This window comes from Tamandua tetradactyla, chromosome 12 (genome assembly GCF_023851605.1).
Source record: "Tamandua tetradactyla isolate mTamTet1 chromosome 12, mTamTet1.pri, whole genome shotgun sequence".
NCBI classification, from domain to species: domain Eukaryota; kingdom Metazoa; phylum Chordata; class Mammalia; order Pilosa; family Myrmecophagidae; genus Tamandua; species Tamandua tetradactyla.
In genome coordinates this window covers 55,569,679-55,680,017 of record NC_135338.1, presented here as the reverse complement: position 1 = coordinate 55,680,017, position 110,339 = coordinate 55,569,679, and the positions used below count along the sequence as shown (strand labels likewise).

The following is a 110,339-nucleotide window of genomic DNA, read 5'->3' as shown; positions in this document are numbered from 1 at the left end:
GTTGACACATACGCTTAACCATCACAATGTCCTATAGGATGGAAATTGTTGTTTCACACTTGTCATAAGCTGTATAATGGCCTCCCAAAGAGATCCACTTCCTAAAGCCCAAAATCTGTGAATGTTACCTTATATGACAAAAGAGATGATAACGATGTGAATAAATTAAGGGTCTAGAACTATGAAGATAATCCTGGTTTATCAAGGTGGGTCCTAAATGTAATTACAAGGATCCTTGTAAGAGAGGGATGGAAGATCAGAGTCAGGAGAAAGTGATGTAATGACAGAAGGTAAGGGAGAAAAGGTGATATAATGAGGTTATTAGCCAAAGAATGCTGGCAGCCTCTAGAAGCTAGCAAAATGAGGGCCAGGTTGTCCCTTATAGCCTCCAGAAAGAACATAGCCCTGCCAATGCCTTCATTTCAGTCAGTGGAATGCTTCTCAACTTTTGACCTCCAGAATTACGGGAAAATAAATTAAGCCACTAAACCCACAGTAGCTTATGTAGCAGCTATTAGAAACTGATACAGATTTTAAGATCAGAAGCCAGCTGTTGCTGTAGGAAATACCTACAAATGTGGAAGTGGCTTTGGAATTGGGTAATGGATAGAGGCTTAAAGAATATTGAGGCTAGAAATATGGACGTTAAAATTTCTGTGAGTGGAGACTCAGAAGGAAGTGAGAAGCAAGGTAGAAGAAATCTATGTCATTTTAGAAAGTAACTAAATAATCCTTAATAGACTGTTGGTAGAAATATTTTACAGGTGCTGTTCTTTAGGGATCAGAAGGAGTGAGGGTCATGGAAGAGATCATGATATCTTTTAAGGTCATGATATCATCTTAAAAGAATAACAAAATTGTCATTACAGATTGTTGATAGAAAAATGAACATTAGAAGGTCTGATGAGGAGGGCTCAGAAGGAAATAAGGAATACATTATTAAAACTGGAAGATGGGGGATCCTGTCATATAGTGGCAGAAAGCTTAGCTGAATTGTATTCTATAGTTATGGGGGAAGCGGAATGTGTGAGGCATGAACTTGGATATTTAACTGAGCAGATCTGCAAGCAAAGCACTGAAGGTGCATCCTAGTTTCCTCTTGCTGCTTCTAGTAAAATGTGAGAGGAAAGAGACAAATTGAGGGAAGAATTGTTAAGCAAAAAGGAATCAGATCTGGATGACTTGGGAAATTATCAGCCTATGCAGATTGCAAAAAATACGAAAATTAGGAGATTCACTGTCAGGAAAGCGTGCTCTGCAGAGAAAGCCGAGTGTGTGGATGGACAACATTTTGCATAGCGCCTATGCAGGATCAAAAGATCAGAGTAAGCAATTCCCACAGAGGGCTCTGTAACTAGGCTATGACTCATAGATCATCTCAAACAACTCAACAGAAACCAAAAATAGCGGTGGCATTATCCAGGAAAGATCTGTGGAGGATCCCTTGTCTAATCTCATGGATCTCCACAGCATGCATGAGAAGCCCACAAGGTTTTTGGGAATGTTACAGTTGAGAAAGAAGCCCTGAACTTTCTAGGCCTTTCTTGAGTGAAGGTTACCTATTTTTGATGCCCTAATTTGGACATTTTTATAGCCTTGCTTTAATTTGGACATTTTCATGGCTTTAGAACTGTAAACCTGCAACTTAATAAATTTCTCCCTTTAAAAACCATTTTATTTCTGGTATATCACATTCCAGCAGATAGCAAACTAGAACAATCCCTTAAGTTCTGGAACCTGTGAATGTACTTTATATGACAAAAGAGACTTTGCAAATGTGATTAAGTTAAGAATCTTGAGATGCAAAGATTATACTGGGTTATCTGAGTGGGTCCTAAGTGTAATTATAAGGGTTCTTCCTGAAGGGAGTCAAGAAAGTCAAAGGAAGAAGAGGCTATGTTGCAGTAGAAGCAGCAGGGGAAAAGATAAGTATGATATGGGACCACAAGCCAAGGAATGCAGGTGGCCTCTAGAAGCTGGAGAAGGCAAGGAAACAAATTCTCCCCTTGGTTCCCTAGGACAAACACAGACCTGTTGACACCTTGGTTTCAGATTCAGTAAACCTGTTTTAGACTGCTGGCTTCCAGAACTGAAAGAGAATAAATTTGCATTGTTTTACTCCCCTAAATTGGTGAAATGTACTATAGCAGCTATAGGAAATACACACTCCCAAGTCAGTTTGAGATGAAATAACTTTTGGAAAGATGAGATTAACCCATTACTTTGAGTCTTTGTAATACTGCCTATGTTATTTGTGGTGTATATGCTGTGATTGTTCAAGAGAGACAAGATATCACAGGCATTATTTCCCAAGTTTATATTTTAAAGAACAGCCGTGGTACCCATGACCTCTCATTGCTTTTCTGAAAGGGCTCTGTAAGAACCATATCTGGAGATGCATAAGTTTTAAGGTGGAGGTTTGCAGAAGGTGTCAGATCATGGTACTCTGGGATGGTAGGATAGGATCTGCCAGCGGCCAGAATATGGGAATTTGGTCTCCAAAAAACTGCTGAGGGATGGGAAGTCTCAAAATGGGGAAATAGTCTTTGGAAGAAGGGCTGAAAAATAAATGTTGGCCCCTTTGGTGTCTTACTTTGGTTAGCACGAATGTTCTGCTTGGCCCTCAGCTTCCACATCCTCTGTTACTCCAGCAGTGGACTCCCCAGCACTGGACCTGGGGCTCATCCTGGCCTTGGAGGTGGTTGGGAGAATCTTGTTTTGGAGCCTAGGGGATACTATTTCAGGACCTAGCTGCTGCTCCTGCCTTGGATTTAGACACTGGCTTTGTTCCTAGTAGGGTGATCAGCTGTCCAGTTTGCTTGCAACTGTGAGTTTCTCAAGAGGGGGCTTTCAGTGCTTAAAACCAGCAATGTCCCAGGCAAATCAGGGTGAGTTGATCACCAAGCTTCTAGGCACTTGCCTTGTTCCTGGGATCCAGCCCCTACTCATTCTCCTGAATGACTAGGCTATGGGTCTTAATAACTTTCCCCTTTCTCCTGTGTTCTCCAGCTTTGTGGGGGTAGCAGTCCTGACCTAAATGTCTGCTAAGATGCTGCTATTAGCTGCCATACCTCCTTGTGCTTCTTATCATGCTGCCTGCCTGGAGATGGGAAGAGAAGGTGGTTTGAAGGCAGCTGGGGTTTTGAACATCATCTAGGTTTTTAGCAGCTGTCACTGAGTGGAGTGAGGGAATGGAGAGAAAACCCCATTGTGGGTGGGAGCTGAATTTCTGACTGAGAAAATTGCAGGGGGTGACGGAAGCACAGCCTAAAATAGCAGAGGTGGGTGGTGGAGTACAGAGAGCCACCCAGGGACAAGTAGGAGTTAAGACAGAGAAAAGACAGATCATACCTCCAGGGCTTAGAAGTCCTGCTAGAGTGGGGAGTAAGGGCTTGGCTTTATCCTGTAAATGATAGGGAGAGAGAGAGAGAGTCCAGAAAGACGTCTTTGACTGTCATGTGCATGGGAGACAGGAAAGAGCAAGTTGGGAGAGCATGGAAATACCATGGAAATGGTGAGAAATGATCGTGGCCTGTAGCGGGTGTGGTGAGGAAGAAGAACAAACCAGCCATGAGGTGAGAGAGAAAGAGGGGCTGAGGTCAACAGTCAAGTTGCTGTGGGACCCTGAGAACAACTCAAGAAGCCTGGGAATATAAGCTGCAGGATGGGTTCAGATGCCGAATTGGGGATGGTGAATTCAGTTTGGGATCCAATGATTCCATGTTTCCTGATGACAGAGATGACATGTAAGCAGGTCTGGAGAGAGATTTGGGCGTTGAGAACAGAGAAGGGAAATGAAGCCATGGGAGGGGATGAGATCAGCATCTTGAGAGGAGGGAGGAAAAGAAGAGAGGATGATGTACAGAGTATGCAGAACTCTGAGGCCTCTTGGTAGTAAAACTGAGCAGGGAAAGAAAAGCTCGCAAAGGTGATTGAGAGAAAGGAGGAGAAAGAGAGAGGGGAAACCAAGGGAGAAGGGAGGACAGGATCAGTGCCAGGTGCAGCAGGACATTCAGTAGGATGAAGATGGTCAAGGGGCATTAGAGGCCACCAGAGAGACCTTCCTGGGGCAGTGGGAGTAGGAGCCGAGGTGATGCAGGCTGAGAAGTCAATGGGACTGCCGCTGCAGACCACTCCTTGGCCGGGAATGGGATAGAAACATGAGGCAGCTGTGGGCAGGAGGGAGACTTCACAGGTCTGGAGCCCATCAGGAAGGAGCCAGCATGGGAAAGGCAGTTCTTAATGGGGTGAGGTCCCCCAGGTGGCAGGAGGCCACAGGCTCCAGAGAACAGAGCCATTTGTCAAGAAGGGAAGTACTTGTGCTTAAAAAATTAAGGGTGTGGGGAGGTGGGTTGGAGAGAACAAACCACCCAGTTTTTGGTGGGTGAGCTGGAAGCAGCAAGAACTGCCACCTGATGACCTTGATTTCCTCTGTGAAGAAAGAGGCAAAATTGCCTCCCGAGAGATGCATGGCAGGTGGGAGGACTTGATGAAGGCAAGGAAGATCTGAGACTTGCTGCAGGGTCAGGATGGAAGACGTGGTCACCCAAGGACAGCTACAGCTTGCCAACCTGGTTACCTTAGCAGGGCCCACATGACTTCTCCTCCAGCCTGCTCAGTAGCGTGTGGTCAGAGTGCTGGCAAAGGCTGACCGCCGGCCTGACGGGGCCACCTTCATTGAGTCGGTCCTGATGGTCTTAGGTTGAACACAGTTGTGGCCCTTCTGGACCCAGTTCTTGTGAAATAAGCATTCTTCCTTCAGAACAGCTGTCAGCTCAACCTAAGGACCAGGTTGGCCCTGATAGATATATTTTTCCATTGACCTCAAGACAAACAGAGCTCCATCCCCAGTAGACAAGTTCTGGGCAGGGTGGGTGGGCTTGGCTTGGCCCACTGAGTGCTCATAACTGTGTTGATGCCTCTACCTTGGGCTCTTTCTGTCCAAATGCTTCCATTTCCTTTTATTTATTTATTTTACAGTTTTCCACGTGGTCATTACCTTGATGCCCAGAGCCCTGCAAGGAGGGGCTTTTGCTGTCCATTCTAGAGCTGCAGACGCTGAGGCTCACAGGGGACATGAGTGTTTCTCTGCCTGGAGAGAGCAGGGCAGCCACCCAGGCTTCTTGCCCAGGCTCATGTCCCAGGAAGGACATAGGCCACTGGAGCTGGCTGGCCTCCCAGACCCTGGGACTGAGCCGTGCTGAAAGGAACCTCTGAGTCTTTATTCTTCCACAGGGGACCTAGAGAGGCTAAGTGACTTGCAGAAGGTCATGTAGAAAAACTAAAGCCACCTCTCCTACTTGGGTGACCTGCTCACCCCTCGTAGGCACATGAGGTTGTAACCCTACTCTGGACGACAGGTGTGAAATGAGATCACAGGACTGAGATTTGTACAGTATAGGCAAGGAGCATTTTACATGTTGTGTTAACTCGTTTGGTGCTCACGGTAGGCTTCTGAGTTAGGCATCATCATCTCTAGCTTATAGCAGGAGGAACCCAGGCACAGGGAAGTGGCCTAAGTCCCCCACCTTCTAATTGGTGGCATCCAGATTCAAACTACAGGGTCTGGCTCCAAAGCCCAGGTTCCTATGAGGTGATCTTCAGCCTCGTGACAGTGCTGCCACACACTTGGCAGCTTGTTGTAGGCCCTGGGACCATAGGGACTTTTAGTTTACAGCTGCCTTTTCTCAGGGACTCCCTTCTCAGGGCTCCTTTCCCTCTTCCTGCTGCAATCACTCAGAAGCCAGGTGTCCAGGTCTACATCTTCAGTGGCCCCCATGCCTATCTCTTGTCTGCAGCCCCCACTGCTGCCTGGATTTGTGCCTCCAGGTGATGTTGCCACCACCTACAGGTGAGCACATGCAGACCCAGAGAGAGAATGCTAATTTTCCCAGGCCACACGTTAGTGGAGAAGCTGGAATTCTAGCCATCCTTGTCTGACCCCAAATCCCAATACGTTCCTCACATGGGGAACACCCCTCTAGCTTCACAGATAGGTGCATCCCCACTCAGTTTTTAGTTGTTGATGGATATGTGGATACTGAGGGAACCTGTATGCATTTCCCCCCACACCCACTCACTAGGGTCAGCCAACACACCACCCTCGGCCGGGATCTGGGGCCTTGAAAGAGGCAGGTGCCAGTCTACATCATTGTCACTCACGCTGCCTCCCTCTGTCCTCACATTGCAAAGTACAGAAAGGCTTGTTTTCCCTGCTGGACAATAACCATGGAAATCACAAGCCCACTCAGCTCCTCTGATAGCTAAAGACTGTGGCTGATCCAGAAAAAGTCAGCCTCTCCAGTGGGATGACAAGGGCCCTACGAGTAAGGATCCCATGGGTAACCTGCAAAGGGCAAGGCTTGAGGCCCCATCCCTGCTCTTGGCAGACAAGGCCTCCTGCATGTATGTGTTTTTTTTTTTTTTTTAATACTCCAAAAGGGCATTTTGAAACCTGAGGAGGTGGACTAAATATTTGCCCAGTCAATTTTAGGGATGGGTCAGGGGGTGGGGCTGCAGAGCAAATAGCCTGGTGACCTTGCTCAGGCACAGCTTTTTCCATTCGTTCATTTGATAAAGACCGGGTGGGCCCCTACCGCAGGCGGGGTCATCTGCTTGGCCTTGGGGCCAGCAGGGGTTGGGGTGGGCAGCGGAATGCAGGGGACCCAGGGCCCCTCCTCGCCTTTGAGACATTCTGCCTAAGAGTCTCAGGGGCAGAAATCAGAGTCAGGCCAACCTTGGTGATGGAGGGAGGTGGTCTGCTCAGAGGAAAGGGGGTGTGGCAGGAGGGGGAGGCAGCTGCAGGAGCAAAGGCCGGGATGTGGGAAACTGTGGGACAACCTGGGCAAACAGCAGGACTTTCCATGGCTGTAATCATTGGATACATGAGGACGAGGCAGGAGAGGCGATCTCCAGGTCAGGGAGGGCCTTGCCTTCCAGACAGACCAGTTTGGACTTTATTTTGCAGGCCACAGGGAGTCATTGACAATTTTTGAGTTGGGGCAGGAGAAGATCAATCCGGATAAGAAGGTATCGCTCTCCAGGCTGAGTCAGGGGTGACTTGTTCCCTTTTTCTCCCCTTCACAGGCCAGTTGCTGCCGTGGTAGCCTAGGACTTGACCTTCTTTCCGACTTGTGTTAGACTCCCAAATCCACCCACGTGCCTCTGCAGAGGTGGAAGTGAGAGTGAGACAGCCTTGGCCGGACTTTATTTCTTGTGTGGCTGTTGAAAAACAGAACCCAATTTCTTAGCAGGTGCAGGGGGGAAATGCCCCAATATTTGGGCCTAACATGTTTACTTTTCAGCCACTAAAACCAAGAGGTGGGAAGCAGGGTCTGCATTGCTCTGGGTCTTAGAGGCCCTGGGGGTTCTGGAGCATGTACAGACCCTGGAAAGCACAGCAGGAGCTAGTGTGATCAGCATCAGAATGGTCTTGCTTTGCAATTTTCTCCTTTGGAAACCTTCCTTGGTCAATACTCCCCTCTGAGCTGTCCTGGACCCAGCTCCAGCTGCATTCTAGGGGCCGGGAGCCAGAAGAAATCCCCCGGGGTCTTTCTTTGCCTGTCTTTCTCCCTTCCACAGTGGCTTTTTCCACTATAAAGAGTGTCTGTCTGTTGCTCCGGATATTAGTTTCCTGGTTCCCTGCAATGAGCCTCTCCCTATGGCCGTGGCGTCTCATGCACCAGGGATCGTGGCGTGCAATTCCTGAGATATGCTGACTCTTCAACAATCATCAGAGCCAGAGGTGGCTCTCCAGCCTGTTTTTCTTAGTCCCAGCGAGACTGAGGGCCTATGACAGGGAGGCACACTGGGTCTTGTTCTCCAATCTGTGGTCATCCAACTCCTGGGCACTGGGCAGGCCCCCTGGGAGGGGATATGGTGAGTGACTACCATTTCTGAGACCTAGAAGATTCCTTGAGCAAGTTGTAAAGAGGCAGCCTCTGTCTTTCAGTCCAGATCAGGCTGTGAAGAAGAACTGTCTCTCCTGGACCTACTGTCTAGTGAGGAAACAGAAGCTCTGCCCTTGCCCCTAGTGGGTGACAGCTGGAGACCTGAACACTTGTCTAGAACCTCTGGAAGCTCAATTTGGAAACTGCCCCCACTGGGATTCTGCCTCAGCTTTCCTGAATAGTGAAAGCCCTAAAATGAGAAGGAATTTGGAGTCTCCAGATGCAGTCAGAGTTCCCTCAACCCATAATTAGTGGTGGCAGCATTGACTGTTTGGGGCCCAAGGATTAATGGCAATAATAATAGCAGCTAACATTTGCATAGCACTATTTTAAGTGCTTCGCTATTTAAGTTTCAAGTGTTTAGTCCTCACAATCCTATCAAGTAGGTTGTATTATAATCATTGTCCTCACTTTATGGATGAGATATCAAGGCCCAGAGAGGTTAAGTGACTTCCCCTAGATCACACAGCTTCTAAGTGGTGAAGCTACGATTTGAACCCAGGATGAATATGCAACTATGTGATGATATTAAGAATTACTGATTGTATATGTAGAATGGAATGATATCTTAATGTTCTGTTTGTTATTTTTTTTAATTAATAAAAAAAAAAAAAAGATTTGTTCAAGTCCTGACCCCTGGAACAGTAGTCTGTCACCTTACTTGTGACCTTTGCAGAAGTAAGAGGAGGCGAAGCTAGGTTTGAGGGGCCCCTAATCTAATAGGACTGGTGTCTTTATTATAGGAGAGGACTTAGAGATGCTCAGACAAGGAGACGCCATGTGTGGACAGAGGCAGGGGTTGGAGAGAGGCAGCTATAAGTGAAGAAGCATGAAGGATTGCCAGCAACCAACAGAAACCTGAGGACACAAGAAAGGATTTTTTCCTACAGGCTTTGGTGGTAGCATGCCCCTGCCAGCACCTTGATTTTGGGTTTCCAGTGAAAGAATTGTTTAAAGCATGCCAGTCTGTGGTATCTTTTAAAGGCAGACCCAGGATATAAGGTGAGTAACTTCTTGAGGGCAGAACAGACCCTATCAGAGAAATTGTCATACACTCAAAGATGGTCTGAGCTTGAATTATCGAAGAGATCATCTGGACAAGCACATATTGTTCAGTTGGGGAAACTGAGGCAGAGGATGGTTGGGGGTTAGCCTGGGCTCCCAGAGCAGATCAGGGACAATGCCAGGATGTAAACAGGCCTACAGCTTCAACCCCAGGCTCTTCCTTCTCCTGGGTCTCCCTTTTGCCCACAGACACCTATTCTGGGAGAGAAACTGGTCACATCTCCGTGGCCCCAGGTAGGACTGTACGTGTTCACTTCACTCGCCTCCTCACCAGGGCTCTATCACAGCTACCTTGATGCTTTCCCCTGCCAAGGCCTCCTCAGCCGCTTGGTTGGGAAGGAGGAAAACCTTTGGGGGCAACTAATGTACACGCTGTGCCCCCTTTATAGTCAAGGATATTCACCTGTACAAGCAGCACCCACTTGGGGTTATAAGACCAACCTGGCCTTCCCTTTTCCGCCACCTCAGACAGCCCACTGACCTTGGATCCAGCATCGGTAGCTCCTCAGACCCTTGTATGGGACTAGGTATGTCAGGGGATTGCAGGGTAAACCCCAAAGGGCCAAGAAAGGGGACTCATATTTACTGAACACCTGTACTATATACAAGACACAGAATCAGGCTAGTCATAGCCAATGCTTTGTTTAATCTATGCAACCACCTTTAAAACACTTTTACCCACTTTCTGGTGTGGGGGTGGGAATCTGGGTTTCTAGTCCAGGCCAGTGTTGTTAGTGCCCATGCCCCTCCTTCCTGGCAAGGGTTTCTGCCCGGACTTTCTGCATCATCGTCATCCTCTGCCTGGACATGGAGCTGCTCCCACCCAGCCCCACCCCAGCCATGTCCCCTTGCTCAGACCTGATGAACCAGTCATGGAAAGCTATGGCTCCATGGGATTGACAACCTTGCCCAGAAAAAGGATGCTCTGGGTGGTTGTGGACATCAGCACCACAAAGAAGGGCCGGTTGAAGCGAACAACTCTGGAATTCTTCTTGGCAGACATGACTTTGACGGAGAAATTTGAGGTTGCTGCAGCCTGTGTGCCAGCCTCATCCACATCCAGGGTGGCTTTGTGGAAACTCTGAGAAGGAAATCACAAGGTTACCCTCAAGCCAATCTGAGTGGGTCTGGAGAAGACCAGGACAGCTAGAAACCACCGGAGTCCAACAATGCACTTCCTGGCTCATAAAGCACTTGCATGAGTTTCTATATTGAGTAGGTTGTTGAGCTTTATTATAGACAGTAATCAGAGCTATCATGAACTGAGTGCTTACTAAGTGCCTAGTGCTCTGCATGCATCACTGGATTTAATCTTCTAACTATTCTATGAGGTCAGTAGTGTGTCCATTTTAAAGATGAGGAAAATAAATTCAGAGATTAGGTAACCACCCCCTACTCCCAATGCCATAAGAAGCAGAACAGGATGTAAACTCCCAAGCCCAAATATGATTCCTCTAGAGCACATTTTCCTTCCTCTTGTCTAAGAATTCTCCCTGATATACACATACCCCAACCCCAGCCTGGCCTGTCTCCTTCCTCTGTTTCCATTATCTGTGACATGATCTATGAAGGCACTATCTCCTGACTTGACTGGGAGAGCCCCTTGAGGGCAGAGACTGGATGGACACTGTTTCCTCAGCATCAAGTGCTGTGCTCAGCCATGACAGGAAGTCTGTGGATGCTGATGCCTGTGGATGACTGGACAAACTCAAACTCAGATGCCACATGGGTGGTAAGGAGAGCACCCATCACCCAGCATATCGAAAGGGGCAAAAGTTCCCACTTGAGGTCTTTAGAAGTTGGAGAAGAGCTGTTGACCACTCATAGTACTTACTTTGGACACCTTTAGGTTCAGATGCTGGGTAATGCCGGATAAGTTGGCCCTCTGTGAGAAGATGTCAGTGAAGCCCAGCTTGGGCAAAAGCTGATCTAATTCATAGGAGGCAGAGATGGAGAACTTGGGAAAATGCAACTCTAGCTTCCTGTAGAAATAGGACCTAAAAAGTGCATTGGGTTAAAACACTGAATTTGTGAAAAGCTGCAATCCCAGATGGGTTTCTTCTATGTGGTCTCCTTGGCTGCACTCTCTGTTGGTGCTACGCTACCTAATTCTGCTTCCACAAACACTGTTTGATCATGCTTTACCCTCACATGAATACTCACAGTGGTTTAGGGCCAGATTCCTCCCCCACCCGCACTGCCCACAGCCAAGGTCTGCTATCTGCAAGACATCCACCCCTTGTGAGCTCATCTTCTGCAGAAGTTGTTTTCTATGGGAGTGTCATGTGCCCACAGAGATACAAGTCTCCCTATGTGGCAACTTTGCAATTGCCTCTGTGGGGGTTCTGTGGGTTTCAATAGTTTGGACCTGGAGGTCTGGCCACTTTCATTTCACAGAGGTACACCCTCAGACAAGCAGGGACACTTAATCCAAATCTTGTGCAATGGAAGACCTAGACTTAGAACCCAGGATTCTTAACTCCTAGGCTAGTTCTCTTTTTTACCAATGAGGGGGAAACCACATTTTGGGAAATAGGATCCTATTTTAAAAATAATTAGAGAGTGCATTATTTAGGGAAACCCATGGGAAATCTTACAGCAAGTGAGAATTTTTTCATAATTTGGAATCACTCCCCATTTGGAGCCGTTGAAGTCTAGTGCTGACCATAGTTTAAGCACCACTTGGCCCAATGATTACCTCTTCTGGAATAAGTTCTTCCATCTTATTATCATCCCTGGAGTAAAAACATTTTTTATCTGCTCTATTTTCCCTTTGTTAGGAAGAATGAAAAGCGCCACTGCATCTCCTTCATAATCCATCCGCAGCACTGAGCAGGGCAGGTATCTGTCCTGAAGATACCAGTGCTCACTATCCTGCACCATCATGGGCACCTGCAGTGTTGTCTTGTCATCAATATAGAAGTTTTGAAGGGTGGTCATTGAGGGTCTAAAGGGTTTCTTCCACAGAGCTGAAGGGAAGAATAGAGGAAAGTACAAGGCATCAGCAGACCAGGAAGCCCATCCTCCCAGCCAGGGAAGGCCACCTGGCGACCTGAGCCAGCCCAATAGCCATCAAGACCCCAGCTCTATATACCATCCATGTGAACCATTCAGTTAATTCAAAACCAGATACACCAGGGAAATGGATCCTTTATTCTCATTTAAATTTTAAAATGGGAACAACCAGAGAGTGTTTGTTGTCTGATATGTGAATAGGATAGATGCAGTAGAGAGAAAAAAATGTTGATGCTAGAAAGGGGGATAATTGTTGGGTCAGCATCCTTGAGAAGGAAAGAGGAGATGGTAGAGTATGAGTGAAAGGGTCAGCCTTTGATGAGAGGTGAATCCCTCCTTCCATTATAAGAGAACGGGACCCTGAGCTTGTGAGTCCAAATGAAGGGAGGAAAGTAGGTGTAGAGGTGAAAAGATGAGATATTTCCAATCTAAATGACTCTTCTCAGTGAAATGTGAGGCAAGATTAATTGAAGAGTAGGGAAGGGAGTTTGAAGGAAGAAGCTGTTAAAAGTTGTTTTGGAGAGTGTAGAACGAACACCCTGGACAGTTCAGGGTGACCACTGAAGATTCCCGTTCATAGATTTCAAGCGACAATAGTCAATACCTTTGGGTCTTTTCTCCAACCACATTTACCTGCTGGGTGCAGAGGAAAACTAGTTAGGTCATTAGACTTAAGCAAATTTGCAGCTATGCAGGGTAAGTATGATGGGAGGAGAGAGAGCCAAGTTAAATTAAGAGTATTTGCAAGGAAATGATCATTATGATGGACCACTGCATCCATGCTGTGTGAGGAGGGAAGTGAGGATAAGAGGCTATGTGCGGAGAGGTGGTAGTAGGTAGGGTGAATGGATTAGGGGCCTCCACGAGGTTGGTGATTTTCAGGACTATTAGTGCAGCTAGAAGTAGGATCTGGGATTCTAACCAATGGCTAGCTGACTTTGAAGCCCACACTCCTTTTTTCTTCCTATAATCATCTTCCTTCCTTTTTCTTTCCTTTCTCTGTTCTTTCTTCCTCCTTCCCTTTCTCTCCTACTCCTTTCACTCTTTCTTTATATCCCTAAATAATAGTTAAATAATTATATAACTATCCGCTTTGAATGTCACATAAGTTAATCAAATTGCTTAATTTTTGCTCAACACTGTGTCCTGAGAACCATCCCTGTTGTTGGGTACAGTTTTACTTTGCTCATGTTCATTGCTTCTTGGCATTCCAATGAGTGATTATCTATGACAATTTGTCTATCCTACTCTTGAGGGACATTTAGATCTGCTTCGGTATGCTAAAATTTTAACATTGGTTGCCTCAGGGTGGTAGGATTATAGGCAATTTCTATTTCTCTCATATGCTTTTATATGTTTTAAGTCTTCAAAATAAGCATCATTATAATTAGGATAATTACAGTGTTATTTATTAAGCACATGTAATGGTCAGGGTCTAGCAAAGACTTTTTTTTCTTGGTAAAGGGCCAGATAGTAAATATTTTAGGCTGTGTGGGTCATTATGTCTCTATTGCAAGTACTCAACTCCCCCTCTGTAAAGTGAAATCAGCCATAAACAGAATGTAAATGAACAAGTATGGCTCTCTTCCAATAACACTTTATTTACAACAAGTAGCCTACCAGATTTGGTCCAGGTACTATAGTTCGCTGATCTCTCTAAATCTTCTTCTAAGGAACATACAAATATGTCACATTTTTTGATTCTCAAACAAACTTTTGAAGTAGTGCCCTTATTATCCTTACTTCAAGCAAAAAAAAAAAAAAAAAGTCTGCTCAGCTCACACTGTGAGTAAATGGCAAAGCTTAATACAAATCCAACAGCCCAAATCTTGACTGGATATAACACATCTCACGCATTGTTTTTATTATCAAAATAAGTAAGAAACTCTCTATCAATGTTAAATTCCTGGAACTTGGTAAGTATACTTAAGGTGATTACATAAGTGAATATCCTTGTTCTTAGGAAATGTACATGGAAGAATTCATTTTGTGTTCAAGAAGCACTATATATACAACCTATGCTCAAATGTTCAGAAGAGAAACAAATATATAGACAGACAGGTAGACAATAGATAGATGGACAGATAGAACGGTACAGCAAATGTGATAAAATGTTAAAATTGGTGGATCTGGATATCTCAGTGGCAGGGGTATGCTGGAATTTTCTCTATGGGTTTTGTACTATTTTTGCAATTGTCCTATAAGTTTGGAATTATTTCAAAATTAAAAGTTTAAAGAAAAAAAGTAATGTCAAATCATGTCCAAAAAATATGAAGGGATCAAAACCTCAATTGTACACAATCTTAACCATATGACACTCTAACATTAAATCTTCTAAGGCAAGACCCATGGGACCCAATCTACCCACTTTTTTTTTTAATTTAATCAGTCAACAAATTAGGGGAGGAAGAGTAAGGATTTACACCCTGCCAATGAATAACTCTTACCTTTAAAGTAAATGTAGTTCACTAGCACCATCACCATGTCTGTGCTGAGCCCACTGACCAGATTCTCAATCCTCCCCCTTGTTTCCTTCTTGACATGGTCATTGATAAGCTGGGTTGCACCCTCAGCGTCATGGAAGTTAGTGGGGAAAAGTTGGGCCTTGTACAAAGCCATGGCGTCTTTAAGGAATTGCGGAAGGAGCGGAAGTCCCTGCATCAGGAACAGGGTGGTGCCGACGTGTATTTCCGGCTTGTTGCTGGGGAGGTTGAGAGTGCACAGGAGGTGCTGGAAGCCCCGGTGGACGTCAGCCTCTCGTATCTCTGAGAAGTGGAATCCCAGGCCCTCTAGGATCTGGGTGTGGCTACGCGAGCGAGCTCCCAGGGAGAGCATGGCCAAGGCAGCGGAGACGCTCAGTGGGGATAAGAAGATGTTCTTGCCAGGAGTTCGGGAACCGATCAGATGGTAGAGGCGGAGGGCAAATTCGGAATTTCCAGGGGCAATCTTGAGGCTGGGGGAGCGCTCACCTTTGCTTGGAACCCCCTGGAGGGAGCAGTTGGTGAGACCCTCACTGTTGTATTCAGAGTGCAGCAGCCCTTGAGAAAGAGCCAGGAGTCCAGCCAGAAGAAAGTACAGCTGGACCGCGAGATACATCTTCTCTGCTCTCAGGTCTGAAGGAAGAAAGAGAGGTGGCCAGAAAATTCCCCCAGCAGCACACCCTCCCTTATGGCGAAGCTGGGCAGTGGGCAGGTCCCCAGAAATGGTGAGTGACACCAGCAACTCCTGAAGAATGGGAGACGAACAAATATCCAGCCCCTGTTGGCAACAATATTCCCCATGGCCCTTTAGTATTATCAAGCACATCCCCGCCCACCTTTTCACGCTACATATGGCTACTTTTCAAGCATTACCGCCTGTTCTCTCTACATCTCCAGGAGAGAGGTAATATTTTTTACATTTTCCCGATAGGCAACCTGAATCTCAGAGAGGTTAAGTAGTTTGTCTGAGGTCACCCAGTCCATTGGCTGCATAGTAGGAGACAACCTCACTTCTCTAAAATCACTGTCCACCACACCCTGTTGTTTCTGCTGTGCTGTTTGGAGGTTGGGAATACGGGCAAAGAGATTCAGCAACCAAGTTCATTTGAAATATTTGTTCCAGGGGATAAAGGAGCTGTCTTTTCCTCTTAGGGCTTTAGATGTGGTCAGCAATGCCCCTGGGCAATGGCACCTTTTCATTTCTCTGAGGAAAAAGTTATATGAAAGTTTACTACTTATCACTAAACACTTATTGGTATGAGGACCTGTTTACTTACAGATCAATAATAACAATAATAGTAGTAGTGATGTTAATCATAAGAGTGTAACTTACACTTACTGAGATATTAAGTATCAGGCTCTGGACAAAATGTGCACAGAACCACATCTGTCTTTACAATGTTCTAATGGGGTCACAACCTCCAAGAGACACCAGGCTTGCCTCAGCTCATGTGGATGGTGACTGGCAAGGCTGGTTGTTGTCATAAGGAGAGTGGACATTGTCTGCTTTCCCATGTGGCAGAATGGCAAATCTCAAGTGAAGGGAGGACAACTGTCCCTTAGCCCAGAGATGACTCACAGTGCCCTGGAGGGCTGCTGGGCTTCAGTCTCAGCTCTGCCATTCATGACATGACTGGATAAGCTGCGTCATATCTTTGAGCCTCAGTCTCCTATTCTATAAAATGGGGATGATGCTGAGCCTCTGACTCATCTCTGGGCTGTGCAGCCCCCAGCACGTAGCTGGGCTTAGAGAGGCAGGCTCCCCATTCTTTCCTCCAACCTGTGCCCCCCACCCCCACCCCTCACCACTCATATACTTTTCCCCAGCTTACAACAAGACCATCCAGAGTCCTCCTCTGGCCTGAGCTCTCCAAAGTCAGAAAGGTTTCTGGATTGGGAGCCAGAAGACCCAACCCTGCCCTGGACTAGCTGTGCACCCTGGGGGAGGCTCTTCCTGGAACTGGGCACCAGTCCCTAACAGTGCAGAAAGAAGGTTGGGTGTAATCACATGCAGGGGTCTTACCAGCCTTAACAGCTGTCAGCCCTTGGTGAGAGATTCCCTTGTCCTGGTTTACCTAGGGTTTCTTGATTTTAGCCCTAAAAATTCCATGTCACCCTCCCTCTCAGGTCTCCATCGTGGCCCTCAGATGGGGTGGTGTGGGGCTCCCAGGAAACAGCTACTCACAGCACAGTGGGTCCTGGAGTGGCTCCCAGGTGGCTGCCCAAGCTCTGGAGAATGCCCAGAGATGCGTCTCCAGGTTTACCCAGTCTAGGAGGACTGAGACAGACAAGATACTCTCAGTTCCACTGACCATCTGCCCCATCAGGTAATGATTAATGAGCTTGACACAGACCAAAATTTCACTTGGGTTGGCTTGCCTCTGGCCATGAAAAGCACCCACTCCCTGCATCCCAAGAGGGGTTCACTCCTGCATGTCTATGTAGAGTGTGGAGGTTTGCCTGGCCTTTGCTTTTCCCTGAAGCCTGGGGGATCCTCATGGTGGACCTGGTCTCTACTTAGCCTGCCCCTCATTTGTTCTGTGAACTTTAACACGTCCGCTTCCCTCTCTGGGCTTTGACCATCGTCCCACCCCAACCCCATTTGCAAAATAAGGGTTGGACCAGACTGGGGATGGCAAGCCCCAGGTGAGGATGCTTCCTGGAGACATGGTAGGAACAGTGGAGCTGTGAAACTGGACAGAATCTGCTCTCTGCAGGTCAGACAAGCTCCATCTGTGGATTGGATGCTGCCTGGGGAGCTCTAGTTTGTAATCTCTGGGCTACCTGACTTCTGAGGCACCTGCTTTTAAGTTGGAGGTTTCTATAATGAAATCTGCTTAGATCACACAGGTTGCCTTATAAGGAGGGTGCACCCTAGGCTTGAGGGTGGCTGGGGGGAACCAGACCTTTCCTAGAGCTAGGGATCCAACTGGTGTCTCTTTCACTATGGTGCTTACACCTCTCCTGGCCTCTGGACCCTTGAACAATTCTGGGGCAGCCGGATGTGTGGGTGACATCTGGATGTTTCCCAAGCCATGGGGAGAAGGACCACTGGGAGTGAGGTGGCCCATCAGTGTCATGAATGAGGCGACATTGGCCTTTTAAGCTTCCTTAAGAGACATTTCTGAGTGTGTTTCTGGAAACTTGGGGCCTTAACCTAAGTGGAATGTACACTTTTGAGCAGTAAGTTCTGGCTGGGATTCCTGAGCCAAGTAAAAAATGAGATGGATAGAGTCTAAGAACAATCCTGGACCCAGCTAGCCTGGGGTTCAAATCCTGGCTCAGAGAGGTTAAGGGGTGTTCTAGTTTGCTAGCTGCTGGGATGCAATATACCAGAAACAGAATGGCTTTTTAAAAGGGGAATATAATAAATTACAAGTTTACGGTTCTAAGGCCGAGAAGATGTCCCAATTAAAACAAGTCTATAGAAATGTCCAATCTACGGCATCCAGGAAAAGATACCTTGATTCAAGGAGGCTGATGAAGTTCAGGGTTTCTCTCTCAAGTGAGAAAGCACATGGCAAACACAGTCAGGGCTTCTCTCTCAGCTGGAAGGGCACATGGGGAACACGGTGTCATCTGCTAGATTTCTCCTCCCAGTTTCGTGAAGCTCCCCGGGAGGCATTTTCCTTCTTCATCTCCAAAGGTCACTGGCTTGTGGACTCCTGCTTCATGGTGCTGCAGCATTCTCTGCTCTCTCCGAATCTCCCATTCTCCAAAATGTTTCCTCTTTTATAGAATTCCAGTACCACCAAGACCCATCCAAATGTCGTCACCTAATCCAGTTTAACAACCACTCTTGACTAAATCACATCATCCAGGGAGATGATCTGATTACAGTTTCAAACATACAGTATTGGATAGGGATTATTCTACTTTTATGAAATAGGATTTTGATTAAAACATGGCTTTTCTAGAGGACATACATCCTTTCAAACCAGCACAAGGGGCTTATCTAAATCCATACGATGAAAATGCACCAACAGCAGGACAAGAGAGGAACTTGATTGTGCCAGGCAGAGTGAGAGCTCTCTTTCTCTCTCTCTCTCTGTCTCTCTGGGCTGTGGCCAGAGAAAGGGGCAGCCTGTCCTCCTCCCATCACCCCCCCCCACCATAAGCACACAAAGAGCAGGTGCTCTTTCGTTCCTAGCACCTGCCCTGAGATGCTAAGTGCAGAATTTGGACTTTGGAGTTAGGCAGGGTTGAGTTATGTGAATTTTGGCAAGTCATCCCCTCTCTCCAAAACTCAGTTTCCACATCTGTTACATTCGGGGCAATAATACCACCCAGAAGAGTTCTGGAATATACCAGGAAGCACGTGAGACACCCACAGGGTTCAGTGGCTGTTTCCCTCTTCCCTCCCAGTGTCCTGCAGTGCTGGAGAGCATGGACTCAGGGTTCACACTGCCTGGGCCTAATCCTGCCTCCATCACTGGTCAAGTCACTTACTCTGCCTCTGTGTCCTTACCTGTGAACTGTGGGAAGAAGAGTTCATACATATCAGGGTTACAATAAGGAGTCAGTGAATTAATGTTCATAAAGTGCTTAGAATTAGTGTCAGGCTATAGGAAATGCAACCTGAAGTGACTTATTCCTCAGGATTCCAGACTGCTCGTATATCCTTCTTTTATCCCAAAGTGCTTTACTTATGGCTTGTCTTGAAACTTCTTTGGATTGTGGTCCTATAGGGAATCTGAAGAAAACTTTGGAGTCTCCCCAAAATATGCACATATAATTAGTGTTTTATAATTTAGGGAGACTCTTGGATCCCTTGATGCCCACAATGTCCTTGTGTGTTAGGATGGTTAATTTCTATTGAAAAGCATTTGTGAATTATGGAAGGACAGAAATGACTTTCAGAACTTTAATGGGAGGCATTGCCTGTGAGTGTGGAGGAGAAGAGGGGATAGAAGGCTGTCAGCTTGGGTAGAAGGCTGGACTCAGCCTCTAGCATACCTGACTGCTTCTTGTCCTGAGGCCTCTGAAAGGGCTTAAGGAATTGAAAGTTTGCCTGCTAAATCCTAGAATACCAAGGGTACTGAATCATGTCGCAATCATATCTGTACCTCCATTCCCAGGACAGGACTAGCCTAGAGAAAATGCTTAATAAAAGTCAGCAAATGAATGAATGAATCAATGAATGAATCAAAAGACAACAAAAGTGCCACTCAAAGCTTGGGCAGTGGCTTGCTCTAGAATCCAGAGCTGATCTTGACAAGTCCTGGTGGAAACTCAGTGTAAGTGATAAGGAAAAAGCTGTCTCACCTGGTAGTCCTGGGTGGAAGTGGGGGAAGCAGGGTCCGAACCCTTTATCTTTACTCTTCCAAAATGCTGCTGCCTCAGGTGGGGCTTCTGCAGTGGCAGGATTGAAGTTCTTGGAAGGAAGGTGCTTTCCCAGCATCAGAGCAGCAGCCTGAACTGTGCTGCAGACATCAACCCCGCTGCCCTGGGTCCCTCCTTCAGTACCAGCACAGTTTGAGACTCTGCCCTTCCCTTGAGGACATTTTCAGTGACTGCTTAAGCTGCCCTTCCAGCTTCATCCAGTCCCAGCCTCCTCCATAGTCTTTGGATTCCAGGTCTAGCCAGAATACTTACCCTTAAAAAGGTTACCATTGCACTCCTCACAGTTACCAAAAGATGGAAACAACCCAACCATCTATCAGTTGATGAGTGCTGAACAAATTGTGGCCTATCCAAATAATGAAATATCACTCAGCCATAGAAGAGAATGAAGTTCTGACACATATTCTACAACACGGGTGACTCTTGAAGACATTATATTAAGTGAAAGAAGCCAGACTCCAAAGGTCACATATTGTATAATTCTATTTATATGAAATGTATAGAATAGGTAAGTCTATAGAGATAAAAAGATTAGTTGCTGCCAGGGGAGAGGGAAATAGAAAGTGATTTCTTAAAAGGTGTGGGGTTTTCTTTGGGGGGATGAAAATACTTTGGGACTAGGTAGAGTTGAGATTGTGTGACAATGTGAATGTACTTAGCTACCATCAAAGTGTACATTTTTAAAATGGTTAATTTTATGTTATGTGAATTTTACCTCAATAAAAAATAATTGTAAAAGTTGTTCTTGTGTTTGTTTGTTTTTTTGGTTTTTTTTTTTCTTTTCTTCTTTTTTTCTTTTTGGGTGCAACCCGGATCTCCAGCATGGAAGGCAGGCATTCTAACCAGTGAACTTCCCGCGCACCCTGTCCTTGTTTTTTAAAAACAGCTTTAAGATACAATTTGCCCATTTAAAGTGAAAATTTAGTGGTTTTAGTGGTGCAACCATCTCCACAGTTCATTTTAGAACATTTTCATCTCTTCAGAAAGGAACCCTGTAACATTTTGCCACCCCCCCCCCCCATCCTTTGACTTCTTAGCCACTGGCAGCCACTTATCTGCTTTCTATTTCTATGGATTTTTCATATAAATTGAATTATACAATATGTGGTCTTTTGTGCTAGCTTCTAGCATTCAGTATGTTTCAAGGCTCATCCGTGTTGTAGTATGTATGAGAATTTTATTTCTTTTTGTGGTCAAATAATATTCCCATTTTATGGACGTAGCACATTTTAATTTATCCATCAGTTGATGTATCTTTGGGTTATTTCCATGTTTGAACTATTATGAATAATGCTGCTATAACTATTGGTGTAGAGTTTTTATATGGACATTTTGTATGTTTTCACTTCTCTTGAGTATATACCTAGGAGTAGAATTGCTGGGACATATGATAACTCCATGTTTAACATTTTGAGACTGTTTGCCAGAATGTTTTCCAAAGTGGCTGCATCATTTTAACATTCCTACCAGCAGTGTCTGAGGGTTCCAGTTTCTCCACATCTTCACCAGCACTTGTCATTACCTGGCTTTTTATTATAGCCATCTTAGTAGTATGAAGTGATACGTTGTGGTTGGGTTTGCATTTCCCTAATGACAAATGATGTAGCGCATCTTTTCATATGCTTACTGGCCATTTGTATATCTTCTTTGGAGAAATATCTATCCAGATCTTTTGCCCATTTTAAAATTGGATTAATTGTCTTTTTTTTTCTTTGAACTGTCTTTTTTATTATTGAATTGGAAGAGTTCTTTATACTCTCTAGATGCAAGTCCCTTATTAAATATATGAATTATAAATATATTCTCCTCCTCTGTAGATTGTCTTTATTTTCTTGATAGTGTCTTTGAAGCACAAAAGTTTTTCATTTTAATGAAGCCTAATTTTTTTCTTTTGTTGGTTATGCTTTTGGCATCATGTCTAAGAATCCACTGCCAAATCTGAGGCCATGAAGTTTTATCCCTATATTTCTTCCACGAGTTTTATAACTTTAGCTTTTATATTTAAAACTTTCATTCATTTTGAGTTAATTTTTGTTTATGGTGTGAGATAAAAGCCCAACTTCATTCTTTTGCTTATGGCTATGCAGTTGTCCTGGCATGCTTTGAATGGTTTTATAGAAAATCAACTTACCATAAACAACAAGAGTTTATTTCTGGATTTTCAATTCTTTTCCATTTATCTATCCTTATTCCCATAACACACTGTCTTGATCACTGTTGCTTTGTAAGTAAATTTTGAAATCAAGAAATGTGGGTCCTCCAACTTTGCTCTTCTTATTTAAGATTGTTTTCACTAGTCTGGATCCCTTATAACTCCATGTGAATTTTAGAATCGGTTTGCCAATCGCTACAAAGAAGTCAGCTGCGATTCTAATAAGGATTGAATCTGAAGATCAATTTAGGGAATACTGACAGCTTAACAATATTAAGTCATCCAATCCATGAATATGGGATGTTTTCCCATCTATTTAGATTGTCTTTATTTTTTCCACAGTTTTGTAATTATCAGAGTACAAATTTTGCCCTTCTTTTGTTAAATGTATTCCTAAATATTTTATTGTATTTTATATAGATTATATATTGTGAGTAGAATTTTTTTCTTAATGTTATTTCATTGCAAGTGTATGGAAATACAGTTGATTTTTTGTATATTGATCTTGTCCCCTGCAGCTTTGCTGATTTCATGTATTATCTCTAATAGTTTTCTCATGGATTCCTTGAGATTTTCTATATAAAAGATCAAACCATCTGCAAAGGGAGATAGTTTTACTTCTCACTTTTCGATTTGGATGGCTTTTATTTCTTTTCCTTGCCTGAGCACCGTGGCTAGACCCTTTTGTAAAATGAAGACTAGGAGTGGTGAGAGTGTCCATCCTTGGCTTGTTCCTGATCTCAGGGAGAAAGCTTTCTGTTTTTCACCAATAAGTATGGTGTTGGCTATGAGTTTTTCATAGATGTCCTTTATCAGATTGAGAAAGTTCACTTATAGTCCTAGTTTTCTGAATGTTTTTATCATGAAAGGTGTTGGATTTTGTCAAATGCTATTTGTGTCCATTGAGATAATCATGTGATTTTTCCTTTAATATACTAATATAGTGCATTACCTTGATTGATCTTCATATATGAAACCAAACTGCACTCCTCAAATAAATCCCACTTGGTCATGGTGTATAATCCTTTTAGAAGCTGCTGAATTAGGTTGGCTAGAATTTTGTTGAGAATTTTCACATCTGTACCCATAAGGGATATTGGTCTATATTTCTATTCTATTGTGATATCTTTGATTGGTTTTATAAGCAGGGTAATACTAGCCTCACAAAATGAACTGGGATGTTTCTCTTCTATGTTTCGGAAGATTGAAAAAGATTGGGTTGCTTTTTAAACATTTGGTAGAATTCACTAGTGAAATCATTTGGGACTAGGCTTTTACTCATGTGAAGTCTGTTAATTACTAATTCAGTCTCTACTTGTTTTAAATCTATTCAGATTTTCTCTTTCTTCTAGAGTTACTTATGGTAGTTTGTGTGTTTGCAGTAATTTGCCCATTTCATCTGGGTATCTACTTTTTTGGTATGCAATAGTATTCCTTTATAATCATTTTTATTTCTGTAATGTTGGTAGGATTATTCCATCTTTCATTCCTGATTTCAGCAATTTGTGTCTTCTCTCTTTTCTCAATATTATCGATCTTTTAAAAAAATCAGGTTTTGTTTTCATTGACTGCCACTATTTTTCCTATTCTATATTTCATTAATATCTTCTCAAATAGTTGTTTATTCGTTCTTTCCTTCTGCTTGCTTTACTTAGTTTGCTCTTTTTTCCAGTGTCCTAAATTGGAAGGTAGGTTTTGATTTGAGATCTTTCTTCTTTAGTATGGGCATTTACAGCTAAAAATTTCCCTTAAGCACTGCTTTAGCTGCATCCCATATGTTTTGGTATACTGTATCTTTATTTCATTTCACCTTAAAGTATTTTTGAATTTTGCTTTTTTAAAAAATTTTTTAACTTTTTTATTGTATAGTACAACATATATACAAAGCAAAGAAATAAAAAAGCAATAGTTTTCTAAGCATTCTTCAGCAAATGGTTACAGGACAGATCCTATAGTTTTTGTCATGGGCTACCATATGAAGGACACTACCATATAGTGTCCTTCTTCGTCTCTTATGATGTCTTTACATTTAACGTCTATTTTGTCCAATATCAGTACAGCTGCTCCAGCTTTCTTTTGGTTGCAACTTGCATGGAAAATCTTTTCCCATCTTTTCACTTTCAATCTATTTTTATCCTTGTGTCTAAGACGAGTCTCTTGTAAGCAGCATATAGCTGAATTATGTTTCTTAATCCATTCTGCCAATCTGTATCTTTTAATTGGTAAGTTTAGTCCATTAACATTCAAAATTATTACTGAAAAGGCATTTTTTGAATCTACCATCTTATCTTTTTCATTTTATTTGTCAGATCTATATATTGTTTTCCCTCTTTCTCTTTGTATTCTTTGAATTACCCTTAGTTGTACTCTTCAATTCTGTGCCCTCCTCCAGACCTCCCTCTCCTGTCTTTTTTTTCAGCTGGCAGAACTCCTTTTAATATTTCTTGTACGGCCAGTCTCTTGTTGAGAAATTCTTTCAGGACTCTTTTGTGTGTGAAAACATCAATCTCTCCCTCAGTTTGAAGGACAATTTGACTGGGTACAGAATTCTTAACTGGAAGTCTTTCTCTTTCAGGATTTGAATTTTGCTTTTGATTTCTTCTTTAACCCAGTGGTTACTTAGGAGGGTGCTATCTAATTTCCACATAGTTATGAGCTTCCCAAATATCTTTCTGTTATTGATTTCTCATTTTATTCATTTTGACTAAATAACATACTTTATATTAATTATATCCTTTTAAGTGTATTAGGTTTTTATGGTCTATCCTGGAGAATGTGCACTTGAGAAGGATTCTGCAGTTGTGTGTTGTGGTGTGTTTGATACATGTCTGCTAGGTCTAATTGGTTTAAAGCGCTGTTCAAGTCTTCCATTTCTTTTTTGTCTTTCTTGCTAGCTGTTCTACCCATTGTTAAAAGTGAGATATTCAAGTCTCCAACTATTACGGTTCAATTATTTTCTCCTCCATGTCTGTCAGTTATTACTTCATGTATTTTTGTGCTTTGCTATTAGGTGCACACATGTTTCTAATTATTATATGTTCTTGATGGATCAACCCTTTTATCATAATACAGTGTCCCTCTTTATTTCTAGTAACAATTTTTGTTTCGAAGCCTATTTTTCTCCCAGTATTAATATCACCTCGCCAACCTTCTTTTTTTTTTTTTTTTTTAACATGGGCAGGCATCGGGAATCGAACCCGGGTCCTCAGGCATGGCAGGCAAGCGTTCTTACCTGCTGAGCCACCGTGGCCCGCCCCACGCCAACTTTCTTGTGGCTACTGTTTGCATGCTGTATCATTTTCTATTTTCAATTTCCATTCATCAATTGATTTGTATCTAAAGTGTGTCTCCTATAGATAGCATATAGATGACTCTTATTGTATATTATGACTCTTAATGTATATTATCTTATTGTTTATTATCTTATTTGTCTGACAATCTCTGCCTTTTGATTATATTGTTGAAGCCATTTATAGATAATGTTATATTTGATATAATTGCATTTACACCTACCATTTTACTTTTTGTTTTCTTATGCCTCATGTCTTTTGTGTTCTTCTATTTCTCCTTCACTGCTTTCTTTATTATTTATTTATTAAGTGAATATTTTCTAATGTAGCATTTACATTTCTTTATTCTTATCACTAGTTATTTCCTTAGTGATTGCTCTAGGGCTTACCATATGCATCTTAACTTGCACCAGTAAGCTTCAGATTTACACTTAGTTCCAGTGAGATATAGAAATGTTTCTCCTGTTTTACTTCTACTCACTTTTCTCCTTTTTTGTGGTCTTATTGTTATATGTATTACATTTACAAGTTACAAACCCAAGAACACATTGACATAATTATGAATTTATATTTTTTGCATTTTTTGTCTTTTAGAGAAGAACAGGTATAGATTTATAGTTTGTGTTATATTAACTTTTTAGTATATCATTTGGAGTTCTCTTCACTTTTTCCTGTGGATTGAACTACCCTCTAAATTCCTTTCCTTAGTCCAGTGCACCTTTGCTCCCACCTACCTCCTTTGGGGTGTTATTGGCAAATATGTTACCTTTCTGTGCATTATGGGTCCAAGAGTACATTACATATATTAATTTATGCAGATGCTTTTGAAACCAGGTAAGATAAGAACGGAGAAGAAATATGCATTTATACTATTTTTTATAATTATGTAATTATGTAATTTGTTTGTGTCCTTTATTTTTGTGTGTGGATTTGATTTACCATCAGGCATTGCTTGCTTCCAGCCTGAAAAATTTCATTTAGTACTTCTTATATGGTAGGTCATCTAGCCACAACTTCTTTTAGTTTTTGTTTAGCTGGGGATGTCTTTAATTCACCTTCCTCTTTGAAAGATAACCTTGTTGGATATAGGATTCTTGGTTGACAGTTTTTTCTTTGAGCACTTTGAATAAGTTATTCCATTGCTTCTGGCCTTCACCATTTTTGCTAAGAAATTAGCTCTTAATCTTATTGGGGTTCACTTGAGAAAGTGTTGAGTCATTTTTCTCTTTTTTCTTCTAAGATTTCCTTCCCGTCTTTGGCTGTCAACATTTTTACTATGATATATCTGCTTATGGACTTCTTTAAATTTATCCTACTTACAGTTCAGTGAACTTTATGATTTTCAAATAAATTTGGGAGTTTTCAGCTGTTATCTTTTGGATATTTTTTTCTGTTCCTTTCTCTTTCTCTCTCTATCTTCTCCTTTTGGTATTCTTATTATGTATGTGTTGATATGCTTAGTGATATCCTACATTTCTCTGAACACTTGACTTTCTTCATTCTTTTTCCTCTGTTCGTTGGATTAAATAATCTCTATCAGTCTATGTTCAAGTTTTATACTTCTTTCTTTTTTTTTCACTAGTTCACCCTTACTACTGAGTTCCTCTAGTGAATTTTTCATTTCAGTTTTGTACTTTTCAACTCCAGAATTTCCTTTTTTTTTTTTTTTCATGGGCAGGCACTGGGAATCGAACCCGGATCTCTGGCATGGCAGATGAGAATTCTGCCACTGAACCATTTTTTTTTTTTGAAAAATAATTTATGTATTTCTATTGATATTCTCTATTTGATGTGACATTGTCTTCACATCTTCCTTTTCTTTAATCATGGTTTATTTTAGTTCTTTGGATATATTTATCATGGTTACTTTGAAGCCTTGTCTGTTAAATCTTATATCTGTTTGCTGTCACAGAAAGTATGTTTTTACCAGTATATGGCCACACTTTTCTGCTTCTTTGCATGTCTGGCTTATTTTGGAAGCTGGGCATTTTGTTTTCTGGGAAGCTGGACATTTTAGACAATACATATGGCAACTCTGGGTACTGCCCCTTCAGCCTTTTTATTGTTACTTGAGTAAAAATAAAATAAAATAAAAAACAGCCATAGGATTGTACAACACAAAGAGTGTTACGGACCATAGCTAATGGTACAATTGTAATAATATTTTCCTATCAATTGTAACAAAGGTACTATACTAATGCAAAATGTTAATAATGGACAAGACATAGGGGAACTCTGCATTTTCTGCCTGATTTTTCTGTAAACTTACAACTTCTCTAATAAAATATTTATTTTAATTACCATAAATAGAATAAAACAACTAAAACAAAAACCAGGGGAAAAGGTTCCCACAAGAAGGCAGACAAAGAATTAAAGAAGTAGCCCTGATAAATAAAAGGCTTTTATAAAACAACAAGAAAAGCACTTATTCATTCATTCAACAGCTATACCCTGAGCCTCTTCTTTGCCAAGTGACAGCAGATTCCCTTTCTCAGAGTTTTATTACTCTGGGGAGTTAGACCTCAAATAGGTAAAACAAATAAGCGAACCAGGTAATTTTACATCTGATGAGTTCTGGGAAGATAAAGATATTGGGCAGGAGGGTACTGGAGCACACCAGAGAATGCTGTGAGCACAGAATACTTGGTGCCTCCTCTTTGTTTTTTGTTTTTTTTTCCTATTTTCCATAAAATACATATATGACTGTGGAAGGAGGGTATCATTTAAAACTGCTTTTAGGGATCAGTGCCCTCAGCCCTACAGGATCCTGAAGTCTGAGAGACACTGGCCAGAGTTGCAGAAAGAGGGAGGGGGTCAGTCCTGGCTGGGTGGAGCCAGGTGCTCTCCTCGGCAATGGAGTGGTCAAGTAGGGGTGGGGCAGGGACCGCCCTTGACCCCACTGTCCTCTCCTTATGGATCTGCCCCCTCCCATCCTGCCATGACTTCCTGGGGTCCTTCTTCCTGTTCCCAGAAGCCTGCCACGTTTATGTGGGAAAAACGAGGTCCTTGAGCCAGGAGCACCGGTCTATTCGGGGATATTTGATGTATTGGGGGGGGGGTGCATGGTCTGGGAATCCAGCCCAGGTCTCAGCAAGGAAGGTGAGCATTCCTTGAACCACCCGTGCACCCAACTTGATGTATTTTTGAGACAAACCTTCAAGAGTTCACAGTGGTGGGCCCAAGGTTGCTGGAACATAATGTAGTCTCCCCATTTCCAGATTTACTAGTCGAGTTTTAGCGCCCGAAAGAAATTTTTTTCTAGGTGAGCAGAGGAGCCCCTGTACCCGCGCTGCCCGCTCCCCACAGCGCCATCGCCCCCTGTGGCATCAGCCCCCCACCCTAGTGTGGTGGAGAGGGATATGGCGAGGGAAGGGGATGGCTGCCTCCCTGTACTTCCCTCGTTTCCCACTGGGAAGGCAGGTTGGGGGAGGTCGCTGCGCCTAGGCCGGCTCCATATTTGCCTCAATGACCTTGGGAATCTCTGCCAGAACTCCCTCTTCCTGACTCTTCCTCCTCCTGGCCCTTCCTCCGGGTGGGCCAGTATCCGGCCCAAGAGCAGAGGGGCTGGTGTGAGGGGAGGTGTTTCTGAGTGTCCCCGCTTGGTTCCAGGATCCTCTCTTAGGGGTGGCAGCACGCACCCTGTGAGGCAGGTGAGAAGAGGTGTCCTGCCTGGAGGCCGACTGAGCGCCGCCGGCTGCAGGTCCCTGCGCTTGGTACTCCCCAAGCTCAGGGGCGCGGGGGTACTAACGCGGGGTGGGGGCGGGGAAGAGCCGTCTGTGGCAGGACTCCGGTCCCAGCTGCCTCTGGCTGGCCGGAGACCTTGGACGAGTCACTTAACCTCCCTGGCTTGGAACCTGAAGGTGTTGGGCCAGATTGGAGTTTTCAAATGGTCCGTAGCGCCCAACAGAGATAGTCGGGCAGGACGGGGCCAGGCGGCTCTACCTTCCGGGTATCCTAGTTCCTGGGAGCAAACGGTCTACGTTCAACAAAAAGCCTGCAAACCCGGACTCCGGGCACTTTGGGGCCTTGATGAGGCAAAGGAGCAGAGCCTGGGCCCCGCCTTCTCTGCGCAGCCTCTGGGGCTGAGACCGGGGACTTCCTGTAAGAGGTAGGGAGTGGAGTGCCTGCTCGCTGGGCTGGTGGGACCCCATTTCACTTCTGACCTCCCTCTCAGGCTTCCAGCACCCTGGGCAGACGTCCACCAGTCATGGGGCATAGGCGAGACCCAGGCAGCTGCTGGGCACCTGGCCGGGGCCAACTCAATATCCAAACCTTCCCCAGAAGCACCCTCATGGACTCTGTCCCCTCCCCTGGCAAGACAGCTGGCCCCCCACCCCCCCCACCCCCGCGGTTAATGTAGCAGGTGCAGTGGGTTTTTCCAGTCAACAGACCACACACTCTCCCCAAAGGGAACTCCCTCTAAAACCCAAGGGGGGTGGGGCGGTCACCTGCTACCTAGTGGTCCTGGCAGGCAATGCATGGCCCCAAGGCAAAGGGAGGGGCCAGAGGGCCAGCTCAGTGTAAAAGCAGGGCTGGAGCCCATAGGAGGGAGCAGCTGGGAGTGCCTGGTGGGCTCTGAGTTCAGCCCCTTCGCCCCAGAGGGCAGAAGCCTCCAGAGCATCTCAGGCTGCCCTGCCACCGTGCATGGCTCTCATGTTACCAAGCACTGCACTTTACATGCATTCATTTCATTTGTTTTCCACACCAAACTTATGAAAAAACTGATGCACAAAGAGAATGGTAACTCGCCAGAGATCGTGGGCCTGGCTGCAGAGGGACAGAGCCAGGACCTGGACCCTGCTTTCTGACTCCAACTGAAAGTTCCCAGTCAAATGTCTGCTCCGTTACCAGCCAGGGAGGCAGGGTCTCTGCATTAAAGGAGGGGACCAAAGAGGCCCTGGGCTCTCAAGGGCTGGAGGTCCCTGGAGGCTTCCTGGCCAATGCAGTTTTGAGCTCTACTAGAAAGCAATTTAGTGACTCTTCTCTGATTAAGAACCCCAAGCCAAGTTCCCTGTTAGGGAGATGCCTGACAACTTTCAAAAATTGTCTCCTCTTTCCTACACTGCTCTGAAAGGGTGGATGACTCTGCAGCCTAAACCCCTTTATCTTCCCCAGCCCAGGCAGGGTGTGAACTTTTCCCATATTGGTTTTGGAGGGTGTGGGTCTAGTTAGGCAGCTTCAAACATTATAGCAGTTAAGAATGCTTTTGGCAGCACACAACCCCAATGTAGCCAATAATGATTTCAAAAAAGTGAAGGGCTGCTTTGTCTCATGCATTAAGACATCCTGAGTTAAGCAACTGAAAGGGATGACAGTTTCAAGCTGAGCCATTAGGGAAGCAGGGACCCAGCTCTTTCCATTTTTCGTTAGCATTTGAGCCATGCAACTAAGCACAGAACAAGTCCTCTGTCAGGGATCATTGCATAAATATTAATAATTACAATAAAAACTACAACCGCTGGCTTTTGTCTGCTGAGTTTTTGCCTTATATGACTTCTTGTATTTGGTGATTTAACCACATTATATTGTCCTGGGAATCCTAAGAGTTACGCTTTAGCCCCATTCAAGAGGGAGTGGAGGTTCAGAGAGATTGAAAATTTTGCTTGTGGTCACACAGCTAGAAAAACAGGCAGGCTGAGGCTCTCTGACTCCACAGCCCAAGCTCTTAAGCTGCACTTCTGCCGCTCGCTGTTAGAAAGAAGTAGATGGAAACTCAGCCTATTGTCCTGCCAGCCAAGGGCAGCTCCCACCCACAAGCCTCCCCCCACCCCCACCAAGGTCCTTCAGTCCTTCTCTTTGCCTGACTTAAAGCAGTTGTTCACAAGCCCCTGAGGGCAGGGAATGTGTGGGATTCCGACTCTGCCAGGGCCAGGAGGCTGTGCACCTTCCCAGAGTGAATTTTCCTGTTTGTGAGGCCACACCCATACCCCAGAGGCAAAAGCGGCTGGAAAACTGAAGGATTCTGCTCCCTTTGCCAGAGATAACTGTCTTGTGCAGTGTGGTCCTGAGCTCCTTCATAAGACTCTCTGGGGTACTTGTTAGAAGGAAAGGAGCTCAGGCTTTTTCTCAAATACCTTGAATCAGAATCTTGGTGGTGGCATGGTGTGGGTCTGGGAATCTGCCCTTTAATGAGCTTCCAGAGTAAATCTTGGGCACAGAAAAGTCAGAATCACCGATGCCTCAGAACCCAGTGCTTTCTGGGGCCACCGCCCTACAGTTTAACATTTCACCACCAGAGGGCGCCCCACCATTTCATAACTGGAGGGGCATCTCCCTGGTCAGACATGAGTAAAACCTTGTTCTAGGGTCTCTGGATTGAAACAGTTGTTGTTTATGTTTAGAAAAGCACACCTGGTCCTCAGCTAATATGCAAGAATGTTAGAGAAGGGAACCTATCCAAGGTCACAGCTGATGGTGGAGCCAGGCTTAGGAAAAGAGACATGGCTCTGTGCACACTACCACCCCTGCCTGTCCTGTGTGCCAATTTGTCTGCAGAGTTGGAGGAGAACTAGGAAATGGCTCAGGGAGAAGATTTCGTCCTTGCATTCATTCCTCTGTTGATTCATTCAGTCATTCTCAGCTATTTATTGAGCTCCTGCTGTAGTGAGCAGAAAAGCACGAGATCCCTGTTTTCACGGAGTTGCTAGTCTCACGAGTGGGGCAGGGGAAGATTAAGCAAATAATCACCTGTAACTGCACAGTGTGAAAGTGCCCTGGAGGAGAAGCCCAGGCATGTTCAAGGGGTCCAGGAATTTAGAATTGACTGTCATGAGGACTTGGTCTGGCTGGGGATGGGGGAAAAGGCGGGCTGTCCTGAGGAAGGAACATTTGAAGAAGGGACACATGAAAAAGTCCTGAGAAGGAGTTGCCCATTTAAGGGGTGGAGGCTGGTGTGGGGAACAGTGTTCTAGATGGGGGCACAGCATGTGTAAATGCCCAAGCAGACGAATGGAGCCTGGCATCTGATGGACTCAAAGATGCCAATGTGCCTGGGGACCAGACACAAAGTACAGGGTGGTTAGAGAGGGAGGGGGCAGTGGGCACCAGGGGCATATTGGTGCACAAGACATGACCTTGGCTTTAGGAGGCAGAAGACAAGTTTGCCCATGAACAACACAAGGTGAGGCAGCTCCCAGGTGATGCCATAAGCCATAGAAGAAGAGGCAGAGAGAAGTATACGGAGTGGCCTTTCTGGAGGAGGAAGCAATGTTCGGGGCCAGGCCTGGTTTAATTCAAGACTCAAGGCTCTTCTTCCTGGCTGCATAGGTTTCTCCTAGTCCATGGGGATTTTCTGCCAATCCTGAGAGGGTTATTTCAGCAGGTATGAATTCTTCTGAATGAAGAGGGAGAAAGGGATCGAGGATTTCTGTTATTCAAGTGCCAGCTCAGTTGTCCAAACCCTGTAACCCACCCCCATGACCCCGGGCTCCCTTCCTCCTTCATACCCCAGGCTCTTCTGGACAGCTCTAACCAAAGGGCTGAAAGTTTTAAGCCCATTTACCTGACCTCCTGTCCCCTACCCTTCTATGTCCCTCAGCCCTCACCACTATGAGCTGTTGTGCGTTGTGGGATGATGGAGGAAATGGGTTTTAGAAACCATTAGGCAGATATAAAGGATTTAGCAGGCAGCTTGTCATAAAAAGTATGATTCCACTTTAAAAATTTGGCTGCTGATAGCTTTTATGTTTCAACCTCTGTGCGAGTTAGAAACTATCATGTACCCCGGAAAAGCCATATTCCTTTCATCTTAATCCAATCTTGTGGCTAGAGACTTATTGTGGGTGGGATATTTGATTAGGCTGTTTCCATGGATGTGTGACCCACCCAATTGTGGGTGAGACATTTTGATTAGATTGTTTCCATGGACATATGACTCTGCTTATTCAGGGTGGGTCTTGATTAGTTTTACTGGAGTCCTTAAAAGAGCTCAAAGAGAGGGAGAAAGCTCAGAGCTAATACAGAGAACAGACACCTAGCACAGATGTTTGGAGATGCAGAAGGAAATGTTGCAGGAGATGCCAGAAGCTGAGAGAGCCATTTGAAATCAGAAGCCAGGAGAGAAGGATAGCAGACATTGCCATGTGCTTTCCCATGTGCTGGAGAGAACCCGGATGTTATTGGCCTTTCTTGAGTGAAGGTATCCTCATGCTGATGTCTTAATTTGAACATTTTCATAGCCTTAGAATTATAACTTGTAATTTAATAAATTCCCTTTAGTAAAGCCATTTCTAGTATATTGTATTATGCCAGCTTTAACAAACCAAAACAGATTTTGGTACCAGAGAAGTGGGGTACTGCAGTTTGCAAATACCACACATATTGGAATGATTTTGTACATGGATAAGGGGAAGATTCTGGAAAATTGTGAGGAGGTAAATAGGGAAGTCCTGGGTTGCTTTGAAGAAACTGTTGGTAGACATATGGATGCTAAAGGTTCTTCCAATGAGGCCTTAGGCAGGAATAATGTATGGTTCTTAGAAACTGGAAGGAAGGTGATCTTCATTTTAAAGTGACAGAGAATTTGGCAAAATTGAGTATTGGTGTAGGATGGAAGGAAGAATTTGAAAGTGATAAGCTCAGATATCTAGCTGAGGAAATTAAATGTGGAAACTGCAGCCTGGTTCCTTCTTGCAGCTATTGGTAAAATCAAGAGGAAAGACGTAAGCCAAGAACTGAGCTCTTGGGTACAAAGAAACCAGAAATTGATGGATTGGAAAATTCTGGGCTTCCAGAAAATGAGACCCCAGAAAATAGTGCCCCACATGAGGATTTAACCAAACATGGAAACAGTCATTCATTACAGGACAAGCCAGGATTGGGGATGGAGTTATCCAGGAAGGATTTGTGGAAAATTCTATTGTCTAATGGTTGTGATCCTTGTATGCTGCATGCCAAGTCAACAAATTTTTTGTGAGATCTGTATAAACAGAACCACTGCCAGTCTGGACTACAAGGGACAGATTGAAGGAAAAATTACTTCAAAGGCAGAACCATGGAAGTTAAGGTCTAGAGCCAGGAAATCTTGGGCCAGGAGAGTGGATCTACCCATGAATGTGGAGAGGTTGAGTTTGCTCTGAAAGCAATGTTTAGGGAGAGTTTTGGTGCCCAAAGTCTCAGAGAGAGTGGAGTACATACCCTGGTGATTGGGGGAAGCCTAATGACCACTCCTTTACTCTTAAGGGTTAAGGTACTGCCCTGATGCTCGGAGAGGGTGGAGCCAAGAACAAGGTGGTCTCCCCACTGCTTGGATATGTTAAAACCTTCACCCCCATGTTTGGAGAGAAAAGAGTCACTGGGGCTTTCTCAACCTCCAAGGATAAATCATCATTCTATAAATGATTGACAGATCTTAAAATATAATGGAATTTGCCCTGCTGGTTTTCAGAACTGGTTGGGTTCCCTCTCTCCTTCCTTCCTCCCTTCCACCCTCCCTCACTCTCTCCCTCCTTCTCAACCCCCAAGGATAAATCATCATTCTATAAATGATTGACAGATCTTAAAATATAATGGAATTTGCCCTGCTGGTTTTCAGAACTGGTTGGTTCCCTTTCTCCTTCTGTGTTAGTTAGATTCAACTTAGATTCAAGTTAGTTAGTTGTCAACTTGGCCAGGTGAGCATACCTAGTCTTGTTGCTGTGGACATAAGCCAATGGTACGTGAACCTCATCTGTTGCTAATTACATCTGCAGTCAACTATGGGAGGCGTGTCTGCTGCAATGAGTGACGTTTGACTTAATTGGCTGGTGCTTAAATGAGAGAACGCAATGTAGCACAGCCTAAGCAGCTCAGCATTCCTCATCTCAGCACTAGCAGCTCAGCCCAGGCCTTTGGAGATGCAGGAAGAAGTCACCCCGGGGAAAGTTGTTGGAACCCAGGGGCCTGGAGAGAAGACCAGCAGAGACCATCTTGTGCCTTCCACGTAAGAAAGAACCTCAGTGGAAAGTTAGCTGCCTTTCCTCTGAAGAACCAATAAAATAAATCCCCTTTTATTAAAAGCCAATCCGTCTCTGGTCTGTTGCATTCCGGCAGCCAGCAAACTAGAACACCTTCCTTCCTCCCTTCCACCCTCCCTCACTCTCTCCCTCCTTCTCGCCTTCTGTTTTACTTTCAATTTCTCCCTATGGCAATGGGAGTGTTTAACCTATGACTGTCTCTCCTTTGTATATTGGCAGCAGATAAGTTGTTCTGAGTATCACAAGTCCACAGCCAGAAGATAATTTTGCCTTAGGATAGACCATGCCTGTAACTAACTGTGCCAGTTTGAATCTCTTGTGGACCTCAGAAAACCCATATCTTTTTAATCCTCATATCATATTGCTGGTTGGGGGCTTTTTTATTGTTCCCATGAAGATATGACCCACCCAATTGTGGGTTGTAACTTTTGATTAGATGGGTTCCATGGAGATGTGTCTCCACCTATTCAAGATGGGGTTGCTTGCTGGAGCCCTATAAGGGGGAACCATTTTGGAAAGAGCCACAAGAGCCTGTGCAGCCAGGGACCTTTAGAGATGAAGGAGGAAAATGGGCTAGAGGAGAGCTTCATGAATCAAGAACTCTAAAACCCTGAACTTCGTTGGCCTTTCTTGAGTGAAGGTAACTCGCTCAAGAGTTGGTGCCTTAATTTGGACATTTTCATAGCCTTACCTTAATTTGCACATTTTCATGGCATTAGAACTATAAATTTGCAACTTAATAAATTTCCCTTTTAAAAAGCTGTTCTATTTCCGGTATATTGCATTCTGGCAGCTTGCAAACTGACGTCGTGATCCCACCCATCCCACCATTCAAGGTGGCTCATGATCAGCTTACTGGAATCCAGAAAAGAGCTCAATGAGAGAGAAAGAGCTCAGAACTGGTATAGAGAGCAGACACCTAGACACGTGTTTGGAGATGCAGAAGAAAGTGCCCCAGGAGATGCCAAAAGCTGAGAGCTGTTTAAAACCAGAAACCAGAGAGGACAGCAGATGTCACCATGTGTCTTCCCATGTGACAAAGAAACCACAGGCATTACTGGCCTTTCTTTAGTGAAAGTATCCTTCCTTTGGTGCCTTAATTTGAACATTTTCATGACCTTAGAATTGTAACTTGTAACTTAATAAACCCCCTTTATAAAAGCCAATCCATTTCTGATATATTGCATTCCAGCAGCTTTAGGAAATCAAAACACCCTCCCTTTTACCCATCTGCACCACATCTATGGAGGCTAATAAGAAAACCTGGGTACTCTTTCCTCTGGCAGTGGCAGGGAAGTTCAAACCATGCATGGGAATCCTCACTCCAGTCCCACCACCTTACCACCATAAAAACCCAAGCCAGTCTCCTTTCCTTGCTCTCTCAAGTCATTTTCAAGGCTACTTTGGAGCCTGTCCTGCTCTCCCCAGAAAACCTTATGCTGTGAATAATAAACCTTTCATATTTTCTTGGTGCATGTGTGGTATCATGAGTCTTGACATCCAAATCAGAGTTTGGGTGGGGATGGCCCATTCTGAGCCTGCGGAGTAGTTGGTGGTTCTCAGCCGTCTCCTCGATCTGAGAACTGTCCCTGATACACTGGACAGTCCCCAGGACCTTGACCAGTGTGGTGGTTTGAAGCTATATGTACCTCAGAAAAGATCATGTTCTTTTAATCCATTCCTGTGGGTACAGACCTATTGTAGTTGGGATCTTTGATTAGATTTCTTCAGTGAGACATGGGTCTTAATCCTCTTACTGGAGCCCTTTAGAAGAGGATAAAGGAGAGAAAAACTGACAGAAAAAAGTGCCAGAGAAGCTGAAAGAGAAAAAAAGCACACAGACACACAAAGAGGAAGGCACTAAAGCCAGAAGCTGGAAACAAAGAATCCGTGAGAGAAGAGAGAGACCAGCAGATGTGCCGTGTACATTCCCATGGGACAGAGGCGTCCTGGATGCCCGCAGACTGACTTCAGAGTCCAGGTATTATTCTGCTGATGCCTTGATTTGGACATTTTCACGGTCTCAGGACTGTAAGCTTGTAAGTTAGTAAATCCCCATGGTAAAAGCCAACCCATTTCTGGTATACTGCATTTCTCTAGCTTTAGTAAACTAAAGCAGCCACTGGCCTTCAGAGTGGAGTTCGCAGCGTAACTGAGTGATGAGCTAGTGAGTCCTCTCCTGGTAACTAGAATTAGGAAATGAGAGAACAGGGACTGAGGGTCTTTAGCACTGAGTTGCAGTTGTGGCAGAGCTTAGAAAGGCCATCCACCAACTCCTGGAGCCACGTCCTTAGACTGTCCTTGAGGTTCAGTTGTTCTGTGCTCCCTTGGAATCTGTGAGTGTCTTTCACAGTCTTAACTGTCCTTTCAATATTTTGTTTAAGCAATCTAAAGTGGCTCTAAGATTCTCTCTTTGCAAACAAAATAGTGTAACTAGCATAGTTGTTTATATGTTTTACAAAAAGGGAAATGATGTTCCCTTAAGTTAGACTGATATCCTCCCTCAATTTCACCCCTAGTATTTGTTCTCCCAGTAAACCTACCCTTCATACTTTAGCCCAACATTATGCTTAGACTTGGTGTGAATAATTATAGTCTTACAATTAGTGACATATGCGTAAGGCCCTCCCCCATGAACCTTGGAGTACACAATTATCCAGGCCCTTTAAGTAGAGCCTGAGAAGGTATTGGTCTTTGGGGGGGTTTAGATATGCCTGCGAAGTCTTTGCCTACCCTCCCATCAAGAGGTAGAGTTGATTTTCCCTCCCTTTCTATCTGGTCTTCCCTGTGGCTTGTGCTAATAATGTGGGCAGAAGTGATGCTGTGTAAGCTTCTGAGGCTGAGCCTTGAGATCTTCAGCTTCTGCTTTCACCTGTTTGGAATGTTTCTTTTTGGAAGCCAGCTGTCATGGAAGGAGTCTCACTTCCCTGAAACCGCCACGCTCCGAGGAAAACAACATAGTCAAGAGCTACCAGAGAGAAAGGGGCCGGTAGGGAGCACCGAGGCACCTGATGTGGGGGTGAAACCTTGTTGAACCTCCAGCCCAGCCAGGCCATGGTTTGAGTACAGTCAAGTGAATAAGGAGAAGAATGAGCAGTGAATGGAGCAGAAGACCTGGCCAAACCCTGCCTGAACTCCCAACCTCCAGAATGCTGAGCACATAAAATAAATGGTTGTCGTTTTGAGCCCCTAGCTTTAGGGATATTGTTCCACGGCAATGAATACTCCCAACCGTCTTGACGGAAAAGCCTTTTTGATGGCCATTCATTTCCTTTTTCTATTTGAAAAGATGATATGCATCCCAGCACCATATCTGAATGAACGATAGTCTCATGAACACAGAAACTGAGATCCAGAGAGGGGGCAGGAGTCCGTTCATTTAGCCCTCCCTCGTTTATTCAGCACCCACTCTGCAGCAGGCACAAAAATTTCCTGTTCTGGAAATTGAGCCTTGAAAAGAACAGAGGCTCTACCCATCCAGAATTTTATTCTGGCCATGGAGAAGGGTAGTAAGCAAATAAACAAATGATAGTGTAATTGCAGATCTCAATAAGAGCCAAGAAGAAATACAGCAGGTGGTCAGGAAGTCCTGCCCACAGAGGTGGCGTTTGAGCCAAGGCCTGCATGATGGCAAGGGACAAGCCTTGCACAGTCTGGGGCAGAGTGCTCCAGGCTGTGGGGACAGCCCGTTACCCAGATCACGCTGAAAGTCAGCAGCTGAGCCAGGCAGCCAGGGCATCTGAGAACAACCAAGGACACTCTGGAGAAAGGGCAGCTGCTGTTGGACTCTGAAGCCACTCTTGTTGCCAAGGAAACATTTCTGAAAGAAAGGATAGTCCCTTGCTCACCCCGCAGACTCCAGGAATGGCATAGAGGGAGACTGGGAGGGAGATGGGGTAGGGGGAGGAGAGGCAGAGGATGGGGTGAGGATGGGGGGGGTGCCCACCTCCCGCAGGCATGCGGGTGGGAGACAGTAGATCGTGAGCTGGGCCTAAGCCGGAATGACTGATTTCACCGCAGGGCTGGTTGGGTTGAATGTTCCTGCTGATGGTTTGATTATAATAAGTAAACAAAACAAAAACGAAAAAAACCCACACAAGCCAAGCAACAGCAATTATCCACCTGTGGCACCTCAGGGCTCCATGGACAGTCAGATGCCCGGCGAGTCCTGGGCCCTGGGAAGCCATTGACACTGCTGGCAGCATAAGCTAGGCCACAGCCTTGTGGAGGGAGGGCGGTGGAGGTCACAGACCCCCTCAGGTGGCAGTGGCAAGAAGTTCCCCTCCTTATGCCTGGCTAGTCTCTGGCTTGTCAGCCCAGAGCGAGACACATGTTCTCCTGGAACTAAGGTTCCCAGCAACCCTCAGAGAGTCCTTCTTCAGCTTAGTCCAATGGGTGGGGGTCTGAGCATTGGGGATGGGGGTGAGGGACTGCTGCATCACACCTAGTGGAGCCCAAACAGGGGCTCAGAGGAAGGAGGGGGGAATGGGAGTCAGGGGAGCTGGGCACCAGCTCTAAGTCCACCATTGGGCCCTGAGTGGCCTTCAGCAAGCTGCTTCCTCTCTCTGGGCCTCAGTTTCCCCATCTGTAAATCAAAGTGTTTTGATACTTGACTGTGTCCCAACACACTCCACTGGTTCAGGAATCAGGAGTTAACACAGCCACGAGGCAAGTGAAAGAGCTTGAGGGATCGCTCCAGGAGGGTGGGCCTGACCAACTGTGTCCCTGCCACATGAATCGCCAGGGTCTAAGGCACTTCCCACTGTGGAGGAGATGCTCAGGAAATACTTTTGAAAGTACAGATGACCTGGGATCCATGTGCCCACCCTAACAACTGTTTCCGTGGATCTTCTCATTGTGCCAAGGAAGTTGGACATCTGGATTTTTTTATGTGAACAGTATTAATTTTTAAATGTGGGCTCTCATTTAAATAAATTTGGAAAATTTAGTGGGTGGTTAACCTAGTGGTACAGGTGGTTCAGTGGTAGACTGCCCACCTTCCATGTGGGAGATCTGGGTTCAATTTCGAGACCATGCACCTAAAAAAATAAAATAGGTAAATAAATAAATAAATAAATAAATAATAAAATATTTGTGTGTGCTGCACAAAACATCCCACAGATGGTTCAGCCTGCTTGATGGCAGTTTGCGATGATCTAATGCTAGAGCTTCAAGGTCTTGTCTGGCTCGGCAGTCTTGAGGGAAAAGATACTTAAAGCACATTGGGTCCCCTAAAAAAGTATGAGGCAGCTTAAGGGACACTCCAAAATTTAAATGAAAAAACTTAAAATTCAGAGTCACACTTGGAAAATATATCATTTGAAACAAAATGCCAACCAAAGCAATTATAAAAAAGAACAGAGTTGGGGGCGGACCACGGTGGCTCAGCAGGCAAGAACGCTTGCCTGGAATGCCAGAAGACCCGGGTTCGATTCCTGGTGCCTGCCCATGTATAAAAAAAAAAAGAGCAGAATTGGAAGACTTTGTTGGCCAGGGCTGCTGTGACAAATACCGCACAATGGGGTGGCTTAACGGGAATTTATTGGCTCAGGGTCTTGGAGGTGACAAGCTCAAAATCAAGGTGTTGGCAAGGCCAGGTTTTCTCCTGGAAGTCTGTAGTCTTCTGGTGCTGGCTTGCCTCAATCCTTGGGGTTCCTTGGCCTGTGCCTCTGCCTCCTGTCATGTGAACATCTTTCTCTTCTTGACTGTACTCTCCTGGTTTCTGCTTCTCTCTGTGGCCTTCTCTGTCTTTCTGTACCTGAACTTCTGTTTACTAAGGATCCCAGTAATATAGGGTAAGGCCCACCCCCATTTGGTTGGGCCACACCCAAATAGGATCTTAGAAGACCCTATTCACAAAGGAGTCCATGCTTAACTGATAATACATTTTCAAAGGGGCCTATTTACAAATGGTTCACTCCCACAGGAGCATGGATTGAGGTTGAGAATATGTCTTTCATTGGTGCACATAATTCAATCTATCACAGATTTTACCTGAGTTCAAGGCTCACAAAAGTACAGTAAAGTAATCCAGACTAAACACCATGGCTCAGAGGTCCAAGAAAATGGTTATTTACAAGTTGGAAGGTTTCATGCAGCCGTTTGAGTCTAAGCATTCTAGAGACCAAAGTCAAGTGAGTCGTGTTCTCTCTCTCTGTTTTTTTTTAACAGAAGCATAATTTTAATAGTGTTATCTGCTGAGATACTTTAATTAGTAGCTCTCACATATACAGATTGATAAGTCATCTTTGTTGTTCATGGAACCTATAGCAGTAAGAGTTATAACCATACAAACAAGTATAGTTAAATTGATACTTGAAAGATACCACATGAAAAGAAGCTGGCTCCAGTCTTAGCTTTTTCTAAGTTGTGCAGATTCGAATTATTATGTATCCCAGAAAAACCATTTTTAATCCTGATCCAATCTTGTGGGAGCAAGATAATTAGGTTGGAGACTTTTGATTAGATTATCTCCATGGGGATGTGGCATGCCCAACTGTGGGTGTGACCTTTGATTAGATGGAGATGTGACTCCACTAATTCTATGTGGGTCTTAGTTTACTGGAAACCTTTAAAAGAGGAAACATTTTGGAGAGAGTCGAAAATGACAGAACAACAGAAGCCTCAGAGCTGACAGAGAGAGCAGATGTGGATGCTTGGAGAACAGTTGTGTCAGAGAACAAAGACACAGATGTTTGGAGATACTTGGAGCCCAGGAGACATCACTATGAGATATTAAGCAAACCAGAATCTGGAAAGAGCCCAGGGAAACCAAGAGATGAAAGTCAGCCCTAGAGAAAGGGTCCTATTTACAAATGGTTCACTCCCACAGGAACATGGATTGAGGTTGAGAACATGTCTTTTGTTGGTGTACATAATTCATGAGGAACACCCATATGGGCAGAGACTGAAAGCAATGGAGTCCAGGAGCAAGGGAACAGCAGATGCCAGCCATATGACTACCCAGCTGACAGAGGAATTCCTGACCAATCGGACTGTTCTTGTTTGCTAGCTGCTGGAATGCAACATACCAGAAACGGAATGGTTTTTAAAAAGCGGAATTTAATCAGATGCTAGTTTGCAGTTCTAAGGCTGAGAAAATGTCCAATCAAAGGCATCCAGGGAAAGATATCTTCTTTCAAGAAGGCCGATGAAGTTCAGGGTTTCTCTCTCAAGTGGAAGGCCACATGGTGAACACTGTCAGAGTTTCTCTCTCATATAGAAAGGCACGTGGCGAACATGGGCAGGGTTTCTCTCTCTTGGCTAGAAGGATACATGGTGAACACGCATCATCTGCTTGCTTCCTCTCCTGGCTTCCTGTTTCACGAAGCTCCCCAGGAGGCATTTTCCTTCTTCATCTGCAAAGGTCTCTGGCTGGTGGACTCTGCTTCTCATGGTGATGTTATTCTGCTCTGCTCTCTCTGAATCTCCAAAAAGTTTCCTCTTTAAAGGACTTCAAAAACTAATTAAGACCCACCCAAATGGGTGGAGACATGCCTCCAGCTAATCCAGTTTAACAGCCACTCTTGATTAAATCACATCTCCGGGAGATGATCTAATTACAGTTTCAAATATACAATACTGAATAAGGATTAGAAGAAACAGTTGCGTTTACAAAATGGGGTTAGGATTAAAACATGGCTTTTCTAGGGTACGTACATCATTTCAAACCAGCACATGGACTTTCTTGAATGAAGGTAACCTCTTATTGGTGACTTAACTTAGACACTTTCTTTCCTTAGAACTGTAAACTTGTAATTTATTAAACTCTCCTTTTAACAGCCATTCCAGTTCTGGTATATTGCACTCTGGCAGCTTTCAATCTAACACATAAGGGGACCATAAACAGGCTGTCTGCTCTAACTGCCCCTAAGACAAATGACAACAGAAGACAATCTTACATGATGAACTGGTTTCCAGAAGAGTTTTTCTCTAGCAGGGACAGTAAATGGATGGCAGCTCATTCCTTGAGAAAGGATTCCTAGTAAATAGTCAGAAACAGCTTTCAGCCAAAACCATTATTTGTCTCATCACATTTTTGTGTCTTCAGAATTGGAAGAAAAAGAAGCTGTACTGTGGGCTTGTTCTTTTGCAGTACACGAGTCATGCTCTGACTCAGCCAATGTTCCTTGTTTGGATTCCAGGAGCTCATCCAGTAGATCAGCCATGGAGGAAACAATAAGGATTTTCTTAGCCTGGAAATAATCATAGACCTTCTTTCCACAGACCAAGAGTGTAACATTCGTCCCACTGCTCTGTGTTTTGTCCACCACTTTCTCATATGGTTCTTCCGGCACATTTACCCCATTCACTTCAGTGATGGTGTCCTCATCTTCTAGCCCAGTCAGATTGGCAGGGACGCCTGTCTGCGTCTTGTTGGTGCCCTAACTTGGACACTTTCACGTCCTTAGAACTGTGAACTTGTAACTTATTAAACTCTTAAACGTATTCCAGTTCTGGTATAAGACACTTCTTCATTCAAGAAAGGCCTTTTGCATCTCTTTGATGAATGAGCCTGGCAGATTCTGAGTTGCATTTAAGCGAAAGCCATAGCTGTTTTCACTTTTAACCAACCCACAGAGTTTAGGCTTCTGATCTCCTACTTCCTCCATAGGATCTGGGCTTGAGACCTCCAGAGAAGCAGGAGTAGGAGCTAAGGCCTCCTTGACAGAACTATTGGGCAGTTCTTGACTTTGACAGAGAAATGGAGAAAAATGAGCCAAACTATACATGTTGTCCATCTTGTTGTCTACCGCCAACAGTGAAGTCTGATCTCTACCTCCCCTAATCACTTCCACCACGCTGTCATGATCAAGGATTTCCACAGGTTGCCCATTGATTACCAGGTCATTGTTCTTCAGGCCAGCCTCTTCTGTTGGGCTTCTGGAATCTACGCCCTTGATAATTTGACCTTTCTGTTTTGGGCTTGCCCTTAGTTAAAACTGCTCCCCTTCTTCACCCCTACAACCTGTGACTTGTGGGGTAGCAGTTTCAAACTGGCAGCTTCTTTCTTGAATTTGACCTTCTGCTCACTGTGGTGCTTATCAGATTCCTTATCCACCAGCAGGAACATGACTTGGCTTCCTGACTTCTTCAACTTTTCAACCACTTTCTCATGGCTGGCATTTTCTACAGTCTCTCCATTTACTTCAATCAAGTGATCATTAGCTAGGATACCAGCTTTCATAGCCATATCTTGAGGTGTTATATCAGTCATGTACACTCCCTCTTTCCTGTGGACAGTTTTCAGAGAGAAGCCAGGGCTGTTCCCTTCTTTCCAGATAATTCAATCAAGTCTGGGTCCAAGTCTATGGTCCACCATTCATCATGGAAGGCAGTTCCTTATCACTGAGACCTGGTGCCTTCTGATTTTGACACATCTCATTCAAATCTACCTTTTTTTTAATGGCTTTCTCAAAGGAATTCCCATCCAGAACTATTAAAGTCACTGAATGTCCACCCTTTCTGACCAGATCCACAACATGCATATTCTTGTCCTTGTCTGTGAAGACATTGTTGATCCTAAGAATGCTTTCGCCATCCTAGAGGTCAGGCTTCCCCATTGGGCTACCCTTCTCAACTACCTGGATCATCAGTTTGATTCACAGGGAAAAGCCATAACTTTGCTCTTCTTGTCTTCACAGCTTACATTCTCAGGGTTTGAAAACAGAAGCCATTTCTGGATCTGGAAGACAGAGGCGCTTCCCCATTCACTTGAGAATTCTCTCTCTGCTGGTGAGTCCGTGTTCTCTTATATGCTCATGGTTCATAACGGAAAATGACACTAGTTCTCTAGGGACAACTACCAACATATGCCAGCCCCCAAGGCTAAAGGAGCTTTCTCACTTGGGAGCGTCTATGGTTCCTGTTGGCCGCATACAGCCTTCCCTGCATTCCCAGGACATGGTGGGCAGACCCGTGGAGGAAGGACTAAGTGAACGTCAATGCAGGGAGCCCAAGGGCTGCCTCTTCCTTCAATAGGGAGTCCTTGGCTGGATTCCATATGCTTAAAAGACAGCATATGTCTGTTAAGGTTCACCAGGAGGGTGGGGGTGGGAGAGGAGCTGTGTTCTCTGGCCTACCTCAGGCTTAGGAAGCATGGGGGGACCTTCAGATTTCTACCCAGACCAGCTTAATGTGTCTACAAAAGAACCAGATTGAAATGCAGGCTGGGGCCTTGACCATGAACTTTTTGATGGGTTGTTTCTTTGCCTTTGCTTGGTCTATTCCCCCAAGATGCCATCTCCTGGTCGCCAGCTCCCACTCATTGGGAGGCACTGTCTCATCTCCCCACTCATCCACCCCACGCAGAGTGAAAGTTCTAGGGTTTCTTATCCCTGGATTTTGTGGTTGAACATGGTTGAGTGTCAGCAATTTCACACAGTTCAGTCTAACAACGCTACATGTGTTCTAGCATTGTATTCTGTATCTCCCACTCATCGTTAAACCTCCAGCATTTCCCCATGTGCTGGTTTGAAGCTGTTATATAGCCTAAAAAAGCCATGTTCTTTTAATCCAATCTTATGGATGCAGATCTGTTGTTGGGTGGGACCTCTTAATTAGGTTATTTCCATGGAGATGTGACCCCACCCATTCAAAGTGAGTCTTAATCTGCTTACTGGGATCCTTTAAGAGGGAGACATTTTAGAGAAAGCACAGAGGCTTGGAGACAGAAAATTACCCTGGGATACTCTAAGCTAAGAGATAAAATCCAGTGTTTGCCCTGAAGAAGCTAAGAGAAGATCCTCAGGACACAGAGAGAAAGCCCCTGAAATCAGAGGCTGAAAGCAACCAACTGGGAGCAAGGACCAGCAAATGCCAGCTACATGCCTTCCCAGCTCACAGAGTTGTTTCAGATGTCGGCAGCCTTTCTTCAGAGTCCAAGAATCATCATGCTGATGCCTTAATTTGGGCATTTCCATGGCCTTAGAACTGTAAATTTGTAACCTATAAATCCCTTTTGTAAAATCCAATCCATTTCTGATATTTTGCATACTGCCAGCTTTAGTAAAATGAAACACCTCACATTAAATAGATATCTTTCTAATCAACCAAAATATCCCCATTTTTTGGATCTACCATCATTGAGGTGGCAAGCAATCTCCTACCACTGGGTCTTTCAGTTACTGATGATTATTTTCAGCCTTGGGAAACTGTGCTGGGTGAACATATTGTGCCCATTCCTGATTTCTTACCAAGGACAGAATCCCAGCGGCAGGGTTCCTGGGCTTCTATGCACTTGCCGACTTTCCTCTGTGAGAAGCTCCTGTACTTTACACACTATTTCCGTCTCCACTTACTGATGGCCCGGGGGAGCCCCTTTTCTTCTCTGAGCCTCAGTTTTCCCCTCTATCAACTCAGTATGCTAATCCCTGGTTCTCTGAGGGCCCAAAGAGATCAAGGGCTTAGGAGCTCGGCTTCACCACTTGGTTTGTTCACTGCCTCCTAGTCCTCAGCCAAGGCAGTGAATGCAACTTTGGGGCGATTGGGGAAGCATGCAGAACCTCAAGGTGTGGTGCAGGAAGACCCCATATTCTTGGGATAATGGTCATGTGTTATATGCAGTTGGTTTCATTTATGTTTATGTACACTTCTCTCTCCAGTACTGACCTGTCTGTCTATAGACATGGGTTCTTTAAATACAATATAACGTAACATAAGTAACAGACTGGTGTGTACGCAGATGTCTATATTCAATTCTATAGACTATGTGTGGACAAACACACAGAGGTAGAGAAGGAGAGAGGAAGAAAATTAAGGCTTTATAAAAACAGAGCCTCAAATGACCGTGGGTGTTTTCCTCCTGCATGAAACCAGGCGACGTGAGGGCTTCAGACCACAAGTCATTTAACCAAGGCCTGCGCAAGTGGGGTGGGGAGCTTCTCAGGTGCACAAAGCCACCCAGACATGCAGGGCTGTCTTGGCAGGCCTTGAACTTGGAGGCTTTCAACGGACATGCTGAGCTGTAGGAGGGGGCAGAGCCAGGGAAGCGGGAGTGGTGTCTTTAACAGGCTATACCATTTGATATAATCAGGGAGCTCTAATCCTCTCGGAGTGCCAAGCAGCAGTCTACAGGAAGGGCTTTCCTCCTCATCATTCAAACAGGCAGGGCTGTCATGTAATGGCCCTCAGGGAGCCTGACACATCAGCCCCTGCTGCAGTCAAACCACGGCACCTTCCTGCCTGTTTGGGGTGAGTCTCAGCACACGCTGCTCCCCCTTGGGGGCCAGGGGCTTCAGTCGGTGAATGGAAAATCCCAAAGGGACAGTCAGTCCTCTATCCTTGCTCCTGCACTCCAACCTCCTGGCAGCCTTGCAGAGGGAAGCTTGCAGGTAGATGTACTTGCCATCAGCTCTGGCCCTGTCACTTGCTGTTTGCAGGCCCAGAAGCATGTTATTTATCCAGGTGGGCCTCAGTTTCTACATCTGGAAAGCAGGGTGCTCCATTGTTTCCACAAAGAAGTGTTGTCAGGATTAACTGGAAGAAGAAACCCAAAAAAGCTTTGTAAATCCCTGAGTTCAGCCTAAAGGTATGACCTGAGGATGGCCTGTCTCATAGCTGCATCATTGGCAGAAATGTTTTAATTACCTATTAGTCAGGGTTCTCCAGGAAGCAAAACTGAGAGGAGATATATTAATATTAAGACATTTATTATGGGAATTGACTTATGTTATCACGGAATTTGGCAAGCCCAAATTCTATAGGGCAGGCTGCAAGTTGGAAACCCCATGAAGGTGATGTTGATTTTGCCAAGAGAAGCTGGCTGCTGGCTGAATTAGAGACAGAAATTCTTTTCTGACTTCTGAAAACTTCAATTCTCCCTTTACTGCCTCCAGCTGTTTGGATGAGCAGATTCCTCTATCGATGAGGCAATCTCCTTCGTTGATTGCAGATGCAATCAGCCATTGATGCAATCAACAGAGTATAGATGCAAATTGGTCTACAATATACCTTCATAGTAACAGTCAGGCCAGTGCTTGTTTGACCAAACAACTGTAAACCATAACCTGGCCAAGTGAACACATGAACGCAATTATCACACCTATTACTACAAATTATTCTAAAATCATTATCTGTGAGGTCTTGGGCATTTTCCTAGATTCCTTGTGTGTGTGTGCTCAAGTGTAAGAGTACTCTGAGAAGGTTAGGTCTTAGTTCAGTGCAGGGTTTCTCAGTCTCATACTGTGGACATAATTCTCTGCTGAGGACCGAACGGGGCCTTATAAAATGTTTGGCAGCTTCTCTAACCTCTGCCCACCAGATGCCAGTAATACTTCCCAGGTATGACAATCAAAAATGTTTCCAGACATTGCCAAGCATCTGTTGGGTCAAAACTGCCCCACTGAGAACCGTTGGTTTCTATCCGGAACCATATCAGCCCCAACAGCCTTGCTTTCTGTCCTGGTTTGTAGGCATTATGAGGCACAAACACAAATCTTCCGTTCTTGATTGGCTTTTCCAGACTTGCCCCAGGCCAGAGCTTTGGGTAGCCTCCCCTAGGCAGATGCACGTCTGCACTGGCACCGAAGGCCCCACTAGCGGCCAGGCCATGTCTTCCGGTCCCCAGCAGATGGCGCAGAAATGCTTCAAATGGCCCTGCAGACAGTTATGTCTTTTTGGCCTTTCTCAATTTACTCAGAGAATCAGGTAACATTGGCTCTGAGAATGGACTTAAAATCGTGGTTCTCAGGTAGGGGTGGCTACTTGAACCCCTTTAGGATGCATCTGGCAATGTCTGGAGGCATGTCTCATTGGGCATTGGGACGATCCTGGCATCTGTTTATGGGGAGACGCTGATTGGTTCTTCTCGGGAGTTGCCCTCCTCCCTCCGCCCCACTTAATTTACCGCGTACTCGAAGCGGCGCACGTCATGCACTCTGACACTTCAGTCTCTGCCCTTGCCAAGTCTGGCCAAGTCACTTCACTCACCTGAGAAACGGGAATAATAACATTTCTCATACAACATGTTGGGCATATTCAGTGAGACAAGGGATGGGAAGGTGCTTCGTACATTTTAAAGAGCTGAACATCTACCAGGACTCACTCACCAACTGGGAAGCAATTGAGGTGTTGTCACCATGTCCTCTCAGTGGCAAAGGTAACTACAAATGCTTTTGGTTTGTTTGATTTGTTTTCCATTGTCTTTGTTCCCTCTTCCTTCAGGCTCTTAGGCTGATAAAACTTGATGGAACATTTAGCCTTAGTCCTATGTTCCCCTCGTTTTACGGTATCTGTTATATTTTTATCAGTGAGGATGGCCTGGGGTGAGCTAACTTTTCCAGAAAAAAAAATATTGTAACAAAAATTGACCTAAGTAGTCAGGATTACGTTTTTCCTCATTGGTCTGTTCTGTGCCCCTGTCACCCTTCCCCCTCAAAGTGTCTCTGACTCACTGAGCTAACACGGGCTCCTAAACCATTGGTTTCCAGTGTGCCCACTGAGGTTTCTTTAATTGTGTCATGTTCTGTAGAAAGTACCCTTAATCCTTATCTGATTCTCCTAGAGCCACCTTATTCTTAATGTAGAAGAACAGGTGATTGATCCTAACTCTTTGGGATCCAGTGGGGTCTTGCTCTTGGGGCAGAGGCAGGATTTGAATCCAGTGTGTAACATAATAATGTTTTTGCATTTTCCAATATCCCCCAACTTTTCCCACTTTGTCAGCAATTATGCACATTCTTGCATGTACTTTCTCAGCTCTGTTCCTTCGTTATTTTTCCCCAAGGTCAACTCCATCGGAAGTTGTGCCCAGAGAGAAAATCATTAAGAAACAGTTAGTTTTGTTAACAACATGTGAATGCACTCTCTTAGCTCTGTATCTTCTTTGTCTATGCCCACTATAAAACCCTACCTTCCCCTCTAATGAATGCAGGATACCACTTTCAGTCTCCCGGACAGCTGCCTCTGGAGTTATTTAATTTCTTCTCCTATACGTAAGTCCCCCAATAAAATCCATGTCTCAGTTTAGCCTAGTGTTTTCTTCCGTCTAAGCTCCTGTAGGCCAGGACAATTGGTGAGCCAACCAGGAGACCAAAGAAGCCCCACCACTGATGGCATGAATACAGGGAAGGGGGAGTCCCAGGACAGCCTGTAACTTCCATCTGGGGAGGCACTGTCCTACTGGCTGAGTGGAGACTTCCAAGGTAGTATGGAGATGTCCAAACCTCCCCAGCCAGACTCTTAGTTATCCTGCAGCAGCCTGCAGGCCAGTTAAGATCTGTGGGGCTGATTCTGGGGTGGCCTGCTTCCTTAATGCGGGGAAGGGTTGCCCACTTACTTGATTGCACTGTAGTCTGATGGCTGTTGTCAGGTGCCTTATGGCCAGCTACAGCAAGACTGTCTCAGAAAGATATGCAGATAGCCCAAGGAGAAGTAAAAGGTTCATTAAATGAAAAGCTGTGCAATGTAGCTGAAAATTTTGAAGTATTAGCTTGCCAGTATGCTAAGGCAAGAAGACATCAAAAAATAACTGATATAATTAAAGAACTGGCAAAAGTACAGATTGTCAGACCAGCGCAAAATCCCTTCAGCAGCCCTAATTTGTGTCTTGTTGGCCACGTGAGTTTTCCCGGATCCCTCACCTCCATGCCTAGCAGCTGCCCTGGGGTTTCCCTGGAAGACTGAGACTGGGGGCTCTTGGCAAGATTTGCATCACTCCAGAAAAAAAAAAGAAAAAAACTCATACATCCCATACCCTTCATCCCTCCCTCTCATTGACCACTAGTATTTCAATCTACCCATTTATTTTACCCCTTGTCTCCCCCTAATTAATTACTTATTTTTTTGTCCTTATTTTTTTACTCGTCTGCCCATATCTTGTATAAAAGGAGCAAGCATGATGGCAATTTTAAAGTTAAAACTTCCCCTGTGCTAAATAAGTGTATAATATTTTCTCTTCTAATATGTAATTGCTTTCACTTTGTCAGTCTGTCCATACTTTATTTACTTTTAAAACATGTTAACTTATAAAAAAAAAGTCCTCTCTTAAAGTTTTGTCTTCATGATTTTTATTAGTGATGCCTAGCCATAAGAAACTCTCAAAATGTGTTGGCTGTGTCTTCTTTGGGTTGCATTTTAAATAATTGGTCTAAATTTAGAGAGAACCTCCTTAAGAAAAAATTGATTTGTCATGGTAATGCTAACTGGCAACAATATAAATTGAATGATGGCAAAAAGTAGCCTAAAAATGAGACTTTAAATGTTAATACCATCTTACAATTAGATTTGCTTTATTTAAAAAATCACAAATCAGTGAAATGTCTTTTGTTCAAACGTCTTAAAAATTAGGTAATAATCATAAAACTTTTTTAAAATGCACATTTTTGTTAAAAATTGTATGCCACTGTTTCAAAAATGCATTGACTAAATGTTTTAGGTATTTGTTCTGACAAGTTTAATTTTGATAGTAATTATATGTTGCAAAATGTTTGCTTCCAAACAGTCTCAGTGAGCCTGGCCCTGGCACCATGGGATCAACAATGCCATCCTGACCAAAAGGGGGAAAGAAGTGTAACAAATAAGGTATCAGTGGCTGAGAGAGTTCAAATGAGTTGAGAGGCTACCTTTGGAGGTCCTTCTTAAGCAAGTTTCAGTTAAACATTGTTGCCTATCATAGCTTGTCAAACCACAACCACAACCATTTCTGCCAATCCTAAAGAACAGCTACGTCATTATATAAGATTCTACAAAGGTTCCATGCGCTAGGGTAATTTTTCAGAAACCTACAAACTCCAGTTGGGTCCCTGAACAAGATAAGTCCTAAAATGCAGTGGGCCCAGCCTCTCTAGAACATCGTCTAGTTCCATCTCCCTATCCCATATTCTCTACAGCCCTTTCAACATGAAAAAGTTAGAATGGCCATAGCCCAAATACCCATAAAGGGTGGGAGAAGGCTCAAAGATGATGGTGGAGTTAGCAATTGAGTATGAATCCTGGATCATTGCACTGATATCTCTTTTAGTCTCCAGTATCTTAGAGCAGCTAGAAGTAAAAACTTAAAATTGTGAAATTGTAACCCATACCGAACTCTGAAATCTATTCTACAACTAATTGTTGCGATGTGCTTTGAAATTCATTGCTTTTTTTCTATATATGCTGTTTTTCACAAAAAAAGAAAAAAAAGTCAATTGTGATGATAAATGCAAAGCTATATGATGATATTGTGAACCTTTGATTGTACACTTTGGTTGATTACATGGTATGTGAATATATAATATGTATCAATAAAAAGTAAATGATTAAAAAAACAGTTTCCAAAATTATTTTGGTAACTTAAATATAAAAGATACAAAGGATGTATTTTTATTAAAAGAAAAAAAAAGTAATTTTGTCCTAAATAATTAGTTGTCACAAAATAAGGAAGAAGAAAATGTTGGACAAAACCTAAATAGGTATAGCATGTTGCAGCAAGTTCATGGAAAAGGAAATTTATTTACTGAAGTCAAAGTTGAGTAAAATTTAATGAGTCTATTAATAATTTTTTTTTTGCATGGACAGGCACCAGGAATAGAACACAGGTTTGTGGCATGGCAGGTAAGAAATCTGCCACCTAAACACTATCACACCGTCCTTATCAATTAAACTTTTAAAGCCTTAATATCAAATAATATATTGATGCAAGCTGCAATTTAGTTTTCTCTCTATTAAAGTAACAAAGTTTCCTTGGATTATTAGTCTCTTTTTAGTAAGAGGTTATAAAAGTTTTTTCTAAATAATTAGTGTAAAAGGCAGAAAGTCTGTGTTTTATCAGAATAACTTTTTATACTTTATGTAGACTTATCATGCCCTTAGTTGTTTAAGAATATCGAGTCTTCTCCCTTTTTAAAGGACTAAATCTTTTTCTTAACTTTAGTTAAATGTGAAACCAAATATTGTTTCAAACCTAACAACTTTTAACATTTTGCCTTCTCAAGGTCATACCCGAAAGGATATCTTTTTGTTCCAAACAGTTGCAAAGGATTTGTTCTTTCACTTTGTGAAAAATAAAGTGCTAAAAATAGTTAAGTGCATTTGATATGCTAAAAGTTACATAAGAAATGTTACACAATGTTATAAAAATTTTAAAAGATTCTATAACCTTCTGCTAATTACTGATCTTCAAAATATTAGACAATATAATATTACTAGTTATGGTTTTAGTTATTTTAAAGATTTATATGTCACAGAAACAGGCAAATTTCCTTGTCAGTTACATTGTTTTACACTAATGCTTCTCTGAAAGTGCTTGTAGTCAGCTATAGGTCGAAGCTTCATCTTCAACAAAAAAGAGACTTTTAAAACAAAGCAAAGCAAGTATATAAATTGTGCTTACCCATTAATTAACATAACCCTAGTAAAAGCGTAAAGAAAAAATCGAACCTTAGTTTTAATTAACGTGCTCCCATGTTTAAACCAGGCTCCTAGTGCTGCACATGGTGTCTCCTCACATGAGTTATTGGCACAGTTGGTTTCCTGCCCAAAACTATAAAGGTATCAGCCACATCTTCTGGTCCTGCCCCAGAGGCTAATGGAAACACCATGCTACTGTGAACCCCTGAAGCTCTGCCTGCTGGAAAAGGCTCCATGGCCTTGTCCCTTCAGTGGACACTGCCTCCAGACTAGCTCTGTTGCATAGTGCCGGAGGATGATATGAAACAGGTTGGTGGAAGCCTGGGGCCCATCTTCTTTTTCTCAAGAGGCCCAACAATGCGACAACATGAAGGATGCACAAGAAAAATATCCACCAGGAAGCTAATTGCCAGAGTGGAGTGGTCATAACCTACCAGGACACAATTGGCACTGAGGCCTGCTCCTGCGGAGGGGCAGCACGTGTGGCTGTAAGCCTAACAGCTGCCCATTAGCAGCAAATAGCCTCAGCCCTCTGGGAGAAAATTTTACAGTACTTTTACTCACAGGAGAAGACTTTCCCATTTGGGTACCCACTAGACATTTATGTTTGAGCCCATAGGCTTTTTCCCGCTTCATCTGAGTTCATCTGTCTTCCTTAACTGAGCTGCAGCCATAGCAGCATTCCACAACCAGAATGACTACTGAGTATGTACTAAATTTCCATCTTCCAGGGTCACAGGCCTCTCGTGGACCATCACTCCTGCCAGCCGATCATTGTGGGATGTGATGCTGACAACCCACCCCAGCAAGTTTGGACAAATGTCTTCTCTTTCTCATCATCACCTAAGACTTTATTTTCCAAAATTTATTAATATATATATATTATATATATATATATATATAATATATATATATATATATATACTCTGTATATATAGTATACATATATACTCTGTAGTCCAGGGGCAATTCAACAAGTCTCGGCCTGTACCTGGGTACTCAGTGTTTGATAAATTAAGATGGTTTACCACTAAAACTTGGCCAAAGTAACTCCAGTTTGCATGGAACATGTTGAAACATATACAAATATGGGGTGACTGCCTGCTGAACTCTGTAATATAACGGAGTTATATTTGTTTGCAGATTGGCAGCCACTTTCAATTGTAAAATATAAATAATAAAAGTGAAACCTAACCCTCCCCCAAGGGATGGCTCTGAACGGCCCTACCTGCCCTGTGACCGGATGCAACGATGCACGTAAGGGCAACCCTACGTGCCTGCTGCCATTTATAACACCTTGCCACACAAACCCAGTAACTGAGAAATAACAAAAACTAAATATAAAATAAAATGGACCACCTGGTGGTTTTATCTTTTAACTATATTTGTTCCAAGTGGTACTGCCACAGTAACTAAAATACTACCCTACTAACTATATTTGTGCATATGCTTAATGAATCAAACTTAGCTATATCTCTATTAAATAATAAAGTTACACAACTTAGGAAAGTAGCCTTGCAAAATAGTATGGCCTTAAAAATGTTCACTGCCACTGAAGGTGCTACTTGTACTGTGATTGGCACCACTTGCTGCTCATACATACCTGATTAACACACAAATATCACCAATGCCTTAGCACACCTAGAAAAGTCTGTAAACAAAACCTGAAAGGGTTTGTAGACTCCTCTTCCTTTGAGCTCCTTCACCAACCCTTAAATTGAAGTTATGCTCTTCTCATTAGCACACTGACGATACTGATTATTTGTCTATTTTGTTGCTGTTTATATTGTAGTTGCGGCTTCATTTCTCAACACTGCAGGCTGTAAATCTGTATGTAGCCTTCTGTCCCCTGGCTCAGGGACTTATGTGGAAGAGGTGGCAAAAAAATTGCAAAAGTTAGGGGATGGAGTGGATTGTAACATAATAATGTTTTTGCATTTTCCAATATTCCTAAACTTTTCCAACTTTATCAACAATTATGCACATTCTTGCAGGTACTCTCTCAGCCCTGTACCTTTGTTGTCTTTCCCCTAGGGTAAGTCTGTGGCAAGCTGTACCTAGAGAGACAGCTATTAAGAAACAGTTAATTTTGTTAGCAAAACGTGCCTGCACTCTCTTAGCTCTGCGCCTTCTAGGCTATGCCCACTATAAAATCCTGTCTTCTGATCTAATTAATGTGGGTTGCTACTTTCAGTCTCCAGACAGCCACCTCTGGAGTTATTTAATTTCCTTTCCTGTACATAAGTCCCCCAATAAAATCCATGTCTCAGTCTAGCCTAGGGTTTTCTTCAGGCTTTCGGCCGGACAGTCTCCTGAAGGCTGGAACACAGAGCTAGGAGTTCCTGCCACACTGTTGGGTGGGCTGGGCAGTGCTTATTCCCCATTGCTTGCTCTACCTAGGAGTTCCAGGTCCAGGGTACTGGCATTTGCTGGGATGGGGTTGAGGAAACAGAGGGATGGAAATGCAGAAGGCAGAAAAGGGAGTGGTGAAAGGCAGCCAAAGAGAGCCAGAGAATGACTACCCAGATATGGAGAGCAGAGCTCAGGGAGCAGTGTCAGAGGAAGGACGGCAAGGAGGCCTCTCCCAGGAGGAGGCATTTGAGCTGCGATGTCTGGGGCCAATCAGACAGATTGGCCTGGTGCCCAGAAACACACCTGGAAGGGGTGTGATCTTCAGAGCTACAGAACAGGGTTGGAGTCTCAGCTCTGTTTCTCAGTAGCTGGTGACAGCTTGTCTCTCTGAGCCTCAGCTTCCTCATTTATAAGTGGAGGTACCTATCCTGTAGGGCTCTTATGAGAAGTCAATTAAGTAATATTCATAACCTGCTTGGCACACAGTAGCTGCTCAATTAGTATTAATCTGTTTGTGTTATACCTGTAAGATACATTAAAAGCAGAATAAAATCCTGCTTTTAACAAGAAACATGGAGGCCCCTGTCCTCTGTGTCTGACCCTGCTGGAAGCAAAGTCACTGCCTATCGAGGGTGGCCTCTTCTGTGGGCATAGACACCAGGACATGGCCAGAGAATATGGACAGAGATGATGAGGCTAAGGGGAAGGTGGGTCTTTACACTGGATAAGAGATGATACAGGGACGAGCAGACAGGCATGATGAACTATCTGAAGGCCGGTCAGCCATGCATTTAGCCAACACTAAGTTTTCTATGTGTCAGCCATAGGCAGACTCTGGGGACATGAAGCCAAGTACAGGCCTTACTCCAAAGGAGCTCACAGACTCTATTGCCAATGTTTAGGAAGGAGTAGGCTCCAATGGCCTCTTGCCTCACTTAAGATCATGTCCAGAGCCCTTATGATGTCCCAGTGACCAGCATGGCCAGACCTCTGCCTGCTTTCCTGTTTCAGCTCCTACCACCTTCCCCTTCATTCACTCCACTCTGGCTTTCCTGCTCTTCCTCTGCTCCTCTATCATGCCAAGTTTGGTTCTGCCTCAGTGACTTTGCACATCCTATTCTTCCTGCTGGGAGCACTCACCCAGCCTGGATTCTTCTCACAATTCAAGTCTCTGCTCAATGTCCTCAGGGCCTGCAGTGACATGCCAGTCAAAGAGCTTCAGTCACCCTCTGCTTAGGGTCACTCTATACCACTGCATTCCATTCAGTTCCCTCAAAACAATTATCCCTGCTGAATCCCTATGCCCACTCATCTGCTTGTTTGCTTGCTTTCTATCTTGCCCCACTGGAATATAACCTTCATGAGGGCAGGCATCTGTCTGTACAGGTCAGCGATCTCCAAAGCAAAGCATGAAGGCTCATCTACTGGGGGACAGGAAGAAAATTTTTAGAACTGTTGAATTATTAATTTTTTAAATTAAAAACGGAAGAAAATAACCTCTATTAATGCTGTCCGTGGTTGGCTCTGGCTCTCTCACTCAGTTCACATGTCACCATGTGCAGAATCTGAGGTTTTGATGGGAGGTGGAAGGGTCATGGTGGTGGTGGTGGAGGGACAGTGTTGTTCTCCACTCTGAGTTGATTGCTGATTTGCTTTGCAGTTTCAGAGTGCCAGGTTAAGTGCATTTGCAGAATATAGAGAACAGATTACCCAAGGATTGACTAAAAAACCCTCACAAAATGGACAAACTATATAGAGAGATTCCTACAAAGAAGCTATGGGTTGAAGAAGACAAAACTAATTAGGCAAAGATGACTGCACAAACAGAAAGCGGCAGAACTGACATGTCTCCCACTGAAGGCTGCTGCCTAGAGCTGTGCTGGTTGTGAGCTACCCACAGGCCTCTAGCCAAGCTGGGGCGGAAATCCTATCTACACCTCACTGACCAGTGCTCCCTCCCACCCGAGGGACTGTGTCCTCCTGGCTGGAACACCTTTCCCTTATCTGCACAAAGGCTGGTTGTAGGTTTCCTGTGGTCAGCTCCTACTTCTAGTACTGGCTGCTCATCAGCCTCACTGAAAGGAGTTATGATGGACAGGCCACATGGGACAAGATGTCACCCAAAGTGTCCGAGATGCCATGAAGACCATTTGCAATATGGATTTGCAGCCATGATCAATAACAACTCCAACCTTGCTTTGGAGACCCTGTTCATTGCCTCCACAGTGGTCTACCTCTCCTTCTTTCTTGACAAGAGAACCCTGGTTCCAGGTGGGGTAACAATGTGCCCAGCCAAAAGGCTACATTTCCTAGCCTCCCTAGCAAGTAAAGTTGATTATGTAACAGAAATCTGGATGATGAGAAATCATGGATGTCTTCTAAGGATTTAGGAAAGCTTCATGTTTTTTTTTTTTTTTAGCATAGGCAAAACCCCTCTTTCCATAGGCCTTCCTCCTTTCTCCCCTCTGGAATGTAGATATGATGGCTAGAGGTGTGGCAGCTGTATTGTGGTCTTGAGAGAAAGGACAAGATATTTGTAAGGATATGCTGCTGGCATCTTTGGATGCCGAAACAATGCCAGGAGCTATCATCATTCTATTATAAGAAAAAAGTAACTCTCCACTTGGTCTACGCAATGTTTTGTGATATTTTATGTCACCTGCCACCAAATACAATTCTAACAGATTCATTCCTCCTCATGAAATATTTGCTATGGTAGTGTGGGGACATCACAACTAGCTCATTGTTTAAAAACTGAAACAAATCTCTTAAGTTTTTTCTTCAGCAATGTCTAATGTCATGTGTTATTCAATCTGGTACTTTATAAAATTGTACTGACTTTAATAATACATTTTAAAAATCTCTTTTAATATTTTTATTGAACCATAATATACATATAAGAAAAAAAGCATGTATCATAAGCACACAGGTCATTTATTCTTCGCAAACGGAACACATCCAATAGCCAGGACTCAGATAAAAAAGGAGAATACAATCAGCTTCCTAGCAGAGCCTCTTTTGAGATTTCTTTCTTAATAGTAAGAGCTAAAAGCCACATATTGTTGGCCATAATAAAAGTAGCTGAACTAGTGCATAGAAAATAATAGAACAATAAACTAAAATGAACTTGTTTTCAGCAAATACTGTTTAATAAGCCAGGCAAAATATTACTAAGAATTCAAAGCAGAGTCTCTCAGAACAAATTCCTCACATGGAATGCTTTCTCAATAGTCAGTTGGTTGCACTGATGATTCTATATCTCAAATTAGGATCTTCCCAGATTCTTAGATTTCTATTTCAGTAATCATACCTGAGTAGTTACTGTGTACGTATGTGAAACACGAGAGGAAAGATGTACTGGAGAACATAATTTTTCAACATTAAATTATTTCTTAAATCAAAATATTTCTTTTAATGGACTAAGAGCATCAGCACAGATGTAGTATTTGTTTAGAGTAGATTATACAAAGGATTCTGTGGTATGTTTATAGAAGTAGCACCACATGTTAAACTCTTTTCTTTTATCATCTATAGGCAAGCTAGAAGATATTACAAATGTATTTAATTTTATAAAAAGAAGTCTTCAGAAATGAATCTTGGGTGGTGCGACGGTGACTCAGCAGGCAGAGTTCTCGCCTGCCATGCCAGAGACCCAGGTTTGATTCCTGGTGCCTGTCCATGCAAACAAAAAAAAATAGGAATAGTTACAATTGTAACTATTGTACTATTGTACAAATGACTTCCTAGTCATTTAGAAAGTCCTGATTTGAAAGATTTTATCAATATAATTAATTTTATAAAAAGAAGATCTTAAAATGGAGTCATTATAGGACTTTGTAATAAAGATGAGGGATTATGTTGAAAGTCCTGACATCACACAGCAGTTTTTTGCTTCTCTTATAAAAAGTACTTGAAAGTGTTGTAATACTTAAAGAGGAGCTACATATTTTTTTCTTTTACATAACCGAGGTGTATCAAATTTGCTGACCTTTATTTTGCAATGACAATTGACTGTCATTTCCAAATGCATGTATTTACACGAAATAAATTTTCTGTCTCTTTGATAAAAAAGAGATATTATAATTATGAGAGAGAGAGTGGCATTTTAAAAAAGTATGAACAAGTGCTCAGGGGGGTTCAGTGGTAGAATGCTCACTTTACGTGAGGGAGACCCAGGTTCGATTCCCAGACCATGCACCCCCACCAAAAAAAAGTACGAGCAAACAAACAAGAACATTCTCGTGCTTTGGAAAACCTTTTGAAAAATGTTAAGAAACATTTCCATTTTATGTAATGTTGAAAATTATGCAAAATGTGAAATCTATAAAAATGATCATATCCATATACTTGAAAAACCTTGGCAACAGTATTTTCTAATGTATCTACATATTTTTCTTTACAAAGGGTTTCAGTGATTTTGAACTTATGGTATGCTGTCATATTTGCTCACTCTCTATCAGACAAGACTATACATTGACCCTGTGCAGTCAAACATGTGAAGTGATCCGTGCTACTTCTGGGAAGTGGCTTTAAGAACCATGTATAGCTCACCAGGCTTTCTTTCCCCATTGCCTCTGTGGCCAGCAATGTTTGGGAAAGGGTTTCTGTCCTGGAGAGAAGACTATGTGGGGCAGAGCAGCAACCAGTCCGTAACTGATACACTGCGTAAGCAAGAATCAAATATTATTTTAAGACTCCGAAATTTGGGGGTCATTTGTTACTGTAGCATACCCTAGTCTATTCTGACTGATGCATGCCTCATTTAAAAATATATGTAAAAATGTGACAACTTTCAACTTGCTTGTAAAGGCAGCTGGTTGGCATCGGGGAAGTTGAAAAATATACTCTTCAGATATTCAGCAAATTCTTTGCATAATTGGTGGGTGGTCTTGGAAAATGCTATCATGATTTGGTAAGTGAAGCATCTTTGGCTATATGGATTGGTGAGGGGGAAATAATTTTCATCCATTGCCATAGTTTTTACTCAGGCTGAATTCAGAATTGGATCTTAGAATTGTTGTGTTCCAAAATGTTAAACCAAGATTTTCAAAACTGATCAACCATCTCCATTACATTGTTCTCATCAAAATATTATCAATAGATTTTATTTATTTATTTATTTTTCAATAGACTTTTAGCAAGGACAAAATCGGTTTTGTATAATTACAAATGAAATACAAGCAATTTAGAAATACTGTATACCTACTTTCACTTGATCTTTTAAAAGTGCCTATTTTCATGTACATTTTATATTGAGTTTAATATATTAATACAAAGGTACATGTATATAATTTATAAATAAAGAAACACATAAATATCTATTTATTGACAGCACATTTTCAAAGCTTCTCATTGCCAGGAACATGCAAACAGCCATTCAGCCATTGTTTCCACCAATGTCGAAGAGAAATGATGCACATCTTACGTGGGTTAGTAACAAGGGGATGGGGGTAAAGACATGGAAATGGGAGACCAGCAGAGGTGAAGCTGTGATGGGGAGGGAGAGGTCAAGAAGAACTCGGAGACACAGAACAAGCAAAATTGGGAAAAGTGTGGCTTTCTGGGCAGAAACAGGGACTCAAAAGAGAAAGGAAATGATAGCTTATGTTTTCATTGGTCTTTAGTACTTAGGAAATGCATTCACAGCTACCATTTGAAGGGAAAAGTGAGAAATAGGAATAGCACTGACATATGTGCTTGTGCAGTACACGACCCACCCAACTGTACCCAATAGCTCTGTTAAGAAATTGATTTGAGATAAAGAAAAGGCCTGATATGGATATCCTCTCTCTTCTTCTTTTTGTCAATCTTGCTAAGGGCCCATCAATCTTATTGATTTTCTCATAGAACCAACTTCTGGCCTTATTGATTTTCTCTATTGTTTTCAATTTCATTTATTTCTGCTCTAATCTTTGTTATTTCTTTCCTTTTGCTTGCTTTGGGATTAGTTTGCTGTTCTTTCTCCAGTTCTTCCAAGTGAACATTCCTGCATTTTTGCCTTTTCTTCTTTTCTGATATAGGCATTTAGGGCAATAAATTTCCCTCTTAGCACTGCCTTTGCTGCATCCCATAAGTTTTGATATGTTGTGTTTTCATTTTCATTTGCCTCGAGGTATTTACTAATTTCTCTTGCAATTTCTTCTTTGACCCACTCGTTGTTTAAGAGTGTGTTGTTGAGCCTCCACGTATTTGTGAATTTTCTGGCACTCCGCCTATTATTGATTTCCAACTTCATTCCTTTATGATCCGAGAAAGTGTTGTGTATGATTTCAATCTTTTTAAATTTGTTAAGACTTGCTTTGTGACCCAGCATATGGTCTATCTTTGAGAATGATCCATGAGCACTTGAGAAAAAGGTATATCCTGCTGTTGTGGGATGTAATGTCCTATAAATGTCTGTTAAGTCTAGCTCCTTTATAGTAATATTCAGATTCTCTATTTCTTTATTGATCCTCTGTCTAGATGTTCTGTCCATTGATGAGAGTGGTGAATTGAAGTCTCCAACTATTATGGTATATAATAGTTGTCTATTATATACCATATATACTGTCTAAATAGAGTCTATTTCCCTTTTCAGTGTTTGCGGTGTATTCCTCATGTATTTTGGGGCATTCTGGTTCGGTGCGTAAATATTTATGATTGTTATGTCTTCTTGTTTAATTGTTCCTTTTATTAGTATATAGTGTCCTTCTTTGTCTCTTTTAACTGTTTTACATTTGAAGTCTAATTTGTTGGATATTAGTATAGCCACTCCTGCTCTTTTCTGGTTGTTATTTGCATGAAATATCTTTTCCCAACCTTTCACTTTCAACCTATGTTTATCTTTGGGTCTAAGATGTGTTTCCTGTAGACAGCATATAGAAGGATCCTGTTTTTTAATCCATTCTGCCAATCTATGTCTTTTGATTGGGGAATTCAGTCCATTAACATTTAGTGTTATTACTGTTTGGATAATATTTTCCTCTAACATTTTGCCTTTTGTATTATATATATCATATCTGATTTTCCTTCTTTCTACACTCTTCTCCATACCTCTCTCTTCTGTCTTTTTGTATCTGACTCTAGTGCTCCCTTTAGTATTTCTTGCAGAGCTGGTCTCTTGGTCACAAATTCTTTCAGTGACTTTTTGTCTGAGAATGTTTTAATTTCTCCCTCATTTTTGAAGGATAATTTTGCTGGATATAGGAGTCTTGGTTGGCAGTTTTTCTCTTTTAGTAATTTAAATATATCATCCCACTGTCTTCTAGCTTCCATGGTTTCTGCTGAGAAATCTACACATAGTCTTATTGGGTTTCCCTTATATGTGATGGATTGTTTTTCTCTTACTGCTTTCAAGATCCTCTCTTTCTCTTTGACCTCTGACATTCTAACTAGTAAGTGTCTTGGAGAACGCCTATTTGGGTCTATTCTCTTTGGGGTGCGCTGCACTTCTTGGATCTGTAATTTTAGGTCTTTCATAAGAGTTGGGAAATTTTCAGTGATAATTTCTTCCATTAGTTTTTCTCCTCCTTTTCCCTTCTCTTCTCCTTCTGGGACACCCATAACACGTATATTTGTGCGGTTCATATTGTCCTTGAGTTCCCTGATACCCTGTTCAAATTTTTCCATTCTTTTCCTGATAGTTTCTGTTTCTTTTTGGAATTCAGATGTTCCATCCTCCAAATCACTAATTCTATCTTCTGTCTCTTTAAATCTATCATTGTAGGTATCCATTGTTTTTTCCATCTTTTCTACTTTATCCTTCACTTCCATAAGTTCTGTGATTTGTTTTTTCAGTTTTTCTATTTCTTCTTTATGTTCAGCCCATGTCTTCTTCATGTCCTCCCTCAATTTATCGATTTCATTTTTGAAGAGATTTTCCATTTCTGTTCGTATATTCAGCATTAGTTGTCTCAGCTCTTGTGTCTCATTTGAACTATTGGTTTGTTCCTTTGACTGGGCCATATTCTCAATCTTCTGAGCGTGGACCGTTATCTTCTGCTGCTGGCGTCTGGGCATTTAGTCAGACTTCTCTGGGTGTCGGACCCAACAAGGTTGTAAGATTTTTCTGTGAAATCTCTGGGTTCTGTTTTTCTTATCCTGCCCAGTAGGTCGCGCTTGTGGCACACGTTTGTCTCACGTGTTTGGAAGGGATCCCCCTGGTCACCGATCTCCGTGGCCTAGGGATTTCAGATCCAATTCTCTCCGCTGGTTCGGGGGGCCGCGTGTGGTGGGGGCGTCAGCCGCCGCGCTTGAGGGGACCCTGTGGCTGGTCGCCAGCCGCAGCGGGCCCAGGGAATTCGCCACCGGACCAGGAAGTCGCCCGCGGGGGAGGGGCGTCGGTCACCGGCCGCCGCGGCCTGGGGAATTCCCCACTGGACCAGGAAGCCGCCCACGGGGGAGGGCCACCGCGGCTTGGGTAGCCCTCTGATCCAAGACTCGTAGCCAGACCAGGAAGCCACCTGCAAAAGAGGGGCGCCGGCCGCCTCGGCTTGGGAAACTTGCCTCTCCGAGACTCTCAGCCGGCCCGGGAAGGAGGGAGGGAAATCGTGCGCCGCTTGGGGATCTCACCGCAGCCGAGTCTCGCAGTCAGACTAGCCAGTCCAGACTGGGGTACGCTGTGTGTCCATTCCCTGCCGTGGCCCTGGGAGCTGTTCTGCACTGTTTCAGTTCACCTAGTAGTTGCTGCTAGACGAGGCGACAGTACTAGCGCCGTCTCCAAGACTTGGCCACCCTGTGGACCTGGTGCTGAACACTGCGCTCCCGCCTGGCCCCATCCCGGAAGGTTATGGATATGATGCGTTAGGGAAATATGAAATATTTTTGGATTATTGCCCTACCTCCTCCTTGAAAAGGTCTCTTTGTTCTGTGAGTTCCTGCAGCACTTTATTATATTAGTAGAAATAATAGTTTCAATCCCCTTTTCTAGACTCTAAAAGGATTTCACATGCATGCCAACAATCATAATGTTGGCTAGCATTTACTGAACATTTCTACCAAGCATAGATATCATAATTCTATACTGCATATACTGTATTTACATATACTATATTTGCCAGTATTATACCATTGTTTTATAGATGTTCATGATCCCAGATAAGCATCTGGGGTTTAGATTCAAGGGACATCCCAATGGTTTACCTCTCCTTGCATCTGTCCCCTTTGCCACAGAAATTTTTGTTGCCTCCCATCCTGACTCTGCGTTTGTCCCTGATGTTTGCTTTGGCCAGCAGATTGAGATGGAAACTATGCTGTGTTAGTTCTGGGCCCATCTCTTGTGTGTTTGTGCTTGAGTTCTTTTGCCTTTGCCATTATCAGGAGCAGAAGGTGCCCAGGCTAGCCTGCTAGAGAATGAGAAGCTTGTGGAGCTAAGCAGAGTTACCTCAGGCATCTTGGAGGAAGCCCGCTTACAATAGGTGGCAGCCAGCTGACTTCTAGACTTGGAAGCACATCTAACAATCACCCAGTTACCTTGTTGACTCCATATGCATGAACCATAAGTGCTGATGATTTTATACTACTAAAGTTCTACGTCTGTTTGTTATGCAGCACCATTGTGGCAATAGATGACTGCTACAAGCATCACAGCAATTTACTAATATAGGTATTAGCTCAAGGTCACAGAACTGGTCAAGGCTGGAGAAGAATGCAAATCTGATTTCCTTGACTTTTGTGCTGGTTTGTCTCTAACATGTTGCCCAATGATGCAGATTTTCTCTTGGGAGCCACATCTCCAGAAAACCAGCTGTGACATCTTTCTTGGCTTTCTTCCGGAACTATCTTTTCCTGCATGTTCTCTTCTTTCTCTCCCTTCCACCCCCATTTGCTCTAGAAAAACAGACATGTTTCTGGTTGTATGTTTCTCTGAATTGTTGACATTTTAAATGTGCTCTTGGTGAAAGAAGAGTTTTGCTTAATTTTCTTCTACCAAGTACAATTTAATTTGCATTACTTTTGTATGTTGGTATAAAATATGGTTTTGGATATTCTTCTTTCCTGCTTCCCCCTCACTGCATCCCAAACCAAGGCAGAGCCACCAGAAAGGAGCACTAGAACCCACCAAGTCAGGCTTATAGCAGTCACCTTCTGGCTGGCCCACTGCTATCCTTGACTCAATCATCTTCCATTTAAGAGCCAAAGAGGAGTTTCCAAAACAAACCCTGTTTCTTCACTGTTAAAGCCCAGCCACTGCAGGCACATAAAGTCCAAACTCCTTAGCATGGCTTTTGAGGCCCTTCAAGGTGAGCCTCACTCATCTTTCCATACTCTCTCTACATTGTCCACCATTGTCCTTCTATCCAGTCTCACCAAACACATTGCGGTTACCTGAATTAAATGTGGCAGCATCTTTCTACACTTCCTCTGTATTTTTGCCCATGCTGGTTCTTCTTCCTGGAACACCCTTCATTCTTTTACCCCTTCTCTCCTCTCTCTAATATCCCCCTCCAGATTCAGTGAGCTCCTAAAAGAGCCACCTTAATTGTCCCTTTTCCCAGACAGCTCTTCCCTCTATGTCCTGCTGTCAAGCTATCATCCTTAGTTATTTCCTCAACTCCTCCCGCTAGTCTGGGAGATTTTTGAGAGCCTAGAAGCGTCTTTTTCATCCTTGCTGCCTCAGCATTTAGCCCAGAGATGGCACAAGTAGTTACTAAATTAAATGTTTAACAAACAAATAAATATGTGAAAAGCTTAGTCCATCTTGGATCAACTATCTCCATCCTTTGTAACTTAGTTTATTTTAACTGACATTTTCAGAACATTGATTATGAAGGGGTGTGGGATGGTCAGGTGCATGTGTCAATTTGGCCAGGTGGTGGTGCCTGGTTGTCTGGTCAGGCAATCTCTGATCTGTCTATTGCTGTGAAGACATTTCATGGTCTTAAACCATGACCACTTTGGCGGCATCCACAGCTGATTGCAAATGCAAAAAAGGGGAGTGTCTTCTGCAATGAGTGACATTTAATCTAATCACTGGAAGGCTTTTGAAGGAGAATTCAGAAGAAACAATCACTCTTCCTGCTTCAGCGAGCCAGCCTTTCCTGAGAGTTCACTAAGGACTCTTCGTTGGAGCTGCCAGCTCATGGTCTTCCCTACAAATCTTGGACTTTTACATCCCCACGGTTGCATGAGACATTTTTATAAATTTTATATTTACAGATCTCTCCTGCTGATTCTGTTTCTCTAGAAAGCCCTAACTAACCCAGGGTGGGAGAGGTGGGGTGGACAGGCTGGTCAGAGGTCTGGGTTAGCAGCAGGCGTTGACATTTAGTGGCTGTCGCTGTATGATCTTAGACACATGGTCTGGCCTGTGTAATGTTCCTCATCAAAAGGTAGGTGAACGTCCATCTCACAGGGTGGCTGAGTGGCCTGAATTAGAAAACACTACAAAAGGGCTTTGCAGCTTGTCAAACGAATGCTCTAATTTAAAAGCACTGCAGGAGACATTTGAATCTACCTCTTTTTTTTGACTCTGCTGTTTTGTAGGATCTGAAAAAAGGGTCAGAAACTAGAATAGAAAAGAGGTTGTATCATGAATAAAATAAATAGATAAAATAAATATTTCCCCTGAATTTCTATGTAGCTAAGTGATGTTATTCAACTTCCTGGTCCCACCCCTCCATCCCGACTGTCACCCTACCCTCTTATTTCCGGAGGAAGGCTGCCAGATGTGACTGGGAGGGCACCCTTGGGGTAATGGAGAGCACAGCCTTTGCCCAGCTCACTGCCCAAAGTGCTTCACAGGGCTGCTCACTCCAGAAGGCTTTAGTATTTCTAATTCCCTCTACAGTGCTATTTCCTTTGCAGAGTTCTTCCCGTGGGCTGGGTCACAAGGTGAAGAGGGGGCAGCTATGGTTCAAAATTCTGTAGCTAAAATTAGTTTTCACTCTAAATGTAGGAGTTGACTTAATCCCCAAATGCAACAGTCACTCTCAAGAATGGGAATCTTTTAAAAATCACATGTGAAAATGAAGCTGTCCTCTAAGAGGCAAAAAGGAGGTACAGGAGAGAGTAGAAAGAGCAAAGTTAAGTTAAAGCCAGTTTGAATGCTGGCTTTACATTTTGACAGCTTCATGTCCCTAGGCAAGTAAATTAAGCTCTAAGCCTCAATGTCCTTCTGTATAAAATGTGTAAATTTGCCCACCTCATTAGAGGGTGAGAATAAAATCAGGCATGCACACTCAGTGTCCAGCGTCCTGCACTGGCATGTGGGAAAACCTCAATCAATACTGGCTCCCTCTACCCTGCAAGTAGTGAAGATACTAGTTGCCTTATATTGGGATTCTTATAAATGATCATATTTGCTTTTTTTCTCAAATAATTTATTTTGAACATCAAAGTTTTGTATGGGGCGAGTACCTTAGCCTGAAAACAACTCCATCATTGCTAGTTAGCGACGCTTATGTGTTGTTGGGGTTGACATTACTTAACCAAATCATGGTAACTGAAATCCATGCATATTGGGACTTCCCAAGCGAGAACTATCTGTATTAGCTCTGAATTCCCACAATAATCCTGAGGCACTGATTGACTGAGTGTGTTTCATCTTGGGCTTTTTCTGACAGTTGTGGGTTCTTGAGGTCCTAGAGTACAGAGGAGAGACAGAGATAATTCTCAACAGCTTGAGCAATTTTGTTATCCTTGTAAAGTTAAGAAGCTCCACAGGGGAAGAGTCCTTCAAAGCCCCAAGCTTGACGTCCTCAGTGCTGACTCCAGTTTTAGCAGCTCTTGGAAAGCCCCTCTCCTCATGTACCTCAATAGGAACAGGAGGGTTTTGATACAGGGGTCACTGATTGATGTTGAACTAGATGCCCACATTGAATTGGGGCTTTCTCACCACCACGACTTTTCTAAGTTTTCACAGCCTCCCAAGTTTCCCAGAGCAGCTGCAACTGAAAAGATAAAGCACAGAGCTAACTTAGAGGTGGCAAGGACTGACCTGGAAAGGAGCTTCTGGGATGGCAGAGTGTCATACTCTAAGTCTTGCTGTGCTCAGGACAGGACTCAAAGGTTCCTGGGGCTCTGTAACTGACAGGCAGCCTAAAACAGCACTTCCATGTGTTTCCGTTGGAAATAGAGGACTCAGGATGGAGAGGTATGACAGGAACAATAGGCGAGTGGGCTAAGTCCTACCTTGTGAGCTGTGGGGACTCACAATGAGAGTCTTTAAGGTAAAGAATGCCTTTCCCATGAGCCCCAAATGCTCTTTTCTTTGTAACCCCAGATGGAAGGAAACACAAGAAACGGAATCTTTTGAGGGAAAGAATAAAACTTCCATAAGGTGCTCTGTCCTGCAAATGACCCTTTCTATTAATGTCACATTTAATCAAGTACAATTAATTTGCAAATGGTTTTCTTAAGCAAGTTTCTTTGGAAGAGGCCAACTTTGGCCAAGGTGATGTCTCATGGGACCTCTGGTTAGTAATGCAATCAGGCCCCACCTATAGTCAGTTCCAGGGAACTCCATGTTTCTCTTCTCTCTCTTCTTTCTTTCTCTTCTCTCTCTTCTTTCTTTCTCTTCTCCTCCTTCTTTCTCTTCTCCTTTTCCTTCTTTCACTGCATTTCTTTATTACTGGCAGCCTCCTTATTCCCTCCTTAGTCCACATGGCAGAATAATACCACCAGAAGCTCTGAGTTTATATCTCTTTATTTTAGAGAGCAATCAGACTAAGCATTCTTAGTTTGGAGTTCAAATTCCTAGGGAATGAGGTTGACTGGCCTAGATCGGGCCAGGTATTCACCTTGGAAACACATGTGCAGAAAACAAGAATGCATTTTATCATCATGACAGCTGTCATAGTAATGATAAAAAATGAGTCAATAAGAATTGGAGGTTTCCAGAATGGGAGTATGATGATTAATTTCATGTGTCAACTTGGCTAAGTTATGGTGTCCAGTTGTTTAGTCAAACATTGACCTGCTTTTACTCCAGGACTATTTCATAGACAGTAAATGATTTGCAACTATAATTAGTTGATTGCATCTATGGCTGATTGCATCTACAATCACCAAAGGAGATTGCTGTCTGCAATGTAGGGAGTCTCCTCATCCATGAATCAGATGGAGATCTTAAAAGCCAGAACTGAGATTTCAGAGGACAGAATTAGAATTTCTGCCTCCACTTCAGTATAGGCTTTTATGGGAATTTCCAGCCAGCTAGCTTCCCCAGGGAAATTTGACTGAGGAATTCAACAACACCCTCACTGGAATTTCCAGCTTGTGGCCTGCCCTACGGAGTTAGGCTTGCCAGCCTCTATGGTTGCATGAGCCAGTTCCTTGCAATAAATCTCTTGGTATCTCCTTGGTTTCTCTGGAGAACCCTGACTAATTCAGTGGGGTTCTTAACCAACAGAAAACAATAGGTTTCAACTGCAACTGTTTGATTTTGAAAAGTAAATGAATCAGCAGTACTTTATTAAATAATAACTCTCAATACTGTTCATGCAGTATCAGCATATATGCACTGTTCCATTTCTCTGTATAATATCTATATTTTCTCACAGAGTAAAGCAAAGTCTTCCTTAAATGATTAGTTTCGTTTCCCAAACCTATATGAATATGCTAAAAACCATCAAATGCATACTTTAAAAGGGTGAATTACATGGAATATGCATTATTTTTCAATAAAACCATTAAAAATATGTCCATCTATTCATTCATGCAACAAATATTTACTGAGCATCTGTGCCACACCAGATGTCATTCTAGGACCTGGACGAACAGCGGTGAGGAAAGCAGGGAAGCATCTCACAGAACTTACATACTAATGGGGTAGGAAGACAGGCAATAAACAAATAAACAAATATGATGGCAAGCGCTAAGGAGAGAAATAAAGCACGGAGATGGGGTGGCAGGAGTGGATGCAGGGAAATCATCAGGTCATCTCTGAAGCTGACATTTGGGCAGAAGCCTGAGAAAGTGAGGGTGTGAGTCTGGACTATGCGTGTCACAACTGACCAAGACACAGCATGGCTCAGAGATGCTCACCATCCGACTGACAGCTCTCCATTGTGGCCCAGGTATCCCAGGCTTCCTAAGGATGTTTTGTATGTTTGATATACTGAGGTTCCATAAAAATTATAATTGAAAAAAATGGTTCTGTGAAAAATCAAAAAGGGTTGAAAACCACTGATGTAGGTGTGGGAATGGGAATGGATGAGGAGATGGCTTCCCCAGGCTAGGATACGATCCCAGTGCTGGCAGAGGCATGCCAGGTGCTGTGTGATCCCAGAGTTGGGAGGGCTTACTTCTGTTGGGCAAGGGAGAGTGGAATGGGGTAGAGGACTTATATAGGAGGGGACACAGGAGCTGAGTTGTGAGGATGAGGAGATGCTGACAGATGGAGAAGGGAGATGGTTGGGCAGGTATTACAACAGGTGGGGACTGGAGCTGATGGCTTTTCCAAACCAAGACAAAGCAGTAGGCCTGGGAGGTGTGGTCCCCCCAGAAAGATTAATGATGCACCAAGACCTGTGAAGGTCGGAGACAGTACTCAGGGTTTCAGCCGAACATCTGGGTGTTGTTCACTGAGATAATGAACACAGGCTGAGGAGTGGGAGTAGGATGGGGACCCGGGAGTCCACTTTGGGACTTTGAGTCTTGGGGCCTGGGTGCATCTGCTGCAGTGTCCAGGAAACAATTGGGCAGATAGAACAACCTGTCCCATGACCAGCTCCTTCTCAACCTTCAGGACTCAGCTCAAAGATTTTCTCCCTAGAGAAGATTTCCATACTCTTCTCTTCCATGCATACCTTGTAGTTACCTCCAAATTACTCTGTCCCATTATGGCATTCTATTCTCATAGCACTTGCTATCATCTTGTTCATTTATTTGCTTGCTTCTAGTTCTCTTCCCTCAGCTAGTCCGTAAGCTACTCAATGGCAAAGTGTTTGTGTGTTTTGTTTGCTGCTGGATCTCAGATGCCTAGAAAGATACCTGCAACATGGTAGGTGCTTGATCAGTATTTGTTGAATGAATGATGAGTGAATGAATGAATGAATGTGAACAAACTCGGAAGAAGGTCCAGTGTTTGCTGGTTGGGTTTTCTGAAAGCAGATGCTGACCTGGAGTTTGGGGTACAAGATGTTCACTAGGGTCAAACGTCTGTGAAAGAAAATAAGAAGAAGGAGGATGGGGCAGATGGAAATGCTGAACTGCAATGCTGGCCTGACCTGGGCCTAAACAGCAGGGTCACTATATCCCCCATCTTGCTCAGTCCCTGGATGCAGACCACCCAGAAAGGGCAGACCCTGGGGGAGCTGCTAGCTAGAGGCTGTCTGCCAACCCCACTCCCCATTGCTGGGCAGTGCATTTCAACACCTGCCATCCCCAGGCTACCAGGGGACATACAAAGTTCTAGGGTTATCAGTGGTTCCTTTAGTTTCCTAGGGTTACCATAACCACTTATCATGAGCTGGATGCCTTAAAGCACAGAAATATATTAGCTCACAGTTCTGAAGGCTAGAAGTCTGAAATGAAGGCATCTCCCTCTGAAACTCATAGGGGAGAAGGCTTCCTTGCCTCTTCTGGTTTCTGCTGCAATCATTGGCATTCCTTGGCTTGTGACAGCATCACTCCAGTCTCTGCCCCCATCTCCACATGGCCCTATTCTGTCTGTGTCTGTGACTTCTCTCCCCTTCTTAGGGCCCACCTTAATCCAGTTTGGACTTCCTTTTAACTAATCATATCTTCAAAATGTGACCCTATTTCCACATAAAGGTCACATTCATGGGACTCAGGATTTAGGACTTCAACATGGCTTTTTGGAGAAAACATTGGTGGATGGTGGTGGTGGTGACAGTGGGGATAGTGGCAGTGGTTGTGGTAGTGATGGTGATAGTGGTGGTGGCAGTGGAGAGAGTGGCAGTGGTTGTGGTAGTGATGGTGGTAGTGGTGGTGGCAGTGGTGGTAGTGGCAGTGGTTGTGGTAGTGATGGTGGTAGTGGTGGTGGCAGTGGTGGTAGTGGCAGTGGTTGTGGTAGTGATGGTGGTAGTGGTGGTGGCAGTGGTGGTAGTGGCAGTGATTGTGGTAGTGATGGTGGTAGTGGTGGTGGCAGTGGTTGTGGTAGTGATGGTGGTAGTGGTGGTGGCGGTGGTGGTAGTGGCAGTGATTATGGTAGTGATGGTGGTAGTGGTGGTGGTGATGGTGGTAGTGGCAGAGATTGTGGTAGTGATGGTGGTAGTGGTGGTGGCGGTGGTGGTAGTGGCAGTGATTATGGTAGTGATGGTGGTAGTGGTGGTGGTGATGGTGGTAGTGGCAGAGATTGTGGTAGTGATGGTGGTAGTGGTGGTGGCAGTGGTTGTGGTAGTGATGGTGGTAGTGGTGGTGGTGATGGTGGTAGTGGCAGAGATTGTGGTAGTGATGGTGGTAGTGGTGGTGGCGGTGGTGGTAGTGGCAGTGGTTGTGGTAGTGATGGTGGTAGAGTTGGAGGTGGTGGTAGTAGCAGTGGTAGCAGTGCTGGTGGTAGAGTTGGTGGTTGGAGTCAGGCAAGCGCTGAGTACATAAACTCCCTACCATCAGGTTCAGGGAACCAGCAAGTTGGGCACACTGCAGGTAGAGAAGGTTGTGGCCTCCTCTAAGCCACAGCAATCTGGGGAGGTACTCTAGAGGTGGTAGAATCCCAATGGTAGGGTTTATTTGTTCTCAGATATAGGGAGCTGGAGTGGAAGAAGTTTCCAAGAGCAAGCGCAACCTGGAGAGGGGCACCTCCGGCTTCTTATGAGAAAGACAGTACAGAGCTTAGCTGTAGTACAGCTGCACGAAGAGGGAGCAGAAGCGTTCCAGCAAAGGTGGAGATGGCCAAAGCATGGTGGGCCTGATGATGAGGCTAAGTGAGGACAAGCTTTGTGGAGAAGACAAGCACTTACCCAGCCACAGGAAATGCCTTGTGCTTTCTCTTTTAATATTTGGCACCTGGTCAGGGAATCAGCATCATATAGGGACTGCTTAGGAAACCGGAGCAGGGCAGCCAGGCCAGGCCACATGGCAGGAGGCTGGGATCGGGAAGAAAGGATGTTAGGCAACTGCTCCAGAATCAAAGTTCCGTTTAAAGAAAAGAGAAGCAGAGTTCAAGGGAATATTGACAAATGGTGTCTCTTTAGAAACCGCTGAGAGGGACAGAAAGGAAATATCACAAGTCATCCAAGAGAAGGCAAAAAAGATCTGGTTTTTTTTTCACTCCACAACCCCTTCCTCGCCTGTCCCCAGCAGCAAAGGGGAGCTTTCATCTCCCCAAGAAACCTCCAACAGCGTCGCTGGTTCCCCTCCAGGATGGAAGAGGAGAGCTGCTGCACATTTTATCCTTTGATTAGAGATGGAGTGGTGGAAAAGGCTGTCGGGGAGCACATACCAGCCCCACAGGCAGGTGACCGCGACCAGCGTCTCCCTTCCTCCTGGGCATGGAAGAGAGAAGCAGGGAAGCTTTCCCTGATGCCAGGTGGGGGTTTCTGTCCACCCAGACCCGTGGCCACACCTGCCTGCTCCTCCCCACCCTCTTGCCTCCTCACAGACCAAGCCTGAAACACTAACAATTCCTGAGACTGACTCCCTGCATCGTCACCTCAGTCCCTGTGCCACAATCATCCAAGAGTTCAGATGAGAAATTTGTGTGCGTGTTTTTCCCTGTTATTAAATTTCTGGGTGTGAAGACTTAATTACCTAGATCAGCAGGCTGTTTGAGCACCAAGAACCTGTTGGTCAGGGTTCTCCAAAGAAACAGAACCAATAGGATATATACATGTATATGTATATGCTTGCATATGTATATGTATGTATGTATAAATGCACATGTGTATGTATGTATTGGTATATTTATATATGCATAAAGAGATTCATTTTAGGAATTGACTTACATGGCAATGGGGATTAGTAAATCCCCCCCAATTTGGGCAGGCCGCAAATTGGAAGCTCCAGTGAAAGTGAATTGGAATTCCCCAGGAGAAACTGGCTGGCTGAAGAAAGCAGAAATTCTTTTTTTCAGACTGTTGAAATCCTCAGTTCTGTTTTAAGACCCCATACTGATTGGTTGAGGAGACTCCCCACATTGCTGAGGACAATTTCCTTTGTTGATCGTAGATACAATCAGCTGACTATAGATGGCAATCCTTCTAAAAGCCCTCACGGTAACTATCAGGCCAGGGCTTGCTTGACCAAACAACTGGACACCATAACGTGGCCAAGCAGCTCCATGAAATTAATCATCACAGAAGCCATTGATGAATTGTAGAAATTTATCTTGTTAGATTAAAAAGGTGGACACATTGTGATTTCTCTAGGAGAAAGCTGCCTTTGAGGCAACCAAAGGGAATTTTGTTCAGCCAAACATGGAGAGGGTGGTTGATAGAAATTTATAAATGGATGGATGAATGAATTAATGAATGTATGAATGTTAGTAGAGGGCAGACCAAGAAGGAAATTCCATTCTGCTATTTCTTTCCACTGGTCTATCCAAGGTTGGAATGAATGGCTTTTACTTATTTTTAGGAATATATTCAGGGATAGATGACCAACAACAGGTCAAAACTCAGTATTCTGAAAACTGAAATTTTTAAGAAATTTGTTTGAATTTTAGTAGGAGGAAAGGGAATACAGCAGTACTTTTCCCTTTAAGATGTGTGTAATAAATAATTATTAGGGTGTGTAATAAATAAATAAATATGCTCAGTGTCTGCACCACCCCCACCCCCACGTTCACCATCACTATGCTCCAAACTCCAAGAGATCCAGGGCTGTGGTTTCCCTGTGCATACTGTGTCCCCAGTGCCATACTGGTTGAATGAAAATGAGCACAGGAGGCAAAGGAAGGAAGGAAGGAAGGGGAGGAAGACAGGACTTCTGAGGTCTCCTGTGTCCATGGGGTGAGAGACTTGGAAATCAGCAATTTTCCTGCAGTGAGGTAAGTGCAGGGTTAGGAACGAGCAGCAGGACCTTAGAGCCAGTGCAGGCAGCACAGTGCGGGGAGTGATTATCTCAATTTGGGGAACAGAGTTCAGAAAAGGCCTGCCGGAGGAGAAAAGATCTAAACTGGATTTCAAAGATGGATAAGAATTTCGCAAGGGGACAAGGAGTAAGTGCTGCAAGCCAAGGACCTGGGATGTACGAAGGCAAGAAGAGTTTGTGTGGGTGTGTAAGTCGAAGGCGTTGGGCTCTTCCAGAGAAGAAAGAGGGAGAAGAGGTTGAATAGATGGGCTGATTGAGGGAAGGGGTGGGTTGGTGTTGACACTACAATTAGAAAATTTCCTAACTGTTGCTATGTTAACAAATTTTGATTTTATTTTATAGGCAAAGAAACTTTGATGAGTGAAATAACAGTTATTCATTCATTTGCTTATTCATTAATTTATTCAATCAATATTTATGGAGTGCCTTCTATATGCAAGATACAAGGGCTAGAGAAATGCACAAAACCACAAAACAAACTCTGTTTAAATGATCTTATTGATCCTTACAATAGCCCTATTCGTTTCTTATTGTATATCCATTCCATTATTGTTGATAAAAATATATTCAAGTCCTAAACTAGATTTTTACGTAATCTATAACCCATACATAACCATACATAACCATTACATAACCCATGAAAGGCCGGTGTGGGAAAAATGAAGTTTATTTTTGCAAGAAACGAAGCTGGGAGAGGTTGAATATTCCATACGGATGCATCCAGCTACTAAGGGCTATAACTAAGATGCACAGCCAGGCTGGTCTGACTGTATGTTCTTTCCTTTTCAAAGTGTTGTCTGCAATTCATGGATGAAGCCGTAATGCAGAATATTCAGCAATGTGCCATCACATGGATTGTGAGCATCAGGAATTTTTTGACATGTAATTTGATGCACTTGCTCAAGGTTTCAGGCTTCCTTTCCTCGTACTAAATGCAATGGTGATTTTCTCTCTTGCCAGTATTTTCATGCCTGCCCCTGAGAACACAGGGACTCCTCTGGAAATGCCCATTGGTCATTCACATTCAGGGGCCACAGAGGTTTGGAACGCACTCATCAGGTTTCATTCCTACACATTCTCAGTGCTGCCTTACAGCCCAGACAGTCTCTGGGAGACTTGAGGTGGCACAATCTGGGAAGCTCCCTGGATAAATTTCGAGGCTCCCAGATGTCTGAGCAAATGGTCCTTGCCAGCCTGTTGACTGATGTGTGCCTACACATCATCTGAGGAGGCCCAAGGTACAAGGGTTGGTGCACCGAACCACATCCCCTCCAAGACGTTCCAGTCCTAACTTCTAGTACCAGTGAGTATGACCTTATTTGAAAATAGGGTCTTTAAAGATGTGATTAAGTTATGATGAGGTCGTACTGGATTATGGTCCTACTGGTCATACTGGATTACCTTAGTCCCATGACTGCTATTTTCATAAAAGAAAGGAGAGGGAGATCCAGGCACAGACACATGGAAGGCACACAGCCATATGAAGACAGAGGCAGAAATCAGTCATGGACCTACAGGCCAAGGAATGCCAAGGGCTGCTGGGAGCCACCAGGAGCTAGGAAGGGGCAGGAAGGATCCTCCCCTAGAGACTCTAGAAGGATTGTGACCCTGCCTTCACCTTGATTTTTGACAACTAGCCCCCAGAATTGGGAGAGAATAAATATCTGTTGTTTAAAGCCACCCAGCCTTTGATAATTTGATAGGGCAGCTCTGAGAAACTAGGACACAAGGAGACGCGAGCTCACAGTGCTGGAAATCTGTGCTCCTTCATCTAATACTGAGTGCCTTCCACACCAGAATCCAACCCAATTCTGCTGGAAATTCTTTTTAAGTCTGTGAAATCATGCATTCCTAAGGAAAAAGCAAAAGCAAAACCTTCCTATTCTAGGGGGGATTAAACAAAGGATAAAATATCATTCTAAAATATGGGGGGTGGAAAAACAGCTTACCACTCAGATATGTGTGCATCTGCAGTATCCAGATATTTAGACTCACTGGGATAATGGTGGTCAGTATTTTTTTCCCTGGTTACAGTATCAGTTCTGTAAGAGCAGAGACCATGGTAGCCTCATCTGTGACTGTGTCTCAGGGTCTAATACTGTGGCACTCAGTAGGTGCCAAATAAATGTTTGCAGGTAAATAAGCTGAGCAAAGGTTGGAACAAGATTTTAATCAGAAAGCTAAGTGGTGCTCTCTCCTGTAAGAGAGAAACCCATGATCCAATTAGAGTTGTGTTTTCAAAAACTCCTCTAGGTGGTAATGTGGAAACTAGGTCAGATATGAAAGGAACTGCCATTGGGGTTCTGGTCAGGAAAATGTCACTTCAACTCAGGAAAGAGGTTACAAAGATGTGAACCAGGAGTGGAAAGGAGGGAATGGAATCCACAAAGCAGCCCCAGGAGCCTTTCTCAACATGGGGAGTAAAGGGAAGGAAGGATAAGACACAGGGGGATCTGGCAGGCTTCTTTCAGGGGAAGGTCAATGGAGAAACTCTGCCCCTTCTTCAGGGTTCCGTCCTGGCCCACCTACTACAGGAAGTCTTCCCAGACCACCCAGACGACCCTGGGTTTTCCTGATACTGTGGCTTTCCTAGACCTTCCTTGAGTTTCTGGTTCTCAGGATTATGACTGCTCTGGCCCCATTTGCTCACCAGGGAAATCCTTTTTCCTGGTCACAGTGCATTCTTTCAGTCCACTGAATCTGGTCTCTGCCTTGAGGTCCTGACTGACTCCTCTTTTCCTGCTGGGATGGTAGTTCTGTCCCATGCCCAGCCTACCTCTTGCCCACCTCATGGCCATCACCCCCCATGGACTCCACCACCTGATGACCCAGTGGCCCCTGAAGCCCTGAGTCAAATACTGTGGACTCAAAGCTTCACCACCAGCCAGTTTCCAGCCAAAAGGGCCCCCACCTCTGAACTTCCTCAGTCCTGCACATCCTGCTGGCCCCAGCCCCTAAGATATCTTGTTGGCCCAGATCAAGTCCCTGTAGAGCCTCTTCTAAAGATCCTCCCACCCAGCTCTGCCCAGCGTGTACCACTCCCCACAGCATCTTGATTTCTGAACATTGTTCTCCCACTTCTGTCAATGGTAATGCAGAGGTACATCACAGCTGTCATGGGCCAGCTAAGAGTGCCCACCTGCTGACTGTGGTGTTCCGCTCAGCCCATGTCTATGGCATGTACCTTCCAGACCAGCATGCTCAAGGCTGCCAGAGAGGGCCAGGCAGGGACAGCTGTGGTTAGGAGGTGAGGCGGGGTGGGTGTGGGGAGGTGATGTGAACATACCTGTGGAAATGCTCTCCCTTCAGTGGCTCCAGCCCTTTCAGGTTGCTGCCCAAAACAAGCATCTCCATCATCGGTATCGTTAGAGAATTATAATTAAAATTATATAATAATAATGATAATACAGCAATAAAAGTAACTTCCATGGAGTGCCATGACGTGGCAGGCCCAGCTCAAGGGTGTTGTATGGATTTTCTCCCTTGGTCCTCTCAACAATGGGCGGTACATCTGATTGTCCCCATTGTAAAGGGGAGGAGATTGAGGCAAAGGAATATGATTAGATTTGGGGTGGCACCAGGAGTCTGACGCTGCACCATGCTGTCCTTCTCAGACCCAAACCCCCTTTCTGGCTCTGAGGAAAGCTACCAGAGCAACGTGGCAGATGGGTCATTTGAGGAGGGAAGTGATTGCAACAGAACTTCAGGTCTTGAGAAGGCACCCAAAAGGTGCTTTTGTCCTCAGGTTACTCTCACACCTGGAAGGCTAACTTGACATTGGCAGCTGTCCAGTATTTAGATTTTAATCCTTATACCAACACATTCTGAGATGAGTACCCAATCATTTCTTTTATTCAACCCAGAAGTGAAGAAAATGAGAGTTCTGGTTTAGCCCTTGGGGACTCGTGCAAAAGTCCAAAATCATGGAGCAGCCTGTGTATAGGAGAGTACGGTTTATACCATACCCTTTGTGGGCCCTATTTTAATTTATCTTCCCAATGGATTTCTCAATATTTCTCCAATTTTATAAGTGAGGAAATAAAAATTCTGAGAGGTGAAATGATTTGAGGAGAATTACACAGGCAGGATGTGGCAGATATGGAGACTGAACTCAGATTTTCTAACTCCAGATGGAACCTCCTCTCCATTTCCCTGTTCCATAATCTTTTCTTCTTGCTTCAGAGTCCTGCGGCTCTACTGTTTCTTTCCCATTAAAGGTATCTGACATCAGCCTTTAATTGCTCGGTCTGAGTAAGTGTCAGTCAATTATTCTCTCTTCAAAAGTACTTGAATTTCATTTGGTCTTGGACTGCAGAGCCAGTCCTCTGTCAAAAGACTGACATCAGCCAACAGGTGGGGCCAGCTCAGAGTATACCTTTGCAAATAAGGGTGACCTACTTACCAGCTCAGACTGGTTTTCACCAACCTGTTTTCCTTCATCCTGGAAGGAGTGTTGGAAACATGAAAGAAAGACTGAAACTTCTTTTCCACATTCCTGACATGCCTTGTACCTCCTTCCACCTTCAGGGTGGGCTGTGTGTTGATGGCTTCTTGTTCCCATGCTATTGGTTTATGGTTGGTTTTGTATTCCACTTGAGATTACATGGAACATTCCTTGTGAATGGATCTGTAGGCCCTGTGTATTTCCCCACATATTGGTTCAACTACTCCAGCCCTATGACTGGCTGTCATAGATGGACAGTCATTCTGTTTCTAAAATCTGTAATTCTGAAAACTTAAAATTGAGTTTTCCCAACCCAATTTCACCATAGTACATAAAATATTCAGTAGTTACTCAGATAGCAACCTATTTTCCTGCACTAACTAGATTATTTACAAACCCAAACCTTCCTTAAAGCTCTATTCTTGCTGTCTGATCCACTATTTACTACACACTTTTCATGCAATGGGGAAGAATTGCCTTGCTTCTGGACCTCCAGTTGTGTTAGGTTCCCAAAACACTTTCTCTAAATGCTAGAGGTTGAAAATGATGAGTGCCGTGAGACTTGGACAAGCTGAATCAGCTCATGTTTACTATAATTATTAATGACTACTTCAATTATTATTAATTTATTAACTTACTGAATATAAAGTACTTCCACATTGGCCATTTTCTCTGACAACATTGCTAACAACTTGGCCAAGGAAGCAAAGTGAGTACAACTCCTGCAGGTTGAGAGAGAAGGACAGGACCGCTTCCAAAGGAGGAGATGGATGGCTCAGAGATGGAGAACTACAGATGATGTCGCCTCCTCTTCTGCTGCCAATCATCACCAAGAGCTCAGCATTTAACAGCAATGACTTCCTAGGGAACTGTGGAGCTAGTCCCAGGTTTTCTGTTAATGACAAAAATCTCCATTAATGGTATCTGCATTTAATTTTTTTCTGTTATAGTAAGATATTCTTAAGAGGATATACAACCACATAATAACTATGTGATATTTGGCAGGTTACTCACCATGCCTGAGCTCAGTTTCCTGCTTTGTATAATGAGACTATCAATAGTTCCTCCCTCATAGACTTGCAAGAATTACATTTGTTCATTCAAATCAAATTGATGGTAAGAGTCACCCCCAAGAACTTCTTTTGTTGCTCAGATGTGGCCTCTCTGTAAGCTAACTCTGCAGGTGAATTCACCACCCGCCACCTTATGTGAGACATGACTCCTAGGGGTGTAAATCTTCCTGGCAATGTGGGACATGACTCCTGGGGATGAGCCTCGCCCTGGCATCATGGAATTGAGAAAGACTTCTTGACCAAGGGGGGAAGAAAAATGAAACAAAATAAAATTTTAGTGGTTGGGAGATTTCAAATAGAGTTGAGAGGTCATTCTGAAGGTTATTCGTATGCAATATATAGATACCCCTTTTTGGTTTTGGTGTATTGGAGTAGCTAGATGGGAATACCTGAAACTGTTGAACTGTAATCCAGTAGCCTTAATTCTTGAAGATGACTATATAACTATAAAGCTTTTACAGTGTGACCACGTGATTCTGAAAACCTTGTGCTTGACACTCTCTTTATCCAGTATATGGACAAACAAGTAAGAAAATAAAGACAAAAAATAAATAAATAATTGGGGGATGAGGGCATGGGGTGTTTTGGATGTTTTTTTTTTTTTTCTTTTATTTTTGCTCTTTTTTTTTTTGAGGAATGAAAATGTTCAGAAATTGATTATAATGGTGAATACACAGCTATATGATGATATGTGAACCATTAATTGTACACTTTGGATGATTATATGGTATGTGAATATATATATATCAATAAAATTGTATTAAAAAAACAAAATTGGTGGGCTTATCCCAAGATGTAGTAAAACATTAAATTACAGACTTTTTTTCCTGCAATTTTTTCCCCATAAATATTTTTCTGAAATGTTTGGTTCCTGCTGTTATACTAGAATTCAGTTCTAGCTAGGATGAAATTTAGCATAGACTATCATTTTAAGTGAAAATTATTGAGAGTATGGCTTCCAAGAATTGGCCCCATGAAGCGATTATGGATTCAGTGCTGTCCTCCATCCCCCAGAGTACAGATGGGTAAACTGAGAACCACATCAAGAGATGGCTTCCGTAGAAGCCTGGTGCATTATGGCTCAGCTTCTACAATGATATGGTACAGGGTGGGTTGATTTCCCTCATCACCTGGTGCATTGCGGCTCAGCTTCCACTGTCACATGGTGCATTATGGGTTGGCCTCCCTAGTCACCTGGTACCTTATGGATCAGTGACTCCCATTAACTGGTGCATTGTGGGTCAGCTTCCACAGTCACCTGGTGCATGGTGGGTCATCTTTTCTGCCAAGAGGGTTGTGGAGTGCAGAACATAGACCTTGGTTCCTCCTGGAGCTTGGGGGAGTAAGCTGCTTGTTTCCAGCCTGCAAGTGGGAGGCGGGGCAGGAGCCATGTGAATCACACAATGCTGTGTGGCTGGCATTCTTCAGTAGTGCCAGGGCACCCATCCCCACTCCTCCCCTGCCCCAGGAAAGGAATCTGGAACAGGCAAGTCTACTCAAAGATGTTATGGAGACCAGGGTTGTGGAACCAGCCGAGCGCTGGAATGGAGGATGTCAGCCTGATAACTGGGCAATGTGCCCTCACCTTCTTCTGTGAAGTTTACTGAGCACCAAATTCTCCAGTCCTAGCAAGCCAGGTCCCAGTCAGCAGAATCTGCATAGTACCTATGCCGTGCCTAGCACAGTGCTAGGTACTTTTTGGGATGGGTGAGAAAAAGGAGACCTGAGACCGTCGGAGCAGTGAGGCAGGGAACTCCTGGATGTGCTCCTCTGGGGGTACAGACTCAAACAGGGCCAACAGGCCAGGCAGACCCAGGGAAGGGGGCAGAGGTGGCAGAAGCGGGCTTGGCAGGTCCTTGGCAGAAGTCCACTCAATGTGAAGACAAGGTCTTGTGGGGCTGGTGAGTCTGGGGGACAAATTTGAAATCTGGGGGTGGCAGGATCAAAGCAGAAAGAAGGGCAGGATCCTGGGATCAGCAAGACCCAGGGAAGGACAGTGAAGACAGATTAAAGACCATAGGAGGGTGTGTGTGTGTGTGTTTGTGTCTGTCTGTCTGTCTTAGGGAAGAGAACCAAGGGCTGAGGTGGCCACTCACAGATGTCCTGCCTCCTTCTAGATGCTGGAACATCCGTCTAAGCAGACTTTCTGTGGGTCAGTACCGGTTGCCAGTATGCTCTGGACGTGGATTCAATTTGTGTTTTTCCAGAGCTATCAACATAACTAGTCTTGAGTCTGCTGATTATCTGGTTATAGGAACCTCCAGTTTTCTCATATGTGAAATGGGTCTAACAGTACCTACCTTACAATACTGATGTAAGGTATATATAGTATCCATCATTAAACATCTCTATTAATAATGTATATGAAAATGCTGGCCCTACAGAAAGGATGAAGAAAGTGAGATAAAGAAAAATAAAACCAGTTCCCACTCATAATGTTTTTTATTTTGTTTTTACTCATAGTGTTTTTGATGCGTATTTTTCCATGTTCTTCACCTGCTTATTGTGTGTTTATTACTCGTGTATATGATGTCTCCATTATTAAGAACGTTACCTCTTTCTTTTGCACACACATTCCATTTTGAAACTACTCCTTGTTTTGCATATGCTGTAGAGTTTTGATATATTTTATAACAAAAATAAGTCTGTCTTTTCTTTTATGGTTTCTGGCTTTTGTATCATGTTTAGAAAGTTCTTTCCCATCCTAAAATTATAAAAATAATTCCCTCTAATACTTTTTACTTTAATTTTATTATTTTTTTCTAAGTTTAATTTTATTTTTGAAATGAACTGCTTGTTCCCCAATGACATTTGAAAATTATTCACCTTTGCCCCATGATTTTTTAAAATATTTTTATTGTACACAACAAATAAACATGCAAACATCCTTGAAATACAAACATTCTAAACATTGTGCACAATTGGTGGCTCACAATATCATCACAGAGTTACATATTCATCTCCATGATCATTTTTTTTGAACATTTGTATCTCTCCAGCAAAAGAAATAAAAAAGAAAAAGGAAAAAAACTCATTCGTGCCATACCCCTTACTCCTCCCTCTCTTTGACCACTAGTATTTCAATCTACTCAATTTATTTTAACCGTTGTTCCCCTATTATTTCTTTATTTTTATCCATCTATTTTACTCATCTGTCCATACAGTAGATAAAAGGAGCATCAGACACAAGGTTTTCACAATCACACCGTCACATTGTAAAAGCTGTATCATTATACAATCATCTTCAAGAAACATGGCTACTGGAACACAGCTCTACAGTTTCAGGTACTTCTCTTTAGCCACTCAAATACACCATAAACTATAAAAGAGATATCTATATAATGTGCAAGAATAACCTCCAGGATAACCTCTCAACTCTATTTGAAATCTCTCAACCACTGACACTTTACTTTGTCTCATTTCTCTCTTCCCCCTTTTGGTAAGGTTTTCTCAATCCCTTGATGTTTGGTCCTGGCTCATCCCAGGATTTCTGTCCAACATTGCCAGGGAGGTTTACACCCCTGGGAGTCATGTCCCACATAGAATCGGGGAGGGCAGTGAGTTCATTTGCCGTGTCAGCTTAGAGAGAGGCCACATCTGAGCAACAAAAGAGTTTCTGTGGGGGTGACTCTTGGGCATAATTTCAAGTAGGCGTATCCTATCTTTGCAGGGATAAGTTTCATAGGGGCAAAATCCAAGACTGAGGGCTCAGCTAATTGATTTGGTTGAACCCACTGCTTGTGAAAATATCAGGAATTCTCCAAATGGGGAAGTTGAATTTTTGCCCCTTTTTCCCCATTCTCCCAAAAGAACTAACTTTGCAAATACTTCTTTATTACCTCATGATATTGAAACATCTTTCTGAATGCAACATTTTAGGCTACTTACAGGATGTTTCCTAAATTTTTTATGACCTGTATTTATATTTCTCCCTTTCTTTTTCTTATTTTCTTAGACCTCTGGATGGAAAGGCTTTTATCATTTTATATTAAAACCTTTTGTACCTAGAATCTTGTTGAATATTGATTTAGAAGTGTTAGTTATCTTTAAAAAATGAATTCATTATTCATGATATATCAAGTAGAGTTTAATTTATGTATAAAGTTACATTTTCATTAACTCAGCCTTTGCCTTACTGCGCTGAGCTACAGTTGAGTTTGCTCCCGTGTGATTTGAGCTCTGTACAGTCTCACACTCTTGGTCATTGGCCCCCATGCCTGCCCATCATGGGCATCACTGGGGAGCCTGTGAGAAACAGAATCGGGGGCACCCGCAAAAATGGAAATTATGATCTGTGATGGTGACCAGGAATATCTCTTTCTCTCTCTCTCTCTTTCCATTGTACTGTTACCATTTGTGTTGTTTCCACTTTAAGGCTTTCACGTAAAGCTGCTACAGACATTTCAGTACATGCCTTTTGTAAACCACAAGAACTCAAGTCTGTGGGTCCATACCCTGGAGTACAATGAATGGCTCCAAGGGTGCAGCATAGGCTTAGCTCTAATGGCTCCTAACAAGCAGTTTTCCTAGAGTGTCTGCGCCAGCTTACACACTCACCAGCTGTGTACAAGAGTGCCAGTTGCTTCACACCCTGGAATTCTCAGACCTTGTAATTTAGCCAGTTGATGGGTATGTGACGGTATCTTGTTGGAGTTTTAGTTGACACATTATTAATGACTATAACATTGAACACCCTTTAAGAACTTATTGGCCATTTGGCTATCCTCTTTTCTGAGAAGTCTGTTCATGCCTATTTGCTTATCTCTGTGCCAATACCACACTGTCAGAATTATTCTAGCTTTATAACAGTTCGTGCTCTCTGATGGTATAAGGAATTTCAAAGTTTTAAACAATTTCTCAGACAGTTCCCACAATCTCAGGTGAGAATTACCTGCTGAAGGGTAGAGGTTCTCACGCATGGATGCTCACTATAGCCCCCACCCTCCCAGGAGAGGTTTTTAAAAGCACCTGCTTTATCCCAGACCAACCAAATCAGAATTTCTGGAAGGATGAAATAAAATAACCATAATAAATAATATTTATTGATTTATTCTGGAAATAAAATAAAATAAAACATCCATCAGGAAATGGACATTTTAAAGCTCCCAGACGATTCTAATGTGCTCCCAGGGCTGAGATGACTGTTTTGAAGGTAGATTATCTCCATTTTTCAGATAAGGAACCAGAAACCCCAATCATATTTATATTTTCCAGAAGCATTAGATTGTTCACCGTGTTTCTCTGTGCTGCAGAATCTTTGCTAATCCCATTATATCCTTCAGTTTACACCTGGAGAACTTCTATTCATCTTTCAGGACCCATCTCGGAGAGTCTCACCTGTGACATTTTCTCGAACTCTTCCAGGTAACAGCAGAGTCTCTGTATGCTCTCCCCTCCAGAGCTGTGTCAGCCGTTACCAAGCCTGGTTTGTCTCTCTGTCCTCTTCTGTGCCCTCACCAGACCAGGGCTCTTAGAGTCAGGGTGTGGGATGGTCATTAACATGTTCCTGGATCTCTCACAGGCCCAGCATCTGAGAGAAACAAAGATTGAAGGTGAGATTAGAGACCTGTTGCTCTCCTCTTGCCCCTATCCAAGGGGCTGCTGTAAAAGGCGTTGAGACCACTCTGCAGCCTCGGGCCAGGACCTCCAGTCCATCAAGTTTGGTGCAATGCCTCCAGGCTGCACCATCTTTTTCACTCATGAGCATGAGCCTTCCTATTTACAGGTGGCGGGGCCAGCCTCAAGTCTAGTCTGTGGCCCCGGGATGGGTGCTGGGATAGGGCTCGTTGCTCCCACCCACTCCCACCCCCTGCAGGGCCACCTTGGCTCATGCAATACCTCAAGGGCTCTTCCTTCTGGGCAGGGATGGGAAGAGATTAATACTCCCCGAGATTAGCACCCAATCTGGCCTGTAGCCCACCTGGGGCATATTCCCTGGTCCACAGCCTACTCATTGCCCTCCGGCGACCCCATTTTAGCCCCTTCCCCCCACCCTGCCACACTGCTGTCCCTACCAGGCCCCTCCCTACTCTCCTGCTATGGGAGGTTTTCCTCTATCAGGTCTGGCCAGGTCAGGTGGGTGTGCTCCCGGACTCAGGCCTTGCCCTGTCATTAGCAGGCAGGGCTCCTTCCTCCCAAACCAGGGGTGCAAATCTAGATTCTCGGTCAGCGTCTGCCTTGCCAGCTCTCACTCCGCCACCTATGAGTCCTCTGCCTCGGCAAGATGCCACCACGACGCGACGGTCTGCCCTTGCTTGTCGCTCTCTCCCGGAGGCGTGTTCCCATTGGCAACCCAAACAGAGCTGGATAATCAGGCTGCACATCTCGTTTGCTCTCGCAGTGGATGTAACTCAGTCACGTCCCAACTGACCGGCCTGCCTCCCTGGGTAAGGGAAAGGGACCAGCTCAGGGCCTCTGGAACCCCACATCCCCACAGCCTTGCTGCCTTGCACCATGAGGGAACCAATGTGTGGTTGAGCCAGAAGTGGGAATGAGCCAGGATTTCTTCTTTTCTAGGAAGCCTCTATGCTTTGGGGATGAGAAGAGGTGCCTTCCCTAAATCTAGAATCCTTAAGGAAGAAAAAGCGCCATACAAAATCCTTCTGAGGTCCGGGGGTACTATGGCCACATAACAACTATTATGAAACATCACCAACTGAAGAAGGGATGTCTGAATTATTTTTAAGCTCATTGGAGTTCACTAGAGAAAGCAGAATTGAGAATTAATGCATTGCTCCCTAGGCAAGATCAGTGGGTTCAAAAGATTCTCTGACATTGTCAGCCCTTCTTTCTCTAAGTGGTAAAACTTAAGGTGAAAATGACATTTTATTTCAAATCATTTAAAAAGTAATTTGGAAGGAATGCCTGGTTCTTAAAGACAATTTGGGGAATACAGAAAAGCAAGGGAAACAACAATGAAACCAGCACACCAATTTCATCACAAGATGCGAAAGAAAATCCATTGTGACCCCTAGAGTCTTTCTGAACTTGGATGTGATTTTGATTCCTATTACCCCTAACTGAAGCCATGTCTTTAATTATCTGTTCATTTCTCCCCATTCTTCCCCAAAAGGACTCCATGTGGGCTAATGTCACAGAACTGGCAATGCAGAGTACTTAACAAATAGCCGGAGGAAGGAAAGGGGATTAAAGGCGAATAACACCATGTATCCCAGTCTGTGATCGTTTTTGTGTTGAATAGCCAAGGTCAGGACTACAGGCTGATTTACCTGTAGAATATTTCAGACTCCAGACCCAGGCAGCTATTGGGAAACAGTGATTGCAAAAGACATGAATGGATTTCATTAGGGAAGCCACAGCCCAGCAGGTGTGTCCCCGAGAACCAACTGTGACTGCCTTGGGTGGCTTGGAGAGGCCCCAGGGAAGTGGTGTGGCCATTGCTCCCAAGGCTTCTGTCACCTGCCCACTCAGGCAAGCTGGTTTTATTGGCCTTCATTCTGCTTTTCCAAGAGGCTATGGAAGTATAAATAATAAAGCAAGAAAAGCAGGTCCATTTGGCTGGCTCCGTGGATTTCCTCTGAATGTGCTGTGAGTATGCGATCTCTTCTTTGAAAAGGTCAGGGGCCTCTTGTTTGTTCTGTGCAAAGATTGCTTCATACTGAGGGAGGATGGAGTTTTGTCCCTGGTGGGTATAACAAAACAGAATTCTGGAGGAGTTCCAAAATCTGCAAACCACCTTGAGGATTGCACTGGACATCTTTGCAGAGGCCATGGTTCATTTTCATGGAAATCTACCTCCCAGTGTTTTCCTAGAGGGAAAACCTTTGTTGGTATGGGAATTGGGGTGGTCTAGGACCATTACCAAGCTGAATCCACCCTGCCCTAAGGCTCAGCCAGCCTTGTACGGGAGCTCTTTCTGTATCTGTGGCTCTTCCTGAGGATAGAGGCCGTGTCCCCCAACTCACCGTTTAAAGGAGGAAGTGAGGCCAAGTGGTCCTTTTAATATATATTTTTTTGGCATAATTGCCCCAATGAATTATTCCCAGGCTAATTTGTGTAAATGCACATTGTGATTTTGGCCTGCTTCCTGCCCTCTCTGGGCCTTGGTTTCCCCTTGTAGCATAAATGGTCATGAAGTTGATGGTCACTAAGCCTTTTTCAACCCGACTATCCCCACATCCTAAAATGAAGACACAGAAGGGGAGGAGGAACAAGCCAGGTAAAGAACTGAAAGGTTCTGGAGGGTTTGGAGAAGTGTGCAAAGACTGGTTGTGGGTAATGAATCAATATGATATTGCTTTTCAGGAGTGAAAGTCCCATGCTTACATTCCAAAGGGGGCTGAGGGTCGGTCTTCGGCATCAGTAGGGACCACTCCCTGTTCATTGTCCTAATGTTCTAGAGCCCTGGCACACAGTGAAGGCTTAAAAATATTTCTTAAAAGAATGAAGGGCAAATTAGGAGCTAAGATGGTGAACTTGTGCTCCATCCTTTGCTCCACAAGAAAGAAGATAAAGTGGTGCTTATCAGGTTTCTTCTATGGGACTTCTTGCATTTTCATGAGGGGAAGGAGGGCATGCCTTAGCACCACTGAGTTCTAAATGTGCTTTTAAAAATATCTTAACTTCTAATATATGTAGAGTGACTTCCTCTTAAAGCAATGCATTAAAATAGATGCACCACAGAGCATGCCTGGGACACCTCTTCAAGTCTGGGGCTTTGGGGATGGTCTTTGTTTTGGACACCCAAGCCCATCTTTAGGAAGGGTGCCTCAACCCAAGGAGTAGACAATGAGTTTACTCAAGAGCTTTGCGCTCCTTGGAGAACTCCTGAAAGAATCTGAAGAAAGCTGGTATTCAGAGAGCCTGGGGTTCCTCAATGTGGGAAGGGATGCTTCGTGTTTCCAGGAGATGGCTCTTCATTTATCAGGGAGCACCACGGTTGGCTGTAGCTCATTCCACTAGGGCTCAAGGCATTGGGGATGAGAACTTCCCCAAAGCCTCCTAAACTTTTTGGTCTCATTAGCTTGAGAGTAGACACCATGTAAGTTTTCCCTTGTCAGTCATGGACATCACAAGGTAAAAAGATAGAATTGTGAGTGTAAGGAGAGAGATTACTGAGGACAGAGGGTGCAAAAGCTCCTTCCTCTAAAGTAAGTGGCTCCAAGCTACTATGCACAGAATAGTCCTTTAATGCTCTTTTGTTCTATTTCTTGGTGTATGGCTCCCCAAACTTCTGGTGATAGGTGTGAAAGTACTTTGTAAAATGGTAAATACTAATTTTGTTAACACTGCTGTCATACTTCATGGCGCCCACTCTTCTGATTTGAGGATTCCCAATTACCAAACTTGTCATGACAGTGTGGGAAGTGAAAGTGGGGTGCACTGATGGCCCGAGAACCCTCCAGGGGGAACCCTGCCCCCACCACGTAGACTTTCTGGTTCCTTTACAGGTTGTCCAGAGGCTTCTCCCTAGTTTGGAACTGTGTTAAGAATGAATGACTTCTGAACAAGTGAGATGCTGTTGGATCTATTCAAAAGAACATGACATGATTTTATTACATTAATACAGTATGTGGGGTCAGGATATTCAGAGGTGAATTGAAATGTTGACTATAGCTTTGCCTGCCTCACATGTTCTCTACAGAGTTCAGGCTCTATCTTCTTTATTTTGTCTGAAGTTATTCCAGTGACAACCAAGCATGCGTGCACACACACACACACACACACACACACACGCTGTCAAACTGAAAACCAACAAAAAAAAATTGCTCAACTCTGAAAAGCAGCCTATTAATATATTGGGAAATAAAAGAGTCAGTCCCTCAGCTATTTTAATTAATGGAATAAAAGCAAATTAGTCTATTCAGGCACCTGGGACTGGTACCCATCTGACAAGTTTGGGTTTGTTTAGGGCCTGTAAGGACAGATGTATGTAAAGGCTGAGAAATGGGGCCGTGGTGGGCTGTTGGGGAGGGGTGTCAACTCCCAGGTGGGCCTGGGGAGGGGGCCTTGGGGACCCTGTGATGCAGGTCTGCAGTGGTGAGAGGAAGCCAAGACTGGGCCATGTCCTGAGGGGTGGGGGCAGCCACTGATTAGCAGCATCTAGTGAGGGTGAGGGTGGGGGCAAATTATCAACCCCTGTTCAATGATGAAGACACAGGGCCTCCAAAAGGTTAAGAGAGATGTTCAGTGCCACCTGCCAAACAAACAGGTGGGAAAAGATCAAAATTCAGACTTCCAATTCCATAATCAGTTCTTTTTCCTGAAACTTGGCAAGGTAAGGAAGAAAAAAAAACTTTTAGGGATCATTAACAGAGCATCACTGCAAAATCGTGCATGGAAGCCACATGTGTGCCAGAAAATGTTGCTGGGATGGGCCAGCAGCAGCTTCCCTTCCCTACTGAGGGTTCTGCCCTGTCCCTGACTCACACCCAGAGCTCCTGACAGGTTGCTTAACTGACTCGCATCTCAGCGCAGTTGCCTAGTGAACCCACGGCTGAGAATGTTCTCTCAGCTCCTCAAGTGACACGTCTTCACTTCTCTATGCCTAGGCAGTGGGAAGTAGCCCACACGCACGGAGTGATCTACTCCAAATAAAAGATGCTTCTATTTCTAATCCAAGCTGTTTTTGTAAACAGGCATCCCACTAACATGTGAGATGGAATCCATTCCATTTTCAATACTTTTTCCTTTTTTCTGAAACATCCCCAGAGATTTACTTATCTTCTCTCCTATAATCTATTTTCAGATAGTCCCTGGGGTTCATCACCCATTCTTTTAAATTTTTACTAAAAGTATGAATCTTTAATAAAGAAAGTTTAGCCACCTGGACTTCAAGTGAGAAGGTGCTTTCCTCAGTGTCACGCAGCCTGGAGCTGTGTGCCCAGAGCCCAGATGCCTGCCTACCTGGCAGTCCTGTTAGGATGCTTTGGGTTGCAAGTAGCTGAGTCTGAAGCCCACGCTAACATCACTGGGCATCTATAGGGAGGTCAGCCTTCAGGGTCAGCTTAGTCAGAGGCTCCAACTCCAGTTTCTCCACAACTTCTTTATTTGCACCCCTTTTGCATTCTGGCTTGGTCCTGGACTCATGTTCCTCAGGGGATGAAAAGGCTGTGGTAGCCCTGGCTTCTGTATCTTTCTGCCAAGGGCACCAAGAGGAAGAAAAGGCAGTGCCCGGCACCACAGCGAAGACCCTCATTGGGCCACTTAGGCCAGGAGCTCCTTGGGGCAGACGTTCACCCGCACCGATGGGATTAGGTCTGGCTCCTGGATCAGTCACGACCATGGGACTCGAGATGACCCTTCTCCCAGTAAGACTTCTCTTGAAGCTGGGGATGGGGACCTGTCCTGGAGGCCCTTGGGGGGAAAAATGGAGTTCTGATAGGAGGGTAAATGGGAGAATGGATACTTGGGGTACAACTGGTAGTATTCAATATTCCATGTTCGAATACTGGGTCACAAACCTCTTGAAGTCAAGAGCCACGAGTGCTGTAGTGAAGGCTTCACCATGATATCTGGCATTTATGGTGCAAAGACCGAGGGGACTTGGGGGGCTACTAGGTGCAGGCCCTCTGCTGGGATTTGTTCATCACTTCAGTGAGCCAGTAGGACCCTGTTCTGTGCCAGGCACTGGTGATTTAGCTGCAGGGAATGTGTCAGTACCCCGTCTCACCCCATCCAGCCTACCCACTCTGGCTGCTGAGAAGGCTGGCTGCTAAGAGCTCACAGCTGCTGCTGCCTCCCGACAGGTGCTAACTGACCTAGGACATTATCCCCTGGCCTTACACGCTAAAGCAGACCATAGCCAGTGAATGACTGATTTGGTTCAAAAGGCCAGCCCCCTGGCCTCAGAGGGTCAATTCTGCCATGTGGTTTATGTCACATCCTTGCTGGGCTCCTTCCCCTTTCCTGTCCTGCTTCCTTCACTTCCTGGCAGAAGATTTCTCCTCAGGGAAGCTCCTTAATACGTAAGATGTACCTACAGTCCCATCTCAGGCTCTGCTTCTAGGGAACCTGATCTGACACAACAAAGAAAAACCTTTGCTAATCAGGAATTCACTATTTTCCATAGATTACAAATACATAAAGATGTGAATGACAGACAAATAAAAGGCACCACAAATTATACACCAGGAAATCAGACAATGACATCTGCCTTCATGTTATGTATCACTTGGTACAAAACCACTGACTAACTAGAGAAACCAGGAACATTTTGACATACCATACATCTGGCAGTTACACAGCATTATGTCTAGAGATTAAGGAAAATCAGAAGATGGAACTCTTGTTCCTCAAAACCTCAGTACTGTTGGGAGGGCTTTAGGTACAGTTGGATCCAGGGTCCTCAAAGATATGTCTCTCCATCTCTCTCTCTCCTTCTCCCGTTACCTCTGCTTCTCGATGTGGAAGTCATGCCACATTGCCAGTCACCCAGAGTCAAGAGGGCTTTGTATTGATCCAATTTTGTTCACATTTATTCTCTTTTAAATATTTTTATTGTAAAGCCTTAACAAACAAACATTCTTGATACACAAGCATTCTATACATAGTATACAATCAATGGCTCACAATATCATCATGTAGTTGTGTATTCATCACCATGACCATTTTTTTAAACATTTGCATCACTCCAGCAAAAGAAATAAAAAAGAAAAAAGAAAAAACTCATACATACCACACCCCTACCCCTCCCTCTCCTTGATCACTAGTATTTCAATCTACTCAATTTATTTTAACCTTTGTTCACCCTATTATTTGTTTATTTTTTATCCATATTTTTTACTCATCTGTTCATATCTTGGAAATAAGGAGCATCAGACACAAGGTTTTCACAATCACCAGTCATACTGAGAAAGCTTTATCCTTATACAATCATCTTCAAGAAACATGGCTACTGGAACACAGCTCTACAGTTTCAGGTACTTCCCTCCAGCCACTTTAATACGCCAGAAACTGAAAAGGGGATATCTGTATAATGCATAAGAATAACCTCCAGGATAACCTCTCGATTCTGTTTGAAATCTCTCAGTCACTGATACTTTATTTCGTCTCATTTCCCTCTTCTCCCTTTGGTTGAGAAGGTTTTCTCAATCCCTTGATGCTGGGTCCTGGCTCATCCCAGGATTTCTGTCGACCTTGGCAGGGAGATTTACACCCCTGGGAGTCATATCCTGTGTAGAGGGTGGGAAGGCCAGTGAGTTCTCCTACCGTCACACTCATTCTTTAAACAACCAGTATGGCAGAGGAATGGAGTATGATAATGACCTTCCTTGGGTCCCCTGCCCACACTGTGGGGTATTCATACTGTGGGGGGCCCCATGGGGTGGAAGGGGGAAGTCCCTCAAATGACTCGAGATACCATTACCATAAGAAGTGGGGTACAAAAATAAGAGCTGTCTTCTATAGTCAAGCCTCTCATTTGTGACATGGGGACAACCAGTTTTAGTCCCTGGGGTGATTTCAAAAGATAAATGCTAAATGCACTTCAAAGCACTTATGAACATCTACGCACAGCATAGGCAAGTCATTGTATTACTTCTTCCATCTGGTCTTCCTTGTGGATAAGATTGGGGCAATGAAGCTCTTTTTTTGGCTAACTTCCATCTACTCCTTAATAGGGTAATCCACAAGGAAAATGAACCCCACACTGGGCCCAGGCCTGCGACTGCTCATCCTCCTAACGGTGAATAGTCTTCTACAGCCCAGCTTCTCCTCAGAGAACCCTGCAGCCGTGAGCCAGGACGAAGCATGGAAAGGAAGGCAGCTGGCCCAGCAACTTGGAAAACTGAACACAGACTTTGGCTTCAGGCTGTTCAAGAAGCTGGTCTCCAGCAGTCCTGGCAAGAATGTCTTCATCTCCCCCTTGAGTGTCTCCACTGTCTTCTCCATGATGTGTCTGGGTGCCCAAGACACCACGCTGGCTGAGATCAGGCAGGCCTTTAACTTCAAGAGCCTATCGGAGGGGGACGTGCATGAAGGCTTCCATTACCTTATCCACAACCTGAAGCAGAGCTCCCGGAAGCTCCAGCTGAATCTTGGAAATGCCCTGTTCATCGACCAGAGGCTGCGGCCACGGCAGAAGTTTCTCACAGATCTCAAGAACCTGTACAAAGCAGACACCGTCCCTACCAATTTCCAGCACTTGGCGTATGCTGAGAAGGAGATCAATGACTATGTCAGTCGGAAAACCCAGGGGAAAATTAATAACATGGTCAAGAGTATAACTCCAGGCACTGTGATGCTTCTTATAAATTATATTATCCTTCGAGGTAAGGCTTGGAGCATATTGCCAGGGAAAGAATGACGAACAGACTTGGATCAAAAACCTGCCTTGGCCACTTGCTTGCTGTGTGACCTTGAGCTCATCTGTAATGAATCTCTCAGAAGCCCACTTTTCCTACCTGTAAATTAAGTATAGTGATGCATAGCTCACAGGGCAATTATTAGGAGTCAGCATGAAATGAGCTTTGTGAATCCTAAATTATTCTCCAAGTATGCATTTTCATTGTTACTGGTTTTCCTAGCACACCACTGGTTGTAGAGGTTGGGGTGATATTCTTATCCTTGTTTCTTAGATGAGAAAGGCGAGATTCAGAGAGAAATTAGTGGCTTACTCAGAGTTACGCAGCCAAGTCAGGACTAGAACCCACTTCTCTCGGCTCTAGGGCTGTGTGCTTTCCATCACTCCAGGTAGCTCCCTGGGATGGCAGTAGAGATGGTGATGGCATGGTAATGACCTTTTTGGTGGGAGATTTGGTCTGCTTAGCAGACTTTGTGGAGTCCCCAAACCAGACATTGAGAGACTAAAAAAATAAGATGGAAGCATGGCCCCAAATCCAAGCTCCATCCTCCCACACCATCACACTCACACACATTTCACACACACCACACACACTGGGGCATCACTCGCTCACACTCACCACACACACTTGAACACTGCACACTCACATCTATACCACACACTCTCACACATGCCACACGCACCATTCACAGACGTTGGCCAACAAGCCTCAGGTCAAACAAGATCGCGCTGAGTGGTCAGGAATCCGACCCTGAGGGGGTCTCCCCATGTCCGCAGGGAGGCAAACAGCTCTAGAGGAAACAAGGGTGGGTGATAGCAGACCAGCCCCTCAGTCCATCCAAACCTGAGAGGGTAAAGGGGGAATCTGGAATCCCCTGTAGCTCCTACATGCCCTATAACAATAGTGATCATGCTGATGAAAGTCAGGCCTTATCTACCCATTTCTAGTAGCAAGCAATATTCTCAGGCCCAAGTCTGGGTTTATGCCCCATGGGGTCAAGACATCTTCATCTTGAAGGAAAGAAGCCCAAACACCCAGATTTGGGAGTTCACTGCTCTCAGCAGCCCCACCTCCCAGGGCAGTTGTGTTCTTTGGGTGCTCTTGGTCCTGCCCTGTGACCCACCCTCCATCTTCCCCCATCCCCACTTCCCCTTGAGGGCGCCTCCTGCAATGCTGACTTTCAGTAGAGTTGAGCATGTTCATTCTGTAAGACCCAAATGACTAGTCCCCTGTGCTGGGACAGAATCCATGGGCTTCTTAGTTCCAAGGGCACCTGGGTTTAGAGCAGCCTGTGGCTCCCCTCTCCGCTTGGCCTGGCTTCTCTGAAAACTGATAAACAGGCCTGAGCCTGCCTTACCATGTCTCCCGGAAGTCTTCAGGGCCTGGCACGTGGACAGGATCCCTGGGGACCTGTCCTCCTCCCCCAGAGTTGCCAAACCCTTACCTTGAATCAGTGTGGATGGAGACCAGCGGTCCATTGAACCCAGTGCCTTTTCTCACTAATGCCACTCACCGTCATTCTGTCCTTCTTCAATCCTAAGCCAGGTGGCTACATGTGTTTGATCCAAAATTAACGAAAGAGGATGATTTCACGCTGAGCCAAAACAAGTCCGTGAAGGTGCCCATGATGTTCCATGGGGGTATGTACAAAATGGGCCATGATGACCAGCTGTCCTGCACTATCCTGGAAATGCCTTACCAGGGAAACCTGACGGCCATCTTCATCCTCCCTGACAAGGGCAAGCTGAAGCAGGTGGAGGAAGCTATGCAGATGGACACGATGACCCGATGGAAAAAATTACTCACACGGAGGTAAGGAGGTGCCCAGTGCATCCTGCGTATTCCTCCTTCTGCCCTTCCTTCCCATTCTTCTTACTTTTTCCATCACAGATTTATTGAGCTGTTCCCCTGTGACTGAGTTCTACCCTAGGCTCTACAATGAACTTCCATTTTGTTGGGTAGTGGACATTGAAACAAATCAAGGAATACAGGGAGATGTATAGAACGGGTGAAGCCCAGTGAATTGAGCAAAATAACTTGATTGGAAGGTGTGGGGGTCTGGGAGGGTTTCCTAGAGGAGGTGGCCTTTGTGGAAGTCTCCAAGGCTGAATAGCAATCATATGGAAGGGAAAGTAGTGGTGTGCTCCAGGGGTTCTAAAAGGAGTTGTAAGTTATTCACTGCAAACAGAATGATGTTTCAACTGCAATGTCACAACAAAACCAGGGAGGTGGGTCTCAAGTAATTTCAACTACTAATCATTGAAGCATAGAGTAAGAAAATACATTTCTTCTAAAACATAAAATTAGGACAGTTTCAACATAATGGCTGTAGAACACTTCTGGGCACTTATGGGTAGATTTGGGGGGTGGGGGACACCAAGGGCTGAGGTGAAAGTTAAGTCCTGGGGACATGGTGTCAGCACAGACATCAGCCTTGAAACTGGCTGGGTAGAGCTGGGCAGCTATGGCGGTGAGGTGTGGGGGGCAGGCGGTGGAAAGGGGGGTTCCACTTGGGCAAAGAGCAGGCCCGCATGTCCTCTTCCCCAGCTCTTCCCTCTCTCTCCTCCACCTGCCCTCTCCCTCAATCTCCATCCTAAACACCTTCATTGTCAGCCTGTCTCATGCCCGAGGCTGCCGGCCACCAAGGAAGATGCAGAGAGAGGCAGAGACGAGGCTGAGCTGGTTGGTTCACACTGGAACATACTCTTGTCGGAATCGCAGAACAAATTCCTGTGAACCCCTCACCGAGCTCAGCTCTGATGCCCCTGTACTGAGTTCTCAGATGTTCCTGGGGGACTCGGGCCATTCTGTGGCTTCCTTTTGCTCCCGAGACTGGGACAGACCCCTCTTGCCTCCCAGCACAGACACAGCTCAGGCATTGGCTTCCCGATGCACCCGATGACTGATCCTGAGACACTGGGAAACTCAAAGAGAGAAAGAGCTTTTTCACTGTGGTGCATGGCACAAGGAGAACAGGAGCTCAAAGCTGCAGACCTGTCTCTCTGAACTGCAGACATGGAATAGTTTTCTAGTATTCAAACGAAGGCAGACTTAGGGTAAAGAGCATGGTGGTTAATTCCGGGCTGACTCGTGTCACTTTAATAATCATTAAGGTGGGGGTTATGTGCAGGAGAACCAGGCTTCAGGGCTATAAACTAAGATAAGAGGGTCTTGTTCAGTTATAAACTGAGAGACAGAGTCTTGGCAGGGCTCGTGACGGGGTTCAGTGTAAGATGCCACTGTCCAAACATTCAGCCAAACTGGTTCCAAGTATTTACTGCTTCAGAGGTCAAAAGACACTAGAACAAAATAAGAGTTTCCTAAGTTTGCTGGCAGAGCCAGTTCCCAGTTTTTAAGAAGCTTTACATCTTTCAAGAAACTCACATTTACGGACAAGATTTATCTTTCTACTTATCAAGGCATTATGATCAAAATAGCCAGGCATCTGCAGCAGTCTATAACCCCTTACAGTAGTTACAAGTGTTTGAGTCTGGCTACTTCAAAAGTTACAGACTATCGTTCAGTGAAGTATTTTTTCTTTTGTTTTGTTTTTTGCTTTTACATTTAAAGTATTTGAATTCTGACCACATCAAAGGTTAGCACACTTTTGGGGTATAGTTCATTTAAGATTTGACTATTCTACTATCTATATATAAAGACTATAATAGGAATGAAAACTAGTTTTATAAATGAATTCCCTTATTAATAAGATAATATGCAATTGTGTCTTTGCGGGTGTCAGCACTGGAGTTTTGGGGATAATGGAAGTTTCTCCCAGGGGCCCAGGATAACTCACAGCACACACGTTTCATGGAGTCCAGGCTGCTCTCAGGATCTCTTTTCGGCTGCTACCCCACTCGCCCCACTCTCCCCATCTAGCTCCTAGTCTGCCTCAGTTGACAGCACCCCCGACCCCACACTAGGACTGGCCCCCCTGCTCCCCACCCCTCCATCTCCAGACCTGAGGCCAGCCCATAATAAGATAATATGCAATTGTGTCTTTGCGGGTGTCAGCACTGGAGTTTTGGGGATAATGGAAGTTTCTCCCAAGGGCCCAGGATAACTCACAGCACACACGTTTCATGGAGTCCAGGCTGCTCTCAGGATCTCTTTTCGGCTGCTACCCCACTTGCCCCACTCTCCCCATCTAGCTCCTAGTCTGCCTCAGTTGACAGCACCCCCGACCCCACACTAGGACTGGCATGGAAATGACCGCCTCCCTTACAGGCAACTCCAGACTCTCTGAAGAGGCAGTGGGCTTGCTGTGGGCCCCGGGAGCAAAACCCAGTTTCTTCAGAACAGGACAGGCTGCCATTCCTACATTCTGAGCTCATTCAGAAGAGTCTATTTTCCTATAATGTGCGGAGAGGGAACCTCTCCCAGATCCATTTGCTGGGTCCTCACTGGTGGGGTGGGATGGAGTGGGGGATTCCTGTGTGTTCCCTCTGCCATCTTCACCAGGTTGGGAGACCTGAGAGAAGCTGCCAAGACAAACAACCTCTGCCTCAAGGGAAGATGACAAGTCAATAGGCACATACAGAAAAAAAACACACAGGGAGTTTACCAGTGGGAATGACGCATTGGAATGGAAGTTGCTCCTGGCCTCACACAAAGGCAGGCACTTTGCTTTGTGTTTGCATGATTAGAGGCCTGCTGTAGGGATTTCCCCAGAAGAAAAGGCCATTTTTTTCCCTCAGGCAAATTGAAAGCTCCACCTTGCAGTGGTATAAACTGCTGGTGGATTTGAAATACCAGTTTTCCTGTGAAAAAAATTGTAGGGTCCACTAACAAATTGGGGACAGCATCCCACTTTCACATATTTGGGGGGTTCTACCTAAGATGACATTTGGGAGAATGTTCTCTTGGCAAAAAACTTTGCAAACCACTTCTCTAGGCTGGAGATCAGCAAACTCAGCCCATGGGCCAAATTGGACCAGCTGCCTGTTTTCATAGGGCCCATGAGCTAAAGGAGTTTTTACCTTTTTGAATGGTGAGGGAAAAAAAATCAAAAGGCAGTGGCAAGAATTCTCACCAGCTGAGCTGGAGACCCAGGCTTGATTCCCAGAGCCTGCCCATGCCAAAAAAACCCAAAAAAATCAAAAGAGAAATAGTATTTTGTGACACGTGAACATTACATGGAATTCACATTTCACAATATACTTATTTATGAAGTTTCATTGAAACATAACAACGCCCATTTGTTTACACGTTGCCTGCAGCTGTTTTGGTGCTACAGACAGCAGCAGAGTTGTGAGAGCAGTTGAGATCTTAGGGCCCAAACATCCTAAATTATTTACTATCTAACCCTTCACGGAAACTTTGCAGCCTCCTGTGCTAGGCTGGGCTGAGACGTGGATGTGCCTTACGTGCCTGAGCTCAAAGTAAAGCCTCCTGAGACTCCAGCAGGTGGTTAGTGAAGTGGAGAAGGGTGAAAGCTGTGCTGGGCTGAGGGGAGCCAACTTGGCCGTACAACCCCCTCCTGAGTGGGACAGGTGAAGGCAAAGGGGCTGGCAGGGCGGGACTGGCCTGGGGGGCAGAAGTACTTGGCTTTGGACATGTTGAGTTTGAGGTGCCTATTTGCCATTCACAGCTTTCTACCTACTCACCCCCCTGCCCCTCTGCAGCTCAACAAATCCTGCAGCCCCTGAAGGGCCTCCCCAAGAGGATTTTTATACCTCAATCCCAAGATTCCATCATGGCCCACCACTCTCTCCCCTTCACAGCTGCTTCCTTTGACCCACGACACATTTCCCCATCCTAAAGCTCAGCGTGCTTCCTGCTTCTCTGAGAACCTGGAAGCAAGCAGAAGAGACTGTCTCAGGATGTCTACTGCTAGATGTATCCGCCTTCCGGCATCAGCCCCACTCATTCTGCATGAACCAAAGCCAATCTCCCTGTCTTCATTTCCCAGGGCTGCTGCAGCCAAGTACTGCAGGATAGGTTTGAACAGAACTCTATCATCTCGCTGTTCCAGAGGCTGGAGTCTGAGACAAGGTGTCAGCAGGGCCAAGCTCCCTCAAGTCTGTAGGTTCTGGCGGTGGCCAGCACTCAGTGATGTCCCTTGGCCTATGACATAAGTCAATCTCCACCTCCAGTACATGGCCGTCTTTTTCTCTGTGCATCTCATTTTCAAATTCCTTCCGCTTATAAGGACACACCCCATTCCAATTGGCCTCATCATAACTCTAACATCTTCAAAGATCCTATTCAATGTGACAGATAAGTTCACATTCAAGGCCAGGAGTTGGGACTTGAACATGTCGCCTGAGGGGACGTGACTCGGTCTACAGCACTCCTCACTGGGGCTCTGCATCCATCTCCTCCCGCTGCTCCGGGACCTCACCCGAGACAGTCTTGCCTTTCTGTTCTACTTCAGCAGATGTTCTGTTCTCTACTGAATCATTTCTATCACATATAAAGATGCTATTATTTCTCCCATCATGAATTAATCCTCTCTTGACCCTCCTACATTTCTTTGTTCCCCTTTGAAGCCAAACATCTTGAAGCATTCACTATCCCCTGTTCATCTGGGGATAGAGTTGGCATATAATTCACTGAATGGGTCCCCCTAGGGAGGGGAGTAAAACTAGGAAAGAGAAGACCAGGTGCAAGCCTTGCAGACCACAGTGATTCCAGACCAGAGATGAGGAGGGTCCGGCAAAGGGCAAGAGAAGGAGTGGTCAGTGAAGGATGGGGACACTTGAGAGGGGGACCTGTGTTGGGAGCTTCAAGATGGAGAAAGGGATCACCGTCCAGTGCTGCCCACTGAGAATTCCTTTCCAGATCAAGCAAGATGAGCTCAACGGCAGCTCTGGGAAGAGTTGTGTTCAGTAGGATGTTGAGGATAAAGGCCTGCTTAGAGGGAGTTGAGACTGTAGTTGGAGGAAGCAGAGATATCTGCAAAGATAACTTTTGCTTTAAAAGAGAGAAAAGAAGAGTGCTGGAAGTTAGAGGGGTGGTGACTCAGGGCCAAGGAACAAGTTAGAGTTTTGCTTTTAGGATGGGGTTATTAATGTATGTGGTCTATGAAAGTCCTGGGCTGGGTGGAGGTTGGACACTCAAAGTAGAGACAGAAACACGACACCAGCAGTGGGGCAAGGGAGGTTTATTAGCAGAGGAGCAGCATGGAGAGTTGACTCAAGAAATCAACTCCTGCCCGCCTTGATTCGGGTAGTAGTTGTTTAGTTTTTTTTTTAAAGTATATATTAATTTTCTATGGTTTTGCCTAATACATTTCCATTTCCATTCTCTACATTGAATCCGGAGTTCTCTCTCTCTCTCAAGAGAAAAAAAATATTTTTACTAGTAAAACAACATACAAACACACAAACATTCTTACCATACAAATATTCCACACAGGGTATACAATCAATGGCTCACGGTATTGTATTTGTGTGTTCATCACCATGATCATTTTTTTGAACATTTGCATCACTCCAGAAAAATAAGTAAAAAAGAAAAAACTCATACATACCATACCCCTCACCCCTCCTCTCACTGGCCAGTATTATTTTCATCCACCCAATTTATTTTAACCTATTTGTTTATTTTTTTATCCATATTTTTTACTCATCTGTCCATACCCTAGTTAAAAGGAGCATCAGAAACAAGGTTTTCACAATCACACAGTCACATTGAAAAAGCTATTTCATTTATACAATCATCTTCAAGAAACAAGGCTATTAGAACACAGCTCTGCAGTTCAGGTACTTCCTCCAGCCACTCCAATACACCATAAACTAAAAAAAGGGATATCTATATAATGCATATGAACAACCTCCTGGGTAACTTTTCAACTCTGAAATCTCTCCGTCACTGACACTTTATTTCATCTCATTTCTCTCTTCCCCCTTTTGGTCGAGAAAGTTTTTTCAATCCCTTGATGCTGAATCCCGTCTCATCCCGGGATTTCTGTCCATCATTACCAGGGAGGTTTACAACTCTGGGAGCATGTCACACATAGACTGGGGAAGGTAATGAGCTCCCTTGCTGTGTCGGCTTAGAAAGAGAGGCCATATCTGAGCAACAAAAGAGGTTCTCTGGGGGTGACTCTTAGGCTTAATTCTAAATAGGTTTAGCCTATCTTTTGCAAGAATAAGTTTCATAAGGACGATCCCCTATTGATTTGGTTGTCCCCACTGCTTGCTGGAATATCAAGAAATGCTCCAAATGGGGAAGTTGAATATTTCCCCCTTTCTTCCCATTCCCTCCAGGGGACTTTGCAAATATTTCTTTATTCACTGTCCCAATCTCTCTGGGATTTATTGGGGCATCACACTAACCTGGACAAACCAACAAAATCTCATGCCTTATTCAAGATTCCATGTACTTATGGTGTTAACTAAACTGACAATATAAGTTAAATTAGAAAATGCACTACCCAAAATGCAATAAATTTTGTATCAAATAAACATCTCTCCCTTTAGTCTCACACAAAAATTGAAGTTATAAAACATGGATGATATCATCCTTTATCCAGGTTTTTGATATACCCTAGTCCTATTCAGATTAGCTTCATTCATGTCTTTACTTGATGTCTGACCACTTTTTCAACTTTTTAAACAGTTCTTGTATGGGGTATTGCTAACTTTCATAGCTTCCAGGGCCCTAACTCTGAGTCTCAGGTGTCACATAAATACCTGAAATTTCTGGGAAAGACCCTGTTCTATTCAAACAACTCAGTATCTCAGAATTTAGGGTTAATAGTTACACCTCCTGAATATATATGACTGGTATAAAACCTTACAGTCTAGGACCCTTTACAATAAGCCCCATCCTGATAACCCATGCTCTTGACTTTAGTTCACCAAATTTTAATGTCATAATAGTTAGTCCATATGAGTGAGGCATGATAATATTTGTCTTTTTGTTGCTGACATTTCATTCAACATACAGCTCTTAAGGTTCATTCATCTAGTTGCATGCATCACAACTTCATTCCTTCTTGTGACCACTCAGTAGTCCATTGTATGTATACACCTTAGTTCCCCGTCCATTCCTCTGTCGTTGTACCCTTAGGCCACCTCCATTCACCATGGATTACAAGCACTGCCGCTATAAACGCCAGTGTGCAAATGTCCCTTCCTGTCCTCACACTCAGATCCACTAAACAACGGGGTTTGGGGATCATCTGGCAACCCCACCCCTTACCTCCTGTGGAACTACCACAATGCCTTCCAAGGTACTAGACCTCTCATTTCCCTACGTGAATAGGTACATCTCTCTCTCTCTGCAATCTCTCTAGCACTTGTTTCTCTCTGTTCATTTTTAAACAGTTTTATTCACACATTATACAATCCAGCCTAATTGTATAGACATGCGCTTGCTACCATATCCTATCTGAAGACATTTCCTTTTCTTCCACACAGAATCCATACCCCTTACCCAATCCCCCTGCCTGTTGACATTCAGTTTTGGCATAATGCCTTTTTATATTCAGTGGAAGCAGTTACTGATGACACTAGACCCTAGCTTACATTGATTGTACTTTTTCCCAATGGGTAAGAGTTTTAAAGGGAGTTGGGGGTAGGGGTCAGGTGGGTTTTTTGTTGTAGGGTTCTTGGGATCTGGCAGCTTAAACACTACCTTGGTTATGGAAAGTTGAAACTGCCAGAGGGCAGATAGTAAGCAAGGAAGTTTATCCCGAGAATGCAACTGTGAAGGTTGAATAAGGGAGTTTATTACAAGAAGGCAGCTGCTGGAGAGTGAGAAATGTCAGTTTGGCAAGTTCCCAGAAGAGTGTCAAAAAGTGTCAAGATGTTGAGTCTCTGTGGTGGCATCTTCCATCCTTGCCTGTTCTCTAGATCAGCTCTCACCGTCTATTCCTGAGAATGGTCAAGTGGCTACTATTTGTGGATGATGCAGGAGAAAGAGGAAGCATAGAGTTCATTGGATAGGTGAGAAGGGCTTATGTCCAGGGCCAGGTGGGCAGGAACCATGTGAAGGAACAGCAGGACACTTAGGGCCTATGAGTGCCCCAGGCTCCAGGCAGGGTCCCACCTGTGCGGTATGTGGGTCTTCCAAGTCAAGCACGAGAGGATGCACAGATCTTCTCTCTATATTTGTTGATCAATTTGCTCATCTCTGACTTTCTGATGTGCATCCTACACTCATTTGCTTTAGCACTCTATTGTCCCATAGGTACAATGATTATTATCATCCTTTTTGGGCTAGTGGCTTAAAGAGGTGAAATAATTTTTCTCCAACTCACAGGACTCATGAGAGGCAGGTGGGGGGAATTTGGACTCAGTTCTGCCTGGTTTAAGATCTGGGGGTTGCTGCTGCCTCTAGGGTCTGGCCTGCTGGAGTCAGTATTGGCTCAGTGGCAGGGGAATGGGGGGTAAGGAGTGGGGTGGCTGAGGCTATGGAGTGGAGCTCCTCAGTGGCTGAAGATGAGGAGCCCAGAGGTGGTGTGGACTCGAGAAGATTCCCTATGGATGAGTACCATGGTGTAGGTGTGATAGGAAGCAGGGGCATAGTTCTGGGAGAACATAAGTTTCTTGAAACCAGGGTCCCAGGGTCTCATGCTCCTTTCTGTGGAGAGAAAGGGGAGATATGAGACCCTTGGTGTTGGGAGGACAAATGTCTCATTGATCCTCTATCCTTGGGGCCTGCCCTGGAAATTGGCAGGGCTCCACCATTCACCTTTGCTGCTTTCAACTCCCCAGCGTGGTAGACGTGTCTTTGCCAAGGTTCTCCATCAGTGGTACCTACGACCTGAAGAAGACATTAGTCCAACTGGGGATCACCAAAGTCTTTGAGGAGAGTGGAGATCTCACCAAGATCTCCCCTTACCGCAACCTGAAAGTAGGCCAGGTAAGTCTGCCTGGACTGGACACTGCCCCCTTGAGCAGAGGGAGCCATAACAGTGGCTCTGTGGGCAAACCCCAGTTCTGCCACTGGCCACCTGTATCATTTTGGGCAAGCCCCCAAAACTCCATATACCTCATGATTCCCAATCTTTAAAGTTGGAAATGTCAATCTCTGATGCTATTTTGGAAGTCGATTCTAGGCAACACCCATTTGTCAAGCACCTCCTCTAGGCCTGGAGCTGGTCTAGGCCCTGAGGGGAAAAAGACGCTGAAAATGACCCAGATCCCCTCTCAAAGGCCTCACAGGCTTGTTAGGAACAAGTCACAAATACACTTTACATGAAGAAGAGAGGAGCAGGCAGAGTCATGTGGTCTCCAGGGAGGGGGAACACCTGCCTGTTTGGGGCAAGCACTGAGGCTCAGGATTGTCCAATTAGTCAGATAAACTATAGAAGACCCAGGTGAATTTGAATTTCAGATAAAAAGGAATAACCTTTTTTTTTTTTTTAGTAAAAGCATATCCCCAAAACTGCATAGGGTGTAATTATACTAAAAAAAAAAAAAAAGTCCCTTGTTCATCTAAAATTCAAATTTAAGTGAACATCCTGCATTTTCTGGCAAACTTACTTTTGGGTTAAAAGGATTCCAACCATACCTTGAAGTGAGGAGAGATTTCAACAGGCAGAGATGGGTTTTGGGAGATGGTCTTCCATCCAGGAAACAGCATGGACGAGGGCTGGGAGGCAGGCAAGTGTGGGTGTGTCTCCAGATTGGCTGATGCTCAGTGGGAGAAAAGGGGGAGGCTCAAGCCTATCTGGGAGGGGTCCAAGGTTCCGAGCTGGACAGAATGTTCTGAATCAGTGGATACAGGGATGACTATGAAAGGTGTTTGAGCAGAGGATGCTCTGAGAGTGGCACCTACCAGGTGCATAGCACAAGTGTGTAGAATATGTGCTAACGAATGAAAGGGCGAGGACCCAAATGCCAGAGCCGATAGCTGCTCTGAGAAGTATTTCCGGTACAGGTGGATTCATCCATTATTTGATCAGCTAGAATTCAGCATCTCGTGTGAGACAAGCTCTTTGCTAGGGACAGGAGAAACAGTGCTTACCCTCAGGGAGGAGATACATAGCTGATCAGTGAAACAGCCAAGGCAGCCCCACGGAAGCCACAGGAGGGCCCCATGCACCTGCCTTGTGGGGAACACTCAGAGCCGGAAGGGCATGACCTGGGGTGATTTTCAAAGGATGCCAGTGGGATGAGCTCCTCCAAAACTAGAAATTACCATTCATTTGGCACAATGTCGGCCGTTGTGCATACGTGGTTCATTGAATCATCACAAGCACCCCTGCTGGGTGATCAGAGGGACACTCAGGGTTGGGGTGGGCATGATCTGCCCGTGTCACACAGGTATGTAAGTGGTAAATCCAGAACTCAGAGCCAGGTCCGCCAGCCTCCACAGGCTGCTAGGAGGTTCAATGTCCTGTGCGGTTGTCAGCACAGTGCTAGGACTGGATGCTGAGCCCCGGGTTGCCTTCCTGGATCCCACCCCAGTGACTGCTGATTGACAACCCCTGGGGCAGGGGGAATGGCAGTGGGACCTTCTGGAAGCCACGCCCCCTCTGGCCCCCTAAACTGAGGGTTACCCTAAGGCTTCCCACATCAGCTGGACTGGGAACTCGCATGGCTCAATCCTTCCTGCCTGGGGACCGTGGGCCATCCACCCCTTACCCCATATATTTTATCCAACAAATGAGAGTATTTCCCATCTTGGGGCTCCTGTGAGCACCAGGTAAGGAAACGGAGGTGGAAATGTTTTACAATCTGATGTGCTGTTGTAAAGCAACCTCCTCCTGTGCCTCAACTTCGATTTCCTCCTTGTCCTCCTTCTCTTCCTCCCTTGGCCATGCTTTCTTGGGTTGCAAAACCCTGTGTAATTTGAAGAGTAATAAAATTGCCCAGCAGGGTTCACGAGAGACCCATCCTCTGAGGAGTTCTGCCCTCCCTGATGACTTCTCAGGTTTCCTGGGGGCCGGGGCGGGGAGCCCTTGTGTTTACTCAGAAACCAAAACACAAGGCCCAGAAAGGACAGGGCCCCTGGGGCTCTCTGGGGAGTGCTTCCTTCTCCCGGTGTCCTCCTTCCTCTGTAAAATGAGAGGAATGAGAATGAACCACATCCGCGTTCTCAGACTGTAACAGGCAAGGTCCCTCTCACAGCCTAAAACAGTTAACGATTTATTGTCCAATCTGCAAAAGAAGGAAACTTTTCAGTTTCCCTCCCCTGAGCTCTTCATAAACATCCAGTGCCAGCTGACCCTTCTCTGGAGGCCTTTATTGCCTACAGAGGGGCTCATTTCTTTTCTGCCATAAGGTGTGCTGATAGCTGTGATTCTAAAGGTCAGGTTAAGGTATCGCCTTGTTTTCTGTAAGTAAAATTGTTAGAATCAGGTCCAAAGAATGAAATGCATTTCACAGAGGTACACAAATTCCCCAGTCTCAATTTCATAGGCCACTGGGATGGGTCTGGGACACAAGTCGCCTCAAACAGCAAACCCGGGATCTGGCTGACTCTTGACCATGCACCAGACAGGGCAAAGGAGCCTCAGGGTGGGGGTGCCACAGCCACCTTTCCATCCAGCTCAGGTGCCATTAGTTGTAGTTGAGGTTCCCCTGTAATTCACAGTCAGGAGAGCAGACCCGCTCTGTCTCCCAAGCCCCCTGTGGTTGATGCTCCACCCACTGTAGTGCACATCATGCTGCCTCTGCTCTGGATCCCAGGGGAGACCACCTCAAAGAGGCCCTGCACGGTCTGTCCATGACCACCAAGGGTGGCAGCAGAAAAGCCTGGAGCCCAGGGTGGGTGATTGGTACCAGCAGAGGGGCTTCTTTGTTGGGTGCTGTTGGCCCAAAGCTGCTGCTTCTCTGGGCTTCTTGCCCGCCTTGGAGTATCTTGGCAAACAGTGACCCGCTTCCTTGTCTTTCCCATCTCCCCCCAGGCGATCCATAAGGCTGAACTGAAAATGGATGAGAGAGGTTCAGAGGCTGCTGCGAGCTCCGGGATGGAGACACTACCTATGGAGACACCGGCAAACTTCAAGTTAAACAGGGCCTTTCTGATGGTGGTCTACGAGCAGAAGCTGGGTTCCATGATCTTCTTGGGAAAAATTGCCAACCCTGCAGGGAACTAAGGGGGGAATGCCAGCTTTCTGTGGACCCCAACTACAGCCTCGGGCTGAAAGTGTTTCATCTCCCTTGGATTGTGGCCCAGGGATGTTCGTTCTAACCCCACATCACCACGCTCTTCCAGGGACCCAGCCCACAGGAGAAGCATTGTTGGCTCTCACAGCTTCTGCCAGGCCATCTCATCTGTTAGGTCCCTCCCCACTAATTTGAATATCATCATTATATGCCCCACCCTTCACCCACTTGATGGTGTTTTCCTCTTGCTCCTGGCAGGCAGAGGGTTTTTTCCAATAAATGCACCCCAAAGACTACAAGAGGTTGGTGGATAATTTGGGGAAGCTGTGGGTCAAGGCAAGTGCTTGGGGTTTGGGGACAGTGAGTCGCTGGGGTTATGAGGCAGCTAGTAAAATGTTTTAGAAAGAGTGACTGTCCCTTGGTGAGCTTTTGGCCTTGGGTCTTTGGTCAGTTATCCTCCCTAAAGTGTCCGGGTGGGAGCCATGGGCTCAGCCAGGCATCCAGGTGGATGGCAAATCAGGTAGGGAGCTGGTCCAGCCCTTTGGGCAGCACTGGAAGAATGCAACCTGGGGTAGCAGCTAGGATTCAAGGTGGGGCTTGGCTGACTTCAGAGTCACTGTTTCAGGTGAGCTCCTACATCTTTTCAATGACAGGGTCTGCAGTTTGCTAGCCAGCTCTGCTGACCAGTGAGTGAATGGTGCCCGGGAAA

General features: G+C 44.5%; 2 protein-coding genes, 2 long non-coding RNA genes and 1 pseudogene across 5 annotated transcripts; 1 reads left to right on the top strand and 4 right to left on the bottom strand.

Annotated features, from left to right (window-relative positions):
* Positions 1–9,894: 9,894 nt before the first annotated feature.
* Positions 9,895–15,125, bottom strand: SERPINA4 (serpin family A member 4). Its single transcript, XM_077122341.1, has 4 exons — positions 14,477–15,125; positions 11,713–11,983; positions 10,849–11,011; positions 9,895–10,095 (listed from the first exon to the last, which is right to left on the bottom strand). Exons 1-4 carry the CDS (start codon positions 15,123–15,125, stop codon positions 9,895–9,897), a joined length of 1,284 nt encoding a protein of 427 aa, XP_076978456.1.
* Positions 15,126–43,211: 28,086 nt separating this feature from the next.
* LOC143651519 (Na(+)/H(+) exchange regulatory cofactor NHE-RF3-like) lies at positions 43,212–44,924 on the bottom strand (annotated as a pseudogene).
* A 1,952-nt stretch (positions 44,925–46,876) lies between these two features.
* Positions 46,877–79,499, bottom strand: LOC143651518 (uncharacterized). Its single transcript, XR_013160007.1, has 3 exons — positions 79,127–79,499; positions 73,770–73,895; positions 46,877–47,724 (listed from the first exon to the last, which is right to left on the bottom strand). It is a non-coding gene; the product is annotated as an uncharacterized LOC143651518 (long non-coding RNA).
* Positions 79,500–86,372: 6,873 nt separating this feature from the next.
* Positions 86,373–87,578, bottom strand: LOC143652163 (uncharacterized). The gene is made up of 2 exons (XR_013160454.1): positions 87,372–87,578; positions 86,373–86,887 (listed from the first exon to the last, which is right to left on the bottom strand). It is a non-coding gene; the product is annotated as an uncharacterized LOC143652163 (long non-coding RNA).
* Positions 87,579–87,630: 52 nt separating this feature from the next.
* On the top strand, positions 87,631–109,929 carry SERPINA12 (serpin family A member 12). Of its 2 annotated transcripts, none has more exons than XM_077123451.1 (5): positions 87,631–87,743; positions 94,938–95,588; positions 97,163–97,433; positions 106,289–106,436; positions 109,429–109,929. In XM_077123451.1, exons 2-5 carry the CDS (start codon positions 94,955–94,957, stop codon positions 109,618–109,620), a joined length of 1,245 nt encoding a protein of 414 aa, XP_076979566.1. In that variant the 5' UTR covers positions 87,631–87,743; positions 94,938–94,954; the 3' UTR covers positions 109,621–109,929. The 2 variants fall into 2 exon arrangements, with proteins under 2 accessions (XP_076979566.1, XP_076979565.1); XM_077123450.1 differs by lacking the exon at positions 87,631–87,743 and adding an exon at positions 88,580–88,905.
* Positions 109,930–110,339: the final 410 nt, after the last annotated feature.

What these genes read in the sequence shown, in the direction of transcription:
- SERPINA4 (XM_077122341.1), bottom strand. Translation starts at nt 15,125, where the DNA reads ATGTATCTCGCGGTCCAGCTGTACTTTCTTCTGGCTGGACTCCTGGCT. An exon ending in GAACTACATTTACTTTAAAG is followed by an intron (nt 11,984 to 14,476) that starts GTAAGAGTTATT and finishes TCTTCCCTTCAG; the next exon opens with CTCTGTGGAAGAAACCCTTT. An exon ending in AAGAACTTATTCCAGAAGAG is followed by an intron (nt 11,012 to 11,712) that starts GTAATCATTGGG and finishes TGCACTTTTTAG; the next exon opens with GTCCTATTTCTACAGGAAGC.
- SERPINA12 (XM_077123451.1), top strand. Translation starts at nt 94,955, where the DNA reads ATGAACCCCACACTGGGCCCAGGCCTGCGACTGCTCATCCTCCTAACG. An exon ending in AAATTATATTATCCTTCGAG is followed by an intron (nt 95,589 to 97,162) that starts GTAAGGCTTGGA and finishes TTCAATCCTAAG; the next exon opens with CCAGGTGGCTACATGTGTTT. An exon ending in AAAAAATTACTCACACGGAG is followed by an intron (nt 97,434 to 106,288) that starts GTAAGGAGGTGC and finishes TCAACTCCCCAG; the next exon opens with CGTGGTAGACGTGTCTTTGC.